This window comes from Pongo pygmaeus, chromosome Y (genome assembly GCF_028885625.2).
Source record: "Pongo pygmaeus isolate AG05252 chromosome Y, NHGRI_mPonPyg2-v2.0_pri, whole genome shotgun sequence".
NCBI lineage: Eukaryota > Metazoa > Chordata > Mammalia > Primates > Hominidae > Pongo > Pongo pygmaeus.
The window spans coordinates 16,659,497-16,803,675 of NC_072397.2; the positions used below are offsets into that span (position 1 = coordinate 16,659,497).

The 144,179-nt window shown below is 39.4% G+C and overlaps 1 pseudogene; it reads left to right on the forward strand.

Annotated features, from left to right (window-relative positions):
- Window positions 1–7,764: 7,764 nt before the first annotated feature.
- On the forward strand, window positions 7,765–115,399 carry LOC129025698 (chromodomain Y-like protein; annotated as a pseudogene).
- The last annotated feature ends 28,780 nt before the right edge of the window (window positions 115,400–144,179 follow it).

Genomic DNA, 144,179 nt, shown 5'->3' on the forward strand with positions numbered 1-144,179 from the left:
ATGGTGCCTATCCAGATAAAGGGTGGGTCTGCCTTCCCCAGCCCACTGACTCAAATGTTAATCTTCTTTGGCAATACCCTCACAGAAACACCCAAGATTAATAGTTTACATCCTTCAATCCAATCAAGTTGATACTGGGTATTAACCATTATACTTGTTCATATATTTAAAATGTGTCTATGATTAATAGGCATTACTATAGTAATAAAATGAACAAACAAAACGGTTATTTTTTTTCCTTGGTGATAACTACATGTCCAGCTGTCAACTTCCTTAACACCTTCAACCCCAAAAGGATCAGTGTCTACCCAGCCAGTGTGCACTCCCAGGTCAATGGCAGATATTGGTAAACATTACACACATTTGCCTCATGTACCATGTCATCAGAATCTTTCTCAACACAGCCACACAGGCTGTCACTGCCAACTTATCAAAGCTCTGATGAAAATATTTTTGCCATCCAGGACACAATGATCATTCACTCTTCCTCCCAGATCTACATTCTACAGATAATTCTAAATGGGTCAGTCCAGGGTGCTGGAAAGAGCCCTGATCATGGAACCAGATGCTCTAGCTCTACAAGTCTGGCTCTGGCTCTATCACCCTCTATTAGAATATCTTTTTTCCTTGGGACAGACAGCCACTTGCCTGATCCTCAAGCCTCCTCTGCTGTGAAATCAGGATGTTGACCTAAATGCTGTCTGAGGCCTCTACCTGCTGTAGTGCCTGGTGTGATTCTAAATTTCATTTTTTTGCCAGGCACGTGATGCAGGCAAGAAAAATAACAATAATAATGCCTCATATCAAGGGCCTCATCTGTGTTAAGCATTGTGCTAAGCACTTTACGTGGATTATTATTCCATTTACTACTCATAATATCACATGATGGTACTATTCTCTCCATTTTACAGATAAAAAAACTTAGGTTTAGAGAAGGAAAGTACCTTGTCTGAGACCATCCAGCCAATTCCTTCTGCTGCAAGCAATGGCCACACTCCACTTGAGGGCTTTCTCTCATCTCAGTGATGTAGGCCAGTAGTTTCAGCAGCAGAAGGGAGTCAATGCCCCTGGAAACAGCTCTCATATAATGACAGATTGAAGTCAAAGGATAAATATCCTATCTCCCTTGCCTCTTTTTGGGGATGACTGTGAGGTTTATTTTTTCCCTTCATTGTCTTGCTTCCTCTCTTCCCCACCTTTGTTTCCTGGAACCACCTCTCCCCAAAATTTCTTGTACTTAGATTCTTCTTGCAGGATATTTTTTCCTGGAACTTGAACCAAGACAACCTTGCACCATGCTTAGCTGTCATGAAAATTAGACAATAGTGTTCTAGAAAAATATGCCTAAAATTCACTTTTCAGCTCCTACTGAATTCCCTTTGAGTTTTAAGTATCTAATCCAGTTATATCAGAGTCTGTATCCCTTGAGGGAGGAGAGTTATGGGCACTTGGGGTTTGTAGAACTATGAAGGCCACCAGGCTTGAGAAAGTAGACCCCCGCATTCTCATTCTGCCTTCAGCACTTCCCCACTCTGTGCTCACAGACAAGTATGGAAACTCAGATGCCTACTTATTCATTTGTAAACAGAAAGCTCTATGATTCTGACTCAGGTTTTAGGTCTTGGGCTCAAGATAATCCAGCACAGATTGGTTTATCTATAGTTAAGGCTGGAATGCATCACTTTACACAGCTGACAATTATGCATAAATGAAGTAAAGACCCAGACACTGGTAGGCGGGAAAAGGAGAAAACACAATACTAAACAAGGAAATAAGATCAACAGAGATAAAGGGCTGGGCAGTCAGTCCTAGGTGAAAATGTTAACTGTAATCTAGCCTTTTCGAGAAAGATGGAATGTAAATCTCTCAAAATACAATGTGTCCAGAGCTAAATATGTGCCCATTATGATGATTTTCCAGGAACTGTCATATTCTATTATAGAGCTGAAATGTTTCTTTTCAGCTACAAAACGCTTTTACACAATTAATCACTTTTTAGAATCAATATGATTTTTTAGTGGCAGAGGCATTACTGAATACCATGTCCTCCAGCCCTGTCATGGTAGTGGTTGTTTGTGGGATCAACTGTAATAATTATTGTAATTTTATTCAAGGAATTTGGGAAAATGAAAATATTCCTAGTAGAGCTTGAAAACAAAGTAAAGAAATCATCCCATGTGACTTTCTCCCCTGAAGTTCCCTGTGACTCCCTGTCTGCTATCAAGCTTGTGCTTCGATGTTAATTTTTCCATCTTCTTTGGCTGCCAGTAATTTGGAGACACTGATGTCATCAGACCATCTGTTCAGTAGAACCACAGCAATGCCTTCCTCCTGAGTTGTTTTCACCTTGACAGCTGCTTTGGGCTATTTGCAATATGCTCGAAGCAGAGACTAAATTTTATTCCAAACAGTCCCTTAGCATTACATCAAAGTGTAAAAATTAAAGTTAATTATTTTTCTAATTGTCACAAAAAAATCAGGTGCACACTGAGTTATTAAAACTACTGGTTAATCTCAAGACAAACAAAAGCAGATAGTCTGCATATAAGCAATCACACACATAATTTTTTTCTTCCCGTGTTGCAGGACGAGCCATGGATAAAACCCCTCAGATACTGGGTTGGGGAAGGAAGTAGCTTTAGTCACCTGGGAGCATTGGTAGACTTGCATCTCAAAAACAGAGCTCGCCGAAAGGAAAATTCCTGCTCCTTTTAAGGGCTTACAGTTCTAAGGTGTCCACGTGAAATGGTCTTGATCAATTGAGCAAGCATGGGGTAAGTAACTGGGGCTGCATTCATTGGTAGTCAAGACAGAACAGAACAGAACAGAAAGTTTCACAATGCTTCCTCATACAATGTCTGGAATCTATAGATAATACAAGTGATTAGGTCAGGGATTGATATTTAACTACCAGGCCTGAGGTGCGGTGCTGGGCTGCCTGACTTTTGATCTCATTTTTGCCTTTCTTTAACTTTTGCTTCCTCTTTCTTTTTCTGAGGTATGAGACAATAAGAGAGGTGGTCTTCTTCCTTACCTGTTGCCTTCTGACAGACTCAGTTTGTCCAGTCTGATCATTCCAGTTATGAATAGGGCCTGACATAGAATACTGCTAAATAGATTTTATAGGATGAATGACCAGTATTTCTTTCTTTTTTTTTTTTTTTTTTAATGGAGTCTCTGTCTGTCACCCAGGCTGGAGTGTAGTGGCACGATCTCAGCTCACTGCAAGCTCTGCCTCCCAGGTTCATGCCATTCTCCTGCCTCAGCATCCCAAGCAGCTAGGACTAAAGGCCTGTGCCACCACACCTGGCTATTTTTTTTTTTTTTTTTTGTATTTTTAGTAGAGACAGGGTTTCACTGTGTTAGTCAGGACGGTCTTGATCTCTGGACCTCATGATCCGCCCACCTTGTCCTCCCAAAATGTAGTATTTCTTTTTTCTAAGGCACTCTTGAATATAATCCATTTATATATATTCTTCCCAGTCAGCTGTCTTTCTGGGCTCAGGAAGAACTGGGAGTTAACTTTCACTTCCTCTTCAAGAGGAACTTGAGAGGGCTGCAAGGGAAATGGAGATTTTCATCACTTCAAAATCTGTAGAGACCCCTTAAATGTTTTGGAGGGTCACAGCTGCCTCTAGAATAAAGTTTGTTTTTTTTTAAAAAAATCCTACCATATGAAACTGATAGCAAATATTAAACCAAAAGCAAAATAGATTTGGAATTTAATGGAAAGCGTAACTGGATATACTCCTTAAAATAGATCTTAAGAAAGACAAATTACAATGGACCTGTATGAACATCATGTCTCAAGGGATTTTACATTATAGAACTTCATGTGTGCTATGTTGCACAAGTATCCTGAGATCCCCTTGCATTGACTGAATGTCAATTTTCATTTCCATATGTATTACTGAATATTCTTAAATTCATGTCTTATTTCTTGCTCCATTCTTATCCCTTCCTCCTCTTCCTCACTCCCTTCCCACACTAATTCATGCTAAGTCCTGTTGTGTTTGCCCTCTAAAAAGAGTTCTTGACTCCTCCCATTTTTATTTTCTTTTCTAGCATTTTATTAGATCAAGTTACATTCATCTGTCATCTGGAGGCCACTGGCCTTTTAACATCCACTCTTGTCCTCTCCAATCTGTTTCCTACAAGTTAGCATGTAAATTTGATCATACTATCCTCCTAGTTAAAGACCTTCAATTACAAACCATTGTTTTTAGAGTGAAGATCTCAACCCCTAATTAGCCCTCCAAGGCTCTGCAATGTTGTCCCCTGACTACTTAGTTAGGGGATATTTGCATTCCTTTACATTGCTTCACATTCCTTCCTCCTCTCTACTTTAGTCACTGTGGATTTTTGTTTCTTTTTTTTTTGGTTTTGTTTCTAGTCCTTCCAACAGGCTGGGCTTCCTCTCACCACAGGTCCTTTGCACATGATGTTTATTCTTCCTGATCACTCTTCCCCTGGTTAAAGCCTATCTATTTTTCAGATCTCAATTCTTTGTAAGTTTTTCTTTAAACTAATCTTCTAGACAAGCCTGGTCTGGTCCTTCTATCTGCTTTCACTTTCTTTCTTGGTAACAGAAGCCCCATTTTTTCAACAGGTCACATGACTTACACACCTCTATTACAGCTAAATATGGAGGTGTGATTAAATTATAGCCAAAGATTTGTAAGTGGAAGTGGTGTGTTCATTTTCCAGGACATGTTTTTCTTTATATCTTTCTCCTTCCTCTTACTAGAATACAGACATGATGTCTGGAGACTCAGCCATTATCTTGGACTATGAAATGGAAGCCATACGCTGGGGATAAGGGACAAGATAGAAGGAACCTGGGTCACTAACACTGACAATATCAACACTGGTCTATCTACAGTAATATGAGAGAAAGTAATCTTCTATCTTGTGTAACTCAAATTCATTTTAGTTTGTTTATTTCAACTTGTATTTGAATCTAATTCAAATTTGTGCAGTGTGATTACTACATCTCCCCCACTAAATAAATCATAAGCTTTATGAGGGCAGGGACAATGTCTGGATGATCTTTATATTCCTGCGACCCATCAAGAGGCCTGGTACATATTCAAATGAATATTTGTAGATAGAAAAAAGGAAGGAAAGTAGCAAAGAAAAAAAGAACCCCTGTACTTCCTAAAATTTAATAAAATTTTAAGTATGTATTTTATAGACAAAGTTGTAGTAAGATCTGCCAATCCAGCCCACTATCTCATTAGACAAGGCTCAAAATTAATCTCCTGATACACTGCAAAGTAGAGCTGGGAAGAACGGAAGAGGGGGACTTGCACCTCATTCTATTGGGAAGAACAGCACATACAAAGAGGCAGACATGTGAGGAGAGCAGTACAGTCAGCAGGGGTCAGGTCATGGAGGTCTAGTCAAGGACAAGGCATATTTTATCCTGGTAGCAACGAAGGTATATCAAGGGGTTTTGTTTATTTTTTTGAAATAATATATTTCAGAAATATTATAGTGGTTTTCATGCGGAAGAAGGATAGCAAGAAAGAGCCACTGGAGACTATTCAGTCAGTGTCATGCTAAATAATGATGAAAATGAGTGCTTATGATAATTGTTAGCATCGTTCATCAACGTCCAGACTCCTCTCCTTGAGGACATGCAGCAAGATTGCACTTCTAGTCTTCCTTATAGTGTAGTGGTAGAATAGGAATTAAAATAAATTAGAGAATGTGTAAGGAAAAACTCAGTTGTGTGTAAGCAAAAACTCAGTTTTATGTAATAAAATCCAGTTCCCCCTTAGAAGGAGTAAGAGGTGAGGTCCTTTAAAAATTAATGCCTATTTTTCTGTCTGTGGCTAGGAGACTTATTTCTCCCTTTTGCAGGCATTGTGAAGACACTTTTTCTCTAGCTGTGCAGCTGCAAATTCACTAAGACAGATAAACATAAGTCATAAAACATATTTTTCCTGGAAAAGTAAGAAATGATATAATGCAAGTCTCAATTGAATAACTGCCTTTGTTTCTCACTTCTGTAATATGCTTCCCCCTGCACAGATCTCCCACAACCCCATGAAATTCTTAAAAGGTAACTTGACCCTTTGTTCAGGGCTCAGTCCTTTGGATGTTAATCTGACTGGATTGGTGCACATAAACAATAATAATAAATCCTCCGCAACCCCTCAGTCTCTTGGATTACTAAATTATCCTGAAACATTTCTAGTGGCCCCTATGGGGATTGAAGATGACAGATTTACTGTCTCCTTTGCCTGTGGGACTAGAACCTGGGGCTGGGGGAGACCCAACATTCAAGGTGTGCTGTGGGGGAGCTTCACCCAGATGGACACCAGTTCTCCTTGCATTCTGGTGGCCTACCCAGCAGCACAACAAAACAAAACTGGAGGATGATACCAGCACTTCAGGAACCAAAGTAAGGAGAAAGTGCCCAAGGCAGGAAAGCCCATCTCATAGGGATGAAGGGGAGCTTGATCACCTCCCGGGGACTGACTAGTAATCCAACCCAGAGTGGCTGGGGGTGGCAGGAGTGGCCTGCCAATTTGGATGAACCTCATGTCCCCACTGATAAAGTGGAAGGGAGAAAATGGGCCATGAAAGTGGCAAGTGCAGTAAGGAAGAGCTTGCTAGCAGAGTGGCAAGAGTGGCTTGCCACCCAACTGGGAGTGTGTAGGTGGGTGTGAACCTACCTGGGACATGAGATATGCTCATTTCATTCAATGAAGAGTCCTGGAGTAGGAGTGGTGTGTGTATGTGTGTGAATGTGGGAGCCTAACTAGGCTCACCTGGGACTCGGGAGAGGCTCGTTTCATCTGATGAGGAGTCTTGGGGCAGGTGAGGGGTGTGAAAGTGTATAAAAGAGAAGGTCACAGGAGGGGCCAACACTTGGAATGACATGGGAAAGCACAGATCTCTTAGCACGGCCTGTGTGCTCTGAGGTGAGTGCAGGGGAAATCAGACCTAGGACATTGCATAAGGCTGATAGGACCAGCTCCATGGCTGCAGCAGGCTGTGAGAGGAGAAGGCATGTTCCTGGGTAAGCAGCATCTGAAACTCCCATAATAGGACCCAGTCTGGTGTACCTGAGAATGAAAGTGTGCCACAAAGAAGAAAATGGGAGGAAAAGCATTGAAACCAACTCCTTTGGAGTGCATGATAAATAATTGAAAACAAAAAAGATTTAGAGATGACTGTGGGATGAAACTGGATGCTCAAAACCTAAAGACATTCTGTGAGATAGACTGGCCTGCTTTTAATGTGGGGTGGCTCTCTGAAGTTACAATAGACAGGAATTAATTGGCCATGTGTTTAAGGAGTTGGAGGACAACCAGGATACTCAGACCAGTTTCCCTATATAGCCTCTTGGCTCAATGTGGCACAAACTCACCCCAAGTGGCTACAGCCCTACCTAGAGGGATACTGAAAGTCATCAGTGGCTCAGGCATCCCAACCAAAGGAAGCAGAGGAACGTAAAGCCCCTATTGTCTCCCAGGAAAAGGAATCCTCAAAGCCTCAGACAAAACAGGTTCTTCAGGCTCCACCTGAGGAAAGGGAATGTCCACCCCCATATGTGCCAGTCTACCCATCTTTGGACAGAATAAGGCAGGAGGCAGAGTCAGGAGCATCCGGAGAATCGAGCTTGGAGGAAAGTGAGACTCAGTCTCCCCCCCTACTCCAGAGGAACAGAAGCCCCCATTAGAGAAAAGCAAGTAAGATGGACAGGGCAAGGCAGCTAGGCCCCTCTGCTCAGGCCAACCATGGGCTTTGCAGATGCCACTTCAAGAGATCAGGACACAGGTTTATCATGACCAAGGGCAGATACATGGAGGCCCCAGGCTTTATGTTTATCAGCCTTTCTCCACTACTGATCTCTTAAATTGGAAACAGCACACCCCTTCATATGCAGAAAAGTCTCAGGCTCTCATTGATTTGGTGAATTCTATTATTATGACACATAACTGGACCTGGACAGATTGTCAACAACTTTTGCTAACTTTGTTTAATACAGAGGAGTGTAGAAGAGTTAATCAGGCAGCTCTCAGCTGGTTAAAAGGGGAAGCCCCAGAGACCACCCCTAACCCATGCCAGTTGGCCACGGAGCAACACCCAAATGAGGACACTAACTGGGACCCAAATGAGGCCGAGGACATGGAATGGCTGCAGCTATATAGAAAGACACTCATGAATGGGATAAAGGCAAGAGGAAGGAAGGCAATGAACATGAGTAAAATATCAGAAGTGCACCAAAAGCCTGATGAAAGCCCAAGTGCATTCTATGAAAGGCTTTGTGAGGCATATAAGCTGTACACTCCAATTATTCCAGAGGCTCCTGAAAACCAAAATATGATAAATATAGCCTTTGTAGGGCAAGCTCAGGGAGACGTAAGATGAAGCCTTCAGCAGATGGAAGGCTTTGAAAGGAAAATTATTAGTGAACTCCTGGAAATAGCAAATAAAGTATACATAAACTGGGAAGAAGAGGTGGAGAGAAAGGAAGAAAGGAAAACCAGAAATAGAAATAAAGAGACAACTCAATTTATAGCTGCTATAAATTGGCAGAAAGTAACCCTGGATTTGCTAGAGGGCATGGCTGAGGCAGAGGCTGAGGAAGAGGGCAGACAAGACTGGGAGAGGAAAGCCGGTCCCAGTTGGACAGGAACCAATGTGAAAGGTGCAGGCAAATGGGGCATTGGAAAGAAGAGTGCCCCAACAAGGAAAAGAATGGAGATGATGGTCAATGGTCTAACCCTGAGAGCAGTGTTCAGTTGCTAGTTATGGTTCTTCAAAGGCAGATCCAGATCTGTTCAGCTTAGTGGGGGCCAAGAATTTCAAGGACTGAGACAGACCAAGCTCCATCCTTTTAGGCCCTGGGGAACCTAAGGTCTCTATGGAAGTAGGGGGCTGATTAATGGATTTTTTGGGTGATACTGCTGCTGATTTATCTGTGGTAACTCACTGAATTAGCCACCCCCCCCAGAAAGAACTGTGCACTATTGCAGGTAGCAAGGGGACCAAAAAAAAGAGAGACCATTTTGCAAATCCAAGAGATGTGTTATTGGGGGACCAGAAGTGCAGCATGAGTTTCTGTATACGTCAAATTATCCAGTGCCCCAATTTATGCCAGTGCAGGCATAAATTTCCTTTCCACTTGAAGGGAATATGACCCTGGAGTTTGGAAAGTCTAAGGCAATGGTATTCACTCTATCAAGTTAGAACTGAGGAATGGTGGCTGTATGAACTGTGTGTCAGGAGACTGCCAGAGAAGGACCTACACGGTATGTGGGGAAAGTTTTTCAAGGTACCAGCCGTATGGGCTGAGGACAACCCCCCTGGACTTACTGCAAAGAGACCCCCAGTGGTAGTAGAGCTTAACTCTCATGCTGCCACAGTATGGGTCCATCAATACCCCAACCCAGAGAGGCAATTGATGGCATTAAAAAAACATTTAAATCAGCTCTATGAACATGGGATTATAGTGAAAGGCAAGTCCTCCTGGAATACTCCTCTGCTGTCTGTGCCCAAGCCAAATGGTGGATACAGGCCAGTGCAGGTCACCTGGGCAATAAATAAGGCCACTGTCACTATCCATGCCATAGTACCCAACTCATACAGAATGCTGGGAGAGATTTCTGCTAAGGCCGTGTGATTCACATGTCTGGACTTAAAGATTACTTTCTTTTGCTTGAGGCTTGCTCCCCGAAGTCAGTCTATATTTGCCTTCCAGTGGGGACAATCACAGTATACAAGGTTGCAGCAAATGTTTAAGAATTTTCCCACTATCTTTGAGGAGGCTTTGGCTATCAACCTTGAGGATTTTGCACCACCTTGTGACAATTTGTGCTATTACAATACATTGATGATTTGCTTGTCCAAGGACAAGGCAAAAGTCTGTTTTAGGGAGGTTAGATATCTAGGATTCTCAATATCCCAAGTCCAGCGCAGGCTTGGAAGTGCATGCAAGGAGGCTGTATTTGCATTGCCCACCCCAGTTACAAGGCAGCAGGTCAGAGAATTTCCAGGTGTGCTGAGATTCTGCCAAAACTGAATTCCAAACTTCTCCCTTAAAGCAAGGCCCTCATATGAGTCTACCAAAGGAAAAGAAAGAGAGCCCTTCCTATGAGAAAATAAACAGAAAAAGTCCTTTAAAAATATAAAAGAAGTTTTCATCCAAGCCCCGGCACTAGGGTTGCCGGATGTAGAAAAGTCCTTCTCTTTGCATGTGGATGAATGAAAGGGAATAGCAGTCAGTCTTAACTCAGTTCTTGGGCTCCTGGCACCAGCTGGTAATATACTTATCCAAGAGACTGGACTTTGTTGCCTTAGGTTGGCCCCACTGTGCCAGGGCATTGGCAGCTACTACAATCTTTATTGAAGATGACAACAAGCTAGCCCTAGGTCAGAAGTTAATGCTTCTGGTGCCACACACTGAAGTCACCTTACTGGAGCCAAGAGAACATCGTTGGCTGTCCAACTCTAGAATGCTAAAGTATTAAGGGCTTCTGTGTGAAAATCCTCAGATAACACTGGAGACTGTAAATAACTTGAATATTTACTTGAATAACTTGAATAACTGCGTACCCTGCTGCCTGCGGAGGAACAGGATTGGAAGGGCAGTGGGTTGCCTCACTGCTGGCAAGACCTTCCCCGCTGATGCATAAACAGGATTGTCAAAGTGTTCTCAAGCCAGGAAGATCTCAGAGATATCCCCTTGGAAAGCCCAGATGTTGACTACTTCACTGATGGTAGCAGTTTCATAACAAATGGGGTTCAATATGCAGGGTACGCAGTAGAGACACAGTACTCCATAGCCGAGACTCAAGCCTTAGCTTCTAGGACTTCTTCTCAGAAGGCTGAATTCACAGCATTAACCAGAGCACTCTTATTGGCTGAGGGGGAGAAAATAAACATATATACTTATTAAAGATATGCTTTTGCAACCCTGCATGACCATGGGATGATATACAAGGATAGAGGACTTTTGACTACTGAAGGAAAAGAAATAAAAAATGAAGAGGAAATTTTTCAATTATTGGAAGCCATATAGGCTGCAGAGAAGGTGGCTGTTATTCACTGCAAGGGACACCAAATTGGGAAAAGCTATGAGGTGCAGGGCAACAGAAAGATAGACCGAGAGGCTAAGTGGGCACCAATGAGCAAGGTTTTACCTGAAGAAATAACTCTAGCAATACCTCTCTTTATAGAGCCCCCTTTGCTAGAGGTGCCCAATTACTCTTCAAGTGAAAAAGCTTGGTTTGGTCAGGAAACAGGGAAATAAATTAAAGGTGGCTGGTGGCTCTTCTCTAATGGGAGGCTAGCCATCCCAGAGACAATAGCCTCAAGGTTTGTAAAGGGGGTCCATTAAGGAACATACACTGAAAGGGCTGCCCTAGAGACTTTGATAGGTCAACACTTCTATGTGCCATGGCTCTCTGCTATCACCTGTGCTGTTTGCGAACATTGTCTATCTTGTTCTGGGAATAACCCAAAACAAGGACCTACTTGACCTCTAGGAGTTCAGGAAGTAGAAGCTGTGCCTTGTGAGAACCTGCTTGTAAACTTTACCAAGTTGCCTTGAGCAGGAGGTTACTGGTATATGCCAGTGTTTGTTTTCACATTCTCAGGGTAGGTTAATGCCTTCCTCACCAGAATGGAAAAGGCTTGAGAGGTGACAAAGGTGCTACTAAAAGACATCATGCCAAAGTTGGGTTGACTTTAACCCTAGGAACAGAAAATGGTCCTGAATTTGTGGCAGAAGTAGTACAACAGCTGACTCAACTTTTAAAGATCAAATGGAAACTGCACACAGCCTACCAACCACAGAGTTCAGGGAAGCTGGACTGGATGAACTGGACACTCAAAGAGCTACTAAAAAAATTTTGCCAGGAAACTCATTTATGATGGGATCAGGGGTTGCCCATGGTCCTCCTCCAGACCAGGTGTACACCTCCAAAACAAACTGGGAATTCACCCTGTGAGATATTGTTCAGAAGGCCATCCCAATCATTAATCAAATTAGAGCAGATTTAAAGGAGTTAGGAGAGTTAACCCTTCGGAGACAGATGCAGGCTTTATAGTGGCAATGCAAGAGGTGCAAAGCTGGTTAAGGGAAAGGATGCCTATAAGTCTAACAGACCCAGTGCATCCACGTAAGCCGGATGACTCTGTCTGGGTTAAAAGGTGGAATCCAACAACCCTGGGGCCCTTATGGGATGGGCCTCATATTGTAATCATGTCTACTCCCACTGCTGTTAGAGTTGCAGGTATCACACCTTGGATTCATCATAGCTGGCTGAAACCGGCAGCAGCAGTGACTGCCAACGACAGCCAGTGGATTAGCCAACAAGACCAGATCACCCCACCTGAATAGTCCTATGGCTAAACCCAACCACCAGTAAGAAGGACAACTGCCCTGCTGTGAACACATCAGAGGCTGATCATTCTATGCATGGCTGAAGCTTGATACTGCAAGCTCTGCTCTAGTCACATCCCGGAAGCTGACTAGTCTATGCACAACTGAAGCTAAGAGGACCATCTCCAGATAAGTAAATTTGGATACAATTTATAACCCTAGTCATAATTCTGTCAATACTGATTGTTCTCTTATTATGATATCATTGCAAATGCTGCAAATGTCTATGCCCAGAGGAAAGTTTTCCATGTCCATGTGTAGTATAAGCATGTTTTTATTACATACATTGATGTTGTTATCAATTCTGCCTATATTAAGAGGAGAAAAATCTCTAGAAGGATGTCCACACTGTGTACATACTACCTGGGTAAGGAGTACCACAGTCAAAACTCTACTGTACCATATCTACTATGAATGTACATAAGCCAAGTTAGGAACCTGCACATATAAGCAAACCACCTATTAACTCTGTGACCCAGGAAATAATCAGCTATACATATGTTATGACCCTAAGCTCTTATGGTATGAATTCTGGTTTGAGGTACATATTAAATCAGAGGAAAAAAAAAGAAGGAGGGCTTATAGCTCAAACCAAAGAAGCCCCTCCCTCCTATGAAGGGCCTATTTCCTTGTACTTTGATGCCTGCCATGCCACATGTGTTCATAATCCTGAAAAACCAGAAGCAGTTTGCAATGGTTTAACACAAGAGAGGCTTAGCAGGAGCAGCACTTAACATCTGTATGGAGAACCACAAATCCAATGCCCAGACTGTAACATTTAGTAGTCTATGCTAACAGAGCTCCAACACTTGTATTCAGGAAGGACTGCTCTGTTAAGTAGTATGTCAACCAAATCAAACTGTATGACAAACACATGCAATCCTTTGAATTTTACTATCTTAAAGCCAGAGCTACTTTTTTGGTCTACAGGACAGACAGCACTATTATGGGTTGATAGACAAGGAATAGGCCTTGGAGTTCCATTACTAATTGTCAAGAAGATGAGAAAGACTCAAATGCATCCAACCCCGCAATTCCAGGTCCGTAAGTTATTCCATAAACATTTTAAGCACTCAGTGCCTGAGCTTGCCCCATCAACAAAAACTTATTTGCTCACCTAGCTGAAAATACAGCTGGCAGCTTAGGAATTTCCTCATGCTGTGTATGTGCAGGTACTAATATGGGGGACCAGTGGCCATGGGAGGCAAAGGAACTAATGCCACAAGATCACTTCACTTCACCTAAGCCTGCCAGTGAACCAACAGGCTTAGCCAGTGTTTGGTTGTTAAAAACCTCCATAATTAGAAAGCATTGTATCATCCAATTGGGAAAGACTTTCACAGAGGCAGTAGGAGAAACATCCTGCCTAGGGCAACAGAATTATGATAAGACTAAAAACAAAACTCTATGCAGAAATGTCCAGAACAACTCCTACTTACCAGATCCAAATCCTTTCTCTTGATTCTCTACCGTAAGCCACAATTGGCATCAGCTACATGTCCAAATGCTTGGAAAGCAACCTCTGGCCTATATTGGATCTGTGGCCTCTATTGGCAACTGCCAGATAAATAGACAGGGTCATGTGTGTTAGGAACAATCAAGCCATCCTTCTTTCTAATTTCTGCAAAGCACGGGAAACTCTTAGGGTATCCAGTTTATGATGAAAATAAAAAAAGAACTAGAAGAAGCATAATCACAAAAAATAAACACAAATGCCAAAAGGATGTGGTCATAGGAGACTGAAAAGATAATGAATGTTCTTCTGAAAGAATCATTAAATATTATGGGCCAGCTACCTGGGTGCAAGATAGATCATGGGGGCAGTGTACCCCAATCTATATGCTCAGCCACATCATAAGGTTGCAGGCAGTCCTAGAATTATAACCAATGAAATTTCAAGGGTACCAGATTTATTGGCAATACAAATAACACAAATGAAAAATGCTATATATGAAAATAAATTGACTTTAGATTATCTCTTAACCTCAGAAGGAGAAGTATGTGGAAAATTTAATTTAACCAACTGTTGCCTAGAAATTGATAATAATGGCTAAGCTGTCATGGAAACTACAGCTAGAATGTGCAAGTTGGCCCATGTTCCAGTTCATACTTGGTCTGGATCGTCCCTGGATTCCTTGTTTGGAGGATGGTTCTCAACTTTTGGAGGATTCAAAACCTGCATTGGTGGGTTTTTGTTTATTCTTGGAATCTGCCTCATCCTCCCTTGCTTTCTACACCTGTTTATTGGGAGCATTCAGTCAACTATAGAGACAGTAGTAACCTGACACATTACTGCGTAGTTAATGGCGTTAACCAAATATCAGCCACTGCGGGTAGAAGAAGAATCTCAGCTCCGTGAAGAGGTGGCAGATAGTGGTGCTTTCTATGAACAACTTTTTTATGAAAAGCACCAAAGGGGGAATATGGAATAGGAATTAAAAGAAATTAAAGAATGTGTAAGCAAAAACTCAGTTGCATGTAAGAAAGCCCATTCCCCCTGAGAAAGAGAAAGAGCTGGAATCCTTTAAAAATTAACTGCCTATTTTTCTGTCTGTGGTTAGTAAGCCTTATCTTTCCCTTTCCCAGGCATTGTGAAGATGCTGTTTCTCTGGCCGTGCAGCTGGAAGGACACTAGACAGATAAACCCAAGTGGTAAAACATGTTTTTACTTGAAAAGTAAGAAATGATGTAAAGCAAGTCTCAATTAAATAACTGTCTTTGTTTCTTACTTCTGTAATATGCTTCCCCCTGCACAGGTCTCTCTCTGCTCCACAAAATGCTTAAAAGATAACCTGACTCTTTGTTCAGGGCTCAGTGTTAGCCTGACTGGGTCAGTGCACCTAAATAATAATAATAAATCCTCCTCAACTCCTTGGCTTCTCTGATTCCTAAATCATCCCACAACAGTGGTGCCATGTGATTAGTTCTAGCAAGTAAATTGTGATGACAAATGATGCCTGTCATCTCCATGTTGAGAAACTCATTGCCAGAATGATATCCTCCATAGTGTTCTTTCCCTCTGCCTTGGCAACCACCAATGTTCCTGACAGTGGATGCTGCATCTACTTGGGTCCCAGAGTCAAGATGACACAGATCAAAACCCCTAGCTAACACAAACAGACATGAAGTGTGAGTGTAAGTCAATCTTTGTTCTTTGAAACCACTGAGATATTAGGGTTGTTTGTTACAGCAACACATATTAGCCCATCCTGACTCAGTGCCCACTTTGAGCAATGCTTTGAGCATTGGCCACAAGATAAATCCACAAATGAGATAAAATAAAACATTTCAAGATTAATAGAACAGAGTAGATAAAGTTTTAAAATAGTGTCTTGTTTTTAAAAAGTAACACTTAAAATAACTTCACGTTCTTGCCAAATATTTGATGCCTACTTCTAGAAATGTTAGTAAAAACCCTGTTTGCCATCAAGTTAATGAATTATTGAAGAGCAGTTCTAAAAATGATATTGGTTCTAAAACTGACATTGGTTAAAGCCATGCATTTCTTTCCACGTTCCATTGTGACTTTGAGTCTTCTGAATTAACCTGACTCAAATAATATGTATCAAGTACTTCTGAAATGCCAGTCAGTGTGTTGGATGGGAGGATACAAACAAGAAAAACACAAAGACCTTGCTTTTCATGTGCTCATGGTCTGGAAGGAGAGATAAGCACATAAACAAATAACTTAGTTAATCCCTGTCACTCAGTTTTATCATTATTAGATGAGGATAATTATAGTACCTGCATCTTGAGTTGTTGTGAGGATTGAATGCAAAACAAAAACATTTTATGTGCTTAATACACATGCTGAACAAACAAACAAGTATGGAGTAATCAGGGCTGTTATGAAGGAATTCATAAAGTGTCACATGGTTACCTGTAAGGGAGGAATTAACTACAGGACAGTGTGGGTAGCAAACACTACACATCCTACCCATCTCATATCCCATCATTCCAACTTGATTTTCCCTACAGCTGAAGTGTGAATTTTCTACACATGCTGACAACTTCCCTCTTCAACCCTGAGCCTTTCTGCTTCCACGCCTGAGGAAGAGCTTTATGTGGCACCAGTGTGGGTCTTGCTCAGCTGTGCTCAGGGCAGCCTGGAAGTGCTTGGGATATACCAACCCCAGAAGAATCTCTTAACCAATGAGGGATAGAGTTGGCAAATAAATACCCAGCTTCCCTGTCCTACAGTGGGACAATTCCAAGGCATTTTCTGTGCAGTCCCTCAGTGAGCTGAGCAGGACTGAGCCCCAGTTGCCCACAGCAATAACACACTGACTCATGCACATTCCATTGGTTTTTCTCCTTTCCCATCTTACTTTCTCTACTCCCTTATTTGTGCCAGTTAAACAATCTGTGCCCAAGGCCTTGTCACAAATTTTGCTTTTGAGGGGACTTAAACTTGGTGACACCGGAGTCAGGGAAGGAAAAGTGAGAGAAGGAAGCTAGAGAAATGAAATAATATTTGAGGTAAGCCTTAAAAGACTATTAGAATTCACCAGGTGGGGAGGTGGAAAATGCTTCAGTGGGAACACAAGGGGACAAAAGTATGGAGGCTCAAGGTACACATTGAGCCTGGAATATGCCAGAGGGATTTGCAGGCAGAGTAGGGAGTAGACCAGCACTGAGAAGTCATGTACAGGTAGCTCAAGTGGAGGCTTATGTGAGGAGTGGGTTGAAAGTTGAAAAATGCCCCTTTTTAGCACAATGAAATCTCCTCAAGAACTACAAAAACCCCATATTGAAGCCTGTTCCCTTGAGTTCTGCTTTCTATTTGAGTAAAGGTTAGGAGGCATTAAACAGAATGACATGGTTTGGCTGTGTTCACACCCAAATCTGATCTGGAATTGTAGTTACCATAATCCCCAACATGTTGGGAGGGATAAAGTTTGGATAATTGAATGATGGGTGTGGTTTCCCAGATCCTGTTCTTATGATAGTGAATTCTCATGAGACTTGATGGTTTTATAAGGGGCTTCCCCCTTCACTGGGCACTCATTCTCTCTCCTGTCACTCTGTAAAGAGGTGCCTTCCACCATGATTGTAAGTTTCCTGAGGCCTCCCCAGCCATGCAAACCAATGTGAGACAATTAAACCTCTTTTAAAAACTATCCAGTCTCAGATATGTCTTTATGAGCAGGATGAGAATGAACTAATACACGGAATATTCATCGGGGTAGACTGATTTAGGCACACACGAGCCCAGGATTGCAGAAGCACCTTGTCTCTCTTCATGGCTTCAGCAAGCCAGCAATATTGAGACACAAAACTTTTGCCTTCTAAGACTACAGCAATTGTCTTCTGTATCAGCACCAGAAACAAAGATATGTTTATTTAGTGTATGTTAAACACTAACGCTTTTTAGCAGGAAATATAGTTCTCATCTGAGTCTGTGAGTTTATCATTGTGCCATGTGCTCCCTTGGAAGTGGGAATCTAACTGGGGAAGGGGTATGAGGAGGGTAATTGCACAATGTTTTTCTCTAGTCTTAGGGTATTCAAAAACTGAAGATCCCAACAAAACAGCCAATGCTCAATGATTCTCTTTCCATATTATTCAAGTTCTGCTTTCCTGCTCCCCTTAGTAGCTGTTTGTGTTTTACTGTCATTTCCAATGATTTGAGAATCATAAAACAGTACACCTAGAGCAGCATAAACAGGACTTGCATATATACATGTATACCTACAGCAGCTGCTGTCAATGACCTTGGCCTTACCATTGTAGTGTACAACTGCCTGACTTCCAGCTACATACAGGCTTACATGAATGATTGGAATCCATTCTGTCCAAACCTAGGAAGACCCAAGTCCCTGGGAATTAATGCCTATCCCCATGCAGCAGCCCTACAACAACTGAGAGTTGAAGGATAAATACTACACTTCCTTCTGCCCTCAGGTGGGATGACTCTGAAGGGCATAATCTATATTGACATATAGGTCTGTCCTCAGTGATAACTGGCTTCATCTTGTACCTTTCCTTACTTTTCCTGTCCTACTTCCTCACACCAGTGCTCTCTGGGATTATCTCCCAAATAAACTACTTGCACTCAATTCTTGGTCCCAGGGTTTCCTAGGGCATCCATATTTAGACAACAATCACCAATCAGCCTTTCCATTTTAGTACCAGTTCCAACACTTTTTTGTCAGTTGAAAACTTGAGGGATTTCAAAAAATTGTTTTGATGCTTTATTGGTTATGTCTGAATTCTCCCCATTACCACAGAAACAGAAAGGATTATCTATGTAATAAAAATATGCTATCAATGTGGATTTGAGTGAGGAGGGCAGAATTATTACAGGATTGGCTGGAAAGATCGTCCCTAGAAATGGATACTGGGAAGACAGATGTAAGCAGAATTAAAAGCGGCTCACCAGCTATCTAAAAAAGTAAAAAGAGAAAGAAGGTGACAGGCAGAGACAAATAAAGATAGATTTGTAGTGAGAAAAGAACAGTCTCCCACTTTTTCCTTCTCTAAGTTGAGTGCAATATACTGAGCTACAAGTGACTAATCTTGATTGGTTTATGTGAACTGTGACAACATTGTTTCCATTATTACTGATTCTTTGCTGCTAAGAGTTGTCATGTGACTTATTCCAGCCAAAATGTTGTAAGATAAAACTCACTGGGGGATTCTAGGAAGGTTTTTGGTTTCCCAATTTTCCTGATAAAAGGGACAGAGTAAAATGTCACTGTTCCATCATGTGTGTGCGTGTGTGTGTGTGTGTTTGTGTGAAATACAGATATGATACCTGGAAATGCAGCAGACATCTTGTGATCATGAGGCAACAATCTCACATGCTAAGAATGGCTGGGTGGAAAGATAGAGTCTGTCTACCTTAAGCATTCCCCTGGGCTGCTGATATATGACATATTTGTTACAGAGAAAAATAAACCTTCATTTGTTTAAACAACTTCTAGTGAAGTGTGAAGTTTTCTGTTACCTGCAAACCAAGGCATTCTTAAGTCCTAAAAATACTATTTTTCAAGTTACATCCACAAGCCCTTTAAAAAATATTAGTATACATGATAATGACAGCTAATTAGAAGTAACATTAGATCAATAAATTTTTGGTTAATTAGAATTCAGTTTTAAGACCTACAGTTCATAGTTCTAAGTTCTGTTAAGCTACAGAAAATAATTAGTTGATTCATTAATTAGAAAGAACTATATGTTGAAAGACTGCTGCTGTAAGCAGTCAGCAACCCAATTTGATTGCCACAAATAGCTAATCTTCTGGGAATACCAAGAGGCTATATACATACAATATGTGTGTATACTCTTTGAATATTCACAATACTCATATATACAGAGACATACAAGCTTATTCCCAGTACAGCATATGTGTGTATGTCTATATACATATACGTACATATATATCTATATACATAGGCATACATACACACACACTTCTCTCTTAGATAACATATAGAATATTTTGCCTTTTGGTTTTGTTTTTTTCAAGTAAGAATACATCTTGGAAATTGTCTCATATAAATTCAAAGAGAATTTCCTCATATCTTTTTTTTTTTAATAGCTGCATGGTATTCCTCTATGTGAATATCTCATGGTCTATTCAAATCACTTTCATATGGATGGGTGTTATGAATTGAATTATATCCCTCCCCCATTTCATATATTGAAGTCCTCTTGCCTCCTTACGCAAGAATGTGACTGTATTTGGAGATAGGACCTTACAGAGGCAATTAAGGTTAAATAAGGACATAAGGGTGATGCCCTAATCCAGTAGACTGATGTCCTTATGAAAAGAGGAACAGACACCAGAAGAAAGGCCATATGAGGACACAGCAAGAAGGGGGCCATCTGCAAGACAGGGAGAGAAGTCTCAGGGGAAGCTAACCCTCCTGACACCTTGATTTGGACTTCCTAGCTTCCAGAACTGTGAGAAAATAAACATCTGTTCAAGCCACTAAGTCTGTGGTATTTCATTACGACAGCCAGGAAAAATAATACAATGGATATTTAGGTTGTTTCTAATATCTTTTAGCATTATAATTAGTGCTATAATGAATAATCTTATAAAACCTTGTTTCAGATTTTTAGAAATATATTCTCAGGATAAATGCCCAAGGCAGAATTGTTGGATCAAAGGCTAAATGGGTAGAAACAGCGGTATAATTAGATACTGACAAATTCCCCTGCATAGGGATCCCACCACTTTGCAGTCTCCAAAATGATACATTCTAGTGCCTGATTGATTCCTCAACGGTCTTGCCAACAAGCCATGTCAAAATTCTTAATTTTCACTAATCTAATAGGTAAAATGGTACACCAGTATGGTTTTAGTTTACATTTCTTTTAAGATGAGTCAAGTTGAGCATTTCTTTTAATGTGAAGGCTATTGGTAAACCCTTTTCTGTGAACTGTCTACACATGTCATGTATCTATTTTTTAATTAGATTTCTACTTTATTTTTCCTTCATTTTAAGAGCCTTTACGCATATTTATGTACATAGATCAATGGACAGGAATTCTCTTTTACCTGTAATATATGTTGCAAATTCTTATTCTCAGTTTTCACTTGCTTTTTGACTTTATTGAATTTTTTAAATTTGGAAACCATTTTAAAATTACAGAAGAGTAGCCAGAATAGTATAAAGAATTACCTTATACCTTTTACCCAGATTTATTAATTTCTGACACTTTGTCACATTTGCTTTATTTCTCTCTTACTCTAAACATTTGAGGATAAATTGCAAATATTGAATCCCTTTCCTCCTAAAATACTTCAGTGTGAATTTTCAACAACAGAAAAACTTAAACTGATACACTATTGCTTGATCTGCAAAATTATTCAAATTTTTCCAAATCCAATAATATATTTTACAGTTTCTTTTTCTGGTCTAGGTTCAATCCAGGACCATGCTTTACATTTAGTTTAGGTGTAGCTTCAGTTTACTTTAATCTAGTACAGTTCCTCAGCTTTTATTACTCTTTCATGATATTTTAATTGTAGGGAAGCACAAGCCATTTATTTTGCAAAGTGCCCTTCAATATGAATTTGTCTGATGTTTCCTCATGGTTAGATTCAGACTGTTCATTTACCACAGGAATATCACAGAACAATACTGCATCTTTCCTGGTGCAGCATAGCAAGAGACACATGATGTTGATTCACTATCGTGATGTTGTCTTTGATCAGTTAGTTCAAGTGGTAACTACCAGCTGTTGTCATTGTTGAATTACTATTTTCCTTTTGTAAGTTTGTAAGTAATTGATTGGGTGATAAAAATCTTGTTCCTTATCACACTTTTACACATGAGTCTTAATATCCATAAATGATTCTTGCCTGAATGAATTAATACTACAGTGTTTGCAAAATAAGCATTTTCTAATTCCATCATTTATTCTATAATTATTCATTTTCATTTCACTGTTAGGACGTTATTTTCCTTCTCTCTGTATCTCTCTCACTATCTTTCTGTCTCTCTTGATATATCTCCATTTATCCATCTGTTTAAAGTCTGTACAGACTCATGGACTCTTATTTTACATGAAGAGGAACATGAAGTGTAACTTTCTTACATGAAATATAGCAGTGAGTTACACATCATTACTACCATCATTTATTTTGATGTATAGCAAGCATTTTCAATATCCAAGAACTCTCATTTTCCTTATTGCTTTCTCTTTTTGTAAATATTCTCATTGGCTAAAGTAGGCATTTCTTTTAAGTGTTCCCTTCTCCATACTCAGATTTTCTATCTTTTCTTCTTTGTTTCTCTTTCTTGTGGAATGATTTCTTGCAAAGGGCTAAGCATTTTTGGTCATCCATTCATCCTAAAATGTAAGGCTCTTGCAGACTAATGCAAATGGCTGGTGACTCTTTCTTCTGTTGTGTGGGTCCTTTTCTAAGAGGTTTCTTGGTAAATGTGGAGCACATAGTCATTTGATGGCAGCTTCACTTTAGGATATGAGATTATGAAAACCTCTGAAAATCAGGACAGCTTAGAAATGAGACTCCAGCCCCCCACTTTGGAAGCTCCTGCTGTCTCCCCAGGCAGCTCTTGTGGTATGTTTAGCTGACAGTGCTCCCACATTTGTCCTGGAGATGAACCCGTAGGTGCTAGTTCTCCTGCAGCTCCATGGGTGGGCGAGGGGAACATTTATGTATGTGAGTCCTGGGGGCAGGGAAACTTGCATAGCTTTGCCACAGTCAATCTTCCAATTTACAGTTTCTCAACAGTTTACCATCCCAACTACTCTTTCTACCTGGTGATTCCCCACTTCCAATATTACTGGACCCCTGGGGGAGATGAGCTGCAGGGTAAGCTGCAGTCTTCATTCTGGCAGTGGTGAGTTTCTCCGTCTGTTTACCTGTCAGTATGCTTCCATTCACTGTCTGCCATCCAGACATTCATTAATAACTCACTCCCATGCTCCACACTATTGGGGGCTTATTTCCTCTGGAACTTCTGTGTCATAATTTTAATAGCATTCAGATAAAGAATGGGAAAACAAGTGCATGTGGTCCACCATCCTGACTGAGAAAGCCATATTGTTCTCACATGGTATAGTTTAAGGGCATTTAACTGGAGGTTGTAGAGTATTTATCCTAATTTCACCAACCATCGTCATAACCAGATTCATATACTTCTTTTCCCAACCATTCCCTTACAGCTCCAACATCCTGAGATTCTTTAGGTAGAATATTTCCACAGAGCTGACACACATCAGCTGCCTTTGTGAACCTGATCCCTGACATTTCCTTCTGCCACCTCAATGCATCACACTCTCCTTTTCCACAATCCATGAACATTCAAAAGTTTTAAGTAGGAAGAGAATCAGAGAAAATTATTCGGTGAGAACTGAGGAGTCTCAAAATGATGCAAAATCCTTTCACCCCCTTTTTACTTTAAAATAATCTGCTAACAACAGTAGACTCTGCTCTTTCTTAATATCTACTGTAAAGATGAAAAGGGGTGATATCTTTCCTTACCCATCATAAGGGTCATGGCCAACACTTCTGTAACAAAAAACAGGTTAGCAAGAGAAAGTCAAGGCAAATTTATTTAATCAAAGTTGTACATGATATAGGAGAATTCCGAAATGAAGATCCAAAGACCTAGGGAAAACTATTTGTTTTTATGATTAGGTTTTATGAAGAATGGACAACCATATAATGTGTGATTGAATAAAAAAGATACCATGTAATGGTAATAGACTCTCAAGTCAGCAGGGACCCAGCAAGACCTGACTGTTTATATTCTTCTTGATCTCTCTGTGTAGCATTTCTTCCTTCCAGGTAAGGGGTGGGCCATCCTGGAATGAGAATCCTTAAAGGACAAGGGAGAAGAAAAAGAGTGGCATTTCTAAGTTTTGCCTCCCTATGACTTTCTTTGGAGGAGAAAGAGGGGCAGGAGATAAGGAGAGCAGAAGATGGTCAAAGTGACACTTTGTTTCTGAGATATTCCAATTTCCTTTAGTTCAAAGTACTCAGTATGCCAAGGCACATACTTTGGGACATCATTTTCTGAACCCAACTACTTTTTCTAGAAACAAAAAGGTACTAAAAGTGAAAAGGTTAGGCAAGGGAAGTAGCAGAACAAAGCTGCCTAATACTTCCACAATAGTGAGAATATATTCATTCATCCAAAGAGAAGCCACCAGGACCCAAAGACATATAAAACACTGCCCTTGTTCTTCAGAAATCTACAGATTCATCAGTAGTATTTCCAATCATTGGGCCAAATTGGAAAGCAGCAGTCAAGTGTTTCCTTTTCTAGAGGAATGTGAGGATGTATGAGATTTCACTGGTGGAGACTGGAGCCTACAGGGTTGCCCTCTGTTACTTCCAAAAAGCCATCAAGACTGGAATGAAAGTTGTGAATCTCACCAAGAAGTAGTCTTTGAAGCACATGGCACAGAGATGAGCCAGTTCACAAGGAAGGAAGTGTGCCAAGGTGTTGTGCTCACGACACAGGAAAAATGGATGTAGGTATTCAAAGCCAGCATCTCGTCCCACCTTGTACTATTTCACCATTCAGAAGAGGCTTGCTGAAGTTAGACAAAGGCGGCATAGATTTTATGCAGAACATTTATTTGAAGACAGACTATTGCTTATAATAGCAAGTAGAGCAAGCAGAAAAATTAGGTATAGTTTATTTAGGCCAGTTTTAGCATTTGCCTCAGATATCTCCTGTGGCATAGCAAACCCTTCCCAAACCTGATGGCTTGAGGAAAAAAAAAATTATATTATACTTATGACATAATTTTTTGGCCAAAAATTTGACTAAGACTCAGCTGGGCAATTCTCTTAATCCACATGACCTCAATTGAGATCACTTGGTGACCTCAGTACTGGTATTCATGTGATTCTGATCTGGAATATCTAAGACAGCTTCACTCTATGTCTGGTGCCACATTAATGGATGGAAGGCTCTGCTCAGCTTGGACTGTGGACAAGAGTACCCACGTGTGACTACTTCAGTATTGCAGCCTCAGAGTAATTAGGCTCCTTACATGGTGGCTCAGGGCTCCAAGTGACAGTATTCCAAGACATGGGAAGGGGAAGATGACAGTGACTTAAAGCCTGAACAAAGGTACTGTGACAGTATCACTTCCCCTGTATCCTATACACTTGCAGATCTGCCCATACTCAAGAGAAGGGGATCTAGACCCCACTTGCAAATGGAGGAGTATCAAAGAATTTGTGGCCATCATAAACCACTGTAGCATTCAGAAGGAGACTAAAGGACAGAGTGCTAACCTATCCCACTGACAGGATGACTAACCCTCTAGTTTTCCCAGGACTTTGTGGGCTAAAACCAGGACCATTCCATGCAAACTACATTACTTGCTTATGCAATCTACTCAGGCCCATTTTAGATTTACCTTGACTTTGACAGACATTAAGGCTATATTAGTCTGTTTTCACACTGCTATAAAGATGCTACCTGAGACTGGGTAATTTATGAAGAAAAGAGGTTTAATTGACTCACTGTTTTGCATAGCTGGGGAGGCCACGGTAACCCTCAATCATGGCAGAAGTCAAAGCAGAAGCAGGGCATGTCTTATGCAGCATCAGGAGAGAGAGACAATGAAGGGGAAACTACCCAACACTTTTAAACCATAAGATCTCATAACCACTCCCTCACTATCATGAGAACAGCATGGGGGAATCTGCCCCTGTGATCTAATCACCTCTAACCAGTTCCCTCCCATCACTCATGGGGATTACAATTTAAGATGAGATTTGGAGGGTGGCACAAAGATGGCCCAATAGGAACAGCTCCAGTCTGCAGCTCCCAGTGTGAATGACATAGAAGACAAGTGATTTCTGCATTTCCAACTGAGATACCGGTTTCATCTCACTGGGGCTTGCCAGACAAGTGGGTGCAGCCCACAGAAAAGCATGGGGCATCACCTCACCTGGAAGCACAAGAAGTTGGGGAATTCCCTTTTCTAGCAAAGGGAAGCTGTGACAGATAGCACCTGGAAAATCAGGACACTCCCATCCTAATACTGCACTTTTCCAATGCTTTTCTGCACTTAGCAAATGGCACACAAGGAGATTATATCCCACACCTGGCTCAGAGGGTTCCAAGCCACGGACCCTCACTCACTGCTAGCACAGCAGTCTGAGATCAAACTGCAAGGTGACAGCAAAGCTGGGTGAGGGGTGTCCGCCATTGCTGAGGCTTGAGTAGGTAAACAAAGCAGCTGTGAAGTTCAAACTGGGTGTAGCCCACCTCAGCTGAAGGAGGCCTGCCTGCCTCTGTGGACTCCACCTCTGGAGGCAGGGCACAGCTAAACAAAAGGCAGCAGAAACTTCTGCAGACTTAAATATTCCTGTCTGACAGCTTTGAAGAGAGTAGTGGTTCTCCCAGCACAGAGTTCGAGATCTGAGAAAGGACACACTGCCTCCTCAAGTGGGTCCCTGATCCCCAAATAGCCTAACTGGGAGACACCTCCCAGTAGGGGGGCGACTGACACCTCATAAGGCCAAGTGCCCCTCTGAAAGAAAGCTTCCAGAGGAAGGATTAGCAGCAACATTTGCTCTTCTGCAACCTCTGCTGATGATATCCAGGCAAACAGGGTCTGGAGTGGACCTCCAGCAAACTCCAACAGACCTACAGCTGAGCATCCTGACTGTTAGAAGGAAAACTAACAAACAGAAAGGACATCCACACCCAAACCCCACCTGCACGTGACCACCATCAAAGACAAAGGTAGATAAAACCACAAAGATGGGAAGAAACCAGAGCAGAAAAGCTAAAAATTCTAAAAATCAGAGTGCCTCTTTTCCAAAGGAATGGAACTCCTCACCAGCAGTGGAACAAAGCTGGATAGAGAATGACTGATGAGTTGAGAGAAGAAGGCTTCAGATGATTGGTAATAACAAACTTCTCCGAGATAAAGGAGGATGTTCAAACCCATCACAAATAAGCTGAAAACCTTAAAAAAAGAGGACACGAATGGCTAACTAGAATAACCAGTGTAGAGAAGTCCTCAAATGACCTGATGGAGCTAAAAACCATAGCATGAGAACTAGATGATGCATGCACAAGTTTCAGTAGCTGATTTGATCAAATAGAAGAAAGGGTATCAGTGATTGAAGATCAAATGAATGAAATGAAGTAAGAAGAGAAATTTAGAGAAAAAAGAGTAAAAGGAAAAGAACAAAGCCTCCAAGAAATATGGGACTATGTGAAAAGACCAAATCTATGTCTGATTGGTGTGCCTGAAAGTAACAGGAAGAATGGAACCAAGTTGGAAAACACTTTTCAGGATATCATTCAGGAGAATTTCTCCAACCTATGAGGCAGGCCAACATTCAAATCCAGAAAATATAGAGAATGCCACAAAGATACTCCTCGAGAAGAGCAACTCCAAGACACATAATTGTCAGATACACCAAAGTTGAAATGAAGGAAAATATGTTAAGGGTAGCCAGAGACAAAGGTCAGGTTACCCACACAGGGAAGCCCATCAGACTAACAGTGGATCTCTTGGCAGAAACTCTGCAAGCCAGAAGAGTGGGGGCCAATATTCAACGTCCTTAAAGAAAAGAATTTTCAACCCAGAATTTCATATCCAGCCAAACTAAGCTTCGTAAGTGATGGAGAAATAAAATACTTCACAGACAAACAAATGCTGAGAGATTTTGTCACCACCAGCCCTGCCCTACAAGAGCTCCTGAAGGAAGAACTAAACATGGAAAGGAGCAACTGATACCAGCCACTGCAAGAACATGACAAATTGTAAAGACCACTGAGGCTAGGGAGAAACTGCATCAACCAATGACCAAATAACCAGCTAATATCATAATGACAGGATCAAATTCACACATAACAATATTAATCTTAAATTAAATGTGCTAAGTGCTCCAATTAAAAGACACAGCCTGGCAAATTGGATAAAGAGTCAAGACCCATTAGTGTGCTATACTCAGGAGACCCATCTCACATGCGGAGATACAAATAGGTTCAAAATAAAGGGATGAAGGAAAATCTACCAAGCAAATGGAAAACCAAAAACAAAGGCAGGGGTTGCAATCCTAGTCTCTGTTAAAACAGACTTTAAACCAACACAGATCAAAAGAGACAAAGAAGGCCATTACATAATGGTAAAGGGATCAATTCAATAAGAAGAACTAACTATCCTATATATATATTCCCCCAATACAAGAGAACCCAGATTCATAAAGCAAGTCCTGAGAGACAAAAAAAGAGATTTAGACTCCCACACCATAATAATGGGAGACTTTAAGACACCACTGTCTACATTAGATCAATGAGACAGAAAGTTAAAAAGGATATCCAGGAATTGAAATCAGCTCTGCACCAAGTGGACCTAATACACATCTACAGAACTTTTCACCCCAAAACAACAGAATATGAATTCTTCTCAGCACCATATCACATTTATTCCAAAACTGACCACATAGTTGGAAGTAAAACACTCCTCAGCAAATGTAAAAGAACAGAAAATATAACAAACTGTCTCTCAGACCACAGGGCAATCAAACAAGAACTCAGGATTAAGCAACTCACTTGAAACTCCTGAGCTACATAGAAACTGAACAACCTGCTCCTGAATGACTACTGGGTACATAATAAAATGAGTGCAGAAATAAAGATGTTCTTTGAAACCAAAGAGAACAAAGACACAACATACCAGAATCACTGGGCACATTTAAGGCAGTGTGTAGAGGAAAATTTATAGCATTAAATGCCCACAAGAGAAAGCAGAAAAGACTAAAATTGACACCCTAACATCACAATTAAAATAACTAGAGAAACAAGAGCAAACACATTCAAAAGCTAGCAGAAGGCAAGAAATAACTAAGATGAGAGCAGGACTGAAGGAGATAGAGACACAAAAAAACTTTCAAAAAATCAGTGTATCCAGGGCTGTTTTTCTGAAAAGATCAACCAAATTGATAGACCTCTAGCAAGACTAATAAAGAAGAAAAGAGAGAAAAATCAAATAGACACAATAAAAATGATAAAGAAGATATCACCACTGATCCCACAGAAATACAAACTACCATCAGAGAATACTATAAACACCTCTATGCAAATAAACTAGAAAATCTAGAAGAAATGGATAAATTCCTGGACACATATACCCTCCTAAGACTAAACCAGGAAGAAATTCAATCCCTTAATAGACCAATAACAGGCTCTGAAGTTGAGGCAATAATTAATAGCCTACCAACCAAAGCAAGCCCAGGATCAGATGGATTCGCAGGTGAATTCTACCAGAGGTACAAAGAGGATCTGGTTCCATTACATCTGAAACTATTCCAAACAATAGAAAAAGAGGGAATCCTCCCAAATTCATTTGATAAGGCCAACATCATCCTGACACCAAACGCTGGCAGAGACAGAACAAAAAAAGAGAATTTTAGACCAATATTCCTGATGAACATTGATGCAAAAATCCTCAATAAAATCCTTGCAAACTGAATCCAGCAGCACATCAAAAAGCTTATCCACCACGATCAAGTTCGCCTCATCCCTGGGATGCAAGGTTGATTCAACATATGCAAATCAATAAACATAATCCATCATATAAACAGAACCAAAGACAAAAACCACATGATTATCTCAGTAGATGCAGAAAAGGCCTTTGACAAAATTCAACAGCACTTCATGATAAAAACTCTGAGTAAACTAGGTATTGATGGGATGTATCTCAAAATAATAAAAGATATTTATGACAAACCCACAGCCAATATCATGCTGAATGGCTGACAACTGGAAGCATTCCCTTTGAAAACTGGCACAAGACAGGGATGCCCTCTCTCACCACTCCTATTCAACACGGTGTTTGAAGTTCTGACCAGGGCGATCAGGCAGGAGAAAGAAATGAAGGGTATTCAATCAGGAGAAGAGGAAGTCAAATTGTCCCTGTTTGAGGATGAAGTGATTGTATATTAAGAAACCCTCATTGTCTCAGCCCAAAATCTCCTTAAGCTGATAAGGAACCAGCACAGTCACAGTATACAATATCAATGTGCCAAAATCACAAGCACTCCTATACACCAATGACAGAAAAACAGAGAACAAAATCACGAGTGAACTCTCATTCACAATTCCTTCAAAGAGAATAAAATATCTAGGAATCTAGCTTACAAGGGATGTGAAGGACCTCTTCAAGGAGAATTACAAAACACTGCTCAGTGAAATAAAAGAGACACAAAGAAATGGAAAAACATTTCATGCTCATGGATATGAAGAATCAATATTTTGAAAATGGCCATACTGCCCAAGGTAGTTTACAGATTCAATGTCATCCCCATCAAGCTACCAATGACATTCTTCACAGAACTGGAAAAAGAAACTACTTTAAAGTTCATATGGAACCAAAACACAGCCTGCATTGCCAAGACTATCCTGAGCCAAAAGAACAAAGCTGGAGGCATCTTGCTACCTGACTTCAAACTATACTACAAGGCTACAGTAACCAAAACAGCATGGTACTGATATCAAACCAGAGATGTATACCAATGGAACAGAATAGAGCCCTCAGAAATAATACCACACATCTTCAACCATCTGATCTTTGACAAACCTGACAAAAACAAGAAATGGAGAAATAATTCCCTATTTAATAAATGGCACTGGGAAAACTGGCTAGCCATATGTAGAAAGCTGAAACTGGATCCCTTCCTTACACCTTATATGAAAAACAATTCAAGATGGATTAAAGACTTAAATGTTAGACCTAAAATCATAAAAACCCTATTAGAAAACCTAGGCAATACCATTCAGGCCACAGGCATGGGCAAGGACTTCATGACTAAAACACCAAAAGCAATGGCAACAAAAGCCAAAATTGAAAAATGGGATCAATTAAACTAAAGAGCTTCTGCACAGCAAAAGAAACTACCATCAGAGTGAACAGGCAACCTACAGAATGGGAGAAAATTCTTACAATCCACCCATCTGACAAAAGGCTAATATCCAGAATCTACAAAGAACTTAAGCCAATTTACAAGAAAAAATAAAACAACCCCATCAAAAAGTGGGCAAAGGATATGAACAGATATTTCTCAAAAGAAGACATTTATGCAGCCAACAGACACAGGAAGAAATGTTCATCATCACTGGCCATCAGAGAAATGCAAATCAAAACTACAATGAGATACTATCTCACCCCAGTTAGAATGGTGATCATTAAAAAGTCAGAAAACAACAGGTGCTGGAGAGGATGTGGAGAAATAGGAACACTTTTACACTGTTGATGGGACTGTAAACTAGTTCAACCATTGTGGAAGACAGTGTGGTGATTCCTCAAGGATATAGAACTAGAAATACCATTTGACCCAGCCATCTCATTACTGGGCATATACCCAAAGGATTAGAAATCACGTAGCTATAAAGACACATGCATGTAAGTTTATTGCGGCACCGTTCACAATAGCAAAGACTTGGAACCAACCCAAATGTCCATCAATGATAGACTGGATTAAGGAAATGTGGCATGTATACACCACGGAATACTATGCAGCCATAAAAAGGGATGAGTCCATGTCCTTTATAGGGACATGGATGAAGCTGGAAACCATCATTCTCAGCCAACTATCACAAGGACAAAAAACCCAACACTGCACATTCTCACTCACAGGTGAGAATTGAACAATGAGAACACATGGACATAGGATGGGGAACATCACACAATGGGGCCCACATATATAGGTGAGGAGGGAGGGGTAACATTAGGAGATATACCAAGTGTAAATGACAAGTTAATGGTGCAGCAAACCAACATGGCACATGTATGCATATGTAACAAACCTGCACGTTGTGCACATGTACACTAGAACTTAAAGTAAAAGAAAAAAAAGAAAAAGAGAGACAAAAAAGTTATATTCCTAGAACTCTTAAAAAAATAAGATGAGATTTGGATGAGGAGACACAGAGGCAAACTATATCAGAGGCTCTTCCCATCATTGTTTTCCGATGTCTTGTAGAAGATGTGTGTTTGTGTAGGTGTATGGTTCAAGAAGACCAGTTAGGAAACTGCTTTCTGAGGATGATATAGGTACTTGCAAGTAAGGAGAAAAAAAAAATACACCATAGTAGAAAAGGGAAACTAAGGAAGTAATGTACCATGCTATTTTTCCCACAGTCACTATCAGAACTTAACATATTTATCATTCTCACATGGCTTACATTTTATTTACTCTTCTACTGATTCCTCCTTATCCAAGTGTCCAGGGATGGATATCTCAGTGTAATAGAAAAGCAAAAAACATAAGTTTAGATTGCCTCTTTGCCACACATATTAATAATGTGACTTTGAGCAGAACTCCAAAACTCTCTGAATCCTAGTTCCCTCACTTCAAAAGCAGGGATGATTTTATCTGCTTATCCATGTTTGATTGTCCCTGTGCACATACATGAAAAGTCATATATTGATTCAACATTTTTATCAATCAATTGGATATGAGCCCTGATGGCATAACAGAGTTTTTACGCCGTATGCAGCTTTAAATGGAATGCTAAGCCAGATAATTTGTGTACATCCATAAAGATTTTAAATGACTGAACTAATGAGATAAATTTAATGAGGTAAACTTTAAAAGAGAAAATGACAAATTTTGAACTTTAGTCTAAAAAGGAAAAAAAAATCTCAAGTACTAAATGAGGAACATGGATTAGTAGCAACATATACGAAGATTTGGGTGTTTTAGTTGATGGCAGTTGGGCGTGAGTCAAGAGAAGCACATGATGAAAAAAAATAAAAGCCAAAGTAGCCTTGGGATGATTAAAGTTTGTCCAGAACTAGACCAAGAAGGATACTCATTGTCTTCTAATCTAAAATGGTGGAGCCATATCTGAATATATATTCATTTAATGGTCTCACTCTTCAAACGAGGTAAAAAAATACCTAAAGACTGCTCAGAGAAAAATGTACAAGATAAAATGAGACACTGAAACTTGGAATCTTTAGCCTAAAGAACCAAAAACTAAAACTTCTGGATTACTGGATAGTCTAATTGATTGACTGATTGATTGATTGATTGATTGAGACAGAGTCTCGCTCTCTCAGCCAGGCTGGAATGCAGTGGCATGGTCTCAGCTTACTGCAACCTCCACCTCCCAGGTTCAAGCAGTTCTGCCATCCCAGCCTCCTGAGTAGAGTAGCTGGGAATACAGGTGTGTACAACCATGCCCATCTAATGTTTCTATTTTTAGTAGAGACAGGGTTTCATCATGTTGGCCAGAATGGTTTTGGACTCCTGACTTCAGGTGAACCACCCGCCTTGGTCTCCCAAAGTACTGGAACTACAAGGGTAAGCCATCGCGTCTGGTCTGGATAGAGTGCTTTAAGCACAATAGAAGTAACAGATTGGGTATGTATAGTCCCATGTGCAGAGAATTAAGACCAAGATATAGGAGTACAGGGAACAGATTTTAATTATCACAAGTAAATATGAACTCCTACAGAGCTATATCCATGTTGTTCAGTTGCTGTGAATGTCTCCACCAAAACTCATGTTAAAATTTAATTGTCATTGTGGCAGTATTTAAAGATGGGGCTTTTAAGAGATAATTAGGTAATGAGAGTTCCACCCTCATGAATAGATCACTATTCTGATCACAAGAGTGGGTTAGTTACCATGGTAGTGGGCTCCTGATCAAAGAATGTGTTTGTCCCCCATTTGCTCTGCCTCATGTGCTCACCTTTGCTTTATACCCCTCCACTATGGGATGACCCTGGCCAGATGCCAGCACTGTATCCTTGGAAATTCCCAGTCTCCAAAACCATAAGCTGAATAAACTTTGTTTTTAAAAATAAATTGGCTGGGAGCAGTGTCTCATGCCTGTAATCCCAGCACTATGGGAGGCCAACATGGGCGCATCACTTGAGGCTAAGAGTTCTAGACTAGCCTGGCCCAACACAACAAAATCCTATCTCTACTAAAAATACAAAAATTATCGGGCATGCTGGTGTGTGCCTGTAATTTCAGCTACTTCAGAGACTGTGGCATGAGAGTCACTTGAACCTGGGAGGCAGAGGTTGCAGTGAGACACGATCCAGACACTGCACTCCAGCCTAGGCCTGGGTGACAGAGTGAGACCCTGTCTGAAAATAAATAAAATATAATGAAATATCATCTATGGTATTCTGTGATAGCAGCATAAAACAGACTATGACAGAAAATTGATAAGGAGAAGTGGGACCATAGCTATAACAATATGTGAAAACCTGGAAGCAGCTTTGGAACTAGGTAATGGGCAGAGTCTGCAAGAATTTGGGGTAGCAGGCTAGAAAAACCTATATTGCTGTGAATGGAGCATTAAGGATGATTGTAATGATTGATCAGAAGACTAGGGAAAGTCTGAATATTCTTAGAGATTATTTAAATGATCATGACCAAAATGTTGATAGAAATAATATGGACAGTAAAATCACTCTGACAAAGTCTCAGATGGAACTGAAGAACAAGATATTAAAAACTGGACCAAATGTTATTCTTGTTGTAAAATAGCAAATAACTTGGCTGAAATTTATCCATGCCCAAAATTGCTTTATGGAAGGTTTGAAATTTGAGAGTGATGAACTAGGATGTATGGCAGAAGAAATGTCTAAATAGCAAAGCATTCAGGCTGCTGCTGCTACCTGACTACTTTCATCTGCTCACAGTAAGAAGCTAGAAGAGAGAATAATTTAAAAACAGAATTTATAACTAAATGAGAAGAAGAGTGAAAATATTTGGAAAATTCATAGCCTGGCTGTGAAAAGAACAGGAAAGTATGTATGGGTAAGGCCAAATGACTGTTTGCTAAAGACATTAGCATGAATAGAAGGAAGGCAGATGATATTCATCAAGACAATGGGAGACAGACTCTGAAGGTATTTCAGAGACCTTCCAGGCTGCCATTCTCATCAAGGCCCAAACTCTAATAGGGCAGAATGTTTCTGGGGAATAGGAACAGGGTACCCTCTGCAGGCTTACTGTCCAAGGCTACCTTGCTACTTTGTTTTCTGCACTCTGGTATAGCAGCCCTTGTCTGCCCCAGCTGTGGCTCAAAGGGGATCAAATATGGCTCATCCCACTGCTCTGAAAGATACATATGGTAAGCCTTGGTAGTGTTTATATGGTGCTAATTCTGCAAGTGTGCAGAATGCAAGAGCCATGAAGGCATGGATTCCTCTTTCTGGATGGTACAGGATGCTGAAAACCATGTGAAAACCTAGGCAGACACCTGACACAGTCATGTGTGGGAGTGGAGGGTCACAACAGACAGCCCTTACTAGGGCAATACTCAGTGAAAACATGGGGTTAGGGCCACCTCAAAGACCCCACAACTGTAGAGTAACTTGCATGCAATGCCAGCCTAGGAGAGTTGCAGGCACAATATTCCAGTCCCTTCAGTGTGCCCAGGAAGTAAGACATGAAGTCAAAGGACTCCAGCTTTTTTTTTCTCTTGCCCCAGGTGATCATATTCTCCAACTTTAAAAATTAATGTCTTCCCTTTGGATTTTAGACTTACGTAGGGCCTTTTACTCTTTTCTTTTTGCCTATGTCTTCCTTTTGGAATGGGAAGGTCTATCCTATATTTGTCTCACCATATTTTGGAAGTAGACACACTTTTTATTTATCAGGCTTACAGCTGGAGAAATATACCCTGAGACAAATCATGTTTGATTCTGTATTAGTCCATTTCACAGTGCTATAAAGAAATACCTACGACTGGGTAATTTATAATGGAAAGATGTTTAATTGACTTACAGTTCCTCATGTCTGGGGAAGCCTCAAGAAACATGATCATGGAAGAAGGCAAAGGGGAAGCAAACACCTTCTTCCCAAGGCTACAGGAGGAAATGAGTGCAAGAGTGAGGAAGTGCCACATTTTAAAAACATCAGCTCTTTTGAGAACTCACTCACTATCATGAAAATGGCATGGAGGAAATCACCCCACGATTTGATTACCTCCACCTGCTCCCACTCCTGACACATGGGGATTACAACTCAAGATGAGATTTGGGTGGGGACACAGAGGCAAACCATGACAGTCTTACCTATATTTGATTTAGATGAGATTCTGGAGTTTGGAGTTTTGAGTTGATGCTGAAACAGGTTAACAATTTGGGAGCTGTTTGAATGGAGTGAATGTATTTTGCATGTGAGAAGGACATGAGTTTAAGGGGACCAGGGATAGACTGCTAGGATCTGAATTTTCCCACCAAAACTCATGTTAAAATTTATTTGCCATTATAACTATTAAGAGGTACAGACTTTAAGAGGTGGATTAATATCATTATTGGATAGTGGGGTAGTTATCACTGGAATGAACTCCTGATAAAAGGGTAAGGTAAGTCCCCATTGACTTTCTCTGTGTCATTCACTAACCTCCACTTTCTACCCTTCTGCCATGGGATACTCTCACCAGATGACAGTGCCATGCTCTTGGACTTACCAGCTCCAGAACTATGAGCTGAAAAAAAACTTTATTTTCTTTATAAATTACCCAGTCCGCAGCGTTCAGTTATCATAATAGAAAATGGACTAATATAGCAGACCATGGGACTTCCCTTGAGGCAGAAAATAGAATGAGAGCCCCTGGGTACTAGAACACTAGAAGGATATGACAGACCATATTTTCTAAAGTGCTTCATACTAATATATATTCTATCTCATATATTCTTACAGTGTGACGTTTGGAGCTCAGGGAATAAGTTCATGATAACAATGAAAGGAGGTGAGAAACAAGAAAGTCCGTGTAAGGAGCAGGGAACACCTCAGCCAAGCACTTTGTCTATGAAGAGGTAGCTCAAATTCCTGGGACCATGTTTGTGGAACAAATTATACATTATTGGAAAATAAGGGTAAACACAACCAGCATAAAGTCATGATTCTTGTTCTATGCTCTCCAAATGGTGCATTATATCTTGATTGATCCATTTATCATAGTAACTTTTAATTATTTGTTCAATATAACTCTTTTAACTTCTAGAGAGTGAAGATCAAATAATGTCTCTAGTGATTAACACAATATCTGAAAGAGAGCAGCAACTCAATATTTCTCTGATGAATAAGAAGATAGACGAAATAACTGGTTGCCTGGCTAGCTCAGTGAATAAATTTTGGATAGATAATAAATACTTGATAGATGGATGACAATTCCTCTTGGATCTTCAAGTCTGCAAGCCTACCATACAAGCATGGAGTTACTATTCTGACACCTGGGTGACTTTCTTATGGTGCTGAAACTGAAGGAAATCTATTTTTTAAAACTTTTGTTTTTCTTTTAATGATAACATGCCTAAAGGGCTTTGTCTTTTTTTAAGTTCTCCAAGAAGCAGAATCCAAAACACAGGTATGTGCAAATAAACTTTAGGAGAGTTGATCCCCGGAATCACTGGTAAAAGAGGAGAAAAGTAAGACAGGCAAGAGAAAGGAGCCAAAAAAATGCGTTAATGAGTTTACTGCTTGGGAAACTGTACTCAGTCCTTGTGTGGATATCTGGGAAATAGTGTAGAAGACATCTCAGAGTTGGCTCATCCAAAGAGCAAGGGACCTGGGGTGTTTATCCACCAGCTCCTATCTCTCATTCGGTGATGATTAACCTCATGAGAAGGTCAACTGCCAGCATGTCTGATCTGCCCACATGCTGGCAAAAAAGTACCTGTCACCAAAAAAGGGGAGTTGTGAGAGCTAGGGGCATGAAGCTATCCTCCTACAGACAAAGTGAGAACTGAGGCCTTACCAGCAGGGCATTGGCAACTTCTACAACAGGCTCCCTTCCACATAGGCCCTAAGCCCTACTTATGTGGTTTGGAGACAGAGATTATCAGGCCCCTGAGTTCCAGAACACTCTCTGGTTTTGGGCTGAGGGGTGTTTCCTGATAACAAAGGAGATTAAGGTCAATCCTGTGTCACCTTCACTCTGTTTGATCCATTTGGATACTATGGAAGCTACACAATTCCTTGTAGATTTTTGAGCTTTACCCTACTCATACTCATGTACTTACAACTCAATTAATTCTTCATGTTATCCTATGTGTTGCTGTAATGTTTGGTTTTGATCAAAATATTGTTCATTAAAATCCTTTTGCTTTTGCAGGGTTTCTTGTCTTCTTCCTCACTCTTCTACCTTTCACAGCATTGACAAAACCTGGAAGGGTCTAACAGTGAAAAAGAACATGAAGCTCAGGTGCTGAAAATAACTTACACAATGTTACCTACCAAGATTAAAACAGATCTATGATTATAATTCAAGGTTCTAGGCTTCTAGTTCATTCTACTTCAGAGGTTGACCAACTGTGGTACTTAGGCCAAATCCGGCCCACTTCCTGGTTTTGTAAATGAAAGTTTGATTGAGGCATTTGTTACATATTACTGAAGACTTTCTGACACTACAATGGCAGAATAGAGTAGTTGCAACAGAGACAGTATGTGTTGCAGAGCCACAATGTTTACTACCTTGCCCTTTACAGAAAATGTTTGCCCTTTTCTAGAGTGTTGTTTATCCTATTATTCCCCAATTTCTCTCACATTACACAGAGTCACAATATCCTCTCACGTCCAGTCTCTCTCCTTAAGACTTCACAGTAGGCCATGAAAGTAGGCAGTTTTCCCCATTTTATAGACAAGAAAATCAAGGTATACAAAGGTTAAGTGAGTTGCCCAAGATTATGTGACTCGTTAAGAGGCAGAGATAAGAATCCAGTTCATACCTTCTGACTTTAAGTCTAGTATTTTCCCACCTAGCCTCCACTCCTCAGGTTCCCTCATGCCTGTCCTTACTTTAACTTTGATACCCATCCATTCAAGCCAAGAGCATTCCTCAGTAGTTGCATGGCTTTCTGTATAGAGTGGGTAATCTTAGGTGTATATCTTTCATGTTGAGTTCTTGTTGTCTTCAACCCAAACCAACATATCGCTCTAGTATAAGATAAATTACAAGAAGCCAGAATCAAGGCCACAGATTTTGATAATGTATGTGGTTTTTTTTAATAAACTGTAGTTCACTGAGGTAGAAATGTAAGCCTTTCAAATGCAGAGGACTAGGAAGATTTTTTTGCAGCATATGCTCCTAAGCTAGATCTCATTGATTAAATAAATTTTACTGAAGGCTTTGGTGTACCCAATACAAGCCACAGAATTTTGTCTGAAATAGTCCAGTGGGTCCACATGGTTCAAACAGCTGTCTGACAAATATACCAACGGATAAAAGAAAATAATTACAAAAGTTGGACACATACTTCATAGAAAGTGTGCATGTAGATCAGTAATATTGAAAATCACAGTATGCTAAAAAAATTGGCATCCCATCATAAGTCATATTTGATTAGTTCTAAACATTCAGCCATTTGAATAATAAATTTAAATTATCTTCTACTGAATAAAAAGATTCTGGAACTTATACATTTTGGGGTTAAAACTGACAAATTGCTAAGGTTTGAATGTATTTCCTCCAAAATTCAAGTATTGACATTTAATGGCCAATGTGATGGTACTAAGATGTGGGGCCTTTAAGAGGTGATTATGCCATGAGAGCTCCTCTCTTATGAATGAGATTAAGGCTCTTATATAAAAAAAAAAGTCTTCTTGCAGCATTCAGCTAGCTTGCCTTTCTGACTTCTGCCCTGTGAGGACATAGAGTTCTTCCCCTTCTCAGAGATGCAGCCCTCACTAGATAATCAGACCTACCAAACTTCTATCTTGAGCATCCCAGCCTCCAGAATTGTGGGAAATAAATTTCTGTTCTTTGCGAATTACCAGTCTGTGGTATTCTGTTATAGCAACACAAAATTGACTAAGACGCTAACCTAAAATCACACCACACATGATCTACCATGTGAATTTGACAATACCCAAACTGGTTTATACCCTGTTCAGTGGGAGAAGTCCACTGTTTCTTCTACCCTATTATCCCTTGGGATCATGCCATCTCTTAGTTTAACCCCTAAATGCCCACTGTGGTGTTTTATATATATTTTTTCATCCAGGGTTTCTGGCTCAAAGCTCCCATAACCTTTGTTATAGTCTTTTGTTATAATGTCGGGTATGTTAGGCCTCAGGAAACAGAATATCTCTGACCTTCTTTCTCCTTCCCCTAGGGAAAACTCTAATCTTCCCTGATCTTTTTACTGTGAATCATAAAATCCTCATTCCAGAAGAGGTCCTGCCCCATAGCCTGGGAGAAGGAATGTTGACATCATGAAGCTTCAATAAAAAACTAAGCAAACAGGAATTGAAGGCAGCTTCCAGAAAGCTGAACATGTGAAGTTTCCTCCTAGAGGGTGGCATGCCCAGGAGGGCATGAAAGCTCTGCACTCCTTTACCTATACCTCAGCTTATGTGTCTCTTCATTTGTAGTCTTTGTAATATCCTTTACAATAAATTGGTGAATGTAAGTAAATGTTTCACTGAGTTCTGTGAGCTGCTCCAGCAAACGAATTATACCCAAAGACAAGGTCATGGGAATCCCAACTTGACATATATAATATAATATAATAATATTATATAATAATATAATATAATAATATTATATAATAATATAATAAAATATAATATACTGTATATATAGTATTATATTATATTATATATACTATGTATACTATATATAATATATATTTCATATATCAACCATGTCATAAAAGCCATAGAAATATAGTATATATATAATATATAATATATAATATATACATTATATCTTATATATCTTATATATTATATATTATATATTATATATAAAATATACATATATTATATAATATATAATATATAATATATATACAATATATAATATATAAAATATTTAATATATAATATATTGTATAAAATATATATAATATAAATATATATATATAATATACAAAACAAAACCTGAGAAAAACCTATTTGCTTGTTCATTGGCTTCTTTTTAAGATTTAACAGATATTTATTTTCAGTATTTCTTTTTTAAAATATGTATGTGCTTATATTTTATTTTATGTTACTTTTTTTAAGTTCTAGGGTACAGGTGCAGGATGTGTGGGTCTGTTACGTAGGTAATCGTGTGCCATGGTGGTTTGCTGCACCTATCACCCATCACCTAGGTATTAAGCCTCACATGCATTTGTTCTTTTTCCTAATGCTCTCCTCCCTTCCCCCACCCTCCCCTGATAGGCCCCAGTGTGTGTTGTTCCCCTCCCTGTGTTCATGTGTTTTTCATTCCTGTCTTTATTCAATCACTTAATCATTCAGCACCTACAATATGCAAAGCACTTGTTTTAGGTATTGCGGAGGACAAAGTTCACAATTTGAGGCCTGCCCTAAATGGATTTACTAATTAGAAGCAAACAAAATAGTCATTAGTAAGATGCAAATGGCCAAAGAAGATTTAAGGTTAAGGAAAAACTGATATTAGGAAAATTTATGGAGTAAAAAAACCATAATACATATAGTCTAAGAGAGCGTATAAAACTACCATGTAGCCTATGCCTGTATAATGCCTCCAATCCAATTCAGAAACGATCTAAACTAACACTCTAAGGCATAAAGTTTTGGTACCGAAAGAAGCTTTAGAGAGAGCTAACATTTGTTCAATTCAATAATTAATAGGATTCTGCTGACCTGAGCAAACCACTCAGGCACAGTAAACAGGCAAAGGTCATTTCTTTATTTGAAATCAGGGATTAGGGAATAACACTCAGCCAACCACTGTGCTTCAAACACCTGCTGATGAAATCAGCTTTACCATTGTTGTTGCCAAAGCTAGTCCTTAATCATGAGTTTATCACATTTGTGGAGATCTTACTTAAGAATTAATGCTGCAGATTTACATGGGAGGAACTTGATCCTGTGTTTAGAAGTAGAGTTGAAGAGCCAAATGCCTCAGCAAACAATCCTTTGAGACCATTTAGGAGGACGTAACAGTTAAAGGAGGAGGCACGTGGAAATTTGGGTGCCAAAAATCTTGGGGCAGCAGCAGTCAAGGGAGGAATGGGCTATTTTGAGCACATCTGTGCTAGGGATTGTATAGGGATATAGAAATGCCTATTTAATATTTACAACATCTCTGCAAGATTCTTATGTATCTCCTATTACAGGTAAAGAAACTGAGACTAAAGAAGAAATGATTTGCCCCAGTCACAGAATGAAGGCACAGCTAGACTATAAAACAGATTCTGCCTTTTAAGGCAGACCACCAGAAACTCTGTGGGAGATGTTCTCTTCATCTGTAAATTGGAGGTGAGGGGTTTTAGGAGATGGTCTCCAAGAGTATTTTCCTCATAAAAGCCAAGCTATGGGTCTCTACCTGACAGCCAACAAACCCGGTGCTGTGTCTTGGGGGAAACTTCCAGTCCCAGTAATAGTACACTCTTCCCTTTGTACTAAATTTACAAGTTTAATATAATAAACCAACTTTCTCTATAGCTATTCTTCATGTGATTTGAAAACACCTTAAGATATATGGAAACTGGCACTCTCAAACACAATAGTGCACATTTTATGAAAAAGAACAAAATGTAAAAACTTACAAGATAAACACTTAAAACTTTTGATCCCATGATTTTATTTGATGATGTGTTATTTCTCTCTTGTTTAAAACTGTGGATGTAGGGGGTTAATGTAGCAGCTGTACTCCTTGAAGCCTTTGAGGGTCTGAGACTCACCTAGGTCAGTGTTCTATCTTCCTTGTGATGTGTCCCTTGTCTTTATAGTCACAGATAGGGAATAGAACTTCAGAAACAATATCTGCATCCCAAGCAGGAGAATGACAGAAAAAGAAGAGGAAAATAATGTGTACCAGCTGCTACATGGTACTGGTGTTTACATCTCATTGGCCAGAATTAGTCACAGGGCAAAATGTTCCTGCAACACAGACTATGAAGCATTTTTTTTTTCTGGGTAGCCATATACTCTGTTACAAGTCTGAGGTTTTATTATGAAGGAAGAAGTAGAGAATATATATTGGTAATAACCAGCAGTCTCTGCCAGTAAGTAAAAAAGGGACACTGAAGTTTCTATATTATCATATTACATGTGAAGAAGAGGATATATATAGGCATGGCTTTTTTATTGCACTTTGCTATATTGCATTTCACAGACAGCACATTAAAAAAAAAGGAAGGTTTGTGGAAACCCTGCATTTGGCACAATTTTTCTAAAAGCATGTGCTCACTTCCTGTCTCTGTGTCATGTTTCGGTACTTCCAGCAATATTCCAAGATTTCATTATTGTCAAACTTATTATGATGATCTGTAATCAGTGATCTTTTATGTTACTATCATAATTGTTTTGGGACACCATGAAACACATCCAAATAGGATGGTGGACTTATTGGATAAATGTGTTCTGACTGCTCCACCTGTACCTGAACAATACTGGGGTCTGGCTGCTTGGTCTTGTGGTCTAATTAACAAGATGTGGGCAGACCAGGAAAGAAGAGGGTTTATTTCTATAACCAGCCATAGTGAGAAGGTCAGGGAAGTTCACCAGACCCCTCAAAGTTACAAGTTTTTCTTCAGGCCTTATACACATTCAAGCTATACGCCTACATGTGGGTGTGCACTTGCCATTAGGAGTATTTCACTCAATCTAATCTTTAACTGGGGTCTGGGGTCTGGAAAATTTCTTTAGAGCCTTGCTAAAATTACTTAATCTTATGTGGGTCCTAGTACAAGGTGGGTGTAAAAATGCCTTCATCATTTTATCAGGGTTTAAGGTCTGAGAAAACCCAGTTGGGGTCTTAATGAGTTTGTCTTCACATTTCAGCCCTTTTATTAAGACACAAATTTCTCCAACTACTAATGTTTAATTTACACATCCATCAGAATTATAGTAAAGGGTTAGTAGAAACTGACTGTTTTGGTTGCTATTGGAGACGTGGCCTGCCACAATCCCCACAATTTTTGCATGATTCCTATCATGTCAGTTACTTTTCTAGGCATTTGTTCATTAAAGATGTGTACAAAAGTGTAAACTCTAACATAGCAGACTAAAGGGAAATGGGTGACATATTCTTTCTGGGTACTTCCTGCTAAAGAGGGTTGTTGTCAGGGGACGTTAGAATGAAAGATATCTCTTTGACACTGGTAATTCTCCTGACTTGGAGCGCTCCAGGGCAGTTCCTGTTGAAACATAATTGCCTGAGTTTGGGGACTGACTTGGAACAACACCTGATAAAAATACAGTCCACAACACAGTGCTATGCGTATGCCCCAGAGGGCGGCAAGGGCTATGAGGATTTCATGCCACCAGAAAGGTCTTCCACTAAACCAAGATGCTATCCAGTCATGGAGTGACAATGCAGAGATGGAGTGACAATGCAGAGATGGAGATGGCTTGGACTTGCCAATGCATGTCCTCTTAGGCCAAGGAAATGTTTCCAGAGTTGTCGGGAATATACACACAACATTCAGTTTTGATGAGGGCACACGTTCCTCCTTCAGCCACAGTTAAAATATCTGGGCCATTGTGTTTTGTAAGATGGCCTTGCGCATGTAATACATGTCAGTATTCACGAAAGAACTACTTTTGAAGCTGTCATTTAGGGCACATTGGGTAAAAGTAGTTAGAGCCTCTTTGTGCTGTATGGCAGTTTCTAAACCTTCTGAGGGCATAAAGATTGTGGGTAGGTGATCATTCCTGTGAACAATGGACCTAGTCCATTGGTAAACCATGTGTGGAAGATAAGGAGAGATTTCAGTGTTTTTCACCCAGCATCATTGTGCCCAGGGAATAACTAGTGTGCAGCGTCCAACCAACCTGAGGGAAGCCAAGGACATAAGTTTGGGTCGCAGAGCCAGTGGGTTCAACTGGGAGCATACCAATTCAAGCCAGGTCACTGAGACCAGTCCATGGCAAATAGGTCCCTTTGTTGTAAGAGTATAGTAGGTTGGTAGCATCCAGGTGGAATCCAACCCATAACATGAGTTGTGTTTGGCCAGTTATCAAGGGAGTGATTTCTTTGCTCCCAGCATAAGGGAGCTATCTGGCTTAAGTGTCCCTTAGTGGCTGTCAGCCAAATGAACCTGTCCCATATCAGGAGAAACCCATTTTTACATCGAGTGTTCTGAGGTCGTAAAGTCTGGACAAATCTTGGTATCCAACAAGGGGGTGGCTAAGGCTATTACTTTATCCTTTGCCTCATTTACTGAGAATGGTTTCTCATGCCACAGCTGATTTAAAGTTTTACTTACAGGCCATTCTGAAATGTTTTTTTCTAGTTACCCCAGTCATCTGTGCCCCAGCCCATTGTTTAAGATCTCCTATAAAGCTTTGTTATTTAAAAAAAAAAAAAAAAAAAAGTCTTTCCCTTGCAGCTGGGAGACACACTAAGGCAACTCTCTGGTGTTAGAAATAAGTACTGAGCCACAGACCCAGCAAGGCTCTCTTTGTTATAAGCCGTCTGCATAACTGTGTGCCCACTGTAGGAAAAGGTTAAAGGCAGAGGCAGAAACAACAAAAGGAGAAGAAATGAAAAATCATAAGGGAAAATCTTATCATTTGTTGAACAGCAATTTAGGCCTTCCCGTGTTTCCATCTCCTATTAAGCAGCATTGGTGTCCTCTGTCATGGATGTTTCTTCTTGCAGGAAATTTTTCACCTATGTATAGTGGATCCATGGCCTGATGTTCACCAGTTTCAGTGCCAAATTGGTGCTTAGCAGCATGTCATAGGGCCCTTTATATTTCTCCTGCAGCTGTGGAGAACCTTTCTTTCCGTTCTTTTAACAGCTCTTGATCACTGGGCTAGAATGATCACTGGGCTGCAGAGTTCACAATGCTCCTGTTGTAAGCAAATTTATGCAAAACAGTAAGTGTTTGTAGCAAGTAAGTATCACAGGTTTTTAATAGTTAAATCCCTGTTAAGGGGTGCTTCACTAACACGAGATGGATTAGCAGCAAATGCTCTCCCAAATACAATTTTGTAGAGACTTAACTTAATCCCACTTCTGGGGGTTACCCTTACCCAGAGCATGGCTGTGCCGAGTACATGAATCCACTTTAACTGGGTTTACCAGCACAGTTTGGCAATGATTCTTTTCAGTGTCCAATTCATTCTTTCAGTCTTTCTGGAAGATTGAGGTCTCCACCCTGAATGTAGTTTCTGTTTTATTCCAAGTGCCTTATTTATTTACTGAGTTATGTCAGATGTGAATGAGGGCCCAAGATCGCTTTGAATTATGTCCAGGAACATGTACTAAGGTATGATTTCCTTAGTTTTACTAAGGAATTACTTCAGTTCCTCATTCTGTGCACCCCTACCCAGCCAGAGAAGGTGTCTACTAGAATTAAGAGGTATTTGTATAATCCACGGGTGGGTGGCATTTGAGGAAAGTCTATTTGCCAGTTTTCCAGTGAATATTTTCCTCTGTCTTGATGTCTGGGTTGTTCTCAACTGTGATTGTTAGGTTCATTTCTAGCACACAAATAACAGTGCTGGACTGTATTTTCCAAATTAGCTTTTAGCCCTTTCCCTCTCTAATACCACTGTATGAAGGCTAAAGAAGAGTCTCACCCACAGTGCATGCCATCATGGATATACTTTAATATTAGATGGATTCCCTATATCCTGTGGGCAGTGAATCTTCCTTTCTTCACCCTAGCACTGGGGCAGTAGCTACTATGGGGTTAAGAGCATTTATTAACTCTTAAGTTTCTGAGTCCTTTACTTCCTCCCCTTGGGAGTCAGGACAAACCTTAGCAGTGTATTGTACCATTAACTGATTACCTTCTTTCTTAACATTCTAATCATACAGTAACATGAATGCCAGGACATATGGCATTTTCCCCCATTTTCCTGACCTTTAACAGAATAGTTCTGAGAGATGTTGTAGAAGTTAAAGGTCCCACGAACTTGCCACCTTTCTTCAGACTCCAAAATGTATATTGGCCAAGCTATGTTAGAGTAAAAGATTAATTTCTTTTTAGTCATGGGTCAATAATCATACTGTTTCCAATCTGCCAGAATTCTTCCTAGGGGGCTATGAGCAGGAATAGAGACAGTGTTTCCCAGCCTTAGTGCTCTAAACTTAACAGATATTAGACACACAAAAACATTCTTACAGCAAAATGTAAATATATTTCAAACAAATGCAAAGTAAATGTACAAATTAGCCCTATTATCTCCTTAATGGTACCAAAATGAATGGCTTTGCAAGCTCGGATAAGGAAGACAATAGACTCCCTGCTTATGATCCACTTTTACTCACCCCTTGAGCATCCTAGCCTCTGTTCTTCCCCAGCAGCAAGGAATTGGTGGTCCTTGTGCCTAGGAAAGTCTTCAGAAGGGTCCCCAGGACAATTGGTACCCAGCAGCTGCTGCAAATCTCACAAAGACCATCTGATCACAAGCCTGTAGCTGCTGAGGGCAGCTTTGTCCCAGTGGAGCCACCAGATTTTGTACCTGGACAAAACAGAGGTCTGGATGTTTGGTGCTATGGTACAATTAATCAGATGCAGAAGACCTGGAAAAGAAGAGAGTTTATTGCTATCAGCAGCCAAAAAGAGAAAGTCAGGAAGTTCACCAGATTAACTAAAAGTTACAATTTTTTTTCAGTGCTTATATACATTCAAGTTACATGTCTTTGTGCAGGTGTGCACTTACCAGCAAGAGTGTTTCATTCAATCTAATCTTTAAATATGTTCTAGCATCTGGAAAGTTTCTTGAGAACCCTGGAAACATTACTAAATCTTAACTGGGTCCTGGTACAAGCCGTGTATAAGAATGACTTCATTGGCATGGAGGTTTTTCTTTGTTCACTTTTCAGTAAAGAGCAGAATACCTTCTTCAAGTGATAGAGAGCAAAAATATAGACATGATGGAGGTCATTAAAAAGAGTAAATATCAGCCGATCATGGTGGCTCATGCCTGTAATCTCAGCACATTGGGAGGCTGAGGTGGGTGGATCACCTGAGGTTGAGAGTTTGAGACCAGCATGACCAACATGGAGAATCCTCATCACTACTAAAAATATAAAATTAGCCAGTACATGTAATGCAATACAAAATTAGCCAGGTATGGCAGCTACTTGGGAGCTGAGACAGGAGAATCACTTCAACTTGGGAGGTGGAGGTTGCAGTGAGCCGAGATCGAGCCATTGCACTCCAGCCTGGGCAACAAGAGAAAAACTCCATCTCAAAAAAAAAAAAAAAAAAAAAAAAAAAAAAAGAACGCCTTCATCATTTTATCAGGTTTTAAGGTCTGAAAAATCCAGGTGGGGTCTTGATGGGTTTGTTTTTACATTGCATCCCTTGTACTAAGGCAGCAGTTTCTCCAGTTCCTAATGTTTAACTTATACATCCATCAGCATTATAGTCACGGATTAATGGAAACTGACTTCCTGTTGCTAATGAAGACCCAGCCTGCCACACGCAGGCCATTTTCCCTTTCTTTCTTTCTCTCTTTCTCTCACTCTCTCCCTCCTTAGGCCTTCCCATTCCCTGAGACACAACATTGAAATTAGCCCAGTTAATAACCCTGCAATGGCCCCTAAGTGCTCAAGTAGAAGGAAAAATCACATGTCTCTCACTTGAAGTAAATACTAGAAATGATGAAGCCTACTAATGAAAGCATTATTTAAAGCTGAGACAGGCCAGAAGCCAGGCCTCTGGTGCCGACAGTTAGCTAAGTTGTGAATGTAAAAGAAAAGCTCTTGAAGGAAATTAAAAGTGCTACTCCAGTGAACACATGAATAAGGAACTGAAATAACCTTACCGCTGATTTAGAGAAAATTTGAATGGTTTATACAGAAGATCAAACCAATCGCAACATTCCTTTTAGCCAGAACCTAATCCAGTGGATCAAAAAATTAGATAGAAATACTCTAATGGATCAAGAAATTAGACAGAAATGTAGTCAAATGTTTAAAAAATTATACTTGGGAGTATACACCAGCAAATTACCAACTATTCCTGTATTTATTTTGTAATGATTTCTGTTTCTAAATACAAGTATGATTTCATATGTCAAGAAGAATTAAAATGAAGTAGAATTAAGGATAAGATTTGTCAGTGAAAGAAGCCAAACTCTAAAGGGTATATAGTATATGACTTACATTAAATAGCATTCTGGGGAGAGGAGCAGAGCAAGATGGCAGAATAGAAGTCTCCACCAATCATCTTCCCCACAAAGACACCAATGTAACAACTCTCTACACACAGCAAAACACCTTCATAAGAACCAAAAATCAGGTGAGCACTCACAGTACCTGGTTTTACTTTACAGCACTGAAAGGGACACTGAAGAAGTAAGAAAAACAGTCTTGAATCACCAACACCACTCCTTCCCCATCCCTCAGCAGCAGTGGCAAAGTGCTCAGAGTGTTTCTTTGTGCTGGGGAGAGGACCAGCCAGTAGTTACAGCAGAAAGCAAAACCCAACCAAACTCAGCTGACACCTGCACATGGAGAGAGCATTTTAATCAGTCCTAGCCAGGGGGGAATCACCAATCCCATCAGTAGGAACTAGTTCCCATAAGCTTCACCGCCACAGGCTAAAGTTCTCTAGGGCTCCAAATAAACTGAAAGGCAGTTTAGGGCACGAGGATGGTAATATTGAGGAGAGCCCTAATGCTAAAATGGGTCTGAGACAGTGGACTAGGGAGGCATATGACCTACTAAGACACTAGTTAGGGAAATTAAGGTAGTGCTGGCATCAACCCTCCCCTAATCCCAGGCTGCACAGCTCATGGCTTCAAAACAGACCTCTTCCTTCCACTTGAGGAGGAGAGATAGAAGAGCAGGGGGGACTTTGTCTTGTATCTTGGATATCAGCTGAGCCACAGCAGGATAGGGGTAACAGTCAGAGTCACAAAATCTGCTTTCCAGGCTGCAGCTCCTGAACAACATAGACATAGTCTGGGACAGAAGGGTACCCACTGCCTTGAATGGAAGGGCCCAGGTGAATTCATCAGCTGCTAACTGAAGAGCCCTTGGCCCCTGAATACCCAGCAGCAATACCCTATGTCAAAGGCTTTGAGTGAGACTCTGAGATTTGCTAGCTTCAGGTGAAACACAGCAAATTTCCAGCTGTGGTGGCTATGGAATGAGACACCTTCTGCTTGAGAAAAGCAGAGAAAACAGTAAGGAGACTTTGTCTTGCACCTTCAGTAGCAGTTGGCCAGAGGCAGGTAGAGCAAAAAGTGGGCTCTTGGGATCCATAGTTCTAAGACTTGGCTCTTGGACAGAATTTCTGTGCCTGCCTTGGGCCATACAGAAGCCCATTCCCCTAAAGCATGAGTCTCAGGCCAGGCAGTATTCACCACAAGCTGATTGAAGAGTCCTTAGGCCTTAAGGGAACATCAGCAATAGCCTGGTATTACTTCTAGTGGGCCTGAGGTGGTGGCAGCCACAAGGTAAGGCTCCTCTGCCATTGAAAAGAGGAGGGAAGGTTGGGAAGGACTGTGTCTTGTGGCTTAAAAGTCAGCTCAGCTGCAGTACAATAGAACATCAGGTAGACATCTAAGGTTTTTGACTTTAGCCCTTGGCTCCCTGTTGGCACCTCTGGACCTGGCCAGACCCTGGGGAAGTATAGAAGCCTGGCTGGCTTTGCCAACTGATGATTGTAGAGCCTCAGAGCATTGAGGAAACATAGACAGTAGTCAGGGAGTGGATGCAACAGGCTTTTGGAGAGACCCTATGCAGTCCTAGGGTTGGGGGCTACAGAGGTATTTGTATCACTCCACTCTGATCTCCAGGTGACTTGTAACAGAGAAAGAGTTCATTTTTTTGGTAGAAAGTAAGTGAAGAGAACAAGAGTCTCTGTTTATTAATCCAGGGAATCCTTCAGGATCTTGCCCAAGACCATAAAGGCAGTACCTCTGCAAGCACGTTAAGAACCACAGTGGTTTCGAGACTCTTCCTAAGGCAGATACAGCTTAGATCACAACCCCAAGTCCTTTCAAACGTTTAGAAAGCTTTCCAAGGAAGATGAGTACAAATAAATCCAACTGCAAAAACCTAAATAAATACCTAACGTTTCAGTATCTAGACACAGACAAACATCTATAAGAATCAAGACCACCTGGGAAAACATGTGCTCACCAAACAAACTGAGTAAGGCACCAGGGACCAATCCTAGAGAGGAAGAGATATGGGACCTTTCAGACACAATTAAAAATAGCTGTTTTAAGGACACCAAAAGAAATTCAAGATAATACACCAAAAGAGTTCAGAATCCTAACAGATAAATTTAACAAAGAGAATGAAGTAATTTAGAGTCAATCAGGAATTCTGGAACTACAAAATGAAATTGGCACACTGAGGAATATATCAGAGTCTTTTAAAAGAATAATTGATCAGGTTGGGCGTGGTGGCTCATGCCTGTAATCCTAGCACTTTGGGAGGCTGAGGCAGATGGATCACGAAGACAGGAGATCAAGACCATCCTGGCTAATATGGTGAAACCCTGTCTCCACTAAAAATACAAAAAATTAGCCAGACATGGTGGTGGGAACCTGTAGTCCCAGCTGCTCGAGAGGCTGAGGCAGGAGAATGGCATGAACCTGGGAGGCAGAGCTGGCAGTGAGCCGAGACCACACCACTGCACTCCAGCCTGGGTGATAGAGCGAGACTCTGTCTCAAAAATAAAAAAAAAAGAAACAAAAGGAATAATTGATCATGATCAAGCAGAAGGAATTAGTGAGCTTGAAGACAAGCTATTTGAAAATACACAGGCAGAGGAGACAAAAAGGGAATAAAAATCAATAAAGCATGCCTACAGGATCTAAAAAAAAAAAGCCTCAAAAGGACAAATCTAAGAATTATTGGCCTTAAAGAGAAGATAAAGAGATAGGGGAGGGGTAGAAGGTAGAAAGCATATTCAAGCATATTCAAGATAATAACAGAGAACTTCTGAAACCTAGAGTAAAATATAAATATCCAAAGTCAAGGGCATTATAGAACACTAAGCAGATTTAACCCAAAAACTACCTCAAGGCATTTATAAATCAGACTCCCAAAGGTCAAGGGTAAAGAGATGATCCTAAAAGCTTCAAGAGAAAATAAACAAATAACATACAATGGAGCTCAAATACGTCTGTCAGCAGACGTTTTGGTGGAAACGAAACGACTGGCATGACATATTTAAAGTACTGAAGGACAAAAAAATGTTTTACCCTAGAATACTATATCTGGTAAAATTAACCTTCAAACATGAAGGAGAAATAAATACTTTCCCAGACAATCAGAAGCTGAGGGATAAGATATAAATAGTAACAACAAACAGACAAAAGGCCATGGGTTAATTTAAGGCATCAGGTCTTTATTAGTTTTCTTTTTGCTTGCTTGCTTGTTTATGAAAACAGTGTTAAGTTGTTTTCACCTTAAAATAATAGATTATAAGGTAGTATTTGGACGCCTTATGGTAACTTCAAACCAAAAAAATAAAAAAGAAAGAAAAAATACAATGGATATACAAAAAATTAATAGCAAGAAACTGAGTCATATCACCAGAGAAAAATCACTTTCACAAAAATGAATACAGGAAGAAAAGAAAGAAGGAAGAGAAAACCTCAAAACCAATTACAAAGTGGCAGGAGTAAGTCCTTACTTATCAATAGCAACATTGAATGTAAATGGACTAAACATTCCAACCAAAAGACTAGAGCATTTGAATGGATTTTTAAAATAGGACTCAAATATCTGTTTTCTATGAGAAACACACTTCACATATAACGACACACGTAGACTGAAAATAAAGGGATGAAAAAATACATTCCATGCCAATGGAAACCAAAAAAGAGCAGGAGTCACTACACATATATCAGACAAAATAGATTTCAAGACAAAAACTATAAGAAGAGACAAAGAAGGTAAAAATATGATGATAAAGGGGTCAATTCAGCAAGAGGCTAGAACAATTGTAAATATATATTCACTTAACAGTGGAGCACCAGATATATGAAGCAATTATTAGCGCTAAAGAGAGGTATAGGCTCCAATAAAATGGTAGCTTGACTTCAACATCCCACATTCAGCATTGGGTAGATCTTCTAGACAGAAAATCAACCACAAAAAAAAAAAAAAACCATCTAATTTAATCTGCACTATAGACCAAATAGATCTAATAGCTATTTAGAAAGCATTTCATGCAATGGATGCAGAATACACATTCTTCACCTCAGCACACAGATCATTCTCAAATACAGACCATATGTATGTCCACTAGCAGGTCTTAAAACATTCCAAAAATGGAAATAATATCAAGCATCTTGTCTACCTCAATGGATTAAAATTGGAAATCAATAACGAGGAGTTTTGGAAACTATACAAATACATGGGAATTGAGCAATATGCTCCTGAAAGACCAGTGGTTCAGTGAAGAAGTTATGACAGATATTGAAAAATTTATTGAAACAAGTGAAAATGGAAACACAACATGCGAAAAGCTATGGGACACAGCAAAAGCAGCAGCACTAAGAGGGAAGTTTATAGCTATAAGTGCCTATATCAAAAAAGAGGAAAAAATTCAAATAAATAATCAAACAATACATCTTAAAGCACAAGAAAAGCAAGAGCAAACCAAACCCAAAATTAGTAGAAAAAAATAAATAATAAAGATTAGAGCAGAAACAAATAAAATTAAAATTTTAAAAATTACAAAAGATCAATGACACAAAAAGTTGTTTTTTTGAAAAATTAAGTAGAAAAACCATTAGCCAGACTGAGAAAAAAAAAACAAAAAACAAAAAGAAGAAAAGAGAAATACAAGTAAGTAAAATCTGAGATGAAAGAGGAGACTTTACAACTGACGACACAGAAATTAAAAGGGACATTAGAGGCTACTATGAGCAACTACGTGCCAATAAATTGGAAATTTTAGGAGAAATCGACAAATTCTTAGACACAGCCTACCAAGATTGAACCATGAATAAATCTAAACTCTGACCAGACCAAGGACAAGTAATGAGATTGAAGCCTAATAAAAAGTCTCCCAATAAAAAAAAGCTCAGGACCAAATGGCTTCACTGCTAAATTCTGCCAAACATCTAAAGAAAAATTTATACCAATCCTACTCAAACTATTCTGAAAAATAGAAGAGGAAAGAAAACTTCCAAACTCTTTCTATGAGTCCAGTATTACTCTGATACCAAAATTAGACAAAGATACAACAACTACAACAACAACAACAAACAAGGCCAATATCTCTGATGAACATTGGTGCAAAAATCCTCAACAAAATACTAGCAAACGGATTTCAACAACACTTAAAAAGATGATTTACCATGATCAAGTGGGATATATCCCTGGGGTGCATCATAGGCAAATCAATCAATGTGATACATCATATTAACAAAATGAAGGAGAAAAGTCACAGGATCATATCAACTGATCCTGAAAAAGCATTAGATAAAGTTCAACATCTCTTCAAGATAAAAACCTTCAAGAAGTTTGGTATAGAAGGAACATGCCTCAACAGATTAAAAGTCATATTTAACAGACTCACAGCTAGTATCATACTGAATGGAGAAATACTGAAAGCCTTTCCTCTAAAATCTGGAACACAACAATGATAAGGATGCCCATTTTCACCACTGATATTCAACATAGTACTGGAAGTCCTATCTACAGCAATTAGACAACAGAAAGATATAAAAGGCATTCCAATTGGAAAAGAAGAAGTCAAATTATTCTTGTTTGCAGGTGATATAATTGTATATTTGGAAAAACCTAAAGAGTCCACCAAAAAATTATCAGAACTGATAAATTCAGTAAAGTGGCAGGATAGAAAATCCACATACAAAAATCTGTAGCATTTCTATATGTCCACAGAGAACAATCTGAAAAAGATATTTAAAAAGTAATCCCATTTACAATAGCCACAAATAAAATGAAATATCTAGAATTAACCAAAGAAGTGAAAGATCTCTATAATGAAAATTATAAAACACTAGTGAAAGAAATTGAAGGAACAGAAAGAACATGAAAAGATATTTCATGTTAATGGGTTGGGAGAATCAATATTGTTGAAATGTCTATACTACCCAAAGCAATCCATAGTTTCAATGCAATTGCTATTAAAATACCAATGTTATCCTTCACAGAAATAGAAAAAACTATCCTAAAATTTATAAGGAACAACAAAAGACCAAAAATAGCCAAAGCTATCCTAAACAAAAAGATCAATACTAGAAAAATCATATTTCCTGACTTCAAATTGCACTACAGAGCTGTAATAGCCAAACATCATGGCACTGGAATAAAAACAAAAACACAGAACAATGGAGCAAAATAGAGAGCCCAGAAACAAATCCACAAACCTACAGTGCACTCATTTTTGATGAAAGTATTGTATTAGTTCATTATTCCACTGCTCTAAGGAAATACCTGACTCTTGGTATTTATCTTATAATGAAAAGAGGTTTAATTGGCTTACAATTCTTCAGGTATTACAGGAAGCACGGCAGCATCAGCTTCTGGAGAGGCCTTAGGGAATTTCTACTTATGGTGGAGTGCATAGTGGGGTCAGGCACCTTACATGGCAGGAACACAACTGAGAGAGAGGGTCAAGATGCCACACACTTTTAAACAAACAGATCTTCTGAGAATTCTCTCACTATACAGTAGTACCAAGGGAGATGGTGCTAAATCATTCATGAGAACTTGGCCTCCATGATTCAATCACCTCTTGCTATACTAGGTCCCACCTCTAATACTGGGGATTACAATTTGACATGAGATTTTGGCAGGAACACAGATCCAAACCCTACCAGATACTATATACACGCAATGGGAAAACGACAGTGTCTTCAATAAATGGTGCTGAGGAAACTGAATACTCATAGGCAGAAGAATGAAACTAGACCCCTGTCTCTCACCATATACAAACATCAAATCAAAATGGATTAAAGAATTAAATCTAAGACCTCAAAGAATGAAATTACTACAAGAAAATATTAGCTAAACTCTCCAGGTCATCAGCCTGCACAAAGATTTCTTGAGCAAGTACAGGCAACCAAAGCAAAATCTGGACAAATGGGATCACATAAAGTTAAAAAAACTCCTGTACAGCAAAAGATACAATCGACAAACTGAAGAGACCACCCACACAATAGCAAGCTAAATTTAATAACAGATTAAGAAAAATTGATAATGTATGGCCAAATTAGTTTCATTTCAGGAATGAGAGGTTGATTTAACAATAGAAACCAATTAATAAAATTAACTACAATCTTAATTTAAAGAATAAATATAATGTGATCATCTCAAAAAATATAGAAAAACATGTTGTACAAAATTCAACATAAATTCCTGAAAAACATTTTTATCAATCTAATAATACAAATACATTTCCTTTTCTGATAAATGACATATACTAAAAACCTACTGCAAATGTTATGTTATACTTAAAGGTGAAATGTTGAAAAAATTCCCTTTAAATTCAAGAGAAAAGAAAACAGGACACTTACCATCAACTTTTGTATTTAATCTTGTACTAGAGGTCTTAACCCATACAATAGAAGAAAATTGAAGACTATATATAGGATATGATAAAACAAAATAGTCACTATTCATAGTTGATATGATGTCTACATAGTCAATCCCAGGGAATCTACACAAAAATATGAGCCAATTAAAGAGCTGAACAATTTTCACAGATACAAATTTAATATATAAAAGTAAAATGTATTTCTATACATTAGTACCATCAGAATATATAATTTTAAAAAACATAACTTATAATAGCATAAAAATCATGAGGTGTTAGTTGGATGCAGTGGCATATGCCTATAGTTTCAGTTGCTCAGGAGGCAGAGGTGGGGCACTCACTTGAGCCCAGGAGTTCAAGGCCAGTCTGGGCAACATAGTGAGAATCTGTCTATAAGAAAAAAAAGTCAGATAATCTGCTAAAGATGTGCAAAGCTGAATTGGGAGGAATATACATCTGTGAAATGTATTCAAAAAGACAAAAATAAAGGAGTACTTATTATACTATGTTGATTCGTCAGAAAATTCAATTTTATAGAGATGCCAATTCTTCCCTAGTTAATCTATAGAGTCAAATTAATTAATTTTAACAAAAAATGTAATAGGCTTTTTTCATTTTTTTTTTTAATTTTCTGGGTACACAGTAACTGTGTATATTTATGTGATACATGAAATGCTTTGATACAGGCATGCAATGTGAAATAGGCACATCGTGAAATATTGAGTATCCACTCCCACAAACATTTATCCTTTGAGTTACAAACTATTCAGTTACATCCTTTAGGTTACTTGAAAATATATAAATATTTTTTACTATAATTCCCCTATTGTTATATCAAATAGTAGCAGAACAGGAATTAAAAGAAATTAAAGAATGTGTAAGTAGAAACTCAGTGGTATGTAAGAAAACTCAATTCCCCCTGAGAAAGAGAAAGAGCTGAAGTCCTTTAAAAATTAACTGCTTGTTTTTCTGTGGCTAGTGAGCCTTATCTCTCTTCCTTTCCCAGGCATTGTGAAGACCCTGTCTTTCTAGCTGTGCAGCTGCAAAGTTACTAGACAGATAAACTCAAGTCATAAAACTTGTTTTTTCTTGGAAAGCAAGAAATGATGTAATGCATGTCTCAATTAATTGAATAATGGTCTTTGTTTCTTGCTTCTATAATATGCTTCCCCTTGCACAGATCTCCCCCCACCCAAAAAAAATGATTAAAAGATAACATAACTCTGTTCAGTGCTCGGTTCTTTGCATGCTAGTCCTACTGTGCTGGTGCACCTAAATAATAAATATTCTCCTCAACCCTATCAGTCTTACTCTTTCCTTAGAAACTCCTGCTACATTTCATCTTATTCATTCTTTCTAGTTTGTTTTATACCCATTAATCATCCCCACCTCCCTGCTAACACCGTAATACCTTTCCCAGCCTCTGGTAACAACCATCCCTCTACTGTCTACATCCATGAGTTCATTTGATTGATTTTTAGAACCCACAAACAAGTGGCAGTATGTGATGTTTGTCTTTCTGTGCTAGGCTTATTTCGTTTAACATAATGACCTCCAGTTTCATCCATCAGAACTTTTTCTTCTTCTTCTTTTTTTTTTTTGAGACAGAGTCTGGCTCTTTCGCCCAGGCTGGACTGCAGTGGCTCTAACTCGGCTCACCGCAAGCTCCGCCTCCCGGCTTCACACCATTCTCCTACCTCAGCCTCCCCAGTAGCTGGGACTACAGCCATCATACTTTTATTTTTAATTTGAAAATTTGGATTCTAAAATTAATATGGAAGGGTGAATGACGAATGCATAGCCAAGACACTCCCAAGAAATAATAAGATGGGGGACTTGCCTTACTAGATACCACATGATGAAAATACAGAGTTTTGGAGCTGGATGTGGTGGCTCATGCCTCTAATCCTCGCACTTTGTGTGGCCAAAGCAGGAGGATCACTTGATCTTAGGAGTTCATGACCAACCTGGGCAGCATAGTGAGGCTCTGTCTCTACAAAAAATAAATAAATAAATAAAAATTAGCGAGGTGTGGTGATGCACACCTGTAATCCAAGCTACTTTGGAGTCTGAGGCTGGAGTATCGCTTGAGCCCAGGAGGTTGATGCTGTAGTGAGATATGATAGCACCACTACACTCCCAACTTGGGTGATAGAGTGAGACCCTGTCTCCAAATAAATAAATGAAGATTTTAAACAGTAATGGTATTGACCAAATAAAAATAGACAAAACTCAAAAAGTACAATTAAGTAGAACAGAGAACTAGAAGCAGATGTATACATTACAGAAACTAGTGTTATCTGAGAGGACAAAACAGATGCCTTTTTTATCAACACCCCTAAATGTTAACTAGGGGTGGCAGGTTCAGGACTCAGCTGGCATGACAATTTTCTAAATTCCTGTGGCTACAAGAAAACCCCACTTTTGTCAAACTCCTTAACAATAGGAGCTATCAGGCAAATTGTCAGACCCTTCCTAACTCTGATTTTCAACCCAGACCGCTACAACTATGATTGGCTGGGAACGGGTCTCACAAGCATTGTTTCATGATAAGCAACTGCAGACCTCAATCTAGTTTCAGCCAGCTTTGAGAATCTGTGCACAAACTGTCTTTGTGTATTTAATCCATCTTGAGATGTAAAGAGCAAAATTCCACCCCCATTTAATGCTAAAACTCCACCCCAAAGTGAACATGGGATGTATGTTGCAAATATGTTTACCGATTGCACATGAGCTCAACTCCCCTCATAAATGTGTATAGATTTTCCCTCAAACCTGCTGAATATGTGTGACCATATTGTGTAATAAGGACCCCGTGAGGCTTCAAAGCCAACCTACCCTTTCCCTCTTCAAAGAAAGAGCACCTTCAGCTTGCACCAGAGACTGCCTCTTCTTTGTTTGTAAACTGGTATCACCAATAAACTCTCCCTTCTACTTTTTAGCCAACTTGGTAGTCTTTTGGATGACACTAGCCATATGGCAGAATTGGCAAAACACACTAGTGGGGAAAGGCTGTGCTGAGATATTGGTTATCTGTTCTACACCATCCACATTTCCTCACACCATACATTAAAATCAATTCCAGTTCAAGAAAATTTTTAAATATGAAAAGCAGAGATATAAAGAATTTAGAAGATATTTCATAATATAGCTTTATGAAGTTGAAGTAAGCAAATAATTTCTTTAAGATACAAAAAATCACAAAATCACATAACATTATTACAGACTTAGTTCCACTAAAATTCATAATTTTTGCTCATCAAAATACATAATAAAGATAATAAAAAGAGGAGACAGCATTTGGAAATCCTGTAACATATACAAGTGACAAAGTATCAGTATTCACTCTATGAAAAAAACTACAAATGAATTTTTAAAAGACAACACAACAGAAGAATGCGTGAAAGACTTAGGCACTTCAGAAAAGAAAATATATGAATGGCCCATAGAAATCTGAAAAGATGCTCAATCTCTTTTCTAATCAGAGACATGTACATTAAAACCACATTGAGGTACAGTTTTATTCACACAAATTTGAAAAATTTAAGAAATGTGATAATGTCTAATGTTGAAGAGTTAATGCAGTAACAGAAATTCTTGCACCCTGCTGGGGGAGTGTGAATTTGTACAACCATGTTGGAAGACTAATTGGCATTACCTAGTAGAGGTGAACTTTTGTATATCTTATGGCCCAGGAATTTCATTTCCATTTATGCCCTAGAAAAATTATTGCACCTGTGTGTCTGTATACAGAAATATTCACAGCAGCCTCATGTATAGTAATGAAAAATTGGAACTAACATAAATTTCATGAATAAAGGAATGAATAAATAAATTGTGCTGTATTCACATAATGAAATATATACATAAGTGAAATAAACTAGTCACATGCCTCAATATAGATGAACCCCAGAAGTGTTAAATTTAGTGAAATAAGTATCTTACTGAAGGATGTACAACTGCATGTATCATACTTGCATAAAGAATTTCATTAATATAAATTTCAAAACATGTATTGTTCACTTCACTACACATTGCATACAGGTATCAAAATATCACATGTACCCCCAAAATATGTACAACTATTATATATCAATTTAAAAATTACATTAAAACATGTGAAACTAATTAACATATTATCTAAAAATAAAAATGTGTGATTAAACTATCACAAAAGAAGGGAAATTAAGCACAGGAAAAGATGCCCAGTATCATTAGTCATTAGGGAAATGTCAATCGGAATCACAATGAGTCACCACTTCATACACACTAGGATGGCTATAATCAAAAATACAGATAATACCAAGGGTTGGTAAGGATGTGGAGAAAGTGGAACCCTCATACTTCTATTGGAAATGTAAAATTCTGTCGTCACTTTGAAAAACAATCTGGCAAAGTAGAAAACATTTTGAAAAATAGTTACTCCAAAGTTTAAATACAGAGTTACCATATAACCTAGCAATTCCACTCCAAGGTATTGATATACTCCAACATAACCGAAAATATAAGACTACACAAACTTGTACATGAATGTTTGTAACAGCATTATTCATAATAGTCAAAAATGTAAACAATATAAATGTCCATCAACAGACAAATGAATAAATGGAATGTCATTTATTCATAGAATGGAATATTACTCAGCAATAAAAAAGGATGACATATTGATACAACACAGATTGATACAACATAGATGACCCTTGAAAACATGTTATGTGAAGAAGCCAGACACAAAAGACCACATATTCTATAATTTTAATTCAATGAAATGCCCCAAATAAGAAACATAAACAGAAATAAAATTGATTAGTGATTGCCTAGGGTGGGAGGTAGGGGAAGGGGGAGAATGAATATAATTGTTAGAATATGGGGTTTCTTTAGGGTATAATGAAAATGTTCTAAAATTTATTGTGGTGATGGTTGTAAAACTCTGTTAATGTACAAAAAACATTAATTGTGCAATTTAAATGGGTCAATTGTATGATGTGTCAATTATATTGCAAAAATAGCTGTTATAAAAGATAAAATAAAATAAGGGCATGTGAGTATGCACAAAAATTTATAATAGTTACCTTTGAGAGGGAGAGAAGGGAGTGGAATTAGGGAGGAACCCACAGAACATTTCACAGTAATGTCCTTTTTATTAAACTAGATCATGGCACACATTGTCATGCCATATCATAATTTAATACCATAGATGTTAAAAATATTTTAATGGCTAATAAGTATATAAAAATTTAACCCCTCATATATTAATAAGACAACAATCACATTGTTATTTCTAAACCTATGAGATTTACTAAATGTTTGTATTATGTGGTAAAACACACGGTCTTATACACTACTTGTTGGAGTGGTTGGACATTTGTAGAGCCTGGCTGAAGAACGAACTTCACAATGTGTATCATGAACCTTAAAATATACATACTCTTGCACCTAGCATTTCTGTTTCTGGGAATATATTTATATCCTTTTCTCTTTGAATCTGGGATGGCCCTCTGACTTGTTTTGACTGACAGAGTGAAGCAGAAGTGATGCATTGGGACTTCCAGTCGTAGGCCTTAAGAGGACTGTCTGCTAATTTCCATTCTTTCTATCCTGGAAGCCAGTTGCCACACTATAAATAAGCTCGGGCTACACTGTGGAATGATGAAAGGACACATGGAGAAAGACCCAGGAGGATAAAAGACTGTCTTGGATGGGGCGGCCCCAGCCACCCTTCCAGCTGAATGCAGGTCTATGAGCAACCTCAACTATACCACAAGGAGCAGCACTTCCCAGCTGAGCCCAGCCAGCCCACAGAATAGTGAGAAAAAAATCACTGACTTTGTTTTAAGCCCCTATGCTTGTCGTGATTTGTAATGCAACAACAGAGTTAAACAGTATCCTAAAGACGAGATGAGAGATGTGAACAAATATTTATGGACTAGGCTGCACATAACTATTATAGGTAATAATAAAAAATTAAAATGTATCTAAGTGCCTTTATTGATGTCTATTGTTTCTTTTACTACTCAGCATCCATTCTATTTTGTAACAGTATCCAGAGTTTCCTTTATAAAATCTCCCTCCTCATTTTCAGTCTGTGTGATTCCAATAAGGTTTTTCCTTCTCAGGAGTGAATACATGACTCAGAGTTGGCAAAAGATCCCCTGGGGTTAGCTCAGTTATGGGCCATATGCAATGTGGTCACAATCAGAGTGAATCCCAGACTTGTTCAGGAGTGATAGGAAAATGTTCTTTCTTTTTAGACTGCTCATAGCCACAATGATTGAAGATGAGAATTCCTAAGGTTGGAAATTAAGTGGATACCACAGCAGGTGGAACTGAGGGATGCAGAGAATCATGTCTAGATGACATTTTTTTTTGTCCTTACATCAAGCTATACCCTGGAAATTGGGGTATATGAGGCAGTATGTGTCCTTTGGCTTAAGCCAGTTAAGTTGAGTTTTCTATCTCTAGCAACTAAGATTCCAAATCAATATAAGGTCTGTCTTAGTCATGGAAATGTTGCTTGCAAAGGAAAAGACATTCACCAAAACTAACTCCAGAAAACCAGGGAAAGTAAAGAAGGGAGAGAATCTTATGGGATTCATGAAAACTAGATATTTACCAAACTGCAAATCTCTCCACTTCTTGTAGTTTCTATTTTAAATGAGTCAACATCCTTCTTTTCTGTTTGATAGCTGATTCTTCTGTCCTCTTAACACAGAAATTATCATAATAACCTTTATGAACCAGATGGTTCATAAAGTCAAAAAAATTATAAGCCCAGACTTTATGTTACCTTTAAACTTGTTTCCCACACCTCTAGATGACACAGTATCAGCATCCCAGTGCTAAGGTCCCAGAGTAAAAATTTGATGGGTCCAGCTTTGGCCAAGTGTCTCCCATGTCCAAAACCAATATTTATGATGTCTATAGGAGTTGTCTTTTCTGAAACTGTGAGCTGAGCATGTTCTCTAAAGAAAGATGGTCAAGGAGTAAATTATCTGCATCTCTAGAACACCACAAGACAGAGGAAAAAGGAAGCAAATGGTGGTGCACTATGTAACCTATGCAGTCACTCAGATCATGTTTTCAAAAAGCACTTATCATTCTTCAACAAATGGCGCAAGGACAATGGGATTTTCCCATGCAAAGGAATGGAGTTGGTCTCTTTCTTCATGTCATATAGAAAAGTCATCTGCAAATGAATCAAAGAGCTAACTGTAACAGTTAAAACTACTAAACTTTTAGAAGAAAACTTAGCTGTACATCTCCATGAACTTAGATTTGGCAATGATTTCTTAGATATGAAACCAAATGATAAGCAACAAAAGAAAAAATAGGTAAGTTGGGCGTCATAAAATTAAAAATTTTTGTGTATCAAAGGACACTGACAAGAGAGTGAAAAGACAACTCATAGAATGGGAGAAAATATTTACAAATAATATATCTGATAAGGGTTTTATATTCAGAATATGGAAAGAATTTCTATAACTTAACAACAACAACAAAACCATCCTAATTTTTTTAAAAAGGCAAAAGGCTTGAATAGACATTTCTCTAAAGAAGATATACAAATGGCCAACCAACATATGAAAATACATCCAATGCCATTAGTAGTTAGGAAAATGTAAATCAAAACCACCATGAGTTGTCATTTCATCTCTACCAAGATAATTATGTTCAAAAAAATAGACAATAACAAGTGTTGGAAAGGGTGTGGAGAAACTGGAAGGCCCCCACATTGCTAGTGGGAACGTAAAATGGTGGAGTCACTGCAGAAAACAATTTGGCAGTTCCTCAATAAGTTAAACATAAAATTACCAGATTATTCAGCAATTCCACACCTAGCTAGATACCTAAAAGAATTGAGAACAGGTTCTCAGACACAAACCTACACACAAATGTTCACAGCAGCAGAATCCACGATAGTCAGAAGGTAGAACCAACCCAAATAGCCATCGAATGATCAATGGATAAACAAAATGTGGTACAACTGTATAAAGGAATATTATTCAGCCTTAAAAAGGAATGAAGTACTGATACAGGCTATGACAAAGATAACACTTGAAAACATTATGATAAGTGAAAGAATCCAGTCACAAAAAGGCCACATATTGTATGATTCATTTATATGAAATGTCTCCCATAGGCAAATCCGTAGAGCCATAAATCAGTTTTGTGGTTTCTAGAGAAAAGGGGGAAAATTGGGGAACAAGGTTTAATGGGTACAGAATTTCATTCAGGGCAGATGAAATGTTTTGGAAGTAGAAGTGATGATGGTTGTATAACATGAATGTATTAGACAGGTTTGAATTGTACACTTTAAAAATGGTGAATCTTATGTTGTACACTTAAAAAATTATTTTGTCCATTTATTTATTTATTTATTTATTTTTAAAGAGATGGCCAACCTGGGCAACATAGCAAGACTTCATCTCTACTAAAACTTTTTAAAAATTAGCCAGGTGTGGTGGTGTGTAACTGTAATTCTAGTTATTGGGGAGGCTGAAGACGAAGCATCAGTTGAGCCCAGGAGTCCAAGGTTGCAATGAGCTTTAATTTTGCCACTGCACTCCAGCCTGGGTGACAGAGTAAGCCCCAGTCTGAAAAAAAAAAAAAAAAGATTGAAAGAAAGAAAGGAAGGAAGGAAGGAAGAAGAAAAGAAAAGAAAAGAAAAAGAGAAAAGAAAGAAAAAAATGGGTCTCACTATTTTGCCCAGGCTGGCCTTGGGCTCAATTCTCTCCCCTCAGCCTCCTGAATAGCTGAGACTACAGGCATGCATGACTGCACCTGGCTATTATACATATTTTACCACAGAATAAATGTTAAATGTTAGGAACACATACATGTTTTTAATGTAAAAATGCCAAAATTTTAAAGTGAATGATTCCAATTTTTTTTAAATGTAAACAGAGGAAAATGACAGGAATCACTGATCATCAATTCTGGATAGTGGCATTTGGGTGATTTGTAGTTTCTTCTTTACACTATTTCATATTTTCCAAATTTTCAATTGTGACCACTATTGTCTTTATAATAAACAAAATTCTAAATAATTGAAAACAGTCATTGTTGCACACATTACTAATGCTCACCAATGTCAGGTTGTCCTCTTCTTCCTACACTCTAAGAAATATGTACTTCTCAGACTCCTGCAAATAGGCAGGGTCACATAACTATTCAAAGGCAATGGACAGTGAGTAGAAGTCATATGTGCCACTTAATTGCTTATTAATTGTTTTGTAGCAAAGTATTCAGAACTTAGTAGCTTAAAACAACAACAATCACTATTTAGTTCATAAATCTACTGTTAAGGCTATGTTCAGTGGATACACCTAAATTCTGCCTCATGTCATCTCCTGGGTGGAATCACATGAAGGCTGGATCTTTCTCAGGTCTGCGAGTTAATCGGGCTCTGTAGGCAGGGCCCCCTGTTGGATCTGTTAGCTAGAAAAACTAAATGACTGCCATACAAGCTTTCACAAACTGAAAAAGAAAACATCCAATAGCTTATGCTGGAACCATTAAAAAAAACTATGTATGTATATATATATATAGATAGATAGATAGATAGATAGATAGATAGATAGATAGATATAGTACCCACATTAACATGAGCTAAGGAGTTCAAGTACTGGTTCCCTATTATTGAAGAAAATTGCAAATATGGGTAAAAATTCTTCCAAGAGGCAATCCTTTAAAAACAAATGTAATGCTCATTAAGCAAGGAATTTTTATCTTTCTTTTCAAAGCATATTGTTAACATGTGTGAAAAAACCCAAGAGGATATATTGATTAAAAATAACACAACTTTGCAAAAACATGCAGAAAATCGACTAATTTATTGAAGGACATTTGGAGATGCTTTGGAAATATCTTTAATATTTGAACATAATGCTGTAATAAGAACAGAAATGGCAAGGGAAAGAACACTGAGCCACTGAGCCACAAATGCTGGGTAGATGACTACTCTGTCTATGTGACATTTCTGCTCAATTTTTCTCCCCAAATGGAGTAACGGGCCATGGAAAAGTCTACAGCAACCCTGTCTAAATAATATGTCTTATCCACCACCCATGACTCCAACCATTTTAATCACACTTTAACTGTGCAAGTGGCCTTCCAAGGCCCCATGCTGGACACAGGAGTTCAATAACTACTGGCTGCAGTATGATATTTAGAGCCCAAGAATACTTACCACTGATTGGATCTGACAGAGTTTCTACTTCTACAAAAATGAGGAAAATATTTGGACTCAGATTAATAAATGTTAATGGGTCAAATAAAGGGTGAGAAATAAGCTTCAAGGTCGAGCATATGAGGATCCCAGGGGAGCTAGAAGTCCAGGAAGTTGAGAGTGGTTGTAGGTGGGCCAGGTCTGGAAGAACTCCATGAACTGAAGAACAGTCAGCCCCATTGCACTGGTTTTCATTGCGCTTTAGTCTGTGTGGGCACAGACAATTTCTTGTTACACTTTTTCTTAGCCTAGAATAAGATGATAATAATTTAGGATGTGGAGCTAGAGAAACTTCTCTGTTATACCAAAATTTTGTAAAAGGCAACCTAAGTCAGTATTAAAATTACCAGACAGGGTGCTGGTGTGAAAATTTATAGAGCATAAGAGTAAGCAGGAGTTAAAATGTTGTTCCTCCCAAAGATGAGAATAGACATTTCTCCAAAGAAATTATACAAATCATCAATAAGCACACAAAAAGATTCTCAACATCACTACTCATCAGGGAATTGCAAATCAAAATCACAAAAAACTAACACTTCACTTCTACCAGGATGGCTATTATTTAAAAGAAAATAGAAAATAAGTGTTGAAAAGAATGTGGAGAAATTGGAACCGTCGTGCATTGCTGGTTGGAATGTAAAACCATTGTTCAGTGGCTATGGAAAACAGTGTGGTAATTCCTCAGAAAATGAAATATAGAATTACCATATAATCCAGATATTCCATTTCTTTTTTTTAACCTATTTTAAATTCTGGGATACATGTGTAGAATGTGCAGATTTGTTACACACTTATACATGTGCATGGTGATTTGCTGCACCTATCAACCCATCATCTAGGTTTTAAGCCTCACAAACATTAGGTATTTATCCTAATGCTATCACTCTCCTTGCCCCCAACCCCACAACAGGCCCCAATGTGTGATGTCCCCCTCCCTGTGTCCATGTATTCTCATTGTTCATCTCCCACTTATGAGTGAGAACACAGTGGTGTTTGGTTTTCTGTTCCTGTGTTAGTTTGCTAAGAATGATGGTTTCCAGCTTCATCCATGTCCCTGCAAAGGACATGAGTCCATTTTTTATTATGGCTGCATAGTATTCCATGGTGTACATGTGCCACCTTTTTAAATTCGGTCTATAATTGATGGTCTTTTGGGTTGGTTCCAAGTCTTTGCTATTGTGAATAGTACTGCAATAAATATACATTTGTATGTGTCTTTATAGTAGAACAATTTATAATCCTTTGGGTATATACCCAGTAGTGGGATTGCTGGGTCAAATGGTATTTCTGGTTCTAGATCCTTGAAAAATTGCCATACTTTATTCCACAATGGTTGAACTAATTTATAGTCCCACAAACAGTGTAAAAGCATTTCTATTTCTCCACATTCTTGACAGCATCTGTTGTTTCCAGACTTTTTAATGATCACCATTCAAACCGGCGTGAGATGGTATCTTATTGTGGTTTTGATTTACATTTCTCTAATGAGCAGTGATGATGAGCTTTTTTTCATATGTTTGTTGGCTGCATAAGTGTCTTCTTTTGAGAAGTGTCTGTTCATATGCTTTGCCCACTTTATGGTGGGGTTGTTTTTTCTTGTAAATTTGTTTAAGTTTCTTGTAGATTCTAAATATTAGACCTTTGTCAGATGGGTAGATTGCAAAAATTTTCTCCCATTCTGTAGGTTGCCTGTTCACTCTGATGATACTTTCTTTGGCTGTGCAAAAGATTTTTAATTTAATTAGATCACATTTATCAATTTTGGCTTTCACTGCAATTGCTTTTGTTGTTTTTTTCATAAAGTCTTCCCTATGCCTATGTCCTGTATGATATTTTCTAGTTTTTCTTCTAGGGTTTTTATGGTTGTAGGTTTTAAGTTTAAGTCTTTAAACAATCTTGAGGTAATTTTTTTATAAAATGTAAGGAAGTAGTCCAGTTTCTATTTTCTAGCTATGGCTAGTCAGTTTTCCCAGCACAATTTATTACATAGGGAATCCTTTCTTCATTGCTTGTTTTTGTCAGGTTTGTCAAACGTCAGATGGTGGTAGATGGGTAGTGTTATTTCTGAGGTCTCTGTTCTCTGTTCTGTTGTACTGGTCTATATATCTGTTTTGGCACAAGTACCATGCTGTTTTGGTTACTGTAGCCTTTTAGTGTAGTTTGAAGTCAGGTAGGGTGATGCTTCCAGCTTTGTTCTTTTTGCTTAGGATTGTCTTGGCTCTATGAGATCTTTTTAGTTCCATGTGAAATTTAAAGTAGTTTTTTTCTACTTCTGTGAAGAAAGTCAATGGTAGCCTGATGGAAATAACATTGGATCTATAAATTACTTTGGGCAGTATAGTCATTTACACTATATTGATTCTTCCCATCCTCATGGATGGATGCTCATGCATGAAATGTTTTTCCATTTGTTTGTGTCCTCTCTTATTTCCTTGAGTAGTGGTTTGTAGCTAACCTTGAAGAGGTCTTTTACATCCTTTGTAAGTTGTATTCCTAGGTATTATTTTTTTTTTAGCAATTGTGAATGTGAGTTCACTCATGATTTGACTCTCTGGTTGTCTATTATTGGTGTATAGGAATGCTTGTCATATATGTTTTTTGTATCCTGAGACTTTGCTGAAATTGGTTACCAGCTTAAGGAGTTTTGGGGCTGAAACGATGGGGTTTTCTAAGTATACAGTCATGTCATCTGCAAAAAGAGTCAATTTGACTTCCTCAATTCCTATTTGAATACCCTTTCTTTCTTTCTTTTGCCTGATTGCCCTGGACAGAACTTCAAATACTATGTTTAAAAGGAGTGATAACAGAGGGCAGCCTTGTCTTGTGCCAGTTTTCAATGACAATGCTTCCAGCATTTGCCCATTCAATATGATATTGGCTGTGGGTTTGTCATAAGTAGCTCTTATTATTTTGACAAAAGTTCTATCAATACCAAGTTTATTGAATGTCTTTAGTATGAAGGAATGTTGAATTTTATCGGAGGCCTTTTCTGCATCTATTGAGAAAATCATGCGGTTTTTGTCATTGATTCTGTTTATGTGATGGATTACATTTATTCATTTGTGAATATTAAACCAGCCTTGCATCCCAAAGATGAAGCTGACTTCATTGTGGTAGATAAGCTTTTTTATGTGCTGCTAAATTCAGTTTACCAGTATTTTATTGAGGATTTTCACACTGATGTTCATCAGGAATATTGGCCTGAAATTCTCTTTTTTCATTGTGTCTCCCAGGTATTGGTATCAGGATGATGCTGGCCTCATAAAATGAGTTAGGGCAAAGTCCCTCTTCTTCTATTGTTTGGAATAGTTTCGGAAGGTATAGTATCAGTTCCTTTTCATATCTCTGGTAAAATTCAGCTGTAAATCTTTCTGGTCCTGGGTTTTTGTTTTGTTTGGTTTGGTTTGGTTTGGTTTTTGGTAGGCTTTTAATAACTGCTTCAATGTCAGAACTTGTTATTTGTCCACTCAGGGATTGACTTCTTCCTGGTTTAGTCTTGGGAGGGTTTATGTGTCCAGGAATTTACCCATTTCTTCTAGATTTTCTAGTTTATTTGCATAGTGGTTTTTATAGTATTATCTGATAGTAGTTTGTATTTCTTGGGATCAGTGGTAATATCTCCGTTATCATTTTGTACTGTGTCTATCTGATTGTTCTCTTTTTTCATCTTTATTAGACTGGCTAGTCATCTATCTAGTTTGTTCATCTTTAAAAAAAAAAAAAAAAAAAACAGCTCCTGGATTCAATGATTTTTTGAAAGGTTTTTCTCTCTATCTCCTTTATTCCCACTCTGATCTTAGTTATTTCTTGTCTTCTGCTAGCATTTGACTTCATTTGCTCTTGCCTCTCTAGTTCTTTTAATTGTGATGTTAGAGTGTCAATTTTAGATCTTTCCCACTTTCTGATGTGGGCATTTCGTTCTACAAATATCCCTCTTAACACTGTTTTAGCTGTGTCCCTCAGATTCTGGTATGTTGTCTCTTTGTTCTCATAGGTTTCAAGTAACTTTATTATTTCTGCCTTAGTTTCATTATTTACCCAGTAGTCATTCACGAGCAGGTTGCTCAGTTTCCATGTAATTGTTTGGTTTTCAGTAAGTTTCTTAATCCTGAGTTATAATTTGATTGCACTATGGTTCCAGAGATTGTTTGTTATGATTTCTATTATTTTGCATTTGTTGAGGAGTGTTTTACTTCCAGTTATGTGGTCAATTTTAGAATAAGCCCCATGTGGTGCTGAGAAGAATGTATATTCTGTAAATTTGGGGTGGAAAGTTCTGTAGATGGCTAATAGGTCCACTTGATCCAGAGCTGAGTTTAATTCCTGGATATCCTTGTTAATTTGTGGTCTCGTTGATCTGTCTAATATTAACAATGGGTTGTTAAAATCTGCCACTATTATTGTGTGGGAGTCTAAGTTTCTTTGTAGGTCTCTAATAACATGTTCTATGAATCTGGGTGTTCCTGTATTGGGTGCATATATATCTAGGATTTTTACATCTTCTTGCTGCATTGATCCCTTTACCATTATGTAATGTCTTTCTTTGTCATTTTTGATTTTTGTTGGCTTAAGGTCTACTTTACAAGAGACTAGGATTGCAACCCCTGCTTTTTTGATTTCCATTTGCTTGGTAAATATTCCTCCATCCCCTTATTTTGAGCCTATGTGTGTCTTTGCAAGTGGATGGGTCTTCTGAATCCAGTACACTAATGAGTCTTATCTCTTTATCCAATTTGCTAGTCTTTGTCTTTTAATTGGGGCATTTATCCCATTTACATGTAAGATTAATATTGTTATGTGTGAATTTGATCCTGTCATTATGATCCTAGCTGTTTATTTTGCCCATGAGTTGATGCAGATTCTTTACAGTGTCAATGGTCTTTACAATTTGATATATTTTTGCAGTGGTTGGTACAGGTTTTTCCTTTCCATATTTAGTGCTTCCTTCAGGAGCTCTTGCAAGGCAGGCCTGGTGGTGACAAAATTTCTCAGCATTTTGTGGTCTGTAAAGGATTTTATTTCTCCATCACATATGAAACTTGGTTTGGCTGGATATGAAATTCTAGGTTGAAAATCCTTTTCTTTAAGAATGTTAAATATAGGCCCCCACTCTCTTCTGGCTTGTAGGGTTTCTGCAGAGAGATCTGCTGTTAGTCTGATGGGTTTCCCTTTGTGGGTAATCCAAACTTTCTCTCTGGCTGCCGATAACATTTTTTTCTTCATTTCAACCGTGGTGAATCTGGCGATTATGTGTCTTGTGGTTACTCTTCTTAAGGAGCATCGTTGCGGTTTTCTCTGTATTTACTGAATTTGAATGTTAGCCTGCCTTGCTATGTTGAGGAAGTTCTCCTGGATAATATCCTGAAGAGTGTTTTCCAACTTGATTCAATTTTCCCCATCACTTTCAGGTACACCAATCAAATGCAGGTTTTGTCTTTTCACATAGTCCCATATTTCTTAGAAGCTTTGTTCATTCCTTTTCATTCTTTTTTCTCTAATCTTGTCTTCACTCTTTATTTCATTAAGTTGATCTTCAATGTGGTGAAAAGAAGGAGAAATCAGACTGTTACTGTGTCTATGTAGAAGGAAGTAGACATAAGAGACTCCATTTTGTTCTGTATTAAGAAAAATTCTTCTGTTTTGAGATGTTGTTTATCTGTAACCCTAGCCCCAACCCTGTGCTCACAGAGACATGTGCTATGTTGACTCAAGATTTAATGGATTTAGGGTTATGCAGGATGTGCTTTGTTAAAAAAGTTCTTAAATGCAATATGCTTGTTAAAAGTCATCACCATTCTTTAATCTCAAGTACCTAGGGACACAATACACTGCGGAAGTCTACAAGGACCTCTGTCGAGGAAAGCCAGGTATTGTCCAAGGTTTCTCCCCATGTAATAGCCTGAGATATGGCCTTGTGGGAAAGGAAAGACCTGACTGTCCCCCAGCCTGACACCCATAAAGGGTCTGTGCTGAGGAGGATTAGTAAAAGAGGAAGGCCTCTTTGCAGTTGAGATAAGAGGAAGGCATCTGTCTCCTGCTTGTCCCTGTGAATAGAATGTCTTGGTGGAAAACCCAATTGTATGTTCTATATACGAAGGCTGGAGGTGAGACATGCTAGAAGCAATACCGTTCTTTAATGCACCAAGATGTTTGTATAAGTGCACATCAGGGCACAGCACCTTTCCTTAAACTTATTTATGACTCAGAGAACTTTGTTCACATGTTTTCCTGCTGACCCTCTCCCCACTATTACCCTATTGTCCTGCCACATGCCCCTCTCCGAGATGGTAGAGATGATGATCAATAAATACTGACAGAACTCAGAGACCAGTTCCAGCCCAGGTCCTCCATATGCTGAGCACCCCTCCCCTGGGCCCACTTTTCTTTCTCTATACTTTGTCTCTGTGTCTCTTTCTTTTCTCAGTCTCTTGTTCCACCTGACAAAAAACACCCACAGGTGTGGAGGGGCAGGCCGCCCCTTCATTCAGTCTCTGATATCCTTTCTTCCACTTGATCAATTTGGCTATTGATACTTGTGTATGCTTCATGAAGATCTTGTGCTGTGTTTTTCAGCTCCATCGGGTCATTTATGTTCTTCTCTAAACTGGTTATTCTAGTTAGCAATTCCTCTACCATTTATTTATTTATTTATTTATTTATTTATTTATTTATTTATTTGAGATGGAGTCTCACTCTGCTGCCAGGCTGGAGTGCAGTGGCGCGGTCCCAGCTCACTGCCACCTCCGCCTCCTGGGTTCAAGCAATTCTCTGCCCCAGCCTCCCAAGTAGCTGGGATTACAGGCACCCGCCACCACGCCCAGATAATTTTTTGTACTTTTAGTCGAGACGGTGTTTCACCATCTTGTCCATGATGGTCTTGAACTCCTGACCTCGTGATCTACCCACCTCGGCCTTCCAAAGTGCTGGGATTACAGGTATGAGCCACCGTTCTCAGCCCCTCTAACCTTTTTTTCAAGGTTCTTACCTTCCTTGCATTAGGTTAGAACGTGCTCTTCTGGCTCAGAAGAATGTTATTACCTACCATCTGAAGCCACTTCTGTCAATTCATCAATCTCATTCTCTGTCCAGTTTTGTTCCCTTGCTGGCAAGGAGTTGTGATCCTTTGGAGAAGAGGTGTTCTGATTTTTGGAATTTTCAGCCTTTTTACACTGTTTTTTTCTCTTTTCATGGATTTGCCTACCATTGTCTTTGATGTTGGTGACCTTCAGATGAGGTTTCTGTGTAGACATCCTTTTTGTTGATGTTGATGCTATTCCTTTCTGTTTGTTAGTTTTCCTTCTACCAGCCAGGCCCCTCTGCTGCAGGTCTGCTGGAGTTTGCTGGAGGTCCACTCCAGACCCTGTTGGCTGGGTATCACCAGCGCAGGCTGCAGAACAGCAATGATTGCTGCCTGTTCCTTCCTCTAGAAGTTTCATCCCAGGGGGAAACCTGCCAGATGATAGCCGGAACTGTCCTGTATGAGATGTCTGTCAACCCCTGCGGTGAGGTGTCTCCCAGTCAGGAGGCATAGGGGTTAGGCACCCACTTGAGGAGGCAGTCTGCCCCTTCACGGGGCTTGAGAGCTGTGCTGGGAGTTCTGCTTCTCTCTTCAGAGCTAGCAGGCAGGAATGTTTAAGTCTCCTGAAACCGTGCCCATAGCCATCCCTTCCACCAGGTGCTCTGTCAAAGGGAGATGGGAGTTTTATCTATAAGCCCTTGACAGGGACTGCTGTCTTTCTTTCAGAGATGCCCTGCCCAGAGTGGAGGAATCTAGAGAAGCAGGGAGGGATGGGAGTGTAAATTAGTTCAATAATTGTGGAAGGTACTGTAGCAATTCCTTAAGGATTTAGAAGCAGAAATACCATTTGATCCAGTATCCTATTACTGGGTGTATACCCAGATGATTATAAATCGTTCAACTATAAAGACACATGCACATGTATGTTTGTTACAGCAGTGTTTATAATAGGAAAGGCTTGGAACCAACCCAAATGCCCATCAATGATAGACTGAATAAAGAAAATACGGTACATATATAGCATGGAATACACAAAAAAGAATGAGTTCATGTCCTTTGCAGGACATGGATGAATCTGGAAACCATCATCCTCACCAAATTAACACAAGAGCAGAAAACCAAACACCACATATTCTCACTTACAAGTGGTACCTGAACAATGAGAACGTGTGGGCACAGAGAGGGGAACATCACACACCAGAGCATGTTTTGGTTTGGGGTCTAGGCAAGGGATAGCATTAGGATAAATGCCTGATGTAGATGATGGGTTGATGGGTGCAGCAAACCACCATGGCACATGGCACTATGTAAAAAACCTGCACATCCTGCACATGTATCCCAGAACTTAAAGTGTAATTAAAAAAAGCAAAAAATGGTTAAAATTATAAATTTTATGTTATGTATATTTTGCCAGAATAAAAAAATTTGTTAACGTCATTTCTCTATTCCACTTTCATCTTCTTGGTTCTCATCCACACACATTGTGAGGGCTTGGGCCATGTGCTTCTTTCTCACCTCTGCATCTGTGGCCCCAGAGCAGAGGCCAACCCATTGCATACACTCAATTAATACTTTCTTAATTAAATAATGAATAAAAACTAATGCATATTAAAGGAGGGAGACACAGTAGAAGAATTTGAGATGGGTAAGTTCAGAGTAAGTGTTTTCCAGAACTCCAAGCTTAACAATGTTCATCTAGGGAACAAACAAACAGATTGAGAATAAGAAGACATTGTCCTATGGACTCTAACCCCATCTCTTATTCTCTGGGCCAAGTTTACCCCTCAGACTATCTTGAACTGGTGAGAACATATCTGATTACCTTTATGATTCACTTTTAGGAAAATCATGCTATTAGGCCTGATTCAGTGATGAAAACCTTAAGTTTTCAAAATGAATTCACTTAAGCTGCCTAATTTCATCAGTTAGAATTCTTTTAACTCCAAATTAAAAAAAAATCCACATCATGTCTTGAACAATAAGATTCAGCAATACCCTCAGACTAATGTCCAGCTCTTTGTATATTTTTTTTAAATTTTGTACAATATAAGCAGAGGCACTGTTTCTTGATATATTCATCTGAAATATGACAAAGAGTCTTCTCTTGGCCAAACTTCACTCAGGATTCTGATCTTTCTCCCAGGGCCCATCTGTGTACTTCCTTATAAAATCCAGATTTAGCAAAGGAGTCTGCTAAGTAATTTTAGCCAGAATCGTCCATCCTCAATATCTGATTATCCTTGATATCTGATTATGTTACACATTCTCCACCATCCCCTAGGTGATGTCTGATCACCCTGGCCTGTCTTTGGCAAGAATCCTGTTGAGTCAGTTTAGCGAGAATTTCCCTTACCTATGATATTTCCTTAGTAATTTTCCATCCACTGACCCCCACCCTGCTGCTTGGCTGTAAATTTTTCCTTTCCATATTCAGAGTTGAGTCCAATCTCTCTATATGACTGCAACAACCTATTTTAATGGTTCCCAAAACTACTGTAATGGTCCTAAATTGAAGTCTTCCTTACCATGCTTTAACAAGTATCATTGAATAATTTGTTTCTCCACAAATATACTCATCCTTACAGAAGTGAAGCAGCCTGAACTGACAGTGTTACTAATTCACTGTTGGGGAGGGGAGTGATTATTCCTGAATACACAGTCCTTTTCCTCCAGTACCCTGCATCATTGGGGAGTATGACCATAGTGATTAGGCTGAAGATCAGTCAGCAGTGGGTACACAAGAGGGGTATCTTGGAATCAGTTTATTTCATAATGAAAGAGTAGTAATTCTCAAATATGGGTAATTTTGCTCTCCTCATCCAGAGGACATTTGCCAATATCTAGAGCAATATTTTATCTCAACTAGAGTGGAGATGGGGTGAAGTCCTCCCAGAATGCATTGAGTAAAGGCCAGGATGTTACTAAACATCTTAGAATGCAGAGGACAGCCCTCTTACCTCACAAAGAAATGTCTGGTCCACAATGTCAAAAGTAAAAACATTACAGACACAACATTAGATCTGCATATCCACAGTCAAAACAATTCTGTCTATAAGCTGAAATAAAATAGGCACTGCGATAAAATGACAAAAACGATCTTGGAACTAGACCTCATAATTAACATTAGATCAACAGAAAGCCCTTGTTTCAAAAGTAATTAGCTGAAAATGTAAAAAACATTATTTTTTCAGGAAAAAAGTCAACCTGCTGATAACAAATGAGATAGGCTTGATCTATTCCTTGTTAAAGTCCTAGAAGTTAAGTCCCAGGGTGCTAGTATGGCCTCCTGAACTAACTAAGCAATTTTGCTATTGTAAAGCCAGTTAATGATGGAAGGACCAATTTCCCCAGATGGATCACTGGTTTTCAAACACATCTATCTGCCTCTGGAGGTGCCCTAGGGATTTTCTGGTGAGGGGTGCAAATGATTCTCCGACCCCCTTTTCACCATCCTGCACAAAATCACCTATGCTTTATGTATGTGACATGAAATAGGTCAAAATATAAGCAGTATAATTCATATGTGCTAGATTATATATATATGCAGTGTCTTTTTGTTTCTAGAATTAATCTCATTGTCCTCTTAGATGTTCTTTCCAGTGGAGAAAGTAAAATCTTAAACTCACTGATGAAAGATACCTCAGTATTTTCCTGATAAATGCAGCCTTAATCAGGGTAAAATTAAATTTTAATTTTACCAAAAATTAACACCAAAAATTTCTGACCTGTGGGTTTTTTTTTTTGTTTGTTTGTTCACGTTTCAGTAAACAGTAGAATACCTTCCTGAAATGATATAGGAGCGAAGGATAGATACAATGGAGGTCATTAAAAAGAGTAAATATCAGCCAGGCATGGTGGCTCACACCTGCAATCCCAGCACTTTGGGAGGCCAAGATGGGCCAATCAGAATGTCAAGAGTTCAAGACTGGTCTGGCCAACATAGTGAAACCCCATCTCTACTAAAAATTAGCTGGGCATGGTGGCACATGCTTGTAATCCCAACTACTTGGGAGGCTGAGGCAGCACAATCACTTGAACCCAGGAGGTAGAGGTCACAGTGAGCTGAGATCATGCCACTGTACTCCAGCCTGTGTGACACAGTGAGACTGTCAAGAAAAAAAAAAGAGTGAATATCTAGTCAAATACTCAAATCAAATGATCTAACTTGGCTGTTTTCTCTGTTCCTCAGGATAGCATTTAGAGGGAGGAAAATTGTATGATCTCCAGTGGAGAAGCCAGCTGGCCTACGTGCAGGTTTTCATGCTGTCCTCTGAAAACCAGCTGGTTCCTTGTCTCTATTGGTCACTAGATGACTGACTATCATCAATGATACTTGATGATTTGTGTTCTGTTCTCTTTGACACTCCTGGGACCCAGTATAACTTGGAACAGAAGGAATCCAAGCTAGGCCCAGGACGGGGGTCCACACAAACACTTTCTTTTATTTTTATTTGGACTGTATTCACTGGTAGGGGCTCTATAGTCTAATAGCTGCAGCTTGAACCAGCTGGAATCCAAGCTTTGCCCAGCATTAGAATTTTCCCCAACATTCTTAAATTACCCCTTACTTGACATGTAGGTATGACAGATAACAATAACTAAAGGATGATATGTTTTTCTTTTTCTTTTTCTTGTTACTCTGCATTTCCTTATGCATCAAGTGAGACAACTTCCTTGGAGTTGGGTACATCATTTTAAAATTCCATCTGTAACTTTTACCTTCAGTAACTGATTACAGCACAGCTATAATTCCGTATCAGGGCTGACTCTGTAGCCATCCAGAAATTAAACATTCATTAACATCCACTCTTTCACCCTTTTTCTTCCCAAACCACATACTCCAGTGAGTCAGGTTTGGTCCCATGAATCCCACTTCTGACACCAACTGTGATAACTGGAGCTGACTATAAGTTTAGAAAGCACAATATCCACAAAATGGTCCTCACTTCTGACAGCAATTACAAATTTCTGGTAGGTTCTCAAAGCCACTTTCAGTTTTCATAATTTTCCATAAGGACTCACAGGATTCACTGAAAGTTGTTATACTGATTGTTACAGTTTATTATAGGGAAAGGACACATATTCAAATCAGTAAAACAAAGATGTACAGGGCAGAGTTTGGGAGGGTACCAAATCTAAAGCTTCTGTTTCCCCTTTCCTGGTTTCATTATGTGCATATGACTGACAGACTGCCAACATGATTGAATTTAGTCTCTAAGTTGACTTACACTATGTGACCCAAAGTTCACACTCTGAATCACATGATTGATCTTTCTAGCATGGCCAGCCCCCACCCTAAATCACATATTTGGTCTTTCTTTTGTAGCTAGCCTCACCCTAAGATCTAGTGTGGTCAGCTGGCACTCTAAACAAGGACACTCCTATCAGGTATTATATAGACCAATTCTCAGAAGCTGAGGGCATAGGCTAGTCCTCTGGGTAAGGCCAATTTTTTTACTACACAGATCTGTACCTCACACCATATTTAAATATTCACTCAAAATAGGTCAAAGACATAAATTTAAGAACTAAAATTATAAAATTCAGAATAAAACATTGGTATAAATTTTCATGACCTCCCAGTAGGCAGAGGTTTCCTAGATACATCACCAAAAGTACAAGTTACAAAGGCGAAAATAGAGAAATGAAACTTGACCAAAATGTAAAATGTTTGTGTCTTAAAGGACACTATCAAGAAAGTGAAAAACAACCTACAAAATCGTAGACAATATTTGTACTATTTCTTAAATATTTATAATAAATTTTTTAAATGTAATCATTAGTGGTTTAACTAGAAAATTAATATTTGCTCATTCTAAAATGTCACATTTTAGGAGTTTATAAACCATCAAAAGGAAATCCAATAGTAACTTCCTACAAGAAAGCTACTCTTAACAATTTGGGGCAATATTCAGTGAAATGACATTTTTTACAAAAAATAAACTTTAAACAACACTTTACAACTTGTTTTTTTTTTCCCTTAATGTATATCGAGGCCACATTCTGTGTCCGTAATTAAATTGCTATTTAGTATTCTACTGTATGAATTTACAATAATTTACTGCTTCTCTAGGAATGCACACTGGGATTGTTTCCGTTTTTTCTTTACTAGAAACAGTGTATCAGTGGACATCTTTCATATGTAATTTTGATTAAAGTTATACATGAATAAAAGTCACAGCTAACTGTGTAGATGTCTTTTCAAGTACTTTTGTGGTCATCTGCTGTTTTTACCTGCCCAGTTAATTATCACAACTTCTTATAACACATCCCATTTTCTTTTGGAGAACTGCCTCCTCTATTCCATGCGGTTCTTAATGGGGCTGCAAATCAGAGTACCCTGCTACTCCCACCATAGTAATTATTGCAATGAGATCCTGTGACCCAACCAAGGAATCAGATTCCTTCTCTGGGATTTAACATATGAATCCTCAGAAAGAAAATCTCCTTCTTTACCTGGAGATGGTTCCTGGAAAAATAGAGGCCCAGAGCTCTGTAGTGAGACTATCCGTTTCTTACTGCCTGTGGGGATCCCACATAGAGTCAGAAAAATAAAATAGGTAAGAATGAGACTATTGCACAGAGAAAAATAGGTATGATATAGAATGAGCTAGTGACATTCACGTTATTGAATCCAGTCCTATCCAAAGCAGTATCCACTCTTGATTTCCCAGTTACTATATAAAACAAATTATCTTTTCTGGAATGGGGTTTCTGTGTTTCATACAATAGTTCCCCATTATCTGTGTGGCTTTGCCTTCTGTGGTTTCAGTGACCCATATTTAACAGTGGTCTGAAAATAGATGAGTACACTGCAATAAGGTATTTTGAGACAGAGAGAAAGCACATTCAGATAACTTTTATTACTATATATTAATTATTCTGTTTTATTACTCGTTATTGTTGTTAACCTCTTACTGTGCCTAATTTATGAGTTAAACTTTATCATAGACACATGTATAGAAAAAAACAGTATATATTAAAGTCCATACTACCTTTGATTACAGGCATCCATTGAGAGTCTTGAAATGTATTCCCTGTGAGTAAGGGGGGACCACCACAGTGTAAAGCCTCACTAGACATTACATTATTCAGCATCTTTTTACATCTGATGTCAGACTAGAGGTCTGAAGGTGGCAGATTTCTAGTAGGTGCTAAAAGAGAAAGGCCTCAGCTATTCAAATACATGCAGTCAGTTACATATGTATACATGTGCCATGTTGGTGTGCTGCACCCATCAACTCGTCATTTAGCATTAGCGTATCTCCTAATGCTATCCCTCCCCTCTCCCCCAACCCCACAACAGTCCCCAGAATGTGATGCTCCCCTTTCTGTGTCCGTGAGTTCTCATTGTTCAATTTCCACCTATGAGTGAGAACATGCGGTGTTTGATTTATTGTTCTTGCAATAGTTTGCTGAGAATGATGGTTTCCAGTTTCATCCACGTCCCTACAAAGGACATGAACTCATCATTTTTTATGGCTGCATAGTATTCCATGGTGTACACGTGCCACATTTTCTTAATCCAGTCTATCGTTTTTGGACATTTGGGTTGGTTCCAAGTCTTTGACATTTTGCACATGTACCCTAAAACTTAAAGTATAATAATAATATAAAAAGAAAATAAAATAAAAAATAAAAAAAAATACATGCAGTCAGCACAAACCACACAATCCCTAAGCACCTAGTGGCTGTTTGGCTGTACTGGCTCCCTGGTTTCCTAGCAACCAATCTCCTTTCTTCCTCACACACTCACACTTTTTGGGACATTGCCTTCTCAAGGCAGCCTTTAATGTGTATGTTTGGGAGGTAGAAAAGGAAAAGGCAAGGAAATACATGCAACATAATTTGCTCCAGGACTGGAGACTTGAGACCATATGTTAGAGGAAGACTAGTTTACAGACTAAGAAAATTCAGTGGCAGACTGAAAATAGCAAGAAGCTGGACACAGCAGCTTGGGCCTGTAATCCAAGATACTCAGGAAGCCAAGGTGGGAGGATTGCTTGAGGTCAAAAGTTCAAGACCAACCTAAGAAACATAGCAAGATCCTGCCTCTAAAATTAAAATAAATAAATAAATAATAAAAGCTGGTCATGGTGTTGTGTACCGGTAGCCCCAGATACATAGGAGGTTGAGGTGGGAGGTTTACCTGAGCCTAGGATTTCCACAGTGCAGTAAGCCATGATTGTAGTATCGCACTCCAGCCTGGGTTATAGACAGAGACTCTGTCTCTAAATAAATAATCAGTTAAATAAAGCAAGAGATTTTGCTTTAGTTTTAAAATTCTTGGTTGCTTATAGCTAATTATTTTTGTAAAAATAAAATTACCTGCATTATTCAGTTTGGGCTACCATAACAAAACACTATGGATTAAGTGGCTTAAAGCACATAAATTTATTTATGCACACTTCTGGAGGCTAGAAGTCCAAGATCAAGGTTCTGGTTAACTTGATTTCTGGTGAGGTCTTTCTTCCTGGCTTGCAGATGACCATGTTTCCACTGTGTCCTCAGATCACCTTTCTCCCATGTGTGCCAGGAACAAGGTGTACACAGGCAAAGAATCTTTCCTCCCCTTCCTACAAGGTCATTAATCCCACCATGAGGGCCCCATCCTCATAAATTTATGTAAACCTAATTACCTCCCAAAGTCCCCATCTCTAAATAATATCACATTGGGAATTAGGGCTTTAGCATATAAATTTGGGGTGGAGGTACATAAATATTCAGTCTACAACACTACCTGAATATTAATAAAATATTTTTCATATTTGTAATTCACGTGATATTCACAACAGTGATGCGATAAGACAGGTTATATTAATTAAATTTTACATAATCAAAAATTAAGGGACACAGTCAGAAAACTAGAACAGCATTCCTCCTATCTGTGGACTAATTTATCTTGTCTTCTGATCCCAGAGGCTTTCAGTAATTTTCTCAGTCACAAGCAATATCATATTAGGTACAGCAATGCTAGGACTATGGTTTATTTGCTACTTCTTTTTTTTTTTTTTTTTTTGGCAGCACACAAGGCCCTTTCCCTCGGTATTAGTTTCAACACTGCATTATATAGATATCAGCTAATAAACAATTGTTGTCATGAGGATAGTTACATAAGGTGCATGACTTTACAAGAGAAGAGCAGCAGACTGAAATGTTAAAATTAATTTTATTTTCATTTAGTGGCATTGGATGCAGCGGCATCTCTGTCCATCCAGACACTTTCCAGAATATGCATGGCCCTTGACCTCAGGATCTCTTTCCTACCACATAAATCCATCTCCAAGTGTCTACTTCCAAATGGAACTGGAATCTGCTGCATGCCATTCTCTCCATCACCAATACCCATGACTACATCTTAGTTGGTTTTTCTGTTTCTTCTCCTCTATGGTTGACAAATAAAATACTGGACACTGAGTTAAAATTCAATTTGAGATCAGGTTAGTTACATATGTATACATGTGCCATGCTGGTGTGCTGCACCCATTAACTTGTCATTTAGCATTCGGTATATCTCCTAATGCTATCCCTCCCCCACCCCACAACAGTACCCAGAGTGTGATGTTCCCCTTCCTGTGTCCATGTGTTCTCATGTGCACATGTACCCTAAAACTTAAAGTATAATAGTAATAATAAAATAAAATAAAATAAAATAAAATAAAATGTTTTTTGTTTTGTTTGTTTTTTGTATAAACTGGGCACCCTACATATATGTGTGTGTGCAAATATATATTATATAATATATATATTTTCTAATTCTGGCAATTCTTCCTTTAGTTAATAGCTGCTTGAAAATGTAAAGCTGATTACTCCTCTGCTTAAACTCTTCAAAATTATGCCATTGCTCTTTGGAAGAAACTCAACTTCTTAATATGAAACCCTGCATGATCTAGTCTCCCCAAATAAGTTGGATTCTGGAGCCAAATTACTTAGGAAGAATTTTATGTATCTCACTCAAAGAAGCCTTCCTAACATCCAGATCCTAAAAAATTGCCCTCCTATAACCCCTCTTTGTGCCCTTTACTTTCCTGGTACAGTTCTTGTGGAGGAGGGTCGACCACTTATTCCCCTTTCCCTGTGTTTCCAAATAAGGGGCCCTCCACTGGTGTGACACCCCTCACCTTTTGCTTTGCCCTAGTGGAGGAGCAACCACTTCTCCTATTGGTGGGTTTGGGGAAAGGAACTGGCCACGCATGGCCTGGCCCTTCTCAGTTGTAGAAATTGCTGTTTGGGACTCTTCTACACCTGCAAAGTCAACTGATGGGATGGATCAGTTCTTGTGGCCTGGGATTGTGCACAGAAGTGTGATAAGTACAATTCAGAACACTGGCACATTGATAAGCCCAGTTGGTCAGACCTAAGCTGTATTCTTCTTATTAGTAATGAAGGTGATATTTTACCTCCAAACCCTTGACTCCTATGCCTGACTCAGCTGTTTCTAAGTCAAGGGGAAGAGGAACACGTTAATTATTAACTTCCTAAACTGTCAGTAGCATTCATTACAATTTGTATTTATATGTTTATTTATGTTTGTTTAGCGGTTTATTTAATGTGTAGGGACCATGCCTATTTTACTCAACTGTTGCATCCCCAAATGTCTACTATGGTGCTAGGCATAGGTTTTATCTTTTTTATATTGAGATGATTAAATAAATAAATAAATAAATAAATAAATGGTACCTTGTTGCCCACCACAGTCCTGCCACCCACACCACTCTGACCATACCTACAGCCTAGGATGGGGAGGATAGTTGAGTCCTAACTGATCACTTAGCAATAGCTGTTTGGTGCTCTGTGTTGAGAAGCATGCTGAGGCTGTGCCCAGCCTCATCATAAAATTGCACCATGATCAATTCTTTATGTCTGCCGTGCATGCCAGAGTGGACAACATGGGACAGCTTGCATAGATTTTCCCTTCTTGGCTTAGAAACATCTGGGGTCATATTGTTCACCATCAGATGTACTCATTTGGAGCAATGCCAGTCTAGATGAGATTTCAGCTGCTATTCTCTTCTGGGCACTGATTTGGATATCTGGTCATTTCCTGCTGAGCCTATCCTACAGCTGAGTGTGTCCTGCAAATACAATCCCCATTCACTTCCTTCTAGCCTCCTCCCCTTTCTTTCTGGGTCCAATGGAGGCCCAGCACTCACATAAATTATGAGAAATTATGTCACAGCCCATAAACCTCACTATGGTGGAAGGAAATGGGGTATACACTGGCTTCAGTTGAGGCAAATCAAAAGGAAGATGTCTTGTGAGACACTCAATTCAGCTGCAATTCAAAGAATTTCTTCTAACACTAGGGGTTCTGCCTAAGGAAAGTCTTGGAGAGACCCCAATCCTGAAGCTGTGGATCTTCTGGCTCACATGGTCTGCTTCTAGCCATTCAGACCAGGTTTGTTACTTTCATTTTTTGAGATTATTTTTGTGTATGTCTGCCTTTGAGGGTGTATGATATTTTCCAGTTGATGTGCTAAGTATTCCTCTATATATAGCTTCCATTCTCCATGATCACTCTATCTTCCATACTCACTCTATCCTCCATACTCTCAGTCAGCCTCATCTCTTCTCTCTCACAGCTTACTCCCACAACATCGCTAGGTTTCAATCATCATCCTCACATCATGCCTCCTTTCTGACTTTCCCTTTCATTTCCCCACCCAAACTTTATGGACCGTTGCACTTGTGATTCTGGTTGCACATTAGAAATCACTTAAGAATCTTTTGAAAATCTAATGCTCAGGTGGCAACCAGATCAATTAAATTCGAATCTCTGAAGATTCAACCTGAGTGTCAGTAGTTTTTAAATCTCCCTAGGAGATTACAAGGTGCAGGCAAAGATGAGAACCACAGCTCCAGCCCCAGCAAGGATAAGCACCATTCAGGATTTTTGAACTCTATAACCATATGTTTAAAGCATCCTCTGCCTACTGACTTTCATTAGTCATAGAGGTGATTTTAGAATTAAATGAATGGGGTACCTTAGAGGCATCTAGCATTTGACAGAACAGGAGACCTGCAGGATGTTCACAGCAATTGAAAAAAAGAATTCTTTCATCAAACAAGTTTGTATAGTACTTCATTCTATATACACTTTCAGAGATTTATGAGGCAAATTAACCTCAAGAATCCAATAAATGTGGCAGGAACAAAAAAAGAGACAGCAGTAATTCATTCAACCTGACCTCTAGGTTTCCCAAATTTATTTAAGGACACCTGTTAACACCTAAGGGAACTCACTTGTAAAACTCTCTTAGTCCAACTTTTTCTTCGAACAAAAGCATGGAAGGGTTAAATGATTTAAACCCTTAATATTTACACAGATCACCTTGTGATGAATATTTGCATTACTAAGGATTGAATTTCATTTTCCTTTAAATATCTAGTACTTCCTCCCCACCTGTGGTGCATTTCTGTGTTCCTTCACATGAGACGTGATCATTAATGTTCAAAGGTACTTAGTGGCAGTGTTAGTAACAACTGCTGGTTGAATATTAATCAGATATTGAGTGAAATACTTTAAATATGATAGTTTATTTATTAATTCAACGAATCTTGATTGAATGCCTTCCTCTCTAGAGTAGCATCTTTTGCATATTTAACAGGAGTATATGCAACTATGGAATAACAAGAACAATAATAATAATAATACCTAAACTTTCTGTAGCATTTAGCATGAGTCAGACACATGGGCTTTACCTATATTAACTGATTTATTTCTCACAATAACCACTATGAGGTTGGTTGCATTATTATCCTCATTTCACAGATGGGAAACTGACCCACAAAGAGGTTAAGTAAGTTGCCTAAGGTCACAGCACAAGTTAGTCAGCGATGGAGCAGGCTTTCAAATCCAGGCAGTCTGTTTCCAGTGGATGGACTCTTAACCACTCCTCTATACTATATGTTTCATAGCATATGAACAACTATTTAAATAGTGAGGTTATTTCTACCCATCATTTTGTTTAATGAGCTTGGGGTGGGAGCTCCATATTTCTCTTGCAGTAAAATATCTTTTTGCATTGAGTGTGATCCCTTTGTTTAAAGATCCTACTGTTTAAATGCTACAACCCCTAATACTAGTTAGTTCACCTGCTGAAATGAAGATCTGTCCCTGCGTTGTGGTAGAAATGACAGTGTGGGCTTCTAAAAGAAGTGTTGGCTTCCAGAAGGCTAGCCTCCAATATGGCAAAATCCTAAGGAACTATTCAAGGGCAATTTTAACTATATTCAATTTTCAGCTTAAATCCTCAATTACCATTTGAGATATGCATGGTGCTGAATTTACTTGCCAATGAGATATAAAGAAATGTCTGCTGGGGGACTTCTGGGAAAGCCATGACTTTCCTCATGAAGGGAGACAGGTACAGCTTGAGCCAGACCTTCTTCTTTCTGCCTTGAATGCAGGTGTGGCGGATGGAGCATTGGAGCAACCATGAGAAAAAATAATAGAGACATGAAGAAAACAACAAAGATGCTGTCCCAGACATCATTGAACAGTCAGCAACTGCCCACTACCAAACATATTGTCATGTGAAAAAATAAAAACTTCAAATTCAAGTTACTGGGTTATGTTTTTGTTTTTGTTTTTGTTTTTTAGATGGGGCCTCACTCTGTTGCCCTGATTGGAGTGCAGTGGCATGATCTTGGCTCACTGCAGCCTCAATATCCTGGGCTTAGTGATTCTCCCGCCTCAGCTTCCTGAGTACGCAACCACAGGCATGGGACATGGCACCCAGCTAATTTTTGTATTTTTTGTAGAAATGGGTTTTCCCCTTGTTTCCTAGGCTTGTCTCAAACTCTTGGACTCAAGCAATCAGTGCACCTCAGCCTCTCAAACTGCTGGGATTACAGGCATGAGCCACAAAACCCAGCCCATGTTTTCTTTTATTTTAGCCAAAACATTCTTTTACTGATATACCTACTCTGATGGCACTTACCATTCACCTGGACAATAATAAATTAATTATGTATAACATATAGATAAGAGCATACAGCATACAGAGATACAGATCTCTGTATCTAGCATATAGATGTAGACAGATCTGTATTATAATTATATTTCCATTTACAAACTGAAGTGTGCAAGATATATTTCTCTGTATTCTCTATAATTCATTTAAATTTTTAATTGAGACCTTATTTTGCCAGGCAGTGGAAACTTGATTTCATCAGTTTGTGTAGGTTTCCTTCTGTGTCTAAGGAGTATTGGGGGAAGGTGGGCTTCACTGAATCAAGATACTGATGGAAGTAAGCATCTGGTCTTAGCCATTATACTTCCACACTAACATCTGTGGAGATGTATTTGTTCTTTCTGGGCCCCTCATTTCTGACTGTGGGATCCTTTGAGCCCAGCACTTTCAGTGACTTCCAGAAACTTCTTGGGTGCATAGGGAACCATCTGCCATATAGGGTCATGGAGAAAAGCAAGACAGGATTATGGCTCACCCTGGAGTTATGTGGAGCCAAGGGAACCTCCCCCACCCAGGGAAGCAGAGATTGAATGCGCAACTTCAGGAATCCATGCTTCTCCCATGGATCTTTGCAACCCTCAGGTCAGGAGATCCACTTGTGAACCCATTCCACCAGTGTCTTCAGTCTGACACATAGAGCTATGTGGAGTCTCAGAAGTGCAGCTGCTCAGGCATGTATGGAGACCAGGGAGCCTTAGATACTTGGGCTCTCTGGGCTTTCTGGCAAAAGCAGCTGCAACTCTGTCAAAGTGGGAGGATAGACCTCTGGACCCCTAAGAAAGAGGTTGAATCCAGGGGGCCAAACAGCAACAGTCTGCAGGCCCCACTTCCACTGCACCTTACAGGATAAGTCCCACTAGCTTAGAATTCCAGCCAGCCACCAGTAGTGGCATTGCACCTCCCTAAGAAGGAGCTCCTGGTGGTAGGGATGGACTGCCATCTTTGCTTTATGGGTGACTCAGACATTCCAGCTTTTGGAGAGACCACGCTGTCCAGAGGCAGAAGGGATACCCTAGCAAAGTAGAGCTGCTCTATGAAAACAAGCCTAGACTGCTTTTTAAAGTGGGTCTCTGATCCCGATCCTCTTCACTGGAGAGGACATCCCAACCTGTGGTCTCCAGCCACCCTCTTCAGTGTTCTACAGCAAACAAAGCTATGAAAACCCTCTGGGGTGGAGCTCCCAGAGGGAGAGGGGTGAGCTGCAACCTTTGCTGTTTGGGTGACTTAGCCATTCCAGCCTTCGGGCTTTAGAGTCCAAGCTGACCAGGGGCAGAAGCGGTGCCCTAGCACAGAACAGCTGCTCCACAAAAATGTGGGCAGACTGCTTCTTTAAGTGGGTCCTCGATCCCATTTCTCCTTACTTGACAGGACCTCATAAATGGGACCTCCAGCCACCCCAGCGACTGTTCTCCAGCTGTCAGAGGTTTCAAACCTCCCTGGGACAAATCTTCCAGAGGGAGAAGTAGGCCGCCGTTTTTGCTGTTTAGGCAACTTAGCCATTCCAGCCTTTGGGCTTCAGAGTGTCTGAGGGGACTGGGGCTTGAAGCGGACCCCAAGCACAGCACAGCTGCTCTATGAAAATGTGGACAGACATCTTTTTTAGCACATTCTGAACCCCATTTATGCTCACTGGGTGAGACCTCCCAACTGGGGTCTCCAGCCACTTCCCACAAGTGCATTCAGGCTGGACACAGGTGTGTACCTCCTTAGGATAGAGCTCATAAAGGGAGGGACAGGTTGTCACCTTTTCTGTTTCATAGCCTTCACTGGTGATATCTCCAGGTGCTGGAAAATCTGAGGGGACAAGGGACTGGAGAGGACTTCCAGCATACTACAGTAGCCCTACAGAAAAGTGGCCAAATTGTTATGTGTGTGCCTGTTCCCATATCTCCTTAACAGGGAGGTCCTCCAGGCCTGGGCCTCTAGCCACACCCTACCAGAGCTATCAAGCCAGCAGCAACTCAGCAACTCCCAAGATGGAGCTTCCAGGGAAAGCTGAAAACTTTTCTGACACTGCCTCTGTGGTGGAACTGTCCTTGCTACCCTTGGACTAACAAAGAAGCAAAGACCCTAAGTACATTATCCACACATCCAACAAGCTGTAGTTGACCCAAGGAAAGGAGGTCGGTCCATCTCCTCCAGGTCCCACACAACCCCATTGCTATCACCAGACAGGGAACCCCTGGCTTTGGTCCATGGCACAGATCTTCCATCCTGGGATGATTGCACTGAGCAATTGCTGACCCACATCTCTCTGGGGTAGAGCCACCAGGAGACAAGAAAAGTGATGGGGAAGCTAGCCAGCTGATGTGGAGCCCAGATGGTTTGGTGTGGGAGTGTCTGTAGTGGAGGAGTATGCCCAGGAACGACCATCCCTGTAGGCTTAAATTGCTCCCATAAGAAACTTTAGCCCTAGGGGATCTATTGGACCTGATCTCTGCAGAATGATCTTGCACATCAAACGGGGCTGGTCTGATCTGAGCACTCCTTGGTCTGTTGTTCACTCTATTGGTCACTCCCAGGTCCCCAGCCTGACCACACATGCTTACAGGGAAGACTTGGGTTCCCTGGGGTCCCACCACATAGCTTCTGTGCTGGCAGACCATGGAGAGTTTCCTGAAGACTCCAGCAAGTCAGCCCCTATGGCTGTGCACCAGCCCACATGTTTCCTCCGCATACTGAACTTCCCCTGAGCCCATGGCTACTCCCCACATCACTTTGTTGGTGCATGTCTGCATGGGCAGGCTTTGCTTTACTTGTCCCACCATGACACAGGTGTGTAGCAATGCCCAACCCTCCACTGACCATCACTGCAGACAGAGCCTTGGTGGGCACCAAGCCAACAAACTCCACCTCTGCCAGTAGCCTGCCCTTGTGCTAACACTGTGCAGAGAACAGGGGATCCTCCCACACCCTGATATATCACTCCTGTTTGCAGGACACAGAGAGGGCACCCAGACCTGTGCCAGCCAGCACCCTTCCCCAAGCCAACACCACCTCAAATGCAACAGCATACACAGTCCCCAGTTGCCTTGCCTCCTCCACTGTGGTAAATGCACCCAGAAAGACAGGAACCCCCATATGCACTAGCGCTATGCTAAAGGTCCTACACCTCAGACCACTCCCAAGCACAGTAGAGTCCAACCTTGAGGAGCCAGAGAACATAGTTGGGACCCAACATAAGTCCCTCAGAGTTAGAGCACACAGTCCAGGAGTTGGGAACTGAGCATTGGCCCCCTAAAATCTCCCAGAAATTTAGCTAGTTTTCTGAATACACCATATACCACAATCAAACCCTCAAGGTCATCAAACAGGATAAAAGAAAAAAAAAATCTACAGCTCAGCAACCTCAAAGATTAAAGGTAAATAAGCTATCATAGATGAGAAAGAATCAGCATAAGAATGCTGAAAACTGAAAGAGCCAAAGTGCCTTGTTTCCTCCAAATGACCTCATCACCTCTTCAGCAAGGGTTCAGAACTGGGCCGAGGCTGAGATGGCTGAAAAGACAGAAATAGAATTCAGAATATAAACAGTTATAAGTTCATTGAGCTACAGGAGTACATTGGAACCCAATGGAAGGAAGCTAAATATCACGATACAACATTGAGGAGCTGACAAACAAAATAGCTAGTATAGAGATGAATGTAACTGACTTGATAACGCTTAAAAACACACTACAAGAATTTCATAATGCAAATATAAGTAGCAGAATAGACCAAGTGGAGGAAAGAATCTCAGATCTTAAAGACTGACTTTTTAAAATAAGACAGGTGGAAAAGAGTAGAGAAAGGAAATTAAAAGGAATGAACAAAGCCCCCGAGAAATATGGGATTATATAAAAAGACCAAATCTATGACTTATTAATGTACCCAAAAGAGATGGGAATAATGGAACCAACTTGGAAAACATATTTCAGAATGTCATCCATGAGAACTTCCCTATCCTAGCTACAGAGGACAACGTGTAAATTCAGGAAATGCAGAGAACCCAAGTAAGATACTTCACAAGAATATTATCTCCAAGACTTACAATCACCAGATTCTCCAAATTTGAAATGAAAGAAAAAATGTTAAATAAAGCTTCAGAGAAAGGCCAGTACACCTACAAGGTGAAACCCATCAGACTAACAACTGATCTCTCAGCTAACATCCTACGTGCCAGAAGAGATTGGCACCCAATAGTCAACATTCTTAAATGAACTTCCAACCCAGAATTTCATATCTGCCCAAACTAAGCTTCGTAAGCAAAGGAGAAATAAGATCTTTTTTGGACAAGCCAATGTTGAGGGAATTTGTTACCACCAGACCTGCCTTACAAGAGCTTCTGAAGGAAACACTAATATGAAGAGGAAAGACTGTTACCATCCACCACAAAAACACACTGAAGTACACAGACCAGTGACACTACAAAGCAACCGCATAAACAAGTGTGCAAAATTCAGCTATCATCATGATGACAGGATTAAATCCACAAATAGCAATTTTAACCTTAAATGTGAATGGGTTACCTGCCCCAATTAAAAGACAGACTGACTCCTCGGGGATATACAACTAGAAATACCATCTGACCCAGCCATCTCATTACTGGGTATATACCCAAAGGATTATAAATCATACTGCTATAAAGACACATGCACACATATGTTTATTGTGGCACTATTCACAATAGCAAAGACTTGGAACGAACCCAAATGTCCAACAATGATAGACTGGATTAAGAAAATGTGGCACATATACACCATGGAATATTATGCAGCCATAAAAAATGATGAGTTCATGTCCTTTGTAGGGACATGGATGAAATTGGAAATCATCATTCTCAGTAAACTATCTCAAGAACAAAAAATCAAACACTGCATATTCTCACTCATAGGTGGGAATTGAACAATGAGAACACATGGACACACGAAGGGGAACATCACACTCTGGGGACTGTTGTGGGGTGGGGGGAGGGGGGAGGGATAGCTTTAGGAGATATACCTAATGCTACATGGCGAGTTAATGGGTGAAGCACACCAGCATGGCACATGTATACATATGTAACTAACCTGCACCTCGTGCACATGTACCCTAAAACTTAAAGTATAATAATAATAAAATAAAAAAATAAAAAATAAAATAAAATAAAAAGACACAGACTGACAAGCTGGATAAAGAACCAAAACCCACTGGTTTGCTGTCTTCAACAGATCTATCTCACATGCAATGAAACACATAGATTCAAAATAAGGAGAAAAATCTACAAAGCAAATGGGAAACAGAAAAAAAAGCAGAGGTTGCAACCCTAGTTTCTGACGAACTTAAATCAACAAAGATCAAAAGAGGTAAAGAAGGGCATTACATAATGGTAAAGGGTCCAATTCAACAAAAAGACCTAATTGTCCTAAATATATGTATACACCCAACATATGAGCACCTAAATTTATGAAGCAAATTCTTAAAGACCTTTAAAGTGACTTAGATTACCACACAATAATAGTGGGAGATTTTAACACCCCAGAGACAATAGATCATCAAGACAGAAAATTAACAAAGATATGAACAACCTGAACTCAGTACTGGATCGAACGGACCTCGAAGATATTTACAGAACTTTCCACCTCAAAACAATAGAATATACATTATTCTAATTACCACATGACACATGCTGGAAAATCAACCACATAATCAGAAGTAAAATACTCCTCAGCAAAAGCAAAAGAATTGAAGTTATAACAGTCTCTTGGACTACAGCAGAATCAAATTAGAAATTAAGATGAAGAGATTGACTCAAAACTATGTGGTTAAATGGAAATTGAATAACCTGTTCCTGAATGTCTTTTGAATAATGAAATTAAGGCAGAAATTGAGAAGTCCTTTGAAATTAATGGAAACAAAGATACAACATACCAGAATCTCTGGGACACAGCTAAGGTAGTGTTAAGAGGGAAATTTATAGCACTAAATGTCCATATTAAAAAGTTAGAAAGATCTCAAGTTAACAACTTAACATCACAACTAAAATAACCAGATAACCAAGACCAAACAAATTCCAAAGCTAGCAGAGGACAAGAAATAACCAAAATTAGAGCTGAACTGAATGATATTGAGTCATGAAAAACTATTACAAAGATAATGAATCCATGAGTTGTTCTTTGAAATATAGATAAATAGCTAGCTAGCTAGCTAGCTAGCTAGCTAGATAGATAGATAGATAGAGATATATAGCTAGACTAATTAAGAAGAAGAGAGAGAAGATCCAAATAAACACAATCAGAAACAATAAGGGAGATACTAGCACTGACCCCACAGAAATAGAAACAACCATCAGAGAATATTAGGAACACTTTATGCATATAAACTCAAAAATATAGAAAAAATACACTCCTGGACACAAACAGCCTCCCAAACTGAACCAGGAAGAAATTGAGTCCCTGAACAGACTATTAATTGGCTCTGAAATTGAGGCAGTAAATATCCTACCAAACAAAAAAAGCCCAAGACTAGACAGATTCATAGCTGAACTCTATCAGAGGTAAAAAGAAGAGATAGTACTATTCCTGCTGAAACTATTCCCAAAAATTGAGGAGAAGGGACTCCTCCCTAACTCATTCTATCAGGCCAGCATCATCCTGATACAAAACCCTGGCAGAGATACAACAAAAAAAGAAAACTTCAGGCCAATATCCTTGATGAACACCAGTGCAAAAATCCTCAATAAAATACTGGCAAACTGAATGCAGCAGTACATCAAAAAACTTATCCACCAAGATCAAGTAGGCTTTATCCCCAGGATGCAAGGTGATCCAACATATGCAAATCAATGAATGTGATTCATCACATAAACAGACATAAAGACAAAAACCACAAAATTATCTCAATAGATGCAGAAAAGGCTTTCAACAAAATTCAAAACTTATTCATGTTAAAAGCTCTCAATAAACTAAGTATTGAAGGAACATACCTCAAAATAATCAAAGTCATATGTGACAAACCCACAGTTAACATCATAATGAATGGGCAAAAGCTAGAGGCATTTCCTTTGAAAACCAGCACAAGGCAAAGATGCCATCTCTCAACACTCCTATGCAACATAGTATTGGAAGTATTGGCCAGGGAAGTCAGGCAAAAGAAAGGACACCCAAACAGGGGGAGAGGAAGTCAAACTATCTCTGCAGAAATGATGTTCCTATATCTAGAAAGCCTCATAGTCTCCACCCAAAACTTCTTAAGCTGACAAACAACTTCAGCAAAGTCTCAGGATACAAAACCAATCTGCAAAAATCACTAGCATTCTTATATACCAACAACGGTCAAATCAAGAGCCAAACCAGGAATGAACTCCCATTTACAACGGCCACAAAAATAATAAATACATAGGAATACAGCTAACTAGAGAAGTGAAAGATCTCCATGAAGGGGACTGCAAACCACTGCACAAAGAAATACAGATGACACAAATGGAGAAATATTCCATGCTCATGGATAGAAAGAATCAATATTGTTAAAATGGCCATACTGCCCAAAGCAATTTGTAGATTCAACACTATTTCTTTAAACTACCATTAAGATTCTTCACAGAAATGGAAAAAAAAAAAAAAACTATTTAGAATTCTTATGTAACAAAAGAAAGCCCAAATAGCCAAGGCAATCCTAAGCAAAAAGAACAAAGCTGGAGGCATCACACTACCCAACTTCAAACTATACTGCCAGGTTACAGTAACCAAAACAGCATATTATTGGTACAAAAACAGACATCTAAATCAACGGAACAGAAAAGAGAACCCAGAAATAAGACTGTAAACCTATGACTATCTGATCTTCAACATACTTGACAAAAACAAGCAATGGGAGAAGGATTTCCTACTCAATAAATGGGGCTGGGACAACTGGCTTGCCATATGCAGAAGATTGAAACTAGACCCCTTCTTTACACACTATACAAAAATTAACTTAAGATGAATTAAAGACTTAAGTGTAAAACCCAATATTATAAAATCCCTGGAAGGCAACCTAGGCAATACCATTCAGGACATAGGCACAAACAAAGATTTCGTGACAAAGACACCAAAAGCAACTGCAACAAAAGCAAAAATGTACAAATGGGATATAATTAAACTAATGAGCTCTGCACAGCAAAAGAAACTATCAACAGAGTAAAGAGATAACCTATGGGATGGAAGAAAATGTTTGCAAACTATGCATCTGACAAAGGTCTAATATCCATCATCTACAAGGAACTTAAACAAATTTTCAAGAAAAAAAAAATACCCCATTAAAAATTAGGCAAAGGGCATAATCAGACACTTTCAAAAGAAGAAACACATGTGGCCAACAATCATATGAAAAAAAGCTCAACATCACTGATCATTAGAGTAATGCAAATCAAAACCACAATGAGATATCATCTCATACCAGTCAAAATGGGTATTAATAAAATGTCAAAAAATAACAAATGTTGGCAATATTGTGTAGAAAAAGGAACACTTATAAACTGTTAGTGGGAGTGTAAATTAGTTTAACCATTATGGAAAACTAGAGAAGTGAAAGATCACTATGTTGATTCCTCAACGACCTAAAGACAGAAATACCATTGAACCCAACAAGCCCATTACTGGGTATATATACTCAAAGGAATATAAGTCATTCTATTATAAGGACACATGCCATTCTAACTGGTGTGAGATGGTGTCTCATTGTGGTTTTGATTTGCATTTCTCTAATGATCAGTGATGATGACTTTTTCTTATATGTTTGTTGGCACATAAATGTCTTCTTCTGAGAAGTGTCTTTTCATATCCTTTGCCCAGTTTTTGATGGGCTTGTACATTTTTTCTAGTAAATTTGTTTAAGTTACTTGTAGACTCTGCATATTAGACCTTTGTCTAATGGATAGATTGCAAAAATTTTCTCCTAATCCGTAGGTTGCCTGTTCACTCTGATGATAGTTTCTTTTGCTGAGCAGAAGCTCTTAGTTGAACTAGATGCCATTTGTCAATTTTGGCTTTTGTTGCAATTGCTTTTGGTGTTTTAGTCATGAATCTTTGCCCATGAAGTCTATGTCCTGAATGGTATTGCCTAGGTTTTCTTCTAGAGTTTTTATTTGTTTGTTTGTTTGTCTGTTTTTTTAACAGAGTCTCGGTGTGTCACCAAGGCTGAAGTGCAGTGGCACAATCTCGGCTCGCTGCAACCTCCACATCCTGGGTTCAACTGATTCTTCTGCCTCACCCTCCAAAATGTCTAGAACTACAGGTGCCCACCATAACAACCAGCTGATTTTTTTGGGGGGGTATTTTTAGTAGAGATGGGGTTTCACTATGTTGGCCATGATGGTCCTGAACTCCTGACAACCCACCTCAGCGTTTCAAAGTGCTGGCATTATAGATGTGAGCCACCATGCTCGGCCTCTTCTACACTTTTTATACATATGTTTATTCCAGCACTATTTACAATAGCAAAGACTTGGAACGAACCCAAATGCCCATCAATGATAGACTGGATAAAGATAATGCAGCACATATACACCATGGAATACTATGCAGGCACAAAATAGAATGAGTTCATGTCCTTTGCAGGGACCTGGATGAAGCTGGAAATCATCATCCTCAGCAAACTAACACAGGGACAGAAAATGAAACACTGCATGTTCTCACTCATAACTGGGAGATGAACAATGAGAAGACATGGACAGAGGGAAGGGCACATCACACACCAGGGTCTGTCAGGGTGTTGGGGGGCAAGGGAAGGGGAACATTAGGACAAATACCTAAGGCATATGGGGCTTAAAACCTAGATGATGGGCACATGTATACCTACATAACAAACCTGCCCATTCAGCACCTGTATCCCAGAACTTAACGTAAAATAAAATAAAATAAAATAAAATAAGGCACCTGCATGCATATGTTCATTGCAGCACTACTCACAATAGCAAAGACATGAAATCCACCTAAATTCCCACCAATAATAGACTGGATAAAGAAAATGTGATACATATACACCATGAAAAATTTTGCAGCCATAAAAAAAGAACAATATGATGTTCTTTGCAGGAACATGGATTGAGTTGGAGGTCATTATCCTTAGGAAATTAACACAGGAACAGACAACAAAATACCACATTTTCTCACTTATATATGGGAGTTAAATGATGAGAACACATGGACACATAGAAGGGAACAACACACACACACACACTGAGGCCTGTTAGAGGGTGAAGGGTGGGAGGAGGGAGAGGATCAGGAAAAATAAATAATGAATACTAAGCTTAATACTTGGGTGATGAAATAATCTGTACAGCAAACCCCCATGACACAAGTTTACCTATGTAACATATCTGCACGTGTACCCCTAAACTTAAAACAAAAGTTAAAGACAAAAACAGAGGATAAATGTCTGCATAGGTATCAGATATTATAGTCATTTTGATGGCAGTGCAATTACATTTTATGAATAAAAGAATGTCTAAGATGATCAAGTAACTTACTAAATAAGAAAAATGAAGTATGATTCATGTGAATATATAATATTAGTCAAAAATTGCTAGATCTTGTGCAACATCTGCCTAGGGATGAATTTTGTTGATTTGTGCTTTTGATCTTCCAGCTAAAATGTATACTTATTCTGACTTCTAAAACCTGCTTAAAGGTAACACATTCATAATCCACAAACTCAGCTCTTACTTTCTGTATAATTTTGCATCACAGCACCAGATTAGAGTTCCAGTTACATCTGTCAATTCAATGACCATTAAGCCATCTTCTTTGCATTTTCAGGTAAAAGATCATTAATTTGAAAAGGGCATCCATTTTTTAAAGGCAAATATTCTACCTTTAGGGTTATAGAAAGAAATTATAAACCAGTAATTTTTTTTGCAAATTTTTTTTCAAGGGTATGAAACATTAAGTATGCTTCATGCTTAACATTCGTTCTTTTAGGAAGAAGAGCTCTAATTAAATACAAAGACCACTTCCCTTCTGCTTTTTGTTGGACCTTTACATTCCTTTTATCTGGCAGTAGTGTGCATGCTTACTACTAGTTAATTATCTGTGTTCATCTCTTTCACTGCATTGTCCTCAGAGCCTAAACCAATGCTTAGCACACAGGAGGGCTACAAAACATATCTGTGGCTTGTCTGATTAGTCAAGCCCATTGGTTCTACTTCATTGGTCTCTTCCTGTCCCATCTCCCTGGCACCATCCTAGTCAGTGTCTTATCAGCTCATATGAACATTGTCACACTCCCGTCCTCACAGGCTGCTCACCTCCAGTCTCTGCCCCAGGCAAGCCATTCTGCACACTTATGGTGAACCCGCCTTGCTAAAATTCCTTGTCCATTACCTTGCAGTTCTCAAAAACCTTGACTGGATTCCTGTTCCTCACTGAAAGAAGTTGAGCGTGGCAGCTAAAAGAGGGAATTCTGGCATCAGACTGCTGGAAGTCAAATATGGGCTTCCATATTAATAGTTGTGTGACACTGGGCAAATGTTACACAAAAGTAGTATCACCAATGTTAGAATCAAGTCCAAACTCCTTAATCTTACCAAAGACATTCTACCATCTGATCTTACTGAGTATGTTCAATTTTATCTTTTTCTATTCTACCCATTCCCCTCATATGTGAGCCATCTCCTGAGGCTGTTAAGTCTATGGGCAGCTTTTCTACTTCTGGACTTTTGGGACCCATTGGAATGACCTGCTACTGCTCTTTGCTTACACTGTTTATATCATTTTCATCCTTCAAGGAATATCTCTGGGATCAGGCCCCACTGGTCTCACCTACAGGTTTTAGGAATCCCATCCCATATTTTCCAGTTAAGTAAGTAAGTACTTCCCAAGGCAACTCTTATTTTTTAGACATACATTATTTTTAAACCTTAAACATACAGTTCATCTCCATTCATAACACTATCATTGTTGGCTTATGGAAGAGCCCTTAGTTTATTTTCTTGTATTTTATGATTTATTTTTTTAAATGTCTTCCTTTTATTCCTCATTTCTCAGTCCTAGTATTCAGTCAGTATTATACTCTTTATTTCATCTTCCTTGTTACTTTTTCCCTTTAACTTTAGTTTTTAAGACCTACCCATTTTGATAGTTGCATATATGACTGTAGCTTGTTCCTTGGAACAGCTAAATAGCATTTCATTATTTTTGCTTGTACTGGATTTTATTCATTATTCTCCCATTTTAGGACATAAAGCTTGTTTCAAGGTTATTTTTAATGAAAAATGCTGGGATGAAATCTTTGCTTAGCTTAGCTCTCAGTTTGTTTGCCTATTCATTCTTTTATTTAAAATATATTTATCTGGTGCCAGTCTGTGCTAAATACAAGTAGGTACTGGAATACAGCATGATTGGGAATAGACAAAATCCCTTCCCTTATTTTAGTATGGAAAGAAAAGAAATAGGCAATAAATATGTAATTCTAGGTTATAATAAGTGCAAGTAAGAAAATAAATCAAGGTAAGAGGACAGAGAGTAGTGGAGGATGCTGTTTCCAATACAGTGGTCAGGAAATGTCCCTCTGAGAATGTGGTAACAATTGAATAGGGAAGTGCATACAGTTAGATAGTGGGTCATGCTAACATCTAGAAAAGGTGCATTCCAGACAGGGGGAATGGCAACCACAAGACATGTTCCAGGACTAGCAGTGGTTGAGGCTAAAGTAGAGAGAGGGAGGGGAGGTTGGAGGCAAGCATGGGAGAGATAAGACCACAGGAATAGGCTAGAGCCAAATCAGATAGCATCCCCAGGCCTCTAAAGACTGAGGCTTCCATTCTGAGTGAAGTAGGAAGGATTTGAAGGAATAGAATGATAAGACCTGACTTTTTGAAAGGATCACTCTGACAGCTGAGTGGAGAATAGATGACAGGAGAGTAAGGATATGAGGGAGAATCCAGTTAGGAGAACACTGCGGTGGTCCTGAGCAGAGATGTTTGTGCTTCGACTGGATGGTGGTGGTGGAGGTGGGAAAAGTGTCGGAATACTGCAGCATATTTTGAAATTATAGCCAATGTGATTTGTTAATTGATTGGATATGGGAAATGGGAGGAAAAGAAGCATAAGGGGTGACCCCAAGAGTTCCAACTTGATCAGCTGGGAAGATAAAGTTATACCATTTACTAAGAGGAAGACAACAGGCAGTACAGCCTTCAGGAAAAAAACAATGGTTTGATTTTAACATTTTAAGTATGAAATGCTTATCAGACATCCAAATGGAGCTGTCAAGAAGGTAGTTCTGGAATTTGGGATTAAGGTCTGTGCTGGAAATAAAACTAGAAAGTTGTCCTGGTACATATGATACTTAAAGCCAAGCTTACATAGGGAGTGAGTGTAGATTGAGAAGAGAACAAGTAAGGGACTGAGCCATGGAGCAAGGCAAAACATGAAGTGTGGAATGGGTATGAGGAGCCAGCAAAGGAAAGTGAGAAGTAGATGCCATGAGATAGAAGACTCAAGTAAGAAAGAAGCACCCCTGGGGCAGTGAATAAAGGGCTTCAAGAGAGAGGAAACTATCTATTATGTCCAGTGGTGTTGATAGTCCCAGTAAGGGGAAGACTGAAAATTATAGACAATTCTTTGGAGGCATTTTGCTGTAAAGGGGAGCATAAATATGAAGCAAAACATAAAGGGGAATGTATAAAAGAGGGACGTTTCCTTTCCTTTTTTCTTCCCTTTTCTTCCTCTCCCTTTTCTGCTTTCCCTTCCTGCCCCTCTCCCTCATTCTCATTCTCTTACTCCTCATGTGTGGGGACTGCTGCAGCAGGTTAATGTGAACGGACCAATGTGGGAGGACAAATTGATGATCAGGAGACAGTGGTGATGGTCTAGGAACACGGTTGGTGAGATGAGACAGATGGAAAAAGTTAGTGTCAGGAAGGGAGGGAGGCTGAGGATATGGGCACACTTAGTGGTAGATTCATAGATTTGGTGATGGGAATGTGGGAAAATATTTTTCTGTTTGCTTCCATATTGTCAATTCAATAAGAAGTGGGGTCATCAGCTGAATGTGAGGAAGAAAAAAAGGTAGGAGAAGAAAGAAGTTGAGGAGAGTGGTGGACTTGAGAAATATGGTAAGATTATGAGGAGCCATGAAGATCACTTTGATTCATAGGCCAGGTAGGGTGGGAGTGTGGCAGTTTGTGTGGGGCCTACACACAGAAGAGGATTTGTGAGATCATAGGGTGTGCATCTAGGCAAATCCACTAAACATTGCTAATTGCTCTCCAGAATGGCCTCGATAGTGATGAATGGGGTTTCCACCTCTCCAAATACTCATAGGCACTTTAGGAAATCCAGGTTTATTTTTTTCCATACGTTTCAGGTAAATGTGAACTTCCCAACATGCTTTTCACTTCTCAGATTATTAAAGTTGAGCATCTCTTCCCACACTTGTCAGTCTTTCTGCTTTCCCCTTCTGTGAAATGTATATCTGTCCCAATTTGTGTTACCTAGAAAGCATGTCTCAAACACAGACTTGGGTGCAGATGACCAAGGCTCAGTCCTGCTAGGGACCATCCAAGGACCTGTGTTGAACACTCCTCAGAAGCCAGGAATGTTTACATGCCACTCACTGGATGTGGAGAAGCTAGGCTGTTTGAGTCCTCATTGGTTGAGAGCTGCCCCTGGCAAGATTCAGGCACTAGCTTGTCCAATTTGCATTGCACCTAAATTAAGCAAGTTCCCACAGTACTTGAAAAAATCTTGAGGCTGAGAAAGAGAGAGGCTCACACACAGGTAGGAAACAGTGTGTACGCTGGGAACCATCGACCATCACTGCAGGGGAACTCAGAGATGGGCCAGGAATGTGGGCAGGGCATCAGCAGGGTCTCCTACAATATCTTCATCCTTTTCTTTTTTTGTCCACTTGTAGGATTTTTCTGTGTATTTTAGATATTACATATTTGTCAGTTATTACCACTTTGTCACCTCAAAATCTATCATACATCTGGTCACTTTGTGGTATGAGAAACCTTAATTTTGGTGTCATTAACTACGTTGATTGTCTCCCTGTGGTTTGTACTTTTTGGCACCTTACAAAATTCTTCTCCATTCCAGAGTCACACACACACATTAAAATATATACATATTCTATATTTGCTTTTGATAGACATATGGCTTTGCCTTCCATGTTTAGGCTTTTACTCTACCTAAAGCTTATTTTTGTATATAGAAAAGGGTGGGCATCTACTCCGAGTTTTTCTCATATGATGAACCAGTTTTCTAGAGACTACTGATGAATTCATCTTCCCTCTATCAGGCTCTGATGCCGCATACATATTTCAAGTTCCCATGGATGTATGGATCTGTTTCTAGATTCTACCCATTTGTCATTCACTCAGTTCTTCAACCTATTTTTTATGTTGGCAATTGTAATTTTTTATATCTAGTACCTTTGATTGGCTCTCCTTCAAACCACTTATTCTTGTTTCATATCTACAATGTTTTATTTGGTATTAAGATTCCTGTTCATATCTGTCAATAGGTCTGCTTCTTCTGCTGTGCTGTTGTGCTTGTGGTTATTCTTCCACAGTAGTTGTTTTTCTTAAATTGTTCCAAGATATTTTTTACAGTGGTCTCATAGTCAGTCCTTTGAGACCATCAACCACCTTCACTCATGAGGCTAACTGAGGGAAGTAGCAAAGCCCATGTCCAGGTGGGTGTTGGGAATGGATGAGATCCCTTTCTACTGAAGCTTCATGAGGCCACATTTTCCCATTGGTTCTCCTCAATATATTCCCCCATCCCTTCATCCCAAGTGTCAATATCCTCCTAGGGCAGCCACACTGTTGACAAATTGTGGCAGTACTCATCCCAGCCAGGCTCTCCCTTTTTCTATTGCCCCTTACTACCCCATATCCTACTCCCATCCCAGACTTTTTACTTCCTAACAGGATATCCCAAGACCGTTTATTCATTACTCATGACATGACCTTCGAACTCCTGATCAATCACCAATGGGCATATTTTAATTTGTCATTGTCCTTCTGAAGATGTGGTGCCCAGATCCTAATACAATGCTCTGAATGTTCATATGAAAACATTTTACCAGGTAAATATCAAGAGTGTAAAGATTCCTTCTCTTTCCTTTGTTTCAGCCAGGGAATTTCAGTGAAACATTTTAATTGCTAAGTCAATCATAAGGAAATAATAAGGTGTAAGAAAATTATCTTAGCAAGGGAGAATGAGATAATTATAATCACAAAATGGATTATAGTTAGGAAAGAACTGATAGAGATGGGATGATTAAAAGAACAATATTAAGCAGTCTTCTTAGGTATGTGCATTGTTCTTAGCTACACCTGGGACAAAGAAATTACAAGACTAAGGAGACTAAGGAGAAGGGAAACATTCATGAAATTTCCCCATTCATTTCTGAGTGCCATTTTTTTTTTTGAGCATTAGAAGACATTTATTTCATATATAAATTTCTCAGTATATATAAAACTCTAATTATTTTAAACAATCAGTAAGAATTACAGCCACATAGATCCAACTACAACTAGTTCTTTATAACCACAGTGATGATTACTATGCAATCCTGAGGAAACCTAAGGCAAAAACTAAGATTGGAAACTACTTTCTGAAATGTTTGAGTTATGTCTTTTATTCAAGCAGTTACTTTATTCCTTTTACTATTTTTAAAAAATACTTTTACTTTAAAAACCAAAAAGAATGCTTTTCTCGTTCTGTCCAGAGAAAGAATGGAGAACCAAATATTTTACCATTTGGTACAATCACAATGAAAAATAGAGGTTTATTCTCAAATAGCATGTAGGTTAATGCATTTTGAGTCAAGAAATAAAAAACATAACTTTTCAATAGAATTATTCAACAAGTTAATAGAGGTCAGACTGAACAATGGTCACTATTCCTGGAAGCAGAAATAATAACTGCTGTTATGAAATACAAGGCCCTGGTTGTTGTTTTTCTTTTCTCAAGAAAATTTATAATGATGTTTGATATTAATCTGTTTATAAAATGTCTAATAGAAGAGAGTGATAGTGAATAAGAATGAGCTAGAAAGTCACCAACTTTCCAGTTCTGCCACCCAGCTTAAAACTCATTAACATTTTGGATTTCCTAAGTATAGAATAGTAGTCAGAGTGAGGGAATCACTTCCCAGGATAATCAATGCTGGAAGGGAAAAACTTAGTACCTCCCTAAGTTCTACAAGAGGGAGAGAGGGAGAGAGGGAGAGAGAATAGAGGAGTTTAAAAAGATTAGACTTAAAAAAAAAAGGTAAGTGAGGGGAGAGAATGAAAGGGAGAGATAGAACGTTAGAATGCAGTGTGATATTTAAAAAGAAACTAAAAAATGAAAGGCAGAAAGTCTACTTTTTTAAACTTTTAAGTTCAGGGATACGAGTTCAGGTTTGTTACATAGGTAAACTTGTGTCATGAGGGTTTGTTGTACCGATTATTTCATCACTTATATATTAAGCCTAGTACCCATTAGTTATTTTCCTGATCCTCTCACCCTCCACCCTCCAAGAAGGCCCCAGTGTATGTTGTTTCCCTCTATGTGTCTATGTATTCTCATCATTTAGCTCCCACTTACAATGAGAACATGCGGTATTTGGCTTTCTGTTCTTGTGTTAGTTTGGTAAGGATAATGGGCTCCAGCTCTATCTATGTCCATGTAAAGGACTTGATCTCATTCTTTATGGCTGCACAGTATTCCATGGTGTAAATGTACCATATTTTCTTTATCTGGTCTAAACTTGATTGCCGTTTAGGTTGATTCCATGCCTTTGCCATTGTGAAGTGCTGCAATGAACATGTGCATCTGTGTGTCTCTAATAAAATGATTTATATTCCTTTGGGAATATACCCAGTAATGGGATTGCTGGGTTGAATGGTATTTCTGTCTTCCACAGTGGCTGAAGTAATTTATACTGCAAGCAACAGTGTGTAAGCATTCCTTAGAAAGTCCACTTTTATTATCTTCCCTACAACACTCAACATGTTGTAAGTAGAAATGTTTATAGTTGTTTGCCTTTTCTTAGAAATAAGAGCACTAAATAAAACAGGAGCTATTTTTGCCATACCTGAATTCCCACAAGTACTTTTTAATATAGAAACAAATGTAATAAGTTTTGAAACAAATGATTAACTATTTTAAATGAGAAAGTACAGCAAAAATATGCTTCTCCACAAAAATTAAGCATAGCACATATGTGAAAACATCACACAGAAGCACTGTTACAATTCAACCTCCATATGTCCAGTATTTTGAAGAACATAGTATCTTATAAACACAAATAAGGAAACATTGTTAATTATATCAAGCATAGACTGTTTTACGAATCAATTATTTGAGAAGCACTTTACCAATCAACATAAATAATAATTCAATAGTTATATTGAAGTGTTCTGAACTAGAATACATACATTCCAACAAGTTGGCAATAGACTACTTTGCAATCTGCTTTTCATCTCCCTAAAAAATAAATTGCTCCAGCATAAACAATATTTCAGAAACTGACAGAGTTGGCAGCTCTGCTGAAGACAGCAGGGATATTAGCAACCATGACTGATATCAAAATTGGGGGTTGCAGAAAGAGGAAAGAGTATACATTCAAAAATTTTTTTTTACTGGTTTTCTTATTTATTTATTTATTTATTATTATTATACTTTAGGTTTTAGGGTACATGTGTACAATGTGCAGGTTAGTTACATATGTATACATGTGCCATGCTGTTGCACTGCACCCACTAATTCATCATCTAGCATTACGATATCTCCCAATGCTATCCCTCCCTGCTCTCCTCACCCCACAACAGTCCCCAGAGTGTGATGATCCCCTCCCTGTGTCCATGTGTTCTCATTGTTCAATTCCCACCTATGAGTGAGAATATGCAGTGTTTGGTTTTTTGTTCTTGCGATAGTTTACTGAGAATGATGATTTCCAATTTCATCCATGTCCCTACAAAGGACATGAACTCATCATTTTTTATGGCTGCATAGTATTCCGTGGTGTATATGTGCCACATTTTCTTAATCCACTCTATCATTATTGGACATTTGGGTTGGTTCCAAGTCTTTGCTATTGTGAATAATGCCACAGTAAACATATGTGTGCATGTGTCTTTATAGCAGCATGATTTATAGTCCTTTGGGTATATACCCAGTAATGGGATGGCTGGGTCAAATGGTATTTCTAGTTCTAGATCCCTGAGGAATAGCCACACTGACTTCCACAATGGTTGAACTAGTTTACAGTCCCACCAACAGTGTAAAACTGTTCCTATTTCTCCACATCCTCTCCAGCACCCGTTGTTTCTTGACTTTTTAATGATTCCCATTCTAACTGGTGTGAGATGGTATCTCACGGTGATTTTAATTTGCATTTCTCTGATGGCCAGTGATGATGAGCATTTTTTCAAGTGCTTTTTGGCTGCATAAATGTCTTCTTTTGAGAAGTGTCTGTTCATGTCCTTCACCCACTTTTTGATGGGGTTTTTTGTTTTTTTCTTGTAAATTTGTTGGAGTTCATTGCAGATTCTGGATATTAGCCCTTTGTCAGATGAGTAGGTTGCAAACATTTTCTCCCATTTTGTAGGTTGCCTGTTCACTCTGATGGTAGTTTCTTTTGCTGTGCAGAAGCTCGTTAGTTTAATTATATCCCATTTATCAATTTTGGCTTTGGTTGCCATTGCTTTTGTTGTTTTAGACATGAAGTCCTTGCCCATGCCTATGTCCTGAGTGGTAATGCCTAGGTTTTCTTCTAGGATTTTTATGGTTTTAGGTCTGACATTTAAGTCTTTAATCCATCTTGAATTGATTTTTGTATAAGGTGTAAGGAAGGGATCCAGTTTCAGCTTTCTCCATATGGCTAGCCAGTTTTCCCAGCACCATTTATTAAATAGGGAATCCTTTCCCCCTTGTTTTTGTCAGGTTTGTCAAAGATAGAATAGTTGTAGATATGCGGCATTATTTCTGAGGGCTCTGTTCTGTTCCATTGATCTATATCTCTGTTTTGGTACCAGTATCATGCTGTTTTGGTGACTGTAGCCTTGTAGTATAGTTTGAAGTCAGGTAGCGTGATGCCTCCAGCTTTGTTCTTTTGGCTTAGGATTGACTTGGCGATGCAGGCTCTTTTTTGGTTCCATATGAACTTTGAAGTAGTTTTTTCCAATTCTGTGAAGAAAGTCATTGGTAGCTTGATGGGAATGGCATTGAATCTGTAAATTACCTTGGGCAGTATGGCCATTTTCACGATATTGATTCTTCCTACCCATGAGCATGGAATGTTCTTCCATTTCTTTGTATCCTCCTTTATTTCCTTGAGCAGTGGTTTGTAGTTCTCCTTGAAGAGGTCCTCCACATCCCTTGTAAGTTGGATTCGTAGGTATTTTACTCTCTTTGAAGCAATTGTGAATGGGAGTTCACTCATGATTTGGCTCTCTGTTTGTCTGTTGTTGGTGTATAAGAATGCTTGTGATATTTGTACATTGATTTTGTATCCTGAGACTTTGCTGAAGTTGCTTATCAGCTTAAGGAGATTTTGGGCTGACACAATGGGGTTTTCTAGATACACAAACATGTCATCTGCAAACAGGGACAATTTGACTTCCTCTTTTCCTAATTGAATACCCATTATTTCCTTCTTCTGCCTAATTGCCCTGGCCAGAACTTCCAACACTATGTTGAATAGGAGTGGTGAGAGAGGGCATGCCTGTCTTGTGCCAGTTTTCAAAGGGAATGCTTCCAGTTTTTGCCCATTCAGTATGGTATTGGCTGTGGGTTTGTCATAGATAGCTCTTCTTATTTTGAGATATGTCCCATCAGTACCTAATTTATTGAGAGTTTTTAGCATGAAGTGTTGTTGAATTTTGTCAAAGGCCTTTTCTGCATCTATTGAAATAATCATGTGGTTTTTGTCTTTGGTTCTGTTTATATGCTGGATTACATTTCTTGATTTGCATATATTGAACCAGCCTTGCATTCCTGGGATGAAGCCCACTTGATCATGGTGGGTAAGCTTTTTGATGTGCTACTGGATTCAGTTTGCCAGTATTTTATTGAGGATTTTTGCATCAATGTTCATCAAAGATATTGGTCTAAAATTCTTTTTTTTGGTTGTGTCTTTGCCCGGCTTTGGTATCAGGATGATGCTGGCCTCATAAAATGAGTTAGGGAGAATTCCCTCTTTTTCTATTGACTGGAATAGTTTCAGAAGGAATGGTACCAGTTCCTCCTGGTACCTCTGGTAGAATTTGGCTGTGAATCCATCTGGTCCTGGACTTTTTTTGGTTGGTACGCTATTGATTATTGCCACAATTTCAACTCCTGTTATTGGTCTATTCAGAGATTCAAATTCTTCCTGGTTTAGTCTTGGCAGTGTGTATGTGTTGAGGAATTTATCCATTTCTTCTAGATTTTCTAGTTTATTTGCATAGAAATGTTTGTATTATTCTCTGATGGTAGTTTGTATTTCCGTGGGTTTGGTGGTGATATCCCTTTTATCATTTTTTATTGCATCTATTTGATTCTTCTCTCTTTTTTTCTTTATTAATCTTTCTAATGGTCTATCAATTTTGTTGATCCTTTCAAAAAACCAGCTCCTGGATACATTAATTTTTTAAGGGTTTTTTGTTTCTCTATTTCCTTCAGTTCTGCTCTGATTTTAGTTATTTCTTACCTTCTGTTAGCTTTTGAATGTGTTTGCTTTTGCTTTTCTAGTTCTTTTAATTGTGATGTTAGGGTGTCAATTTTGGATCTTTCCTCCTTTCTCTTGTGGGCATTTAGTGCTATAAATTTCCCTCTACACACTGCTTTGAATGCATCCCAGAGATTCTGGTATGTTGTGTCTTTGTTCTCATTGGTTTCAAAGAACATCTTTATTTCTGCCTTCATTTCATTATGTACCCAGTAGTCATTCAGGAGCAGGTTGTTCAGTTTCCATGTAGTTGAGCAGTTTTGAGTGAGATTCTTAATCCTGAGTTCTAGTTTGATTGCACTGTGATCTGAGAGATAGTTTGTTATAATTTCTGTTCTTTTACATTTACGGAGGAGAGCTTTACTTCCAACTATGTGGTCTATTTTGGAATAGGTGTGGTGTGGTGCTGAAAATAATGTATATTCTGTTGATTTGGGGTGGAGAGTTCTGTAGATGTCTGTTAGGTCCACTTGGTGCAGAGCTGAGTTCAATTCCTGGGTATCCTTGTTGACTTTCTGTCTCGTTGATCTGTCTAATGTTGACAGTGGGGTGTTAATATTAATGTGTGTGAGTCTAAGTCTCTTTGTAGGTCACTCAGGACTTGCTTTATGAATCTGGGTGCTCCTGTATTGGGTGCATATATATTTAGGATAGTTAGCTCTTCTTGTTGAATTGGTCCCTTTACCATTATGTAATGGCCTTTTTGTCTCTTCTGATCTTTGTTGGTTTAAAGTCTGTTTTATCAGAGACTAGGATTGGAACCCCTGCCTTTTTTTGTTTTCCATTTGCTTGGTAGATCTTCCTCCATCCTTTTATTTTGAGCCTATGTGTGTCTCTGCATGTGAGATGGGTTTTCTGAATACAGCACACTGATGGGTCTTGACTCTTTATCCAATTTGCCAGTCTGTGTCTTTTAATTGGAACATTTAGTCCATTTACATTTAAAGTTAATATTGTTATGTGTGAATTTGATTCTGTCATTATGATGTTAGCTGGTTATTTTGCTCATTAGTTGATGCAGTCTCTTCCTAGTCTCGATGGTCTTTACATTTTGGCATGATTTTGCAGTGGCTGGTACCAGTTGTGCCTTTCCATGTTTAGTGCTTCCTTCAGGATCTCTTTTAGGGCAGGCCTGGTGGTGGCAAAATCTCTCAGCATTTGCTTGTTTGTAAAGTATTTTATTTCTCCTTCACTTATGAAGCTTAGTTTGGCTGGATATGAAATTCTGGGTTGAAAATTCTTTTCTTTAAGAATGTTGAATATTGGCCCCCCACTCTCTTCTGGCTTGTAGAGTTTCTGCTGAGAGATCCACTGTTAGTCTGATGGGCTTCCCTTTGATGGTAACCCGACCTTTCTCTCTGGCTGCCCTTAACTTTTTTTCCTTCATTTCAACTTTGGTGATTCTCACAATTATGTGTCTTGGAGTTGCTCTTCTCTAGGAGTGTCTTTGTGGAATTCTCTGTATTTCCTGAATCTGAATGTTGGCTTGCCTTGCTAGATTGGAGAAGTTCTCCTGGATAATATCCTGCAGAGTGTTTTCCAACTTGGTTCCACTCTCCCCGTCACTTTCAAGTACACCAATGAGACGTAGATTTGGTCTTTTCATGTAGTCCCATATTTCTTGGAGGCTTTGCTCATTTCTTTTTATTCTTCTTTCTCTAAACTTCCTTTCTCACTTCATTTCATTCATTTCATCTTCCATCACTGATACCCTTTCTTCCATTTGATTGCATCAGCTCCTGAGGCTTCTGCATTCTTCATGTAGTTCTCGAGCCTTGGTTTTCAGCTCCATCAGCTCCTTTAAGCACTTCTCTGTATTGGTTATTCTAGTTATACATTCTTCTAAATTTTTTTCAAAGTTTTCAGCTTGTTTGCCTTTGGTTTGAATATCCTTCTGTAGCTCAGAGTAATTTGACCATCTGAAGCCTTCTTCTCTCAGCTTGTCAAAGTCATTCTCCGTCCAGCTTGATCCATTGCTGGTGAGGAATTGCTTTCCTTTGGAGGAGGAGAGGTGCTCTGCTTTTTAGAGTTTCTAATTTTCTGCTCTGTTTTTTCCCCATCTTTGTGGTTTTATCTATTTTTGGTCTTTGATGGTGGTGATGTGCAGATGTGTTTTTGGTGTGGATGTCCTTTCTGTTTGTTAGTTTTCCTTCTAACAGACAGGACCCTCAGCTGCAGGTCTGTTGGAGTACCTGGCCAGCCATGTGAGGAGTCAGTCTGCCCCTGCTAGGAGGTGCTTCCCAGTTAGGCTGCTCAGGGGTCAGGGGTCAGGGACCCACTTGAGGAGGCAGTCTGCCCCTTCTCAGATCTCCAGCTGCATGCTGGGAGAACCACTGCTCTCTTCAATGCTGTGAGACAGGGACATCTAAGTATGCAGAGGTTACTGCTGTCTTTTTGTTTGTCTGTGCCCTGCCCCCAGAGGTGGAGCCTACAGAGGCAGGCAGGCCTTCTTGAGCTGTGGTGGGCTCCACCCAGTTCGAGCTTCCCAGCTGCTTTGTTTACCTAAGCAAGCCTTGGCAATGGTGGGCGCCCCTCCCCCAGCCTTGCTGCCACCTTGGAGTTTGATCTCAGACTGCTGTGCTAGCAATCAGTGAGACTCTGTGGGCATAGGACCCTCTGAGCCAGGTGCAGGATACAGTCTCCTGGTGCGCTGTTTTTTAAGCCCATTGGAAAAGCACAGTATTCGGGTGGGAGTGATCCAATTTTCCAGGTGCTGTCTGTCACCCCTTTCTTTGACTAGGAAAGGGAACTCCATGATTCCTTGTGCTTCCAGAGTGAGGCAAGTTTTTTAAGTGGAAAAAAGGGACCAGAGTTTTATTACTACTCAATTTAGCATTCCTGAGCATTTGGGGATCAGAATTTTTAAAGATAATTTGGTGGGCAGGGGCTTGGGAAGTGGGGGATGATGATTGGTCAGGTTGGAGATGTACCCATAGTGGGTCAAACTGAATTTTTCTTACTGTCTTCTGTTCCTGGGTGGGATGGCAGAACTGGTTGAGACAGACGACAGGTCTGAGTGGTGTCAGCTGATCCATGGAGTGCAGAGTCTGCAAAATATCTCAAGCACTCATCTTAGGTTTTACAATAGTGATGTTATCCCCAGAAGGAATTTGCGGAGGTTCAGACTCCTGGAACCAGAGGCTGCATGATGCCTAAGCTGTAATTTCTAATCTTGTAGTTAATTTATTAGTCCTGCCTAGGCAGAATGGTCCCAGGCAAGAAGTGGGTCTTTTCTGGAAAGGCCTATTATCAATTTTATTTCAGAATCAAACCATGAACTGAATTCTTTCCCAAAGTCAGTTCAGCCTATGCCCAGGAATGAACAAGAAGAACTTAAAGGTTAGAAGAAAGATGGAGTAAGTTAGGTTTGATTTTTTTCACTGTCATTATTTCTTCAGTTATAATTTTGCAAAGGCAGTCTCAATTTTCCAATTTATGTATATTTGGATCAGGTTTACATTAATTACAGCATTAACTCTTAGCACGTCTTATTTTTAGTGAAAAACCTAAGAGGATGCATTTTTAATTATGTACCAGATGCAGAGCTTGGGACAAAAAACACAGCTGCAGATGAAGCCTGGCCTTTCCAGCTGAACCAGGAGGCATAGCTGGGCCAGGGAGAGCTCTGTGGGTTGTCAGCCCTTATGGTGGCCATTTTTTTTACAGTCTATATTTTTTACACAAAGTGTATAAGAAAAGTAAGATGAGTTTCAATTAAAAAATATATATATATATATGAAGGCATAGAAATGTAATTTTTTGTTAAAGAGAAAGTAATTTTACCTACTTTAGAAGACTTTTTTAAATTAAAAAAATAAAACAGTGTCAGGTAAAGATATATAAACATAGAAACATGAAAAAGAATGTAAATTTTTGTCCTAAGGTACAATGATAGGACAAAACTGAAGGTTTAAGCAAGTTATAGGCATTTATGAAATTGATCTTGTGAAAGGAATTCTGTGTGTGCTTAAATGGGCTAAAATGTAAAAGGGATTATTTAGTTTTCCTGTAAATTAAACACTATCAAATGCACAACCATGGCAGAGTGTGGGCCCCTGTGTCAGAATAACAGGGTTTTGCTTGTTTGTTTGTTTGTTGTTTGTTTGCAGGATCAATCCACTCTTTAACAAAAGATTGAAACAGTTTTTAAAAGGCTTATGGAACTCTTACCTTACAGTCTCACTGACAAATTGGACAGATTTGTTTATTTATAAGGCTTTGTGAAAAAATAGCTTTAAGTCATTATTCTCCTAAGGTAGGAAATGATTGTGATTCCTGATCTGAAGGGTTTTATCTTGGGTAGTATTGGTTTCCAGTGATCTATTATTTGGGCACACAGGATTTGGAAAAGGAGTAAACTGGATTATGTTGGCCGTCACCAACTAGAAAAGGAGAGGCTGAAAGAATTGCTGATAAAATGAAACATAAGAAGGGAAAACAGAGTATTTTGTTTGATGGAATGGCTATGACAGTGAGGATGACACTTGGGAACCACAGTGGCATCTCATGAACCATGAGGAATATAGACACCACATCAAAAAGCAGAAAGAGAACACACTGGCCAGAACAATTAGCACCTCTCCAAACAGTGCTAGGAAACAAATATCCAGATCCACCAAAAGCAGCTTTGGTGAAACCTCTCCTAAGTCACTGGTGATAGGCAAACACCATGAATCTAAAAACAGCCAGTTGTTTGCTGCTACCCAGAAGTTCTGGAAAAACAAAGCTCCATCTCCGTCTAGCTGGAATAATATTAACGAAGTCAAGTATAATTAGTGAAGTCAAGTATCAAGATACTCCTGCTTAAGAGCCCCATTAAGAGCAGGACCACAGTGGGTAGCTTTCAGAACAAGAGCCCCCAGAAACTGGTCCCTGTTGAGCAGGGTCAGAAGGACATGGTGGTGCCTGAATAGCCAGTTGGAGCTATAGAATAGTGGCAGGAGAATAGCAAGTTGGACCTTTTTGGGACCCTGTGCATGGAGCAGGCCAGGATGGGAAACAGGCCCTGAATACACCCACTAGTGCCTCAGGTGTCTGGTCCCATGACTGCAGCCATGGCCCTAACAGCCAATGGAACAACAAACATGCAGGCATTTGTTACAGTAGTGACACCTGGGAGAAGAAAATTTATTGACAACAGAAAAGGCCAACCTTTGGCAAGTAATTGCATTTCAGCTTGAGGCAAACAGAAAGTGCCTTTAGATAGACATTGTCATCAGGAAGCAGGATGACTTCACCCACCTTGTTATATTCACAAAATCATCAGAGAATAACTCACTAAATCCCAAGGTAATGAAAGAAGTCCAGGTTGGGAACAGTGACTCATGCCTGTAATCCCAGCACTTTGGGAGGCTGAGGCAAGCAGATCTCTTGAGGCCAGGAGTTTGAGATCTGCCTGGCCAACATGGTGAAAACCTGTCTCCACTAAAAATGCAAAAAATTAGCCAGGCATGGTGGTGCATGCTTGTAATCCCAGCTGCTCAGGAGGCTGAGGCAGGAGAATTGCTTGAACCTGGGAAGCAGAGGTTGCAGTGAGCCAAGATGGCACCACTGTACTCCTGGTCAACAGAGTAAGACTCTGTCTCAAAAAAAAAAAAAAAAAAAAGTCCAAAGTGCTTTGAGCACAGCTGCTGCTTATGACAGCAAGCTGTTGCTGCTCAGTGCTATTGGCAGCATCTTCTGTTGTACACATAACTTATTTTATATAGCATTCGACAAATTACAGCAAAGACAAAGCACTAAAACAGCAGAAGCTATCATAAATTTCATGAATACTTTCATACAGTTTCAGAAGCCTATTATTGTAGTAGTCAATGGCCCAGCCATTGGACTAGGAGCATCTATATTGCCTCTTTGCAATGTCATCTGGACGAATGAAAAGGCTTGGCTTCCACCGCTATCTACTACCTTTGGACAGAATCCAGTTGGCTGTTCTACCATTGTTTTCCAAGATAATGGAGAAGCATTTGCAAATGAGATGTTGCTCAGTGGGCAGAAGCTGACCACACAGGAGACATGTAGCAAAGGGCTGGTAGCCCAGGTATTTTGGCCCGGAACCTTCACCCAGGAAGTTACCATTTGAATTAAGGAGCTTGCCTCATGTAATCCAGTTGTGTTTGGGGAATCCAAAGCCCTTGTATGCTGCAAAAATGGAGATGGAGTTGGAGCAAGCCAACAAGAGGGAACACAAAGTGCTGGAGAAAATCTGGGTCCTGGCCCAACTGATAGACTCCGTGTCAAAGTGCTTGTAGAGGAAAAGTGATGAGTTGTGAGTGTCAAGCTGCCTGCTTATGACACTAGGATGGGCTGAGCAGAAAAACATCTTTGGTTGCTCTAATCCATTTTTGCAACCTGAAATAAGCTCACCCGTAGTTCACACTTGGAAGCAGGACTAGAAACACCTAAGTTATTTATTATCAAGAAGCTTTTAAGTACTGTAGCTTTAAAATAAATAACTACAAAGCTGCTTTGTCCAAATGTCATTATTTTATACTGAAATACAGACAAGTATTCAAGTATAATGGTGAGCACCAGACTGCTCTTGGAAGCTCTAATTTTTATTTCCTTTGGCTACTACAGTATTAAAAAAATGAAATTCTGTTTTATTAATTTTGAATTTGAGAAAAGTCTAGAATAATGTTTGATAATGTTTTTCTCATCTTTTTCTACTAGAATACAGAATCTAAATGGGTATTAGCCAGCCTCAATGATACAGAGATACAGAATATCTGAGGCATTACCTTTGTCTCCAAGAAGATATAAATACTTCAGAGATAGGAAATTCTAAATCAAAACTGAGACTTATGTTTTAAGATAAATATTTCTAATTAAAAATCCACTGATGAGCACACCCCTAAACCAAACATATGCTTAAGATTCATGCTGAGATACCAATTGGTGTCCCCTTTTTTAAAATTATGTCCAGCTGTTACCCAGTTAGCATGAAGAAACCACTGTCTCTCTAAAAGAAAGCTTGTTTTCTAGTATTAGTGAATCACTGAATAGCTTAACCATGAATATCTAAGTTGTAAGTTAGTCTTAACAAACTTTAAATAGTTTTTCTGACCCTTTAACAAAAATTACAAAAGTGCATTTTGTTACTGGGTCAGAAATACTATCTTATTTACAGTTTTTATTTTCTATTTGCAGATATGACTGATGTATTATTAAAATAAATTATTTCTAGGTTTATAAAATGTAATTTTGAGGTTCACTTGAATATATTTTATTTAATAAGTTAAAGTTTTTTTTAAGATAGTATTGACTGCAGAAACTCCTTTCAAAACAAAAAAGAACTGCCTTATCTTCAACATTTAATGTTCTTGGCCTCTGCTTTTATGTCTATGCAATATGCTAATACAATATGGTGTCCAAGTGATTCCTGTGTAGATAGACATGTGCATTCCTTCCAGGAGGGGGTACTGATTCCAGACTACAGATGCTTATTGAATTAGTCTATTCTCACATTGCTAATAAAGACATACATGAGGCTGGATAATTTATAAAGGAAAGAAGCTTAATGGACTGACAGTTCCATCTGGCTGGGGAGGCCTCACAATCATGGCAGAAGGCAAGAAGGCAAAGGAGAAGCAAAGGTTCCTACATGGCAAATGTCCTACATGGCAGCAGGCAAGAAAGCTTGGGCAGAGGAACTCCCATTTACAAAACCATCAGATCTCATAAGACTTATTCACTAGAATGAGAACACTATGGGGGGAAGTGCCCCCATAATTCAGTTATTTCCACCTGGCCCCACCCTTGACACGTGGGGATTATGACAATTCAAGGTGAGATGTGGGGGTGAACATAGCCAAATTATATCACCTTCTCAGTTTGCAATCATATTGAATGTATGAAGAATGAAATAAAATCAAAACATTATTTCTATACAATTTTGAAGTTTATATTTAAAACTGACCACCACACCAGCCATGCAAAGTGCTGTATAGTTTGCAAATCTACCTTTACCTTGGATTGATTGGTACAGTAGCTTTGCATCTGTGGGGCCTACCTTTTCATTCAGTAGTTTGAACTGTGTAAAAACTGTGCAATCTGTAAAGTTTTTATAGAATAAGTATTCAGCTGTGAAATCTAGTTAAATAAAACTAGTATTTCTTACATACACACAAACACACACACATATACATATGTATAATTAGCTGTTAATAATACACTAAGTACAAAGATAAATTTGTTTTTCTCTTTTGAACAAGATTTCCATGTAACATTAAGAGAGAATAAAATATTTTTTTTAACTTGTAATCCAAAAATAAAATTCTAAGCCCTCAACTGACTAAACAGACCCCTCTCTTGGCCAAGGTGGTCCCAAAGAAACCTGAAAAGTTAGTTCAGATGTGATGGGAAGGGGATGCTGGACAGGCCTCATTATACCCTCCTCTCTGGAATTTAGGCACAACTGACCAGCATTAACATTAAAATAGAGATCACAAGATTGAACAAACAGACTCTTTGGATACCAAATTCCAACCTGAGCCTAGTAGGGCATCACATGACAGACAGTAAGCCATGAAGGAAATCAAAGTGTTTTTACCCCCAAATGTATTTTTTTTTTTTTACATATTTTGAAATGGCTCTGCAAAGCTGTCTCTTGTGGGAGAAATTTGCATTCCTTAGAGAATCACCTTCCCTTGCTAGGTCTTTTTCTAAAAACTCTGACACCTTGTAAGGCCCAGTAAGAGAAATTTATCATGTGTTCTCTCTGAAACCTCCCATATGGAAGCTTCAGCTACATGACAAGAACTTTGACTTCCACAATGCCCCTTATCTTAACTCAAGCATTTCTTTATGCTGACTTTAAACTCTTCCGGCAAAGCTTAAGTCTTTTAATCAATTGCCAATCAGAAAATCTTTGGATCCACCTTTGACCTCGAAGCCCCTACTTTAAGATGGGCCAAACCAATGTATACCTTCTGGGCCAAACCAATCTATAGCTTCCATGTATTGATTTATGCTTTTACCTTTAAATTCTGTCTCCTTAAACTGTATCTTATGTAAAATGTTGATTTACTGGGCATAAGACAATGCATAATTGACTTTCCCCCTACTCAGTCTTCTCATATGTAAAATGTAGATTTGCTGAGGCTACTTAGAGACTCACAAGAATGTAATGATCTACCTCACTGCCTCCCTCCCTCTTACTTGCTCTTTCCCCTTTAAATACTGAAGTTTGCAATATCCTCTTTGGAAAATCATAGGTCACAAATGCTCCTATGATTTGTAGTTTTCCCAGGCATGTCCTCCACTTTGGCTAAATAAACCTCTAATCATTTGATACACCTGCCCCATTTACCTTTTGGTTTACACAGGCAAAACTGTAAATCAATACATGGAGTTTACATTGGTTTGGCCACCAAAGGCAGGATATCTTGATGCAGTAGGTTTACAGGTCAAAGGTAGATCCAGAGATTCTTTGATTTACAATTGGTTAAGGAAACAAGGCTTTGCCTAAAAACTTATGGTTAACAGAAAAAAATGTTAATGTGTGCCCTGCAGATGTGAATTTCTCTAGGCCCCTCAGGAATAAATTTAGAACAAAGACAGAGATCTAAACTTAGTGGACAGAGTTCAGTCTTCAGCTCATTCTTTTCTGTGATCTACGTGGTAACAGTTGTCATTTCCCATCTGATAGGAGTCTAGATTTCTGAAAAACAACCCAGGGATATATGTGAAGATTTTATCTTTAGTTTCTGTAGGGAACCAAACATCTTGTGGCTCTAATTTTCTTGGGTGGCTACTGTTTTAAGATATTTTTACCTTCTTGCCTATCAGGTTGCTTACTTACATCTCAATGTTAACTAGCTTCCTGGAATGTCTCTTGAAGGAACTCAACATTTTCCTTAATTTCCATGCTTCAGTTTCTTACTATGGGCTCCTGTTCTTTCTCAGCCTTGTTCCCAGGCAATGTCCTAGAAGATGGTACATCTCACAGAGAGTTTCTGGGGCCAAGATGGTATGGCAGTTCTAGAATAAAAGATGATAGTATTCCAGGACAAGGAGGACACAGTAAGTCTGAAATGGACATCTGAGACCACCAACAGCTCCATAGTTGTCAGTGTGGACCACCAAGGACTACAGTCAACCACCAATTCCCCTCCACAGCTTGCTTTACCCAGCACATAGACACCTCTCTATCCAGCTCTTCCCAGGGCAAAGGAGAGATAAATAGGTAAAAACTGAATTGACTGAGTTTTAAGTGTGATTTAACTATAAAAACACTGAAATGACTTTGCTAACCAAGAGTTGACTAGAATACATCTTGTAACAACTAGAATAAAAGGAACTTGAAATGGAGATTAAGTGATTTTTTCCATCACTAACAGAAACCTAACTTTCTGTAGGGGTGGAGCTTGTTGAAAAACTGTCTTTAAAATGGTGTGTCTTTGCCAAGGATGGTGGTTCATGCCTGTAATTCCAGCACATTGGGAGGCCAATGTGGGTGGATCACCTGAGGTCAGGAGTTCAAGACCAGCCTGGCCAACATGGTGAATCCCCATCTCTACTAAAAGTACAAAAATTAGGTGGTCATGCCTGCTCATGCCTGTAGTCCCAGCTACTTGGGAGGCTGAGGCAGGGGAATTGCCTGAACCTGGGAGACAGAGGTTGCAGTGAGTGTAGATCATACCACTGCACTTCAGACTGGGTGACAGAACAAAATTTCATATCAAAAGTAAATAAAGAAATGGAGTGCCTTGGCTGGTAATTGCCCCTCGTCCCTTTTCTTTCCTTCTTTCTCCTCTTGACAGGATAGCTGGAGCAGTAGCTACCACTTTGTGAACAAGCAGGAAAGGCTGAGAGAATCACAGAGACCTTGACTCTGGTATCTTTGAACCACCTGTTTCCAGTCCTCACTTTGTGAGAAAATGGACTCCCCAATTTGCCTGAGCCTCTGTTTCTCCAGTTTCCAAATAGACAGCCAAATGTAATTCTGAACTGATACAAAGAAAAATGTTAAAACCTTTCAGGGTATTCCTACTTGATGAGTTGTTATATATTCTTCCAGACTTTTAAAATTTATGTGCAATATTCTAAAAAGAAAGATTTAAAAATAAAGGTTCCTTAAATCTTTAAGAATAAGAGCTAGTATCTTTAAAAATATGGTTCTACACTGTAGAATTTGGTGTGAATGTGAAAGCCAAGCTTTATTTAAATTGCAAATGTCTTGAAAATCCACACAAAGCTAAGTGTCTTTTATGGATCACACATTATTGGATGTCTGTAGAACTTTTAAAAGGGTCAGTAGGAGGGGAAAAATAATTTTCTCTTCCACCCTTCATGAATTCTTAGGTAGAACTCCATTTAACAAAAGACAGATTAACAAGAGAAAAATAAACAAAAGTTTAGTAATGTGTACCTCTTGTATACAAAGGAGATAACAAGATCAATAAGTATATCTCTAGAGTAGATCTCAAAAGGGTAGTCTTAGAATTCAGGCTTATATCCCATTTTTCTCTGAAACAAAGAAAGAATTGTGTGGGGAGAATTTCCCTTAAGATGCAATAGCCATGAAAAACACTAAAACAGAGGTCAGATTTGTTATGCAGATTTAATGGATGCCTTCTCCATTGATCACGGAGTCTCTAGTCATTTAGTCATCCTTCTCATTCCTGGTGCAGACAGGGAGACACCCTTACAAATGGACATTTCCTTTATAGATGCAAACTTCTCTTACAAAATTGTAAGTTTGGTGAACTCCTCTCTCTGCAATTTCTCAAAATAACCAACTCAAAATAATCCTTATGCAAAAGATGGATATACTGTTCTTCAACAGTGCTATTTTGGGGATGATGTGTCCTGGCTTGATCATGTCAAATCCAAATAATGCTATTATGTCATCTTGGATTTAAGCAATATTAAAATTTTCAAAGACAGACATGAAATTTTCTGATCTATATTCTGAGAGCAGAAGTGGTAAATTTGGAAAACAGATGCAACTAGCCATTTGTAATTTTAGGAGTCTGAAAGGAAAAGCCAGAAATCATACCAAAAATGCTAATTTTAGAAATGTGCTTGTTAGCTGCAGTGGCTGTGAGAATGTGCCTTTGTGATCTCCAACTGGAGCAAGCAAAACTGACCAATAGCCCCAGGTGCTGCACTTAGATGTCCACTGCTGTGTTCTCACAAAGCCACAGTTCCCACGCATTGCTTTCCACTATGGATTGAGCAAAGGCAGAGATACTTATGCGAGCCACAAGATGCAGGACTTCTCTGATGGGTGACTTTGGCTCAAGGACACCCTGACAGTGTTACCTAATTTTCACAAGGATGATACTTCAACCTCGTATGCTTCTGCCAAACCTTCCTGTCTTCCTTCTGCCTTCCCTTGGTCCTTCCCTATTTTCTCCTGTAAGTATTTCCCTTAATGTATTTATTGTAAATTTTATTTTCTCTTGGTGTCTCCTTCTTAGAGGACTCAAACTAACATATTATCCAAGGAAACAATAGCTTTAACTAGGAAATAACTATTTTAGGGTTGGGAAGTGTGATAACTTATAAGAATCATTACAGACTCTCAACTCTTAAAAGACAGGTTAAAAACAAAGGACTATAATTCATTCTATTATAAAGCTACATGAATGTATATGTTTATTGCAGCACTATTCACAATAGCAAAGACATGGAACCAACCCAAATGCCCATCAATGATAGACTGGATAAAGAAAATGTGGTATATATATATACACCATGGAGTACTATGCAGCCATGAAATGGAATAAGATCCTGTCCTTTGCGGGAGATGGATGAAGTTGGAAGCCATCATCCTCAGCAAACTAATGCAGGAACAGAAAATCAAACACTGCATGTTCTCACTCATAGGTGGGAATTGAACAATGGGAGCACATGAACACAGGGAGGGACCTGTTGGGGGCAAGGGGAGGAAGCACATCAGGACAAACAGCTAGTGCATGTGAGGCTGAAAATCTAGATGGCAGGTTGGTAGGTGCAGCAAACCACCATGGCATACATGTACCTATGTAATAAAACTGAACATTCTGCACATGTATCCTGGAACTTAAAAAAATAAATCAATAAAAAACAACAGGTTAACAAGATAAAAGCATAAGAGATTTACTTAATCAGAGTTTCACATGACTTGGAAGCCTTCAGAAATGAGGACCCAAAGACCCAGGGAAAACTATGTTTATGCTTCAGTTCAATGAAGCATGGATAGCTATGTAGAAATGTGATTGCCAAAAAAATGAATGATCTGATGTTAATAGACTGAGTGGGGAACACAGCAGAGCCTGTCTATTCAGATTCTTCTGAGCCTTTCTGTGCAGCATTCCTTCTTCCCAGTTACAGGGCAGGTCCCTGTGGAATGATGGTCTTATGACCTACTATTCTTTGTGGTCAGCTCCTACACAGAAAGGCAAGGGAAGTTTAGAGGAGTATTTCTAGTTTCTATAACCTACCTTGGGAAATACATGTTGTAGTTTATATGACCTGCCTTAGGGGCAAAAGGGGAGCAGGAGATAGGAAGGCAGAATATCAGAGAGATACTTTGCTTCTGAGGTCCTTCCAATGTACTTCAGTTCAAAGTACTCAGCATGGCAACACACCATACTTTGGGGTATTCTTTTCTGTGCCCCAACATTATCATTCCCCCTATGAAAGTACATCCTGCTCAAAGCTACATCTCATGAGTTAAGAGAATGATGATGATCATAGCTTAATTACCCTGTACTTTGATTTGTCATGTTATTTATGCGTGTTACCCTTTCCCAGAGCATTGAGAAACATATATAAGAAGGTCATATGATTTGGCTCTGTGTCCCCACCCAAACCTCATCTCGAATTGTAATCTCCAAATGTCAATGGAGGGAACTGTAATCCCCACATGTCGAGAGAGGGAGGTGATTGGATCATGATGGCAGTTTCCCCCAAGGTGTTCTCATGATAGTGAGTTCTTGTGAGATATGATGGTTTTATAAGTATGTAACAGTTCCTCCTTCACACTCACTGTCTCACCTGCCACCATGTGAGACATGCTGCTTCCCCTTTCAGCATGATTGAAAGTTTCCTGAGGTCTTCCCCACAATGTGAAAACTATCAGTCAATTAAGCCTCTTTCCTTTATAAATTACCTAGTGTCAGGTACTTTTTTAAAGCGGTGTGAAAACAGACTAATATAGAAGGTGTTGCTCTCACACAATTCCAGAGCACAATATACCTCTACACTAGGGTTTCTCAACCTCAGCATGATTGAGTTTTAAGCTGGGTAATTCTTTGTTGTGAGGGAGGGCTGTCCTGTGCATTATAGGTGTTAAGTCACATCCCTAGCCTCTACTCACTAGATACCAGTAGGATCCTCCCCAAAAGATGCCTCCAGACATTACCAAATATTCTGTGAGGGCATAAAACCACCCCAGATGAAAACATCTGCTCTATACTCAGAAATGAGTATATAAATGAGTATATAAATTACTAAGCTAAAGGGAAAAGCCAAGCTGGGAACTGCCTAGGGCAAACCTGCCTCCCATTCTATTCGAAGTCATCCCTCTACTCATTGAGATAAATGCATATCTGATTGCCCACTTTGGAAAGTCTAATCAGAAAGTCAAAAAAGCAGGTAACTCTTTGTCTCTCACCTACCCATGACCTGGAAGCCCTCTTCCTACTTCAGGTTGTCCTGCCTTTCCAGACTGAACCAATGTTCATCTTACATATTTTGGTTGATGTCTCCTGTCTCTAAAACGTACAAAACTAAACTGTGCTCTGACCATCTTGGGCACACGTCTTCAGGACTTCCTGAGGCTGTTCACTGGTGCACATCTTCAACCTTGGCAAAATAAACTTTCTGTATTAACTGAGAGTTGTCTCAGATTATCAAGGTTCATTGAGGGTTGGTAACATTCCATACTTAACTTAGTTCCCAGGGTTGGTAATACTCCAAACACATACTGCTACACTTGGACACCAAAGGGACACACAATCCTAAGGAAACAGATGTTTCATGTTCGGAGCCCTCCCAGCTCCAGATTACTCCTACGTGTCTCTTCCTTTGGGGGGTTCTGATTTGTATCCTTTTTGGTATTATAAAATTATCATAAGTATAGTGCTTTCCTGAGTTCTGTAAGTCATTTAGCAACTTAATGAACATGAAGAGGTTTGTGGGGCCCTTGAATTTATAGCCAACTTGTTTGAAGTGAGGGTAACCCTGGGGACTCCCAAACTTGTGGTTAGTGTCAGAAGTCTTTGATAGACTTGGCAGTCCCAGAGTGAGAGATGACAATGTGCTAGCAGCCTTCCCTTGCTCTCGGCACCTCCACAGCTCCAGCTCCCACCCACGCCTCTCCCTCCACACCTCTCCCTCCACATCTCCCTGCAAGTCGAAGGAGCCAGCTCCAGCCTCCGCTTATTGTCTCCTCTCACTCTCACCTGAGCCTCCCAAAAGCTGGGACCACAGGTTTTTCCTTTTGCTGGCCATTTTTCTCCCCCAATCGTATCAACTTTTTCTATGTGTGGGAATTTAGCTATTTCCGAAGATTTATTCCCTATAATTTGGAACTTTGCTTCAGATTTGATCAAGTTGTATAGAGTTGATCAAACTCAATGGGAAACAGATGAAACAACAACAAAAACTGAAACACAGAAACAATAACAACAAAACAGTTAAGCCAAAAAACAAAGAATTGCACAATTTATAGGATTACTGAACACTCTAATGATAAGGATAAATTAAGATGAGCTGGTTGTTAATCTTAACTTTAGCCAAGACAAACCCCAATTCATTTACTTATCTAGGGTTGAGTCTCAGGCTGACAACTGCTATCCACCATTCTAGAAGCAGGAAAAAATTACTCATCTACTCTGTTGGAAGCAAGCTCAAACTCCATAAAGAAGTTACCTGCTTTCTATTGTCATGGAAGCAGGAAAAACTTGCCTTCCTTGTGTTGCAAGCAAGTAAATAGCAAAATAAAGATTATAAAGTTATACAGCAAAATAAACTTAAGGTCTTGACCAAATTGTGAGCAATCATGGATTCTCTGGAGGAGGTGCTTCCAGGACTCAGCAAATTTTCCTTTTTTTTTTTTTTTTTTGAGCCATATAGACAGCTCATGCTGGTAGCAAGCACCAATAGGAGATTTGTCAAATGTCAGGTGTACCTCCACTCACAGTCTCTTCGTGGTTACCAAAATGTGAACCCCAAAAATCTGAGACAGGTCTCAGTTAATTTAGAGAGTTTATTTTGCCATGGTTGGGAATGTGCACCCATGACACAACCTCAGGAAGTCCTAAAGACATGTGCCCAAGATGGTCAGAGCACAGTTTGGTTTTGTACATTTTAGGGAGACATGAGGCCTCAATCAACATATAAGAAAAACACTGGTTTGGTCTAGAAAGGCAAGACAACTCGAAGAGGGGAGGGGCTTCCAGATCATAAGTAAGTGAGAGACAAGCGTCTGCATACTTTTTTAGTTTCTGATTAGCCATTCCAAAGGGGGCAATCAGATATGCATTTATCTCTGTGAGCAGAGGGATGATTTTAAATAGAATGGGAGGCAGGTTTGCCCTAGGCAGTTCCCAGCTTGATTTTTTCCCTTTACCTTAGTGATTTGGGGGCCCAAATATTTATTTTCCTATCACACCTGGAAACTCATCTAAGCCTCATGTGCATATTGGGGTTTCATTACCACAATAATTGAGTCCATGTGGTTGAATTCAAACTCCAGCCTCCTCCCTTCCCAGAGGTTAGGCAGATAGACATCATGTTGCTGATATCCCAACCATCTAATCACACAGTTAAATGTGATTCTTTCATAGCCAGCCCCACCCAGAGTCAGTTCATTAGCATAAACTATCATGTGTGATCCAAGGGGTCCACCATGAATAACAAAGACATTCCTATCACTCAGTAAATTCCAAGGGCTTAGGGGTTACCCCAATTCCCTCCACTACTTCCAACCCCTGCCAGGACCGGACACAAAGGCCAGGCCTCCCCTCAGATAAGATTAATTCTTCACTGCACACTTATCCTCTCTGCAGCTTATATTTCTCATTATGAATTGGAATGTAAAATGTTTACCTTGCTGCCTTGTTGTTAGTATTAAGAGAGACAACACGAGTAAAGTTCCCACCACAGTGTCCCATTCATTTTCCTCTTCTGGTCCCCTGTGTGCCCAGGCCACTTCTGAGAGAAAGAAAAAGAGAGTCACTTTTGAGTATTTAATAATGTGTGTAATGACATGAGAAAAATTGTATTTTCTCAGATACTGGTGCCAGAATTTTATCTTTTTGTTTGAGAAAATATTTTGATAAACTTTCATGGGTATGTGCTAGTCATGGGTACTGTTCACTGATGTTTCTGTTTCTCCTCCTCCTGGTACATGATAAGATGAACTATTCCTCTTGAAGTTAGTCATGCACCTGTGAGTGGAAGTGGCACATGGAAAGCCTTATGAGTCAGTAAGAAAATTAGCTGCGTTCCCTTTCCCTTGCCATGTTGACAACAACATTTTGAGTAGTGGGGTATCCATCAGCTTGTGATTTTGGCAGAAAATGGTGTAGAACAAAGTCCCTAGATGGCCTATAGTGAACTGTATCATGAGCAAGAAATAACTCTGGTTGTTTTAAGCCACTAACATTGTCAGGTTGTTTGTTACCATAGCATAATGTAGACCATCCTGACTGATACTGAAGATGAAGGGTTTAGGGGGAGATTCTGAGGGGCCTGGATTTAGATATAATGGCTCTGTATGGAATGAGGGAAAGTAATGTGTTACTCCATTGATAGAGGGGGAGGAAGAAAGGAAGAGCAGGAACACAGAAGTGAAGCAATGGAGACAGGGGCCAATGCTGTGCAATCTGTGGGAGATGGCATACGCTGTCTGTTTCTACAACATTCATTATTGAAATAAGATGTTAGCTTGTCCTTCACAGCAGATTGTTCCTCAGCTTTTCTTGGGCAACAACAGATTATAATGAGAGACTGATGTTACCCAAGAAAACCCAAGGGCATTGAGAAGCTCTTTAAATTTGTAAAATATTTAATTCTGATATTTGATCTCACTTGTGAAAATAATTTTCTGTTATTGATGAGGTCTTTCATTTTTATAAAATAGCACAGATACATAATAAAGAGGTCATGACAGATGACTCTGGGCTAATTTCTCATAGGCTGATCTGATCTAAGAAAGAGATAAAAAGAAACAGATAGAAATTCAGGGTCACAACTCCCTAATCCCATCCCAATCCAGGGCCAGGAAACCACAGCTTCCCTCTTCATGTTCCTGCCAACTCCAAACCCACAGGCCATTTGTTGGCTTCCACATATCACAAGAGACAAAAAAGCCTGAGTGGCTCAGAGCCTGGAAAGTGGAATCAGGAAACTTGGTTTGCCTCCTTCCTTGCCATTATCTAGCTGGGTAACTAAGACAGTGAGTTTCACTTTCTCATTTTTAAAATACAGAAACTACTCTCTACCTACGAAGCATAGGTTTATTATAAATAATAAACGAATGTCTGTAAATTGTCTGTATATAATAAGAGCTGCCTATCTGGGAGTAAGTTCTCAATAAATGGCAGCAATTACCTCTTTCAATAATTGCTTTTTATGTGATACAGGGTTTTTTATTTGCTAATTTCATGTAGGCTACACCATTTCTTTGTTATCGCTATTGGTTTTATCATGATATCTTTGTTATGAAGGAGTATAGGGAATTAATTAATTGTGGAACTCATGTACTGAATGTAACAGATCCTCTACTCTGAGTTAGAAATATTGAATGTCATCCAGATAATTCACTTTCCCCAAGTGTTACCCTCCAATCCACACATGCCCTATATGGACCCGTGTGACCTAGCATCTTCCTAACTGCCACCACTTTACGACACACATGCTCGCCCATGTGCTGTGCTCAAGGCACACTGATGTGTCTAATAATTGGCATTTTTCAAGAAACACTTGCTTTTTCCTAGGCACATACTTTGTGTCTAGAGTGTTCTTCCATATTCTCTTCCCTTGGCTAGCACCTGCATATCTTTCGGTATGCAGCTTTGCTCCTTGCTAGGTCTGACCCACACTGGAATCAGGGAACCTCCAAGCAATCAGGGTGCCCAGCCTGATGCATGAACTGTGAGTCCCAACAGTAGCCCTAATTCCACAGTGGCTCACCAGCTGTTCCTTGAGGTCTTGCCCTTTGTCGCCCAAACATAGCATCCTTGCCCTTGCAGTGCACCCTCTGGAGCCTTTTGTCTTTAGAGATGACCAAAGGGACTTCATTGCTAAAAGTAATTCTCACCACAGACATTAGTTCCTCTAGTGGATGCAGGAACTCCTTACTGCTCTGATGAAGGAGTTGGGTATATCCTTCAAGACAGATGCACCAGAGCAGTGGTCATCCAACTGCAGTCACCTGGAGGGCTTGTTAAAACACAAATCACTAGGCCCCATACCTGATTCAGTAAGCCTGCAGTGCGGCTTGGGATTCTGCACTCCTAACAAGATCCCAGGTGGTGCTGATGCTCCTGGCCTGGGATCACACTTCAAGAATGACTGCATTAGGGAAGCAAGGCTGGGAAAACTTAGCCCAGCACCCAGATCTTCTGGCTCTTTCAGTTCTCTTAAGGGTCTGAGACTGACACAGGCTGCTGTCCCTCTTTTGGCTCATGCCATGTTCTCCTGTTCTTAAGGGACTTCCTGGAGGCTGTACCATCTGGGTCCTCTTCTGGTTCCCTAATGTTAGGTCCTCTCACCCCCAACTCCTGTTCTCTGTTCTTTTTTCTCTTCTCCTACTCTCCACATTCAGTCTCTTAGAACCACATCTGTCTTGCTCACTTTGGTATCCCCAGCATCTAACTCAGTGCCTGGCACAGAGCAAGCATGCAATAAATGAGTCCTGAATTGACCGAATGCCTTCATAAGTATATTGTTCTTACATCAGTCAGGAGAGACTAGGTTATGCTGCTAGAAAACAACTCCCAAATCTCAGTGGCTTCAAACCTCAAAGCTTTATTTTATGTATACTATGTAGCCATTGCATGCATGGTGGCAGGAGGCTCTTCTCCTCATTCCCACTTCAGGACCCTGTCAGAGATGCCTGAACTGTTTGAAACATTGCTGGCCATGACAGCAGATGTAAGAAGCATATGAAGAAGCTTGCTCTAGCTCCTAAAGCTTCCACCAGAAAAGGACACATACATTTGGCTCATATTTTGTAATGAACCTCATCAGCTCTTCTACAAAATTGTTGCAGGAGCCTGCTGGATGGTCCACCTGCCTTCAGGCTCTGACCGTCCACGCCACAAAAGAATGTGAAGAGTAGGATTAATCTTTGAACTCAAAGGACTTATGTCATTTTCAAAAGTTTCAATGTGTCTCTATTGCCTCAAAATAAAGTGACCTTCAAAGCCCTCCAGTTTCACTCCACTCTCTTTCTTGCCACCTTTCTCACCTCACTGATTTAGTCAGCAAAATGAAATTGTTAACAGTTCTTCTAATACACTGTCCTAGCTCTGGCTGCTATCACAAAATACCATAGGCTGGGTGGCTTGAACAACAAGCATTTATTTCTCCAAGCCTGGAGGCTGCAAGTCTGAGATGAGAGGGCCAGCATGGTCAGGTTCTTGATGAGGACCATCCTCATGGTCCATAGATGCTCCCTTCTCACTCTATCCTCACATGGTGGAGACAGACTAACTTTGTGTCTTTTCCTTTTCCTATAAGGACACTAATCCCATTATAAGGGCTCTAGCCTCATAACCTATACTAAGCCTAATTATTTCCCAAGGCCCACCTCCAAATACTATCACATTGGTTATCACATCAATATATGAATTTTGGGGAGACACAAATATTTAGCCCATCACACACACCATCCATACTTTCCAACTCCCAGCCCTTACCTCTACCTGGAATCTCTCTGAATTCCTTGGGTCAAGGAGCCACACATTTTTCAGATACCCAATCATTGGTGAAGGTTTTCTGCATAAGCCCATCATAAGTAACTTCTCTCTCTTTTTAATGACAATGAGTTCAATCTGACTCTGTTCTAAGGTACTTGTATGACTAGTGTTTATATGTGTACTGCTACCCAAATAAAACCAGAGTTTCTTTGCCTGCTGAATAACAACAGACTCTCCACAGAATGCAGGTTTTGATCAATAGGAGTTTTATTACTTGTCACAAGTAAGGGGTGTACCAGGCATGTTCTCCAAAGTAGTGTCTCCCAGAGGTAGAGGTTTTATGGGGCAATGGAGAGGGGAGAGGGTGCATCATTGTATGTATAGAAAGGGTCCTGAGGCCGGGTGAGGCCAAGTCAAGTGGATCGCCCAAGGTCAGGTGTTTGAGACCAGCCTGGCTAACATGGCAAAACCTTGTCTCTATTAAAAGTACAGAAAGCTGGGTGTGGTGGCAGGTGACTGTAACTCAGCTATTCAGGGGGCTGAAGCAGGAGACTTGCTTGAACCCAGAAGGCAGAAGTTTCATAAGCTGAGACTGGGACACTGCCCTCCAGCCTGGGCCACAGAGTGAGACTCCTTCTCAAAAAAAAAAAAAAAAAAAAAAAGAAAGAAAAAGAAAGAAAAGAAAAAGAAGAGAAGAAAAGAAATAAAAGAGTCACCAGTGGTGCAGACACTGCAAGTCATCATGCCAGCATATAGGTCGCACATTATGGTAATGAAGCTATAGCTCTTCCCTCGGGGGAGACTTTAGCAAGGTCATGAGGAAAGTTCACTCAGGTTCATCTATAAGTTGCCTGGGTTGTCAGGAACTAGTTTCAGGAAACCAGATGACCTTATCCCATTTGGTGTTTGGAAAAAACAGGCTGCAGTGCAAGAGGCTGTAAAACGGGCTGATTACTCAAGCTGTTTAAATTCCTATAGTCCCTGGAGACCCTGCCTGTCTGCTTACAATATGTTAACCTGCAGGAGGCTGTAACTTCATTCCTGGTAGAGTCAGGCCTCTTTCTCAATACTGGTCGGTAGAGTTTTGCACAGAGTAAGCTGCAGCTCTCTGTAGAGTCCACCACTCCCCCTAGTGTCTAGACTCAGGACTCTTTAAGAAGTTTCTTGCCCGCTGGTCCACTTCTCCTTTTCTCATAGCAGATCCCTTCAGGATGCTTTGAGATATCCCCTCATTTTTTCTGTAAAAAGAGGGAAATCCATTACTATATCTACTCCCTGGAACTTTTTTCAACCTCTCAGTAAACTTTTCCTGTCAAGCAAGATACATGTTCCCCTTTTCCGAGCCTCGTTCACCCACGTTTGTCTGTTTGAATGGGCATATTTCCACTTCTGTACAGAGCTTGGGGGATAACATCCAGTGAGTAGGAGCTCATTATGGCTTTTGAGACTACTGGCTTAGTTTTTAATCCTAGCTTTCCAATCTAGAGAGGCTGTGATTCTGGACAAATTCCTTAAGCTTGTTGAATCTCTGACTTTCATCTGGATAATGGAAGGAAGGAAAAAAGAAATTTCCTTTACTCATCTTGGGTTCTCCAGCTGAGGCCCTGTGAATTAATGTAGTAAAAGACAGATTAACAAGGAAAGAAAGCCAGATTATTAACATGTGCATTGGACATACATATGGGAGCATCCAGTGGTAAGTAACTCAAAGGGATGGTTAGGATTTGGGCCTCTGTTCCATCTTAAGCTAGACAAAGGAAAAGGAGTTTGAGGCTTCAGGGCAGGAGAAGCAAGTTATGACAAAATGACAAAGAAAAGTAGGGCAAATAATAGTCTTTTAATAAGGTTTGTAATGCAGATTTAAATCAGTGCTTTCTCCATGGATAACAATTGTTGAGTCCTCCTCTTTTAGATAAGTGAGAGGAAGTTAACTTTTTCATATGGACATTTCCATTATAAATGTAAATTTCCTTAACAAAATAAAAAATTGTGCCCTGTTTTTAGAGCTTTTCCTGAATCTGCTGATTTTCAATGCCCAGTATTTCAAAAACCCATGTGGAAAACAGATATATTGTGGGGTGGCATATTCAGGTATCCTTCAAGGATAATCATGCACCTGTCCCCCAGGCAGAGTGAGAAAATAAATTGGATGTGCTTCATTTATTGTTTCCTTCCAAGTATCTATCAATAAACTGTCTCTATTATTCCAGTCTGTTTTGATCCCCCTTTGCTTTGTTCCTCCCCTTCCCTTCCTTTAAATATGTAACTGCCATCCATCCATCTCCTATGCCACACCTCCATCTCCTCTTCCCCTGCTGACATCCTTCCCCCTTCTCCTCTTGGCCTCCACTGTGTCCTCCTGAGGAAGGGACATGGCAGGTGGGTGAAGCAGAATGAAATGGACAAGTCCCAGGGAAGTCTCATTTCAAACTCAACTGCTTCAGTTTACTGCTTCTTTTGTCGGGAGAGCAGAGGGCTTTCATGTTGGATCTCACAGAGATCCAGGGCACACCTTATCCAATCATCACTCTTATCCAATGCCAGCTGCCACTGAGCAGCCAAGGTCCCCCAGCTCCTCAGCTCACTCCTGAGTTCCAACCTGCTCACTTTGTATAGGAGCCAATAGGATGGAAGGCTGTTTCTCTCTTGTGTTCAATGTGCTCCAGCCAAAGCCTTAAGATTTTGCCTTGTTTTATTTCAGTATACCATATTACAAACTTTGTTGTTTTCATTTTTTTCTCTGTCTCCCAGGCTTGAGTGCAGTAGCGTGATCTTGGCTCACTACAACCTCCACCTCCCAGCTTCAAGAAATTATCCTGCCTTAGCCTTCAGAGTAGCTGGGACTACAAGCGGCCACAACCACACCCAGCTATTTTTTTTGTATTTTTAGCAGAAATGGGGTTTTATCATGTTGGCCAGGCTGGTCTCAAACTCCTGAACTCAAGCAATCTGCCAGCCTTATCCTCCCAAAGTGCTGGGATTACAATGTGAGCCACCATGGGTGGGCACCATATTATAGACTTTCTGTTCAAATACTGAACAGCAACAAGGAATGTCCCTGGAAAGTCCAAGCAAAGATTTTAATGGACATATTTTAACAAATGCGTCATGTTTTAGGTCTGAATTTGACAGGCTTAGGCTGTGGGATCTTAAACGACTTTAGCTCTGGGAGCCTGGGTTCCCTTCTCTACAAAAGAGGAGGATAAGCAGGAAATGTTCTTGGATTTCTCCAAAAGCAAACATTCTGGGAGTCTAGAGGTAGGTACGGATTTTATGGACTCTTCAAACCCAACCTCCCATGGGTGATTTTGGGTCAAGTCAAGACTATGACATAATACCAAATATGCTAATTCCAAAGTCTCTTGACTCTATGAAGCTGATGCCCCTTGAAAGCACCAGTTATAATAAGCCAAAAATTTCCAATATCAAGAGTCTTAAGAATAATTGCTAACACATGCCAGACACTAAGGCAAAGCTTTTATGCATTAACACTTGAATACTCATCACAGACCTAGAAAGCAGTTTTACAGAGGATTAAGCAGAAGGACCCCTATTCTGTATGGGTGGACATACAACTCTCCCTCACCCACTCTCTGTAGAGGGCATGCTTTTTAGATCCAACTGACAGCATCCAGCTATATTGTATACTATATGCATATGTTGGGAATTGCTGATTTATTCTGTTAATATTCTGCTATTTTTGTTTATTTTTTTAAACAACCATTTTTATTATAGATTCAGTGGGTACATGTGCAAGTTGGTTACAAGGGTATATTGTGTGATGCTGAGGTTTGGGCTTCTATTGATCCTCATCTCCAGATAGGGAACATAGTACCCAACAGAAAGTTTTCCAGCCCTTGCCCATCTTCCTCTCTCCTTTTGGAGTCCCCAGTGTATATTGTTACCATCTTTATGTATATGTCTACCCAAGATTTAGCTCCAAGTTATAAGTGAGAACATGCAATATTTGTGTATTAACCTGTTCTCAAGCTGCTAATAAAGACATACCTGAGACTGGGTAACTTATAAAGGAAAGAGGCTTAATTGACTCACACTTCAGCATGGCTAGGGAGGCCTCAGGAAACTTACAATCATGGCAGAAGGAAGCAAATGTGTCCTCCTTCATATGGAGGCAGGAAGAGAAGTGCTGAGCAAAAGTGGGGAAAACCCCTTATAAAATCATCAGATCTTGTGAGAACTCACTATCGTGAAAACAGCATGGGTATCATGAGGGTAACTGCCTCATGATTAAATTACTTTCCACTTGGTCCTTCCCATGACCCATGGAGATTATGGCAACTACAACTCAAGATGAGATTTGGGTGGGGACACAATCAAACCATATCAATTGGGTTTTGTATTTCTGCATTAATTCACTGAGGATAATGGCCTCCAGCCTCATGCATGTTGCTACAAAAGACATAATATCATTTTTTAAGGCTGTGTAGTATTCCATGGTGTATATGTATCACCTTTTCTTTATCCAATCCTCCATTTATGGATACTAGGCTGATTCCATGTCTTTGCTATTGTGATAGCACTACAACGAATATATGAGTGCATGTGTGTTTTAGGTAGAATGATTTATTTTCCTTTGAGTGTATACCCAGTGGTGGGATTGCTGGGTCAAATGGTAGCTCTGTTTTCCATTCTTTGAGGAATCCCCAAACTGCTTTCCATAATGGCTGAATTAATTTACATTCCCACCAACAATGTGTAACCATTCCCTTTTCTGTCTAGCCTCACCAATATCTGTATTTTTTGACTTTTTAAAAATAGCCATTCTGATTGGTATGAAATGGTGTCTCATTATGGTTTTTATTTGCATTACTTTGATGGTTAGTGATTTGGAGCAATTTTTCATGTTTTTTGTCACTCATGTGTCTTCTTTTGAGAAGTGTCTGTTCACGTCCTTTGACCACCTTAAATCGTTTTTTTTTTTTTCTTGTTGATTTAAGTTCCTTATAGATTCTGGATATTAGTCCTTTGTTGGATACATGGTTTGCAGATATTGTGTCCCATTTCATAGGTTGTCTGTTTACTCTGTTGATAGTTTCTTTTGCTGCACAGAAAGTCTTTAGTTTAATTAGGTTCCACTTGTCAATTTTTGGTTTGTTGCAATTGCTTTTGAGGACTCTTCTTTCTAAGCACTTTCCTAATCCAAGAGAGATTTAACTAAGAGTCTGGCACCTCTTAAGGCCTGATAAGAGACATTTACCATCTATCCTAGATCATAAGAACCTTGATCTCCACAATCTCTTTTCTCAATCCAGATACTCTTTTCTATTGATTCCAGGTCTTTAGATAACAACTTAACTCTTTCAACCAATTTCCAATCAGAAAATCTTTGAGTTCTCCTGTGAACTATAAGCCCCTGCTTCCAGTTGCCCTGCCTTTCCAGACAGAATTAAATGCTTACCTTACATGTAGTAACTGATGTGTTATATATCCCTAAAATATATAAAACCAAGCTGTAACCCAACCACCTTGGGCACATGTTCTCAGGACCTCCTAGGACTGTCATGTGTTATAGTTCTCACACTTGACTCAGAATAATTATCTCCAAATATTTTATAGCTTCACTCTTTTTTTTTTTTTTTTTTTTTTTTTTTGAGACAGTCTTGCTTTGTTGCCCAGGCTGGAGTGCAGTGGTGCAATGTCGGCTCATTGCAAGCTCCACCTCCCAGGTTCATGCCATTCTCCTGCCTCAGGCTCCCGAGTAGCTGGGACTAGAGGCTCCCACCACCACACCCAGCTAATTTTTTTGTATTTTTAGTAGAGACATGGTTTCACCATGTTAGCCAGGATGGTCTTGATCTTCTGACCTTGTGATCTGCACACCTTGGCCTCCCAAAGTGCTGGGATTACAGGTGTGAGCCACTGCACCCGGCCGAGTTTGACACTTTTTCACTGATACAAAGGTATGACATAATAGTAATAAACTGAGGATGAAATCTCAGCAAGGACTGTCTGTTTAGATTCTTCTTGTTCTCTTGGTGTAGCATTTCTTCCTCCTGGGTAGGGCAAGACCCCCTAGAATGAGGGTCTTCAAGGGAGAAGAAAGGAGAGTGGTTTTATTGCGTGCTTGCAGGGAGAGGGATTCTTGTTTCTATGACTTGCATTGTGGAAGAGGAATTCTGCTTTCTATGACTTACCTTGAGGAGAAAAAGGGGCAAGAGACAGGAGGGCAAGAAAAGGTCAGAGAGATCTTGTTTCTGAGGCCTTGAAAGCTCCTTTAGTTCAAAATATTAAATATGCCAAAGTTCCATACTTTTGGGTATTGTCTTCTGAACCCTAACATTATTATTATAAGTTAGGCATAACTTTGGAGAACAAACAATATGTAAAATGAACATTCTGTAGTTCACAGATATTAGAAGATCACATCACTTAATGTGTCTTATTTTAGAATAAGGCACTCCACTCAACAATCTAGACAAGGTGCTTGGCTTTGATGGGTTTCAGGATATGCTACTCCAAAACATGGCACCTTGGACTTTGAAAAAAACAGCAAAAGCAGAAAGGGCACTCTCACTTTTCCCCTGCTCCTTCTCCTTTGAAGCAGGTCATAAGACCCTCAAGAGGTGCACTTTCTGTACCCAGAGGAAAGGAACATCCTTACATGGGTTAAAATAAGGGGTCGTGGAGAACAACATTCTTATTATGTAGAATAGATGGTACCTGTCTCTTATCAGGCCTTAAAAGATGCTAGATTCTTGGTTAAATCTCTCCTGGATAAAGAAAAGACATTTAAAGGGGGGATTCTCTGCAGAATGTAGTTTTTCCCCACAAGAGATATCTTTGTAGGGCTATTGTTTAAAATATGTCAAAGGAATATATTTTGGGTTAAAAATACTTTTATTTATTTCAGTCTCTGCTCTTTGTCATGTGATGCTGCGCTAGAATCATGTTGGAATCTGATATATTATTTCTACAAAGATCTGTCTTGTCAGTCTTAAGATCTCTGTTTTAAATATGAATGCTGGTTAGTTGTGCCTGAATTCAAAATGAATTAGAGGAAGGAGGAGGGTATAATGAGGTACGTCCATGCCCCCTTTCCCATCATGGCCTGAACTAGTTTTTCAGGTTTAATTTGGAAAGTCCTTGGCCAAGAGGTGGGTCTATTCAGTTAGCTGGGCAGCTTAGCATGGTTTTGTTTTAGTTTATGCCTTTGGCCAATCACATTTCTATATGGCTGTCCATTCGCCATCAAATGTAACCATAATAACAGACAGTTTTCCTTGGTGTTTGGGTCTTCATTTCTGAAGTCTCTTCTTCACATAAAACTTTGATTAAATAAATTTGTTATGCTTTTCTCTTGTTAACATGTCTTTTGTTATAGGAGTGTCTGCCATAACACTTATGATCAGTGAGTGAGGGTATAACACCTTTTCACACTTTAATAATAGTAGCTAACATTTCTTAGCATTTCTAATTGCCAGATCCCCAGCCTAACATGTATGTGTTGCCACACTCACTACCACAGCCATCCCACAAGACAGAGATGACTGGTGCTCCCATATATAGGGGAAAAAAGAAGGCTCAGAGAGATTACACCAATCTGCCTAAATTCACAGAGCTAGGAAGTATCAGGCCTGGGGTTAGACCAAAGGATTTGTTTGCTTCCAGAATCCATGCTGTCAGCTACACAGCAGTTGGAGTTAAAGTGGCTGTATATGTAAAATATTTGATATAAAATATAAGGAGTACTGGGGGCAAGCAGAGTAAAAGAAGCAAATTCATGAATCCAACAGGAAATCCATCAGGACCTAGTATTTTCACAGAAATATTCCCTTAATTCCTCTGGAGAATGGAAGCCTCAAGCCACAGGGAAGCAAAAGCATGAAATGTCCAGGAAGACTTATTGGAGAACTTCACAGGGTAGGGGTGGAAAGTTTTGTGTCTCACCTCACACTTTCCTTTCTTCAAATTCATGTCATCTTTCCTGAAGCCATATTATTCAGTCCCAACAGTATCCTTTCTCCCTGCTTCAAAAACATCATCTGCCCTGTAGATAATTTTTATTGACACCCTATTCTCTTTGAGACTCTTGACTTATAATAATGCATATTAAGAATTTATAAGCTTCCTTTTAAGACACCACAGGAACATTGCACAATTTTTTACACATTGCTTTGTCCCACTGGAAGAAAAATGTAAGTGTGCAATGGAATATAGTGAGTTAAAGGAAAGGTCTGATGTGACAACAATTGATTTTCTGTAAAGTATTTTCTTACAATGCCTTTTAGAGAACAGCAGGGGTCCTCCCACTTTCCAAAGGTTCTCAGAACTGTTCTTTTCTCTTATCTTGCAAGTTGGAGGTGTCAGGACACATAGGAGAGCTGTGGGGCTCAGCCCCAACTTTCATGATCTATTCCAAGAAGACAGCAGACTGCTCTCTAAAAGTTGCCTGAAACCAACTCTAATGGCATACACCAGCAGCATTTACTCACACAATGTGGACATAATTACTGCCTTCAATCAAGTAGCTGGGGGGAAAATGACCAATCAAAAGCCTCGTAATGTTTTATTCTTTACAAGCCTTTAAGAAAACCTAGGCAATACCATTCAGGACATAGGCATGGACAAGGACTTCATGTCTAAAACTCCAAAAGCAATGGCAACAAAAGCCGAAATTGAAAAATGGGAACTAATTAAACTAAAGAGCTTCTGCACAGCAAAAGAAACTACCATCAGAGTGAACAGGCAACCTACAGAATGGGAGAAAATTTTTACAACCCATCCGTCTGACAAAGGGCTAATATCCAGAATCTACAAAGAACTCAAGCAAATTTACAAGCAAAAATCAAACAATCCCATCAAAAAGTGGGTGAAGGATATGAACAGATGTTTCTCAAAAGAAGACGTTTAAGCAGGCAACAGACACATGAAAAAATGCTCATCATCACTGGCCATCAGGCAAATGCAAGTCAAAACCACAATGAGATACCATCTCACACCAGTTAGAATGGTGATCATAAGAAAGTCAGGAAACAACATGTGCTGGAGAGGATGTGGTGAAATAGGAAGACTTTTACACTGTTGGTGGGACTGTAAACTAGTTCAACCATTGTGGAAGTCAGTGTGGTGATTCCTCAGGGATCTAGCGCTAGAAATACCATTTCACCCAGCCATGCAATTGCTGGATGTATACCCAAAGGATTATAAATCATGCTGCTATAAAGACACACGCACACATATGTTTATTGCAGCACTATTCACAATAGCAAAGACTTGGAACCAATCCAAATATCCATCAATGATAGACTGGATTATGAAAATGTGGCATACATACACCATGGAATACTATGCAGCCATAAAAAAGGATGAGTTCATATCCTTTCTAGGGACATGGATGAAGCTGGAAACCATCATTCTCAGCAAACTATCACAAGGACAAAAAAGCAAACACTGCATGTTCTTACTCGTAGGTGGGAATTGAACAATGAGAACACTTGGACACAGGAAGGGGAACATCAACACCGGGGCCTGTCTTGGGGTGGGGGGAGGGGGGAGGGATAGCATTAGGAGATATACCTAATGTAAATGAGGAGTTAATGAGCGCAGCACACCAACATGGCACATGTATACATATGTAACAAACATGCACATTGTGCACATGTACCCTAGAACTTAAAGTATAATTTTTTTAAAAAACCCTTGTAATGTAACTTCTTGGTTAGGACAGGTTTCAGAGCTGCCTGTTGTAGCAGGGAAGCTCCCTGGGGGATATAGCTTATGCCAGTAATGATTTCTGGATCTTCTCTTTAACAATTGAAAAATGCTGGGGAGAAATGTGATGAATAATTTCCTTCTTAAGAAAAGCCATTTGTTTTCAAAAATTTTAAGCAGAAGGAACAATACTGTAGCATTTTCCAATGGACCCTTGAACAACACAGGGGTTAGGAGAGCCAAACTCCCACCCACTTGAAAATTTGTTTATCACATTGTTCTCCCCCAGAATCCTTACTAAGAGCCTACTGTTGACTGGAAGCATTATTGGTAACAAACACAGTAATTAACACCTTTTTAATGTTATACATATCTTAAACTGTATCCTTATATTAATAATAAATGAGAGAAAATAAAAATGTTAGCTACAAAATCACAAGAAAAATATATTTAGATACTATGCATTAAGTGGAAGTCAACCATCTTTATTCTGGGAATCTTCACATTGGGTAGGCTAAGGAGAGAAGGAAGAGGGGTGGTTTGCCTTGCTGCCTCAGTGGTGGCAGAAATGAATAGATAGAGATAGTGGAAGGTGAAGGGGGAGAGGCAGGTACACTTGTAGCTTCATGGAAGTTTGTTGTAATTTTTGTCTGACTTTCATGCCTTTTCATTTCTCTAAAAATGTTGCCATACAGTTCCAATCCTTCTACTGTTTGCTTTAATTTCAGTGCCCATACCATAGAAGGGGTCACATAATAAAAGAAGTTGAAAGCAGTCTTGAGTAATTGGAACCCTTCTGCCACATGTTCTAAGGTCAATTTGTTTTCTGGCTGATATATTTTGGATGTGTGTCCCCATAAAATCTCAGGTTGAATTGTAAGCTCCAATGTTGAAGTTAGAGCCTGGTGAGAGGTGTTTGAGTTAGGGGGCAGATCTCTCATGGCTTGGCACTGTCTTCATGATAGTGAGTGAGTTCGCATGAGATCCAGTCATTTCAAAGCATATGGCACCTCCTGCCCAGATCTCTCTCTCCCTCACTTGCTCCTGCTTTCACCATGTGACATGCCTGTTCCCTTCTTAGCTTGTGCCACGATTGTAAGCTTCCTGAGGCCTCCCTACAAGCTGAGCAGTTCCCAGCACCATGCTTCTTATACAGCCTGCAGAACCATGACCAATCCTCTTTTCTTTATAAATTAACCAGTCCTGGTTTTTCTTTATAGCAATGCAAGAATGGCCTAACACAGAAAATTGGTACTGAGAGTGGGGTATTACTATAAAGATACTGGAAAATGTGGAATTGGCTTTTGAATTGGTTAATGGGCAGAGGTTGGAAAAGTTTGTAGGGCTCAGAAGAAGACAGAGGATCAGGGAAAGTTTGGAACATTTTAAAGACTGGTTAAATGTTTGTAACCAAAATATTCAACCTCCCAGGCTCAAGCAGTCTTTCCATCTCAGTCTCTCAAATAGATGGGACTACAGGCATAAACCACCATGCCTGGGTAATTTTTCATTTCTTTGTTTTTATAAAGATGAGGTCTCACTGTGTTTGTGTTGCCATGCCTGGTCGCAAACTCCTGGGCTCAAACAATTCTCCTGCCTCAGGCTCCAAAAGTGCTGGCATTACAGGCAGGAGCCACTGCACCTATAGGTCCCACCTCTTAATATGGTAGCATTCGGGATTAAATTTCAACATGAATTTCTAGGTGACACAAACATTCAATCCATAATGCTTCCGAAGACACAAAGATACAGAGACAACTCTGAGCAAATAGGCCTTGCTAAAATCTCCCCAGTTTATTATGACTTAGGGCACACTCTTGTCTTCCAATCACTTTTCACAGCAACTGTCCATTCTTCATCAAATCTATGATGATGCACAAAACTTATGCACAAAAATGCATAAGTTTACCTGTTTCTTGGGGTCTTCATTTTCTTATTTAGGCTCCTGTGTCAGGTAGAACTTCAATTAAATAAATGTGTATGCTTTTATCTTGTGACTCTTCCTTTTGTTATAGGGACCTTACCCATGAATGTAGTGATGGGTGAGAAAACATTTATTTTCACCTACACATGCTATCAGTTTGGTCCAAGATATCCTCTGCACACTCGGGATACAGAACACTTGTTTTAATACAGTAATTTAGATCAGCCTGTCTTACTTTTAAAAACTCTGATAACTCCCTATTTCACACTGACTAAAGACCAAAGCCCTATTAAACTAAATATAATCTGACCCCCCTCCCCTGTTACCTCCCAGATCTCATTTCCACACTCACACCCTTATTCACTCTGGTCAGCCTCATTGGCCCTTTGCTGTTCCTTGGCTATGCCAGGCACACCCTTGCTTAAAGTCCTGTGCCCTTGTGGATACTCTTCCTCTAGGTAACCACATCACTCCCTCCCTGCCCCCCTTCAAAATCTGCTCGAAGACCCTTTGCTATGGGCTGTCTCATCTGATCAATTCATTTAATCCTACCCTCTCTCTCCAGTCTATTTCTCACTCCACATTCCTGTTCATTCCTCTCTTGATCTACTTATTTCCCATAGATCTGAAACACTCTTCCTCCAGATGTCTCACTCCCTTACCTAGTACATGGTACATAGGAGACACACAATAAATATAATGAATGAATGAAATATCATTCTGCAAAATGAAATAGAAAGTTTACAAAATGAAGCAAAATTTTCAATAGCTTAAAATATTTATTGAGTATTCCTTCCAACACAATCCACAGACAACTTATGAGAAATTTTGTACAGTATTTGTGACTTCATTATGGTAAAATATAGGACTAGTTCCATACTGACTTATGAAATTGATGAAATTCCTCTTTTTTACTTTCTCATTTGGTCTTTCAACACTGTGTCCGTCCTGTATTTTATTTTCTATTCTTTGCTTCTCCAATTCCAATTTAGGCCAGTTATCATGAATGCAACAGAACAGTGATGATCATGTGATCTATCTTCACTGTCCAGTATCGTAGCCACCAGCAACACGTGATCAAAATATGCCTAGTGAAACTGAGAAGTTGAATTTTTAATTTTATTTAATTTTAATTGGTTTATAGTTAAATAGGCACATGGGGCTGGTGGCTGGCTTATTATTAGAAAGCACATATGCATCCTTAAATAACATTTATAAGCTCTTTGAAGAAAAACATATCTTTTTACCAACGTGCCCTTACATATATTTCATTCATCAATACAGGGATTAACAAAAAACCAGTTGATATTCCCTCTTATTTATTCCCTTTATTTATTTGGGAAAGTAGTGTATAAAGAAATTACTTACTGAGAATCAAATTTTAGATCAAATACAAAGTTTTAAATTAAGCCCAAAGTGGCCAGTATTGGGAGAAGGTAAACTGAAATAAAGGACACAGATCTCCTCTTCTTTCTTCCTTCACTGCCAAGAACAGAGATGATAACATCCCTCCATTGAGCACTGTGCCAGGCACTATGCAAGGATTTCTTATCAATAGTCTCATCAAATTCATCCAATAACCATGAAACCCATTGAACCATTATCCCCTGCATTATACAGATGAAGAAACTGAGCTTCTGAGAGCATGACTTCTCCACACAGCTGACCTGAGATGCTAATAGTTTATGTGACCCCAGGGTCTAAGTAGGGTGATGAGTCACTTCTCTCCCTCTCCTCCCAGGGCTGATACTCTATCTTTAACTATCTAACTTTAACTATCTTTAAAATAAATCAAAGTAAATAGAGGGCATCTCTATGACCTCTACTGCATTTTTATAAAATAGTAGGTGGTTTAAAATTAGGAATTAAAGCTGACTTATAAGGCACTTATTATTTAGCTTATTTTTTAAAAAAGTCAGATCAAGAGAATCAAAAGAGAGTAAACCACTGGGCTCTTGTTTTGCAATGTGAAGAGTTCTGCCCACTTGCTTTTCTCCCCTCATTATGATTCATGAGGGGGTACAGATCTTACTCAAGTCCTCATTTTCACTCATCTTTTTGTAAAAATGTGAAAACAATAATTCACCCACAGTTAATAACCTGCTATGGGCTTTAACTTTCCATGCAGCAGGGGAGCCCTAGCACTTTATATTTACTTTTATTTTGCATTTCATTTCCAGAATAATTTGATGTGCGAGTGTGTGTGTGTGTGTGTGTGTGTGGAGAAGGGAGGGTATGAGGAAACGTAAACAGTGTTCATTATCACAGATTTAATTTAGACCAGATCTCCCCCTCATCCAATTCAGAGTCACACTGTTTATACCGAGAGCAGTAAACACCAATAAAGATCAGCTGCAGGAAGGCAAGGGATGGCACTGCTGCTGGGTATGCCCACTAGCACAAAAACAAACAAAAAACCAATATGTTTATAACTGACCATTTAATTTTGACCAATATATAGAAATCATGATAAAATTTTAGTTCTAAACTGTGCAGTTCTATGAGGTGCACTCTTCCAACAATGTAGCTAACCACCTTCCTTCAGACTTACACCTATGGTCATATCCTTGACCTTGTTACCACCAAAACTAATCC